Source organism: Rhyacophila brunnea, unplaced genomic scaffold (genome assembly GCF_057557595.1).
Source record: "Rhyacophila brunnea isolate RB1 unplaced genomic scaffold, BYU_Rbru_1.0 scaffold_4, whole genome shotgun sequence".
NCBI lineage: Eukaryota > Metazoa > Arthropoda > Insecta > Trichoptera > Rhyacophilidae > Rhyacophila > Rhyacophila brunnea.
In genome coordinates, this window is record NW_028233068.1 from 30436426 (window position 1) to 30580604 (window position 144179).

The 144179-nt window shown below is 31.8% G+C and overlaps 2 protein-coding genes across 5 annotated transcripts; one reads left to right on the plus strand and one right to left on the minus strand.

The window, feature by feature from the left end:
• The first annotated feature begins 10528 nt into the window (after positions 1–10528).
• LOC147067237 (ABC transporter G family member 23) lies at positions 10529–108485 on the plus strand. Of its 3 annotated transcripts, none has more exons than XM_085953792.1 (15): positions 10529–10636; positions 10830–10986; positions 40648–40962; positions 58685–58832; positions 62304–62566; positions 76215–76308; positions 77722–77884; positions 98276–98388; positions 99242–99351; positions 101705–101942; positions 102599–102776; positions 104060–104246; positions 105908–106061; positions 107128–107326; positions 108125–108485. In XM_085953792.1, exons 3-15 carry the CDS (start codon positions 40838–40840, stop codon positions 108337–108339), a joined length of 2187 nt encoding a protein of 728 aa, XP_085809918.1. In that variant the 5' UTR covers positions 10529–10636; positions 10830–10986; positions 40648–40837; the 3' UTR covers positions 108340–108485. The 3 variants fall into 3 exon arrangements, with proteins under 3 accessions (XP_085809918.1, XP_085809917.1, XP_085809916.1); XM_085953791.1 differs by having other exon boundaries at positions 10529–10581; XM_085953790.1 differs by having other exon boundaries at positions 10529–10986.
• A 15851-nt stretch (positions 108486–124336) lies between these two features.
• On the minus strand, positions 124337–140401 carry LOC147067238 (uncharacterized). Of its 2 annotated transcripts, none has more exons than XM_085954992.1 (4): positions 140304–140401; positions 134564–134724; positions 130771–134417; positions 124337–125340 (listed from the first exon to the last, which is right to left on the minus strand). In XM_085954992.1, exons 3-4 carry the CDS (start codon positions 134069–134071, stop codon positions 125036–125038), a joined length of 3606 nt encoding a protein of 1201 aa, XP_085811118.1. In that variant the 5' UTR covers positions 134072–134417; positions 134564–134724; positions 140304–140401; the 3' UTR covers positions 124337–125035. The 2 variants fall into 2 exon arrangements, with proteins under 2 accessions (XP_085811118.1, XP_085811117.1); XM_085954991.1 differs by having other exon boundaries at positions 140139–140401.
• Between the last annotated feature and the right edge of the window lie 3778 nt (positions 140402–144179).

A 144179-nucleotide genomic window follows, 5' to 3' on the forward strand; every position in this document is an offset into this window, starting at 1 on the left:
TAGTTCGGGATCCCGGGATTGGAATCCCTAGTCATGGTAAACCAACATGAAACCAGGATCGATTCATTGAGTATTTTACCTTGAATGAGACTTGTGCCGATTTGGGACAGGTGTTATTTCAGGTTTTCCGTAAAAGTTGTTTATACTTCGTACTTAGTCCTGTCTACATTGGCCCTTTTATATTCTTCTTCTCCCATTTACTTTTATTGTGTTTTGTTTTTATTATACTACTTTTCAATTCATTTAACTTTATCAGAAATGATAATGAAATTTGTAAATATTATAATTAGTTTGATCATATACTGATTAATTTGAAACGTATCCGAAAATAACAGATTAATGAAATATAATAAACCAAGTAAAATAGTGTCTAAACCCATTGGCGGTTTTCAGTAAAGCGGGTGTGACAGTTATTTTAACAGAAAGCATACCTTTAATATATTGAAAAAATGTGTGGGTAAAAAACAAAAATCAAAGAATGCAAAAAAGTCTTGGCATTGTAACGCTCAAGGTTAGTTTATCACGCAAAATTTATTTCACTAGTGGTCTTTCAAATCTGATTTTTTTTAATAATGCAAATTTTTAAAAATCGTATTTCAGGATGAAATTTCCCTTACACTATGTCTGCTTTCTACTACGATCACGTAGTGGTCAACATCCTTCAATTTGTAATGATACTTTTGGAATTAAACGTCACCATTTCTTGAAAATGTGGACAAATTGATTTGATAATATTCCTTTAAAAAACGTTTTGCTGACCAGCGATTTTGAATTCGAAATTAACGCCAGTTCTCAACATTAATTGTAATTATTTTATTTTTACATATTCAATTAAATTCTATTTATGCGTCCCAACCCGGGATGTGCCCTGGATGGCTGCCCCGGTCATCAACCCCTTGCTATGCCACTAGGTAAACCTAGAGATTGCTAAATCGGTGAGATAATTAAGTTTTGCCGTTATACGTGGTAGAGTAACACACAGTTACAAGAATAATGGAAGACTTTTATCCAGCAGTGGATTGATATACGCATAAGCTGATGACGATGATGAAGCAAAAAAGATTCTAACATTGAAACGTTTTGGTGATTTGACACATTTGGAGGTAGCATTAAAAGTTTATAAAAAAACAAATGCAATCATTTTATTCATAAAAAAACTTCCTCGAATTATGTACATACTTGATAGCCAGTATATCATTATTTAATAAATTTCAGGTTTATGTTACAAATAGACTCAAAATATAATTTGGCTCTGAAAAATATTATGTATACAGCATATATAAAATCTGACTTTATTGTATTAATATTGGCTTTGAGGTAAAGATTTATTTTCTTTTATGGTAGTAACTGCCGTGATGGAAATTCATTGTATTAATAATTAAAATGAAATACAATATTCTTAATTCCACTTATGGATTACTTCTATACTTGGACTTATGGATTACTTCTATTCTAGACTTCTGGACTAATATTATTCTGGACCGGTTTCTCCGTTGTAATTATGTTGAATATGTTGAATTATATTGTTTTATATTAACACTTAGAGGTTTCGTTATTGAATATCTGTTATATTGTATACTATTTTTACAAGTTGATAATGTTCCTCTGAAGCGTACGAAAACGGTCCAGAATAATATTAAAATATAAGAATTATTACTCATTATTATTGTGTTTCATTTTAATCATTAGTACAAATTTATTTTTAAAAAATCTTCACTGTAATGATAATTATATAAGTAATCATCAGGTAGACCGAAAATTAAAATTGCATCAAAATTAAAGTTGTGCTTGGTATTAGATAACACAGGCGGTTAATCAAACAATAGAGCACTTTGGACATTGCGCGCAATACATTAGAATTGTTTGCATTGAGTAAACTGTATGTAGGTACACTTTGAGGAAGAAAGTAATTTATTATTCACGTAAAGTTTTAAGAAACATGACATCCTTGTGCGTCATTATAGACATGATCATGATGGATTCAACATATTATTCAACCATTTATTATTGAAATATGATTTTTTTTCAAAAGAGGATAACTGAATATAGGTAATTATGAAATGTAACCGTATTTTAAAGGCTATCATGGCGGCCCATTACTTTGAATAATACATGACAAGGTTTGTGATAGCAAATAAGCATAGACATCCAGGTAACCTCATAAACATATTTTGACGTCATCGGGAATTGAACGCGGAGCCCCGGATGAAATACCGGTGCCGTACTTACTAGACTACGAGAGCCGCAAAGTTATAATCTTATAATACTAAGTAATAATACTGCCGTAATTTTAAATTACAAAAGATATATTGAGCAAAAAGAGATTGCCAATTATGACGGGATTCAAAACCCTCAGAGAAAAAATATTATCACTTTTTTGGCATTTAAGGGCGGACGTGCTCAGCGTGGGTCAAAATTGAGCTTTTTTCTATTTTCAAAGCATGATCCTGGACATACCTTAAACGTTATAGATAATCTATTTATATAATTTTGAAGCCTTATTATCCTTTATATTTATTTTAAACATTTTATGACTGCATAAAGTACTTTTATTACATAAAATAGTATTCTTTTAAACCTCTCGCGCTAATGTTTTAGAATATAGTCATATTTCAGTACATAAATGTGCATTGATGTTAAGATTTTTTACATTTATTAATTTTTAAACGCATTTATAAAACCATCAGTATAATTTATATCGACATTATTATAGTTAAATATTTACGATAAAAAATTATATTGATAACCTCTGTGATCCCAAATTTGACAAGAATTAGGCATTTTATTATTCCAAAAATGGGCAAGATTAACATATTTGAAGATAATTATAAAGACACTAATTATAAGCTATGTCTTTGACGATTCAAGTATGATAAACATCCTACGAATAATGATTGCTTTATAATAATTATTGACCTAAGAATAAGGTAGTGTTTTTTTGAAATACGCCATTTCTTTTGGCATTCCCCAGTGGTTAACATAGGCCGTAGCCATAAATTGACAAACTATAATTGAAGTAGGGAGTAAAATGATGTTAACGCGCGTGTTTGAACATGTACCGTTTAAAAAAAACGGTTAGGTACATGTTCAAACAAAGTTCGAATTGCTTCCTCACGCACCCTATTCGCCAGATTTAGCCTCGTCGGATTATTTTCTGTTTCCAAGTTTGAAAACATGGCTCGGTGGTAAATGATTTGCCAACAATGAAGAGGTGGAGTCTGCGGTTGATGGCTATTTTGAGGAGCTCGACGATTCTCACTATAAACAGGGTATCGAAGCTATTGAACATCGCTGGGAAAAGTGTATCGACCTAAAAGAAGACTACGTAGAGAAATAAAAATATTTTTTCCCAATTTTTTTGTGTTTTCGTTGTTAGGTCGGGTACTTCTGGGACTACCCTCATATATGTTACGCCGAATGTATGAAATTGACTACTACATGAAATCGGCAAATGCCCGTATCTGGAACTATAATATGATAACGGAAGAATTTTATTAAAAGGTATTTTCGCGATTTGATTCGTGCTAGTGTATCAGGCAATGGTCGATTGTTTGTTTGTGATAGTATGATTTGATAGTTTGTTAATAGTTATTAGATAACCTCAAAATGGACATTCAGTTGAATTCAGAATTAGAAAACCTAACCTTACCTAATGTCCAATTATAACTAATAAAACTATTCGTATTAAATTTACTTTTTCTACTGTCATGTTGACAGTTTAAGAATTCCATAACCTGCCGAATTCACGCACTCGGCAGATAATTTGCATGAATGCTTACATTTTTCATAAATTAGGAGGCAAAATTTTGCCGATTTCATGTAATACGCAATTTCACACATTCGGTGTAACATATATATATAAATGGATAGGCTACACTGCTACAGATATCTAATTATACAACTGGAATCAGATTCTTCTGAAAAAAAAATAACTCGCCGGTATGTTTTTTTTAAAAGATTCCAATCCATTTACATAATTAAAGACCTTGGCATAAAAACAACAAAAGTCATTTTTTTCAGGAGAGGGTAAAAACATTATCTTGGTTGTAAAAAGTATGCAAAAAAGCAAAGTGGTATATTTTTAATAGCTGATTTGAGGGGCTTATGATTTTTTTTAAATATAATCTTTGCAAAGTTGTATGTAACCATATACAGGGAATACAAAAATGTAATAAAATGAAAATGGAAAAAAGTGGACAATTATTGATCCTTTTATGCCAAGATCTTCCATTGTAATCTGAAACGGAACACGTATTACCATCACACATACATTACATTAACAGAATTTTTCATTCTCTACAAGTAGCAGGTAAATGTTTCACCACTAACCGAAATATTTATCTTCCCATTTTGTTCAGATCGTTTTAAATATAGGTCATGGCCCCCACAAAGAGGGGGCTGACAGGGCTCTAACCTGGGGGCCCAGGCTCAGGAAGGACCTGGCGTGGCGAGTCGACCAGATAAAGTGATATAAATACACATCACAAATCCTCTCTAATAGTAAAGTCGCCTGCGGCGCTATTCTCCTTCAATAATGTTATTATTTAAAATTATGTGTTTATACGATATAATCTTTATTTATGTATACTCGACAATTCCATATTTCAAATGGATGTATTAGAATATTAAAAAAAACACTAAAAATATACACATTAATTTTACCGCGTATATCATTTGGAAAAAGCTACTGTGGAGCGTCACACTGCCTTTATCCTTAGCGATAGGTAGGGGGGCCCGCCAAAGATCCTAGCCTTGGGGCCCGCTTCAGGATGTGAGGGCCATGATGTAGGTACTCAGTCCACCTACTCTTAAGTTTACCTGCTTCCGAGTATCCAATAAATATGTCAACATACTTGTATAATAGATATTTTATATCCACGTTTTATTTGACCAATTTTATGAAAATGTGTAACTTGGCCTTCTGTTTAATGATATCCAAATTCGGAGTGAGTTACCATATTATAGAATATGGGATTTTACCAGTTGACCGTGACGATAAATGTTTGTTTTCGAATAAAAGGACAAACTATTGGTAGACACCTTTGTTGTGATCACATAATAATAAATGGATATCGATACTTTGGCAACTAGCTGTATCTGTACTTTTTAGATTGTGTTATTTTTTAGTTTTAAATTCAGCCCAAAGCCATTTTACGTGGTTTTCTCTGACAGTTTTTTGTCCAAAATGTAAATTAATAATACATATTATGCAGTTTTCTGGACCTGCGCCGTCTAGCAGTCGTCTATCTATACAACTATAGGCTGTGTGTTCAATCCAGCGGCTGGTCAAAAAATGCATCTTATTCTTTAACCTATAAGTATTATTAGATCCAATGCAATAGACCAGTGTTCGGCAAACTCATTAGTCAACAGAGCCAAATATCAACAGTACAACGATTGAGATTTCTTTTGAGAGCCAAATTTCTTAAATTCAAATTATATATGTAGGTACACTGTTTATTAACTTAATAAAACTTGATATCATACGTAATAATGATCTTATTTATTGATAAAAATTAAATTGTAAGTATGATATCGATAAAATTAAATCATGACAATGACTGAAAAATACTTAGTTAATGTGAATAATGGCCTTGCATCTCCTTGGAAAGACAAGTTTTCATCTTGTTGTTTTTAATTTTAAGCACGATTCCAGGTTCTCATCAATAAGGCGTCTTCTTAATTTACTCTTGATTTCCTCTCATAGAAATCTCTTTACTAACCACAAAACACAACCATTAACATTGTTGGAAGATTGTATTCAGTAATTAAATACAGAACTTGATTTTTCTCGACTCTTCTAAAGTTCCTCAACTGCTCTCTTCCTTGGATCACCGACAGGATATTTAGTGCTAAATGACGTGACAGGGCGTGTTTAGTTGTAAAATGTCTCTCCAAATTTGACTTCTTGTTATGTACCAATTTTTCCCGACAACTAATATAGGTCGGAAGGCCATTTAAATTTTGAATAAACGCGAAAGTCTTGGAACTTCAACTTTAAATTCATGGTTTTCGTCTTCTGTTTTTCTTTGCTTCTTTTTTGTAGCCATGTCAAATAGGACAGAGAGCATTTGTGGCAAAACTGCACTTAGGGGCTAAAGGGCCACATGTGGCTCGCGAGCTGCGGTTTCCCGACCACTGCAATAGACCAAAGCGTTGAAATAATAAATCTCGTAATATCTGGTAATATAATATCCACTTCCTATACATTGATTAGGAGAGAAAATGCTAATTTTATTTTTTAAATATTATGATTACCTACTCTACCTACGTAGTCAAGGACTTCGTATCCTTGTGGTGCACATGGACAGCTGAAATTAATATCAGATAAGTTATTATTAATAAATTCTATTTCCATTGGCGGCGCGCGGTGCATCTAATGCTAAAATCACATTACGATAATGTCACGAGAGTACATGTGAGCCACTGTTGGCTAGTGCTACGGGAAAAAAGCGTGCATTATCATTTTACTTGGTATTTAAAATTTTATTACATATATTCTCTCATCTCGTAGCACATTTTGAACAAAAAACAAGACGTGATGTGATATATAACATAAGAATCTCTGCCACTCGTCTTGCGTCTTCAGGATGCCTGAATCCGGTCTGCTTGAAAAAAGTTCAGGTGGAGACTATCTTGAGATATCTATAACACGTAGCCGAGCCAGGTCGAACACCGCTTCTTCATATTTTTCCGATATTTTAAATTATGTATAAAACATTACATAATTTATTTAATTTTGTAAGTGTGTATGTGATGAGATATGTCATTGATAAAGGTGTAATTTTTATTTGGAGACTATTTTCTAACTTAGGGCAACATTGTTTTCGCTCGCAAGCAGCTGTAGGTACCTACCTCTCGCAGCGGCTCAGTACCTAAAAACATTATTCTATTAAGTAGTAATTTCCTATATTGAATATTCATGTCATGACCATTCATCTGCCTATAATGCTAGAATTTCGTAATACACAATGTATTGTTATTATACTAATTAAATATTCGACTACAGAAATATTTATAACATATACCCAATGCATTTCATAATACTTATCTATGCGACCAATACTGACCGTATTAATAATATTTAATATTGAAAATCGTATGTACAAATGAGTATGCTAAATATTTCATTAAATTTATATAATATAGATAGAAAGCTTTTATATTTTTTTAGTATGTGCTTAATAATATAGGAATAAGCTTCATAAAAGCTTACATTCACAAAAATATGACAATCTTTTTATTCATTTTGGTACTTTAAAAAATGACGTATTATAATATACATATACAAAAGTAGTTATCTATTAAAATTTAAATGGAACTGGTTTTGCGTGGTACCCCGTTACAGTGGCTTGTAAACATCAAAGTTTTTGTTATTATTGAATTTTTATCAAACATGTTCCAAATAGGAAGGCGTAGTAAGACTTTTAAAATCTTTTGAATTTAATATAAAATTGAATCAATAATTAATTTGTGGAGTTACCTACGCACGTATATAGTAATTAGATGAAAATATTTAAAAGGTATGACTATAGTATTAAAAAATGAATATCGGATAGTAAATAAAGTGTTACATCTAAATAAATGTCATATCAATTAACTTTAGACTCTGGACAGCGTATGGACTAATAATTGATGCGTCTAGTTTCAAATGCACTTAAAACGGTTGTTGATTTTTTTTTGAGTTAGATATTATGTATTTAAATGGATATTTTTGTTACCTATGTCCTATTACCTATATCAGTGCTCCGCAACCTTTTCTCACCCACGGCACATTGAAGGTCTTCCCAGAATTTTGCGGCACACCACACTTTAAACAATTTATACGCCAAAACATGGACCCCATGCCAGAATCTTCGGCGCCCCCCCTACCAACTGCTAAGGTTAAAGACAGTGATACTTTAAAATATCATTTTTCAAATGGTGTTCGAGGTAAAATTAATCGTATTGATCCTATGTTTAGCAATTTTTTGTATTTATTAATACATTTACTTGAATTATGGTTAGTTGTCAGGTTAAAAATAATTATTTGTCGTGTATTGAGACAATTATAATAATTGTATCCCACAATCGTATGTGTCAAAAATGAAAATGTCAGTGAAGTGAATCAGCAAGTTTTCTGTTGCATGAGCAAATTTGTAATTTGCGTTTATCTCACTTATCTGCTTAACCTGCCACGCCCCCCTGAACTTGTCCCCCCAGGCTACCATCCCCCATCTTGCGAGGGACACGTACTAAAATTACATTACATACTTATTTGATAAATAATTAAATATACATAACACACGACGAAGAACTAAATGTACATATTCCTATGTATTATATTATCAATAAAATAACTAATTAATGACACCTGAGCTTCTTTCAATGAACGTAAAATTTTTGAGCCTTAGTTTGTTAGCCTTAGTTTGTTAGCCTTGTCAGAAATACGAGGATATTCTTTATTAACCGAAATCCAGCAAATAGCATAGGCGCTTCTATGGAATTTTCGGCATTGGTTGCAAAAGGGTTTCGAATCTAGTCGTATTGATTGTATGAAAGTTATGATGGAATTTCTTTTTAAGCAAAGTTAAATGTTTTTGAGACGGATCCAAAATTAATTGCTTGTTCATTGGTGGTCTGGTAGATCCTTTCGTACACTTGTAGAGATCCTTGTCTTCTCCTTCTAATTTATCAGATCACGTCAATATATTTTCATTCTGACCTTGCATTGTTTTATTAAGTTCATGCAGGTGCTCAAATGTATTAACCTAGCCATGTACGCAAATTTAGCTATTAAGTAAGCATTGTATAATATACAAAATTATTTGTGTTTTTTTGTAACCAATGCGTCGCGGCACACCTAGCACCGTCTCGCGACACACCAGTGTGCCACGGCACACCGGTTGCGGAGCACTGATCTTTATGATGGCCAAAGATTGAACTTTAAAAACATCAAAAACCGTCAATACGTATGATCAAAAATTAGGGTAAATTTCAAAACTCGCTAAAATGGTTGCGTGTGCTTTTCAAATACCCCTAAAATTGATAAGCCAAAAAAAACTCTTTAGAATGGACGAATTAAATAATAAATACATAAAGTTCAACAATTTTATAGATATGATTGAATAGATATATTTTTTTCAAAACTGCTTAAACTTGTTTTAGGGGTTTTGAAACTAGGCGCTTCCTAAAACATTTTTTTTTATAAAATAACAATTATTATCTCGTAATCATCAAACCATAATTCAGGTATATTTAATAATATATATATATATATATGATTTGATTTTTTACTATTTTTACTTAGTCTTACTTAGCGAAGAATGATATCATGTATTGCATTCATAGCATGTATCAACGTTCCCAATTTTTAAAGTACATAACAATATATCCCGACATGTTTTTTCATTTGAAATACATAGTAATTACTAAATACAAATAAAACATTGTTATTATCGGTTTTTATGTTTCAGTGCAGTAGGTAACTTCTACGTATTAAAAAAATTACCTGCTCTCACGAGGAATGGTTTCCTGACGTCCTGAAGAATTTGTATTTATATACGCTCTACATAGTCGAAGTCATGACATTTTCTGAGTCAAAACTGTGTCACTGCTGTCAGGCTTACCAGGTATCATTGGAGCAGGGTACGAGACTAATCAATGCGCTCCCTATAGATAAAGATATTTATAGTGATGTGCTGTGTATTTTGTTTTTGAAATTATATTCTATCTATTCTCTTTTTTTTTCTCTTCTGTGGGCAATGTTTGCCAGGTATTTATATCTAACTCGTTTGATTATAACTAATTCGTTTTAAATTTAAATGCTATATTGTCCAGAATTATGATTTAGTTGTCATGCTCAAAATGTTTTTCTAATAAATAAATAAATTGATCATGTTTTTCTTATACTTATATTGCATTTGTATTTCTAATGAATGCTAATTATTATTTCCATGAATGTGTATAGAGGTGAGACGCGTGGCTGGGACATGTACTACGGTTATCGATTGAATCGATTATTACACAAACACATGGATTCTGCCCTCATAGCCGCGCCTCCCTCAATACTTTAGTAGTACATTAATTTTCGTCAATAAAAGATTTATGTGCCTTGTGTGTAATATTTATTTAAAAAAATCTTATACCAAAGATAAATACTATTAAATAATACGTAAAACGCATTTAATACAATTTAATTAAGATCACGCCCGGTTCCGTTCGCTTGGCAGCACAATTTTAATCGATCATTTCGGAATAAATACTAACAATGTATTATGTCTGTTTTATTAATACAATGTATATTATCACTAAATTGACAATGAACATCATTAAAGAACTAATAAAATATATTTTAGGGATTTTTATAAGCAGTTAAATATATATCAATTATTTAATTTTTTTGCTACGATTCACATTCTAAATATTATATTTCAGTTTAAAAGTCTACGGCTACCCTGTATTGACTGGTATAGCCTTCCATGGATACGAAATAATATAACGAATAAAAATCGGCTCGCAGATCTACTGGCATTTTTTTTTAAATGCCGCAGTTTTGATCAAACTTTAGTAAGAAGCGCACGCCTGCTCGCTGCTGCCAAAGTAACCTAACATAAAACTAAATAAACAACACGAAATATAATATAAATAGAACAGTGTAATTTTAAATATTTATCCATTGTATTTTTTAAATTGTTCATCATTTCAAACAGTGAAAAATACAAATATATACTATAATATATTGTTATTCTACCGAATGAAAAATTGAGTGTAAAAATATTTGATTTCATTTTTCATTGCCAAATTTGTGTTGTAATCTTTTAAAGTGTTTAATATTTACTTTGGTTTAGGTTGTGACACTTTTACTTCTGTCGCTTTTTTCGCAAACTATTTGCAATAATCATCTTGTTGCATTTTGTATTTCCAATTGGCTTTGATTCTCAACTGATTGACAGACGACGCGGAAGTGTATGGGATACTTTTCTTTGCGAAAACCTTCATTTTAAGGTACCTATGTTTAACTAATTCATTATAATATATTGTAATTATTATATATAATTAATAATTTATAATATATAAATATTTATCATTCACTTATATACGATTTTATAAATGAAAATTGCATTACTAAATTACAGATAACCGAATAATAACATATTTAACAAAAATATAAATAAATACTTTATAAAAAAATATTAAAAGGCATTGAAATCAATTCATGGAGTTTTTAAAATTTCCAAATCGGTCATACTTATATACAATTTTACCTTGATCAATAATTTATATACACTCGTAGAGGTAATATTAATAGTTTATTATAGAAATATAAATTTCAGTTAAATAATAATTACATCATTCAACTTCATTACAACTGGATTTTTAAACATTATTAAGAATTGAGCCATCAAGACAAGAAACATATTCTTAGAAAATAAAACGAATAGTTTAGTTTTGACCATAATATCTTAGTATTTATATTATCTACCACTAAACGTTGATTAACGTTGATTTTACGCGTACTCAAATGCAATGAAAATAATATATAATGACAACTAAAATCAATATTGTAATATGAAATAGTTAGTTACACAGTATTTATGAATGAATATCAATATCGTAAATATCATTAGATTTTTGATAATACCGTTACAATAACATAATAGTTTTAAATTTAAATATGTATTTATAATTCATCTGGTAATGTATAATATTATCAATGGCTAGAATTTTTTATAGTGTGGAATTATAAAATGTATCTATATCTATAACATACAAATGAATATTCTCATTAATCATAGTATGCCAGGCGATGGCTAACAGAATCATATATTCACAAATTGACATATATATCAGTTCCTCATTGAGTAAGTGCTTACATATCAGCTATTTTCAATACAAGTTTACTAGTTTACAACACGAACTGAATAAATACGCACGAAAATGTGTATGACATTTTAATTTATATTTACATAGAAGAGTTTTTTCACTTCATGAAAATAAAACATTTTTTTTGCTATTTTATCACCGTGCAAGAATTTATAATTTCATTTTTATCATTGCTAAAATTTTGCAAGAAGGCAACAAATTTTTGCGTATGAATTTAAATTTATTAAAGCATTGAGTACATCATTAAATTTTGAATTGTTATTATTATAATTACACACACAATGTCTAAAAAATCGTTTTACAATCTCTCCACAATTTCATTTATAAATATATGTTATATACAGTGGTTTATGTACGTGGAGGCCGAAGATTTTTACGCGTTTTCCGGCCCAATTGCAAAAATATTACAATTTTGTGATATATGCATAATTGGCAAATTAGTTTGTGGTCATCAAATAAATTTAAAAATTCAATATGTATTTTACTCTTGTTTGTGAAATATGCATTTAACAAGTTATCATGACATTTAACAAAGACTTTTTGAAAACATACTGTATACCTAATACTGCTAGTATGTTTTCAACTATGAAATGACATGGAAACGATTTCGTGAAGCCTAGCTCAAAGTCATATCTTTTTTTATTCATTGTGTCACATAAGCCTATTTAATTAAAAATAAATCTAAATCTAATCTATACCGATCTAACTTATTTGGAAATTGTTAATTTTCTACAGTTACTACACCATTTTTTATAAAAAAATATTACTATCAAGCACATTTTTACGATTTAAAAAAACTTATTTATTTATATAATATATGTTAATAAATTAGTAAATAGTGATCCTGGTCACTATTAAAGATAAAATTTATCGTTATTTTATCATTCTATTAATATATTTTTGCAAAATTATTAGCGTTTTTATGTAGGTATAAAACTTTAAAACAATTCATCTCCTAGGTTATTTGTTTTGAGAATGCAGAATATTGATTTGTATTAAAGACATAAAATGGATTTTTGAATTGAGATACGTTTTATAGATGTTCAGTAATATTACTATCAAACAAACTATTGCATATTTTTTGGAACAGATATTATATAGTCATTGATAGGTACTTAATTTTTTTTAACAATCACGTTTAATACAGGTGGCATTTCAAAAGAGAAAAAATCATTAGAGATATAAGCTATTTAATTTGGTCTTAAGAATTTATTATGTTGTCAAAATTAGCTTATATATTGAATATATTTTAAAAACTACAATTTAAAAATCGAGTCAAATTGATTTTTCTCACATTATTTAAGTTGTCTATCGACAACTAACATTTAGATTTCCATTCACTTATCTCTGTGACATATTCAAAGTATCAGTACATAGGTGCATATTATAAAGAGTACAGTTTTAAATTCAAAGTATTTTCTAGTGGCGAAACTATATACTGCAACGCGTAAGAGGCCTAGTTTTCATAATCAAATCAGGATATATCTTCGTATTATATTACAGCTTATCGAAACAACCATAAAGGTTAACTATAATGAACCATTGATATTGCTTGAGATAATGCAAATATTTCTTACACCATTTATTGTCAAATATTACAATACATGATGTGCAATCCAGACTTCAAACATACTCGTAGCATGTGGGAAACCGCAAAAATCTTTAATACGAGTATTACATATTGTAATATTAGTATCCGCCTTTAACTTGGGAAAAATGGATCTTCTTAATATTTCATCACATTTCTATTAAATCTTCTAATTTTGATAAAAGTCACAATATATTAAGTAATTTTTTATATAAATTTATTCACAAAAAATCACTTGCGGTGCAATTTTCTTTGTATGTTTATATATAGATACATAAAAAAATATTGTGCTTACACGATAGGTACTACATATTGTATAGTTTTTATGCTCTTATATACATTTCATTATTGACAAAACTATTTTGATAATAAGTAAGGGTGAGTTCCCATTTTTTTACACGGGAAGGAAAAATTTTATGTTCTATTACTAGTATTTTTTTTATTTTTGTGTTCACTTATTATCGGTACAATCGCATAATACTGTTATTTTAGTCTTTTTTAACGTTTATATTTGCATGGTAGTAATCTTTATAATTTATATTATTCTTACTGTCATATGAGTATGAGAACCGAAATTTATGTTTGATTTTATGTAATAAACTATTAACATTGTGTGTTCAGTGTAAAAACGGAGCTATGTATACTGGGAATGGAAAAGTTGGTAATATTGTAAGTTATAATAATTGACTAGATGAATGGGAACATGCAATGGTAAAACTATGAGAAGTGGTCAGGGCTTAAAATATTGTTAATTATTAATTTATTACTGATGTTGATATTTTTATTTATTTCTATAAATCCATTTTTTTTAAATTGTATGTGCCTATGCTTTATTCGTGTAACAAAAGATATTGAGAGTTCTATATTTAACAAAGTTATCATCTTTTTCGATTTAGTAGTTTACAAATTCTGAAAAATGTTACCTTTTAGACATCTTATAATAAGTTCAACAACCTTAAATGCGGTATTAATGAATAATTAGTATGCTATGATTGTGGCTATGTGTATATCAGAAAAACATAACGGGCTTTTAATATCAAGGGTATTTTTTATTGAATCGGAAAACCATATAATTTTCCGTCATCATCACACAAAAAGAAAAAACATGTGAGGAACAGCAACTTAGTAATCGGAATTTATAAACACATTTTAAAACACGCCTTTAAAAAACGGATTTTAGAGTATTTTATTACCTTGGTAAAACTTTTCAATTACAAGAAGGACCTAATTGATAACAACGACGCGATAAGGAAATTATCAGAACACCATTAACATTGGCAAGCATTCCATTTAAAAAATAAACTAAAATCAGGTGTCTAATATAATACTCGTAGATGCTAAGTATTAAAAGAAATCAATGTCATCGAAACAACTTTTTAATACACAGTCATTTTCGATTCAGACCCAATTTGAGTCATATACACGATATGTACTTGGAAGCGTACCTACTGATACACTGACTTTATAGTAACATCTATCGACATAAAATAGAACTAACGATCTTAGTCGATAATGAAGTATTCGTCACAAAACAGTTTACATAAACTGATATTAACTGAACTTATCATAGGTTATAATGAATAGTCGATATCAAACCTTTCAATCAAGCAGTTCACAAACTTTTAATGGAATAATCGTTTCTCGCATACTTTGTTTGTCCGCAATAGTCATAAAATTACCAAAATAATAAATCCATACTAAAATAGACATAAAACAATAAACAACCATAAAAAAGTTCTGTTATTATTCATTTGTTATATCACTTAATAACGCATGAAATCAAGCGTTTTAAACATCTTAACTATGTGTACTTGAACATTTATTAAAATCAAGTTTATCCAGTATTTATTTAATTTGGATATAATTTAAAATCACACACCTTCCATTTTAATGATTGCATAAAATTTATTATTTATTTCTAATTTTCAAATACCAATGTACCCATTTTAAAAAATAACCTTAGAAGTTGGACGTAATACCAAATTAAGATATAATTGGACTTTTTCCATATTATATTCGTATAGTATGTCCCCTCGCGCCTAGATGCGTTCAAATATAGCATAATATCACGTAAGCCAATTCATATTTAAAAATAAATCGTATGTATTTAACGAGTTATCATAATCGTATCAATATTCATATTTTGCTTAAATAGTTGCATACAAAGTTTAATATTAACGATTTTATTTGTACTTAAATTGTGATTTTTCGGTGACTTTCCTCATGTCAACCATACGTTTTAATAAATATAATACAAATGTTTACTTATATTATTCGTCAAATACGATTTTTCCTTTGAAAACTACATTAAAATAAATATTTATCGACATGACTTTCTTAGAAAATCACCACCATCAAATAGTAGAATGTGTACTTACTGAAAAAAATTTAGAATGCTATTTTTCACGAGTCGTTATTCATTTGTCAATCTTATTATATGTTTAATACTGATATGCGGAAAACTCGTGGTGGAAAAATAAAAATATTTTACGGCTTTCTTTACTTATGATAAACAGTATATATTAAATAGCATAATAGATAAAAATATTTTTACTAACATTTCGAGTGTGTACTGACATCGCGTATTATGTTTTTTTTTTATACATTTGGAATTGAGTACAAATGTCAACATCATATATGACATATTTTATTTTACACTGCTGCAATAAGAAAAAATACTCATCTATGACGACGACATAATATTTTCGTGATTTTACATTTTTAATTTATCTTGATTTAACATATTCTGTGATAGTAATCGTACATATTGATTTAATAAACAAAGTTCTTGCTAGAAAATTAGAAGCTTTTTTTTAAATTTGAACTTCTGATTTCTATAAATTCAATGTTTAGGATGTATTTATTAAGATGTTTTTTTAACCATCTTCAATTCAAAAAAAATCACACGGACTTCTTCGGGGTGGAGATTGTATTAGCATTTTTTTTACGAGAAATGCCTGTTAGCCACTTCCTCGACCTATTTGTGTCCATACTTTGGGTCCAAACACATAAAAAAGGCAAAATGTGAATTTTCCAGACCTGGGAATCGAGCCCAGGACCCTCAACATTATAATCCGACGTGGTAACCACTCGGCTATCGTGGGCGTAATAATATTAACATAATGACAATATTATATATTCCAGTGATATTTTATCATGAATATATTTTTAATGTGTTGGATATTGTTAAAAAAAAAAAAAAAACACCCAGATGCGTCGATGAATACGCAAGTCGAGTTATACCTACCTGTCTAATTGTATACAAAACTTGCTTATAACAATTATTATCAAATATAAGCCAGGCTTTGTATAACCACACCTTGCAAAACTTGAATTGTGTGTTAGTTCATTTGAGCTTTTAGTATGATTTTGACATATAAAATTTCACATATGTATGCAGATTCATTCTGACATAATTGTCTCATTTGTTTCAAAATTATAAAATGAGCAAATGTTTGTTTTATAAATTTAACATATTGATACAACATATATTTACAAGTTTGATTCGTTATGTGTAAATATATTAATTTACTTCCCCATCTACCAAAATTCGTACCGTTGTATCTTATGACGAAAAAATCATGCGCAGATAATTTGACTGCGCGCATCTGCTACGAGTATGTCGCGGATGGGATATACAGTGGAGTGATCATGTGGAATTAGTGACAAAATCCCTAAAACAGTCTAAATCATGCGTATGCTCGAGTGAATGTGGCTTGCTGTCGCATGTCGCTACATGTATAGATGGTGTATTTACTTCATCGTCGTGTTATTAAATTATTGACTGCATATGAGTTTTTAGTTTCAATAAAATAATTTTTATTATTGATATTTAATAATATTGTGTACAGACTTATCCCATAAATTAGCTTAATAATAACTATATTATAATCATGATACACACACATATTATTATACAAATATGAAATTAAGTAGTGATTGGACTCATTAATTTTATTATTTATAATCTTTGAAAGTATATTTGATTAAAATAATTTAAAAAATCCATTCTATTCACATTTTGCTCAATTGGATATTTGACTCTCACTTATTTACTGACGCATCACATTAATGCTAATTTGCAAATTCATTTGTTCAGAATATCACAAAGTAAACGATGACTAACGTCTAATTTCACAGTACACATAAGTATACTTATCAAACAGATTTATAATATTTTTAAACGTGTAGATATTTAACTACTCACTTCAACTTCATCATCAATAACTTATTATTTACGTGGTTCCATCATGTAGTGATTAATGCAGGATTTTCGCTGAATTTTTAAAATAATCTTATTTCATATAAATTAATTATCGTTAGAAAATCAACCAAAGCTTACCTTGACGTTTTCATAAGTCAAGAACTTTTCAATATAGGTACATTTTTTTCTGAAATATCTTTAAAAAAAAAAAATAAGTATATTATCTGTGTCAAAAAACTCAAGTGACCATAACGCATATAATGGGTGACCTTAGAAACTACGTATTTCTATTTGCGAAGGGCCTACAAAATTGGTGGCAATAAGGAAAGATGTCATTGTACTGTCACCATGTTTTTATTTGTTAATTTGACTATATTTTGAAAATTTTTTGTCGTTTTGGAAGATTTCCTGATTTTCCATATATATTTTTTGGAAACATATTTCAATATCAAATGTATAAGTTATAGTATAAGAATAGCTGTAAGTATTTTTAATACCAATAACAAACAATTTGTGCATACAATCGATATACCCGAATATAGGCTATAGAAAAAAAGTAAAGATAGGCTCAGACGCCGAATATTTAGATGCTATTTTTTTTAAACTAGCATTTTTTAATACACTAATTATATGAAATTGCAGGTGAATAAACAGTAAATAAGTTTAAGGATAATGGATCGCTAATAATAATTATTATATTTACTTTTTTTCATACGAATATTAATTATTTACACGACACAAATATTGTTAGCCAAAATAATGAACATTGAAGTTTTCACTCTAAATTTCATATTTATTCTTTCTTATTATCATTAGCCTGGATCAAACCAGATAAATGATAAATTGATTATATTTGTCTATATCACATACGTTGCGTTACTTACTTATGCAACACCAATCGAGTGGCATTCGAGACTACCCTTATGACATTTTATATACCTTGAGTACCGCTGGATGTTTTTATCTGTCTAGCCAACAAAATAGATTACAATACAGAGAACAATAATTATTTCTGAGTTCCCTAGCACAGCCGCTAGAGTCTAACGGCTAGACTCGAGCAATTATCTTTTTTTCGAATATTTAGATGCTATTTTTTTAAACTAGCATTTTTTAATACTCTAATATTCCTATATCATTTTTCCACCAACTAGAGTTGAATTAATGAATAAGAAATTAAATTAGTGGCTATTATGAATGTACTAAAACCTAATAATACCTAAATAAAATTAAAACATTTAATCATTTCTAAATCCTAACACATATTGTATTATAGTACCTCGTATTATACATATTGAACTAGTATCTACGTTTCAAAATGTGTTATAAATATATGCAGTTATTGGTTGTATTTTGTCAGTTTTCTAAGTATGATGATACATTACTCTGTAGTAAATCTGTCGTATCGTTACTTAATGATACGCAACGATTTCATGATATGCGGATATCGACCATTATTGGTGTTTTTGTATTTCTTTAGCTTATAGAAGTGTTCGAAGTAAAAATGAAAAACTAACCCCTTTATTTCCCTCATATGTTGTTAACGTATAGCATTACACTATCGCTTTCATTAAAAATATATTATCCTCAGTCTATCTGCTCTTCTTAGGTTGAGAATAATATAGACAATAGACAGCAGCTCCGAGAATCAAATAATTTATTTTTATCATATATTTTGAATCCCTGTAGCTCGCGAGTCTTCTTGCATATTCCTAGGTCATGTCAAAACTCATAAGTCCACCGTACACGACCTATCGATGGCAGTATTAGTTTTGACTATGCGAAAGCTTAAGGCACTGACATGTTTTGAAGCCACCTTAAAAAATATATTGCAAAAAACGCATGTTTTAAGATTACTGACGAAACAGACGCCTCGTATATTAGAAACTGCCAATGAATTGTAGCTCCAATATATTGACTGATAAAATAATTGAACACCTACCACACTATAGGTATACTTATCATTACAGTGTTATGACTATGTATGTATTAACGGCGATCTGTGAAACTATAATTCGCTCCACAAATGCGTAATTATAAACCCACCGACCCCCGCTTTCTTTACACTAAATTCAAAGTTATTAAATTACACTCATGATACTCTGTGTGTAGAATAATCAAAAATAATCTCTCTCATAATTTAATATAGGTACCTACGGTTAAAAAATATTTTCATCGCATCTTTTACCAAGTTATTTAACCCCAACCAAGTAGGCTATTCGAAATCCGTAATGTAATTATACTAGTCTGCATTATCTTCATGATTTACAATTATGGGTTACTATTATATAAAAAAAAATATATCAAAACCAGTCCACGGTTCGTCAATGAAAGTGAAAAATGTAGTCTCAGTGGGTACTAGCTCGCTGATTTATTAAGAACATTCGATCTGATCTAACCGGTTGTAGTGAAAAAATAATAAATAGACCCACCAAAAAAATCAAATAATAAATATTACAGCGCTGTGGCCTCGCTCCGAACGGGAAATGTGTCGCAAGACCAGTTTGGGGAAATAATAATTATTATTCGTTTGGTTAGTGTGGGGAAATAATATGTCAGAGGTATGCTAACACTCTTTTCCAATATGTACCGAACGATGGAAGATTCGATATTTGAATGTATAAAAGGAATAAATATGTCAGTATTTATCGGCTGCCAATGTTGTAAGATTTTTTTAAAGTACTGACACCACTAATTCGGAAATCAAAACTAATTATGTTTTATGAAAACAAAATATTATAATTATTCATATTGTAGCCTATCTGTTTATTTTGAGGGTTGCAGTGCTAAAAGGGACATCTACCGAGAGGATACAAAATTTACGATTTAATAAAATTTACTGATAAATTTTATGAATAAAATTTAGTCTTTTGATGATTGGGATGAGATTTTAAAATTATTCATGGTTTTGATCGCGAGTTTTATGGTCTCAATACAAAAACTAATGCATTTCAATATTTATTCTAGAAAAATCGATGCTTTTCATTTTAATACAAAAAATATAATACTAAGATGGACGTGTTCAATAAATACAATATGTTTTGTAAGTTTCTTTCTATATAACTTTGTCTTTGAATTTAAATAATATTTAGTTTTGTTTTTGATATTTTTGGATACGTATTAACTATTTAAAAGGCATTGATAATTGAAGAGATGAGAATTCGAATGGATTGGTTGCCAAGCTGATTACATCGACTTTATATTTAAATATGCAATTACAATTGTTAGATATTGTAAATAAAGCAAATTTTTTAAAAGTGTGGCCACCATCTTGGTATTTTATGAACTTCTAATTGCAAAATATAAAGTTTAACTTCTAATTAATATTCAAGACCATACCATACATGTCCAAACTCAAAAATAATCATATCAGACGGTAATTAATTTAAATCTCATCCACTATTTTGGAATTCAGGTACTCTTAGTGAATTTTGAAGCGGCTTAATATTTTAAAAAATTTCTCTTGGAATATTCCTATTTAAACTGCTTCTATACCAATGTACATAATCAGTTAGTTAAGCCGTCAGGCTATTAGTAGATAATAAGATACACTAGTATATTATATACTAAGTATATTTACTTACCAACTTTATTTTGTCGGACTAAATTACATGGTATTTCATAATATAAAAATGTATAGACAACAAAAATATTTTCATGAGCCAACAAGGGAAGCCTGTTATTAAACCACTCTTTTAATCGTCATTACCTAATTGTTTTTTTTTAATATAATATTATAATAATCTGATATGTGGATATCTAGTAAAAAAAATACTTAAAGAAATAAGTATTTTGCTACTTTTATAAAAAAAAAGATAAAACTGATTAATTAATATGATTAAAAAATCTTGAAAAATAAAACGGATCCAAATGCTTAGCACGTCGTTGTTGATTGTAATATAAGATCGTGGTTTTATTATTCATTTTTATCTAAAGCTACTTTTTGAGTACTGTAGCTGAGGCAGACCATATTGCCAAAATGACACTACTTCTGACAGAGCGTTCGAATGCATACGATATCTGTATGAAATATTGTCGCCAGTAATCGTCATGTACTCGTATCTCTATCTTGGTACTCATTAGGAGTGCAAACTATGAGCGATAACACTTCACTAAGATAGCTCAATGTGCAAATGAGCATGGCTGGAATAGCGTTTAACTTAAAATAGAACATTTGGGACTCCCTGTTCCAGAATGGTCAACGATTGAATAATGATGGTGTTTCTTTATGGCAGCAAGCAATAGCAGCTTACAGAGACTTGGTTACAACGATGTAATAGAATATAGTATGCCATCTCTCGTCACATAAATGATTGGACCTGACCACATGAGGTAGTCTCAATTAGAGCTGCATTATCTTTACAGCAATTGGATTTCAGTGCACAAGAAATTCACTAAATATTATACACGATGTGTATACCACAGAGCTAAGACGCAAGCAGACTGGCGTATGACAGGAACGGTATTCGGGGTATTAATAAAGAGAAAAAACTCATTTTGTATTGTAAATGAAATGTTTTTCTTAAAGCAAAGTTATAATTTTGAATAACATACGATTTATTTAAGGCTGTATTAGGTTAGCGTAGGTGGGTTTCTCTCACATGTTTAATAGTCAATGAAATAATAACTTCATATTAGAATTGCTTGCATTATACTATGCTTATCAATTAATATCTGGTATCATTTTTCTAACTAGTCTATGAAACGCGGGTCACTCTCCTTTTCGACAAACAATTTTAAAATACATATATGTATTTTAATTATAATAACCAATAGAAAAAATCTTTTTTGAAAGTAAGTCACCCCGACGGGGAATCGAACTCTGTATCTCCCGAGTATACGCCTCATCCGTCGCATTAAGCCATTATGCTACGGCGTGACATACTAATAGCGAACAAATTTTAACTATTGGTCAATTTCTATACCTACCCATCAGCGTTCCTTCCAAATCAGCTACTTTGGCAATCGATTTTTGTTTCTTAAATCAAAGTAGGTATATTACTATTACTTTTGATTACTAACCGACGTCGTGGAATTTCTCCAATATTTTTTAGATGTAGCTACTTGCACTTGCTAATAATTTATAATTAACTATTTCTTTTATTCAACGAATAATTCACAAGATTTAAGAATATATCATTCTGATTATTGAACATATATTATTTTGAAAAAAACACTTTCTGATAGAGTATATAATAACCAATAGAAAAAATCTTTTTTGAAAAAAGTAAGTCACCTAAAGTAAGTCACAATAGTAAAGACATGTGGAGCCTGGTAAGATGGCATGTTAATGGCGGTAATACGCACACGTTGAACAAACATCATTTGGTACTCACATAATACAGCATTGACCTCCACGTGACTCCTAGTTGGCTGAATAGGTATATACCTGTCACCAAATATCCACTCATTTAGCACGGGAAAAAGAAATTTTCTCTGTGCATCTTATTCTCATAATTTTGTCACTAAAATTCTCAGCGCGATCCTACCAATAAGTAATTGTTATTTGTAGGCTATGAAAAAAGAATATATTATACATTGAGCATTAATTTGTTTAATATAGTTTTATAAATTCACATATGAAATAGATCCGTCATATATTGTATACTATTTTAGTATTTTCAATATATGTACATAATTATATGCTACTTTAACCTATAACGTAGCACAAAAATACTTTTTGACTTAGGCAATTCATATCAAACATTCTCAGGCCAACTATTTTCATTCTCTCAGCGTGTTTTGCAAGCAATGGATTATTTATCATGTCATATTACAGGTACCTATAACCAAGTGTTGAAATTCAATCGGATCGTGCACATAGCAAACACTTTTGCAATTTTTACTGAGGACCATTTTGTTCCAAGGTTTATATATGTATATTTTAAACAGACACAGTACCGAAAATATTGAAGAAAAACATTCTAATTACAATAAGTCAATCGATTTTCGTAGTACTGAAGTAGATAATACTTACGTCATAAGTGATTACACAATATATTATATTTTTTGAAGGCGGTTCCAAAAACTAAATCACGGTTCGCATTCTGGTTTGAAGTCGGTTGCTGTGTTTAGTACACGTTTTTGTGTGTTTTATGTGATTATTTTTGACTGGAGTAACTTTTCACAGGTATTTTATAAGTGAATTTTATATTTTAATGTCTGCTTCGACGCAGCAATGAAATTCATGAAATGTAACATTGTAGTCGAATTAAATTGTATACTATTATATCCTATGAGTTTATTTATTCAAGGTTTATTTTGGCAAAAGCCTGGCTGGCTGAAGACATATTCATATACATATATTATGTAATTAACTAATTGGGTGAATCTGAAATTATATTGAAATGTCATTGTCACAGACGTGTAAATTTCTCTTCAAATGGACCTACTATGCAAAGTTACTTATAGTAGACTAATAAAAAGGTCACAATAAACGGTTTATGCTTCAAACTTACTACTATAATTTTTTTTATTCTCTCATCATATTTACTAAAACGGTGATGAAAAATACTCAAAATTGTAAGGAAATGTCATATTATATAAAAAAGGAGGTTTTTTAAAAAGCTCTATAGTGGATTTTCAAAATATTCAGAGTGGGTTTTGCGATTTGATGACTCAGCTAACTCTTTTTCTTTAATTTCATATTTCGTGTAACAAACCTAGCCATAATAGATATTATTGTTTGTATTCTACGATAATTTTTAATGTACAAGTATATTATATAAATCATTGCCAAATAATATAGAAATTAATCGTATAGGTAGCTACATATTTATAAAATATATTTTTGCTAAAACATTTTTTAATAACTGGTCAAGTCGGGGCTTGGAATATCACAGAGTAAAAAAATATAGTTGAGATCAGATGTTCAATATTGAAAATACGACGCATTCATTTACTATTGAACATAGTATTGATAAAACGTTCAACAGAACAAAAAAATGCATCGAGTATTCATTAGAGTTCAAGTGTTTTGACATGATTTTTTGTGACACACATCTGAAATGGCAGGTGAATAAACAGTAAATAAGTTTAAGGATAATGGATCGCTAATAATAATTATTATATTTACTTTTTTTCATACGAATACTAATTATTTACACGACATAAATATTGTTAGCCAAAATAATGACCATTGAATTTTTCACTCTAAATTTCATATTTTTATTCTTTATTATTATCATTAGCCTGGATCAAACAAGATAAATGATAAATTGATTATATTTGTCTATGTCACATACGTTGCGTTACTTACTTATGCAAAACCAATCCAGTGGCATTCGAGACTACCTTTATGACATTTTATATACCTTGAGTACCACTGGATGGTTTTATCTGTCTAGCCAACAAAATAGATTACAATACAGAGAACAATAATTCAGTCTAACGGCTAGACTCGAGCAATTATCTTTTTTTCGGCCCATGCATCCTACCCATTTTCGTTTGTGGTTTATAGCAAACTCTTTTACATCGCATACCATTTTTTGTTCGCTAGCCTATCGATTTTTTTTTGCTGTGTTACTATAGAATTTCTGAATCTCATTTTTACTAAAGATTCATATTTTTCACGGATACCTGTTTACAAGAAATAATATACACTGGTTGAAATTTGTATTTTAGCCAAAATCGAAGCTTCTTTCGAAGATTTTCTCTCCTTTCTGAGCCATATGTAGGTATAATCAGACAGCCTGTTGCTGTTCTGAACTTAAACCAGTGTCTGAGATTCTTGAGCTAGGACGCTATTCTTTTTCCAAGCTATCTTCTTATTTGAGATTTTTCTTTGAATGATAGGATATACTAGTTGACATCACTCGACGTACTACAAGAATAAACTATATTTGTTATCCTAAATATATATAGTTATCCACCTGTTTCTTTAGCATTTAGGCGAGTGCCGTTGATATTATAATAATATGTATTTTAAAGTGAAAAATACTTTATCATAACACATAACTCTAGTTCTAGCCTCCTCCAAGAACGTCTTCCATATTCCCTTATCCTGGAGGAGATTATTACTTACTAATAAAATACATATTATTTACTTATGAAATAAACAATATTGTATTTTCTTTTTCGCAAATCAACATACCTACTTATTTTTATTATGCACTACAGGTATTCATATTACGTAAATAAATAGGTACCTAATAATACCTACATTACTAAATCTATCACATCAAGGATAGAGTACAACATTGCGCCAAAAATTGCCAAGTCATGAGTTGTAATTTGTTCGTAGAGCAATTCTATAGAGTTTTGCTACGTTTAAATCATTTCAACATTTCATTTTAAGTTTTTTTTTGATATAACTATTATTGTGCTTGATAGTCTTTATTTGTCAACGCTTAGCGACCGTGCATGGTACATTTGCATTTAGAGCTGTCTTGTATCATATAACATACATAATGTGAAAACACCTCAGTGAATATATTCTATACACAAGGCTGCTATCGGTGGCTATCGTCGGTTATCGAGGTAGATCATATTTGTGTATTGTGGCGATTAATTGGTACAATAAGTTAACCGTCTGAACATGGTCTGAATCGTCAAAAAGTGCTATGTTTTAACACCACCTCTTTTGATTGTGTTAACTTTTAGAGCAAGATATGCAGAATTGACAGTTTTTACGGCTAACTTATTGTAACAATTATTATTATACGTGTATATAATAAATGTGCTAATATATGAATAAATACTAGAAAAAAACGATCCCCGACGGGACTTGAACCCGCATCCACTGGATTCGCGCTAATGTGCTTCAACAATTAATATACAGGCGTCCGACTTTTTCAACTAAATTAACTAGCAGTTTTTACATATTTAAATGCTTATCTAATTGGTAAATTTTTGATTATCGTATATAGGGAACTCAGTTAACCTAGTAATATGATGATATTGTAGTAGTGGTATCGACTGCCTTTTAGATGCAATAGTGTAATAAATAAAAACAATAACAATACACACAGTAGTAGACTAGTACATACATACATAATTTGGAACCGCTTCAGATATAAACCTAGTAGAAAATATTATTTTAGATAAAAAACGACTCTAATTCACATCCACTGGATTAAAGCTAATATGCTTTACCAATTGACCATGTGCATTCAATCTAATTACGATGAAATTAACAAGTAGTTTTTATATTTTGAAAAGCTTCACAAATTCTAGTAGGTGTATATTGGTGGCGTTTTCAATTTGTGTATGTTCAATAACATTTTATACGAATGTTACATTCTCAAATATTGTGAATTATTTGTTGAATAAAGAAAATGTGTTATATAGTATTATGTTATAATCAGTGACGTCCCGTGGGGGCAGGCAGATTGAGCGTCACTTGGGGGCGGCAGTTACTCGAAGGGCGGCAAATCGATGAGAAATAGCGACCAAAACTTAATAACGAAAATATCTTTCCATTAAAAATTCAGCTTACCTACTGGTTGGAAACATAATTTATTAATTAACACAAAAGGTTTAACAGGACTGTAATTTTTTTGTTGGGTTCGCGATGTCTAGTTTACTTCCGTTTCCATTCGGCGTCCTTGGTAACCATAAACGACACGAGCAGATATGCGAATAATTACAGTCTATATTTTCAATTTTATCCATACAACACATTTCTTAGGTATTGGAGTCATGAAAGGATGATAAAAAATACTGTATAAAGAATGAGGCGGCATTTTGGTGCTGCCTAGGGGCGGCATTCTGTCTAGGGACGTCACTGGTTATAATATATTTTCAATATACCTATACTTAGCATATTCGGTATATCTCAAAAATTTCGCAACAAACTAAACATGGTCAGTTTATTTTAAAAAATATAATTAATAAGTAACCTGTCTTTGTTATTTCTCCAAGGTGTTTAAAATTTTAATATTAGTTATAATTACAGACCCAATAATTTCTGATTTATTGAACGGTTAAATTGATTTGATAAAATTATAAATGAATACTCGCTATTGGTAGCAATTGCCTTGTAAATAGTATGTTTAGATAAACTTTGTATTTATTCGATATTTACAAGTGACGGTAAATATCATATTATATTTTTTCTCAGTATTGAGTCCATCGTAATACAGCACTATTTATAACTTTACCAAGTTCAAACCATTTTTAATGCAATTAGGTACCTCCTCATTGACAATCGTTATTTTTGCTAACAGTGTCTTTATAATATATTTTATATAGTTTGGTTGTTGACAAATTTTATTAATGTCCAATATATACTGATTGCATCTACTTAGATATTATATTCTCGTGCGTTTTGTCATTGACCGTACAATCTAGTTTCGATCGTGGTTACTTCAAGATACATACGGTAATACACTTTTTATGAGTAATCCACTGTAAGCCATTTCCTAATATTTTCTACTTTTATAATTGCATACTCTATACTATCACATACATATAAAAGATACATCGGGATTTTGATCTAACCTTAAATTTCATACGTCATGAAAAGAAGGTGTGATGTGTACATTGAAAATAATATATCGTTCAATAGTGTTTACGTACCTATATACATGGTATTACCAGTGATCTTGGTCAAAATGATAAGTTAAAAATTGGTAACTACGTTTTGTTTCCTCAATTTCTATTAAAATTATGATAACTTTTCCATCAAAGATTTACCGAAAGCCATAAGTAATATTATATATTTTAATATAAATATTTTGCAATAAAATTTGATTAATATAATATACATACTTACTTGTTATGTTTTGATAAAACTTTTAATACATAATAATCATGTTATCTGTTTAACGGGAACTCTTTTCAATAATTACAAAAGAATAAACTGTTAATTATCACATAGAAATTTGAACATTGAAAAAAATCTAGTCATAACTATTTATGATGTTCAAATGCTAACGTTTGAAAAAAAATCATTTGCTGATATACTGTGGTAATGATTCTCGATAGGTAATAGTCACAATTGAAAACATTTTACCGTACAGATGCTAATGAACTCAATTCCGCACATTAACACTAAATTTGATGAGGTTAGATGATAAAAAGTAGAAATAAATATCTTATCTATACTTTTCAATTTAAAAAATAAGTATGTACTTATATATAACATGTAGGTACCTATATCTAATTAAATTAATATGTATACCAAATTCAGAGTTCAAGTTTTCTTCTTAACCTTGCATTGAAATCTTTTTTAACAGTTGAATGGTTGACTAGAAAAAGAACACGTCAGTTATTTCATAATTGAGATTTATGTGTAATTTTGCTAAAAAAATGTTACATGCTCTCATGTTGAAGTTTCTTTAATTCCTGTAAAAAAGCATTTATCAAAAGACTTTCTACAAATATCATAAATGTCAAATGACATCTGTCTATTACATATTTTTTTCTAATACTTCAAAGTTGTAATGATTATTATTTCTCATTTAAAAATAAGCACATATTGTGTAGTATCACATAAAAAATAAAAATCAAAATTCACAAGGTGGAGATTCTATTGGTTTGTTTTGTGGAGTTCTGACATTTATTATTTTTGTAATCCACCCTTCAATTATTATTACAATAAGGTATTGTTCGCAATTTTATTGGACACACACATCTTTGTCGTCAAAATAATTTAATCCATTAAAATCAATAATATACCGACAATAGGTAGAATGGTGTCAGATTCTTCTACATCGCATATGAGTTTTATGCATCATACCCAATGTGTACCTTTCCATGGCACATTGCGGTATACCTATTAAGAGTACTTAACTTTTGCATTTCTTTTACATTTAACCTCCATGTTTTACATGCATACATTTGCGTATAAATATGCTTCATAACTTTGAACTCTGGTGCTAGGATGAAAATGTTATAATATAAAATATATAAAAATATTTTTTTTACATATATTATCTATTTATGTATTTATTAATATATATATTAATACAAATGATACATCATTTGATCGAATTTTATTCGAGGTGATCAGACAAAGAGGCGTATCAATGTAGTAAAAAGTGCAAAAAAACTTCAATGTTATAAAACAACATACAGCGATTGAACAGTTTACGCTTTAAGGAGATTACTTTTGAGTTTTTAAGATATCATTCAAACACCCGAATGTGCTCCATACAAGTTTTTTTTCCTGCGGTCAAAATCAACATTGTTGATATGATTGAATCTAATATATTTAGTGACATTCCTCGACATTAATGACTTTACCGAGCTCCATTGTTTATAAGAATTGACATTTTAATACGCTTACTGAATCCACTAATCGTGGATTTTAATGTATCTACCACTGGCGGCTTCCTCTATAGGTCATTCGGTCATTGACCTGCCAAAATAAATACCTAAAAGTGCGGCCACACCGGCAACAAGTCGCGCGACAACTCGTTAAATTTTACGATAATTATCATAATTGCTTAAGAAATTTTACGATAATTATCATGCTTATCGTAAAATTTAACGAGTTGTCGCGCGACTTGTTTTCGGTGTGGACCCGGCATTACAATCGACATAATAATATTAATAATATGTGCAATGTCATATATAATAATATTAATAATAATCGGTTGATTTGAAATTATAGGGCGCGTGATATTGTGTCAACCCAGTCTATTGGGCTTTTTTTGTTTGGGCGATAATTCCCCGAACAAAAATATTGTGTTCGCCGGCAGTCTGAAAATTGACCCAAATTGAATATTTTTATAAAATTTTCTCTCTCGTTTCTCATACATAAGACAGAGATCGATATAACACAAAATACGAGATCGAAGCTTGTAACGGTGCGTGAATTACTGTAATATCGGCAATGCCCGAGTGTGAGACAAAAGATTTTTTCACCTAATTAAATGAAACAGAATGATAACACTGACTAGATAATTGGTCTCAAGACGCAACTGTGTATGCGGTTCGGATTCGTTGACAGGTTTTGACGAATGCCTTTGGATATTTTAATAATATATAAGGAGTTTTTGGTGATTTATAACATTTTTGTGAAGCAGTTAGTACGCACGCAGTAGCAATTGAAGTCTGTGATACAATTATAATGGAAATGGAAGCACGATTTGCATCCAACGATCATCTCATTATATCCGATTTGTTCAATAAAGAAAATTACACTGATTTTAAAAATAATTTTCCCACACGTCAAGTAAATTTGGTAAAACTGTTAGAAGAAATAAACATAATCAAGTTAAGAAATGAATTATTGGTGTTTTATCAACGAGATGATTTGCATGGCGCTATTAGTGCAGTTTCTCTTCTACATTTTTTACTCAGCAATAATTTCAACGAAACATTTTCCGAGTCGATCAAAGTTCTCCAATTTATTTGCGTCATACCAATGACAACAGTTGAAAGTGAAAGATGTTTTTCCACTCTCAAAAGAATAAAAACCTTTCTACGCAATAGGGCCAGGATAGACTGACCGCTCTTGCAATGCTCAGTATTGAAAAAAAATATGTGGGAAAAATAGACAATTTTTATAATCGTGTGATTGATGATTTTTCAAAAAGCAAAGAAAGAAAAGTGGACCTGATTTACAAAAAATTATAACGCGTTGTGTGCAATTTCGGTTAACGATGGGTTGGCGTTATGAAAAACGGACATTTTTTGAAGGGTTAGTAGGTACCGACCTATAACAATTTCTAGCACTTATTCTATAATGTATAAAAAGTCAATTTGCAATACGTCTTTTCAGTATACAACGAAAAGGCAAATTAAAATAATATATTCAAAATTGACCTGCTAGGTTTTTCCGGATTAAGCCGCCAATGGTATCTACTACGTTATTTCCAAACACTTCAAATATCCAATACTAATTTTATACTTGCTTTTTTACTTAGTAATCAGGTTTTCAAATTATATATTATATATTATATAAGCGATAATTAATAGCATTGTGTATTGGTGTGCATTTGCTATTTGTGGGTGTGCATAATTCATGAATATGCCGACATGCGAAACCCGAGTCACAGAAGATTATTCAAATAGAATAGTACAAAAGATATCAATTAGAGTGGCACATATTATTGACTCAAAGATATTCAGTCTTTATTACATCTATAATTAGATACAAATGACGTTGGATTTTCTTTCACTATGCTCATGGAGACGTTCTTACAAACGAAAATCGTACATTGTCTACTTTCAATTTGGGCAAATCCGAAATAAAATCTCATTGGCTGAAAACTACTCCAAAGAAAACAGTCGATACCTCGGCTGCATCACCAATACGCCGCCCATTGAATGGATCCGTACGTTTTACCAATTATCTAGGCACTCTTCAAATCCATGAAAATTAGGCTAAAGACCTATCTTGTAGGTACAGTAAATCAATGTTAGATAAATTATCCGATGTTTTGAATTTTTATTAAAAATGAATCAGAATGCGGTCACTCATGCGCGAAAATATTTGACCTTTAAATACTCAGAAACTTTTGTTTGCATTGTTAAATTATTTTCTCTATAATATTTTGTGGTCAGCAATCATTAACTTTTCAGTAATACCCATGTATAATTTAGGTTAATATCGTAGTGTAGGTGTCTGGTGTACTATACAACCTAATGTTTAACTTGTCAAAATGGCTTTGCTGGTGTGAGTTTGAACTATATGACTATTACATATGGATGATGGAATTCAATCCATATTCTCTGGGAACTACCTAAAGAAAAAAGTGACTCTGGCTGGTCCACTCATATATTGGACCCGTTCGAATTAGTCACCAAAAGGCGAATATAATATATTGCATTAAAAAATGCTGCGCCATACTGAGAGCATAATGATCTCTTCAGTTAATCTTCACGGCTGTTTTGTATTAGGTTTTGTTACATACTATTTTATTATATTTTGTTTGTTTTTCTACACTCTTCTCTTTCATGGGCACTCCGCACTGGTAAGTTAAAGTCAAGTAAATATATCAAGCACAATTTAGTGATTAGTGATATTTTCATATCGATTAAATTATACGTATGATCTATATCAGTAACTTTCAGCATATACTTACTATTCAAATTGTTTTCACAGTTCCGCTTTAAATCATTAACTGGATTAACAAACAGTTATATTGAACCAAATAAATAATTATCATATTATTAATAATTTAAAATATAATATTGCTTGCTTCCTACACAATAATTTACCTACTAACTAGCACATAGAGTAGTTACGAAATTCATCCTTGAAGAGAATTTAGACTGTCATTCTTTAAAAAAACTTTTTTATGCAATCGCAAAGACTCAATATTATAAATTTACCTGTATTTATATGGTTGCACACACATTACAGCCTTCAAGAATAACGGTTACACTCGTTTAACATCAAATTGTTTATTTCAAATTCAAACTCGTTAATAACACTTATTATAAAACTCTTTAAATACATAATAGATTATTTCATTAATTTTATAAACGTTATTTACCGGATATCACAAAATAATTTAAAGTAAAAAAAAAATAAAACCTAGATTAAGACATTTTCTCTAAGCTGGATAATAAAAATGAAATTATGAAATAATATGTGGTCGCCAGAAATGTCTACATGTAAAATAATTAGCCACTCACCAAAAATGGGAGCCATTTCGTGGATTTGTGTCAAGCAGGTTCCACTTCCACTAATGATAAGTAGGTACTATTCCAGTAGAGTATCATTTAAATGTTATATTTTTAAAAATGTATAAGTATTGAAATATATTATTACCTTTTTTAAACATTCGCGTGTAAAATATTATACACACTAGATATGTCACGTTTTTTTTAAATAAATATTTTTTTTCTCACCTAATTAATATTCCCATATATTTTATATATACATATAGCCATGTTAAAATATAACCATTCTTCATACTTATTACAGTCGTTTCTAAGCAAGTTTAAATTAATATTATACTCATTCTTGCATTGTTTATTTATAGTTTTGGTACTATAAAATAATAACATATTGCTTTCTAAGTATACTGACAGCTGCCATAATTAATTACCTAGTGCACTAGACTTACAATTATGAGCATTATTCTGATAAGTATCACCGAATAAATAATAAATAATGTATTATAATAATTGTATACTAAAATGTATAGCCTCACAACGTTTGCAAATCGATATTAAACTTACGTCTCTCATTTGCAAATAAATTGATGATGAATAGTTTCGCATACAATCTTATACATGTACCCAAAAAAATAGAATATTATTTCTTCTCTATTTCATTACCGTACACATAATATTATCAAAGTATCTACATTCAAGTTCAAATCGCAAACTATCGCTCAGATAGTAGCCACCCACCAATTAAATATACTTACTGCAATGCAAATTATTTCTCTCTTGAGGGTACCTAAATAGAGTTACGAAACATATTATTATCGAATCGGTATAAATTCATCTCATCTCTATGCCCCAGTTTACCTGTGCATTTCAACTAACCACCTGTTATTAAGTTAAATTATTTCAAATGTTATTTATTGTACATTATATAATAATTATATTATCGGTAAAGGTGATTGGTTCAATCACGACATCATTCTTTTTTATAATTGATGTTGTTTGAATTTTTTCGTTCACTCTTTAGACGTATAAACTGTATTTAAAAAAATCTAGTAAGTATCGCGATTCACCGCCAATAATGTCAACTTATGATATTTTTATGAAAATTAAAAAAAAACAAGTTTTATGATTAATAAAATTTTTACTGACCTTCTGAGCTACTGACTAATCGGAATTTATTTTTAATTAATTTCATTTTTGAAACCATAATCTCATACAAATACGTAAATATAAACAAACTATTTTTAAATAAGTATATATTTTGTAATGTCTGTCAAATACTAATAGTTTTCATACAAAATTTCAAAATTTTTATGAATCTTTATGGTTTTTAGTAAAAACTTATTGATAACTTTAATTTTAAATAATCAAAATATTAAAAAATATATTTTAGTTGAAAATATACTTGTAATAATTGAAAAATGATTTTGAATGAGCGTTTATTGGAAGTACGACTTTCATTAGTACATAATATACGTATTTTATGAATAATATAGCTTAACAAGTGGTTTAGTTAAAATAATTAACCTTTTTTATATAAAAATGTTTTTATTTATATCAGACCGAGCTGGTCACAACACCATTTTTTTAAGATTCCTATTGATTATTTAAATTAAAATTATCACTAAAATGTATTAAAAGTTTTCATTTACCTACTAGTCGTTTTGTAATGAGTTATTTTCCATTTTTATCTTTGCTCTCTTATAGCCAAATTGATTACAAATATTTTCCGAAATACGTTGTATATTATCATTTAGAAAATAATATATAAATATTTTTTTTTATATTCTCAATTTTGCATGAGTCTGAAAAAGGCGATCAAATTTTGTAAGATCCTATACGATCGACAGTTTTCCGACAGCCGATACAGATTATAGAACAAATTTATTACAATAAAACCTTGGTAGTGGTTGCCGCATCCACTATTACAACAGAATTTTGTAATCGTATTTAATGAAGATATGAAATACGTGTGATAAGATACATAATACATAAATGACGAAATATATATTACTAACAATGCTTAGAAAATTGCCTATATCTCCGTCAATTATCACGCAACTGAAAGAAACGATATTATTTTTTCTTTGTACCAACTGTAAGATGACTCAGTCTATTATTAGTTCAATGATTACTCTTTTGTTTTGCCTATCATTTTAATCGCTAAGTGCTAACTGACTATAAATAATTAGTATAAGTCTCTATTAAAATGATCCGTCACAGATTTGAATGGATCTGCGTTAAAGGTATACAGTGTAATCAAAATATATGTTTGTCTTTTTTATGTTTCATGGCGAGTATTAACTGGACAACACTGTTGCTTTTATAGATCAAGAAACATGTTTACTAAAATAATATAATTTTCTTTTAATTGGCTGTTTTGTTCTTTCAAATACATACGAAATACACTCATCTAAATTTAATCTAAACGCTCTTAAAGTAACATTGGTCAATATTTTCTGTATATATTTAAGTAGATACTCCTTCCCATATAAAAAAAAATATTATACTTAGTATAATTTAAAATGATATACCGTATTTAGGTGATAATGGAATAAATAGCATTGTAATTTTTAATCTTTAAAGCGAACACAAATTGTGGTGCATGTCATGGTGCATGTCGCCTACTGTCACAAAGTGTGGAAAAAAGTGTTCAATGTCGTTGTTCTTAGTGTTTAAAATATTATCAGACTGATGCATCCATCCCGTAGCACATTTTTAACATTACCAGTTGGCAAAACCTGCTTTAATCATTAAAACAACAATGAGGTCACCTCACGTTGAACAACACTGCATCGACACCTGCATAACGTTTTGAACGTTTTTAACATATTCCATATGCCTACACTTCTCGAATGTCATGTCAAAATCACGAATTTTGCTTTTAGTGGTTGGCACTATGTATTTTCAATAAAAAATTTGTCGCGGACTATCATGTGAACTCACGGCGATAAAAATGTCTATGGTTTCATCAGTTTGCAGAATATTTTGAACGTGCACCAATTCACTGAATAATGACACGGATGAAGAGTGCCTACTATAATGTATAGTAACTTGAATTATTATTAATTATTCATGCTAATTTCAATTAATTTTAACAGTTTCTACGTGTGTATATGTAAAATACATGCGGCATGACATTCATAGATAATAGAAAACATTCTCATAGAAAATACAACATACCAACTGCTAAAAACAAAAAAGAACGTCAGTTTGACGTGACATTCGAAAAGTGCAGGCATGTGGAATATGATAAAAACGTTCAAAACGTCATGCAGGTGCAGATGCAGTAAAGTTCAACGTAAAGTACGCTCATTCTTGTTTTAATGATTACGGCAGATTTTTCCAACTGACAATATTCGTTTAAAGGTTCAAAATGTGCTACGGGATGGGAGCATCAGTCTGATAAGATTTTAAACATCAGGAACAAAGACATTACACACTTTTTCCCCCGTAGCGGCAGCCCGTGACAGCAGACGACAAGCAGCGTGACATGCACCTCAATGTGGGTGGGCCTTTAGTGATGGCATAAGATTGAAATAGGTAAACTTTGTTAATGAATAATTTTTACTTTTCAAGATTCAATTATTAAAAACAAACTATAACAATAGTACTTTATTCTCATAATTTAAGTCAATTATTAGTACCAGTTTCCTCTACTTAAAAGAAAATTGCCAACAGCTGAATATATATTAGGTATATATATACAAATCATGAAAGCACTACTAGTACTCTTATGTAGAATTAGTATTTTGTTAGTTAAGTAGTATTCTATATATTTAGAAATAAACAACGTCCCAAATATTAACTCAAAATGTGAGTTAAGAAGGCTTTATATATATTTATAGATAGCCTTTAATAATACACAATACAATCCAATTACAGCACACTTTTTTATGTAATCCTTGTATTATAATATGTATAAATATTTTAATATAGGTTGTATTGCCAAACTGAATATATATTATTTTATCTTGCAAATTACATAAATTAATTACCTGACACCCATTAATATCTATGAATTTTGAATTTATCGGTTTTCACGAATATTTCTGCGGCATATTAAGTTGAGGTCACTTTTAAATGCAATTTTACATAAATAAAACTAAATTAAATATATTCACATATTTATATCACCATATTTTCAACTTAATATTTTATTATTGAATAATCCGAAATGGCATTTTACTTTTGCAGCATTTTTTTATCGATTTTTAACAGTTTTCAATTTACTAATAACTAGTTATGGATGGTAAACAAAGCTTATAGTTTTACTCCAACATTGTAGATTTTATCAATGTCAATAAAATGGAATGACGTCTTAGCTCTAAATAACTTGTATTTTAAATTAAATTCGACTGAAAATATAAATTAGCAATAAAAACAAAAGTCAGCCGGTGTATCCTAAACAATCGGTTTCAGGGTTTTATATCAATAATATAATTATTTAGTTATATAATGTATTTGTTTTCGACGCTAAAATGTGTCAATTTCTAATAAAATCAAACCGGCGCTGCTTTGGTCAATCAATCACAATTACAATAATGCATCAATTCACATGTGTCATCTACCTACTATTACGATGGTGATAGTAGGTTTTTCAATGTTCGGCATTTTTTTTATATTTTTCCCTCTAGGGGTGTAATCAAGTTTTTTAGTCGTTAACTGTAGGTAAGTATAATAATTACAAGATAAATATAACTTTTTATATACCACGTTTTTAAATTTTCTGTTGAACCATATAAACTTGACAATTCTAGGTATTAATAATTTAGGACAAATAAGGCAATTGTCAACAAATCATTTTTTTGCTATTTTGCAACAAACAAACAAATATAGAATACTGAAATGTCATTTTGATTTCGGTAGTAACACACGTATATATTAATAATTTAGTTGCTAGGATCACTCCCTTAGCAACTAATAATAGTGGATTGGATTACGGATTTCTTCCGAAATAACTTTTCATACAAAACAGAATTAGCTGAAAATGAATTCAAATCTACTTAAAGATGGCTAAAAGTATGAAATTGGCATCGTGTTCTGATATATTCTAAAAGTTTCAAATAGTCGGGAAGTTAGTTAAAAATCGTTTGCAAGATTTGTACTGGATAAATAACCACCGGACAAACAAAAATACGAGCTAAGAAAAAGTGGTAAAAAGTACAGTTTAACATCGAAATTGCAACACTGTACGAATCACTATTAAATCACACGCTCAGCATGTTATTGTCGTGTATGTTTGTCACAAAGTGCTTGCTTCGGCTCTATTTTCATATTAAAAGAAAATATTTTTTACAAAAAACAGTCTAACTATATTTGTAAAACACTGCTTTTTCGAATGACCTTTAAAGCTATAGTATTTGTTAATAAAATATCTATTGTTATATTTTATGCATTTTTTTACATTGATTGATCTAATCAGCAACTACCTACTGTATCAATGACTATAATTATTTTATTACCGATTTATAACGGCATCGTAATAATTTCATTATGAACATTTATTACTATCATTTAACTTTTGACCCATTACAATATTACACTATTATTGTGATCTACTTTTCTTGGCAATTACATTATTAAAACTATTTTACTGCTTATAATAAATAATATACCACCTTGTACAAAAAAACCAAGGGCATGGTTATTTAATATAAAAAATATATTATAAGTATATTAAGATCTTGAGTGGGATGTCCACACTGACACTGAGGGCTATCTACCACTTTAATTTTATAGACTGTAATGCCCTGTCCTGCTTCTAGCTATTGTCACTATTACATCTCGCTTTATTTTACAATGTTTACTAAACCAAGTTTTAGGAGATCTACTATAAAAGTTTTGATAGTAGTGTGTTCCCTTTTCTTTCCCAAGATTTTCTAAATATTTACCGTTATTTTCGCTCATTGTTTGTTTAAACTGGGCTTTAAAATCTGTGTATGGAATTCTTATATTTTCTGATGGGTATTTTACAGATTTTTTTGCCAATTAATCAGCAATTTCATTGCCATTAATTCCTTTATGTGCTGGAATCCAGTATATCTGTATATTTGTACCGTGTTCGTTACTATTGCTAAATTTGGAAATGTTGGTTCTAATATTAAGAATGTAGTCATTAGTTTTGATGCTGAAATTTGGATTTTCGAGCGAGTGAATCAGACTTAAGGAGTCAGTGAAAATGTTGATATTTTTATTTTTGTAATTAAGTGCAATTTTAGTGGCTTCGCATAAGGCTAAGCACTCTGCTGTATAGATGGAAGTGAATCTGTGGACACTTTTGGTAACCGACGTGTTGGATTGGGGGAAGAACACTGCTACACCTACTGAAGGTGAATCGGAAATTTTGCTTCCATCCGTAAAAATTTGGACTACATTTTGATTGCTAAACTTGGACTTGAATAATAAGTCGGGAGAGTCGGAGTGCGATAGCTCCATTCCTATTTTTGTACAAAATTAAAGTGGTAGATAGCCCTCAGTGTCAGAGTGGACATCCCACTCAAGATCTTAACCACATTGTCTGGCAATGTTATGCCTTTGACCAGGAGAGAGAAGTGTTATTGAATAAGTTGGGAAAATGCAGGTTATACCCTCCTTTTACGATTAATTCATTCCTGGCAAAACCAAATATTTCAGTTATGAAAATTGTACATGAATTTCTCCAAAAATGTAACGTTGATGTCTAGTGTATAGTGTAACAAAAATGTAATTCTGTATCATTAATAATGTAACTATTTATGCCTGTCGTTAAAAAAATGTACGTATACTTTTGTAAACCATTGTAAAGCAGAATAGCCTTCCATTCAGAGAAGAGCTCAATTGCTTCCAAATAAAGAAGAAAAAAAAATTATAAGTATATTATATTATCTACTCAATAATAAATAAATTCCGTTTTTCTTTCACATATTTTCAAAAAGCATTTTTGTATATTTTCGGCATACCAAAAAACTTTAAATTCGGTACACAGGAGCCAATGCCGTGACAATATGGTTTATTAAAAGTGGCAGTCCGGTATATCAAATACGGAAGGTTCTATATATTATTCTTAAAAAAAAAATAACTTACGATTAATGATCCTATATCGATCATAAACTTACACTAACTTCACGTAAGGTTTCCACATATAAATTAAAAAAAAAAAATGAATACCGTCGATTTACTTTTCGAGATAATCCATTGATTTCATGACTCATGATCAGGATTCATTGAGCGGAAATGGAATTCACCATTTCTATATAGTTGTTAAATCCACGTATTTAATAACGGATGTTCTTCACTACGGACGTGAAATTTTCTTTAGCAACATAGTCCCATTTTTGCAAGCTCGCAATTTGTCTTACAGTGTTTGTTGTCTTCGAAAATTCATAATTCGCTACTGTTAATTGGTAGGTGTTTACTTTTTGATGCGGATGACATTATAATATTATGAATTCACAATCGTTAATTAATTCTGTGTAATAATACGTTTCTTTTTTTTCAGGTGAATGCAGTTTTTAAACTACCGAATTAATCTAGGTGATGCAAGTGCACATTTACAGTTATATTCGGAAGTAATAACAACAAACGCATAATAATATTAGGGGGGGAAATATTGTGAAAAGTGCAAGCAAAGTGATTTTCTAGTGATGTGCTAATAACTCTATATTGTTTGAAATTCAAACTAATTCAAAATGGCTGCCACCGACGCACCAGCTGTTATCGTGAGAAGTGCTTATAAATACTATGGCAGTAAAAAAGATCCGAATAAGAAAATTGTTCTAAATCATCTGAACATGACAGTGGAAAAAGGATCAATGTATGTATATTTTGTTTATTGTACACTTTTTTACATAAAATTTACAATACGGTCAGAATTAACATGTCTAATAAATAGTTGTAATATATATTATTATGGAAACATTTTTATCCTTTATCTATCAGCAGCCATCTGTATTACTTATTTTTCGACCATGTTCGACCCTTTATTTGAGCACATGGACACCACACGCACACGGCACCTCCAAGAACTCCAGTCTTCTTGCATCTTTCCAAGCCTTGGCAGCATTCTGTAGCTCCACCGTATATACTCTGCGGATGGTAGAGGCATCCACAGTAGGTGTTTGAGCCATCGTCAACTGTTTACTCGATGAGAGGCTGCTTGGTCTGTTTTCTTAACCCCTCGTTACTTATAAAGTTTTACAACCGCATATCCAGTATTTACAGCAAAAATCTGCTCTCCAAACTCAGTACTTGATTGCAATAAGTCTTTTTTATGGTGCCATAACCCACTACTGTAAATTCACCATCATCAGAATGAAAGCGTCAAATTAGCGGCATTTGGTTTTATCTGAGTATAGTTGTGAGTTTCAGATATTCTGCATCGAGTTGCCATTCCCATTCGTATAGCGAGCTCTCTTTTCAAAGTATCGTCTCATGTAATGTGCACCCCTTGGTATTTGAATCTGTCAAAACTCTTGTTTTTTGCGCGTTGTTTATCAGGAAGAAAACTGAATGAGGACTGGCCCAATTGTACAACGCATTGGTTTTCTTCACGTTGATCTTCAAACCGATCTAGACAAATTGTTATCTCTTGAATGGTCTCGATTCAGTTGTCGAATAGTACAGCGTCATCTGCGTATTTCAGGTTGTATAGCTTCGCCATGTGCGTGACACCCATATGCCTCAGTCAGGTTGTACCTTTTAACTTTCATTGTATAAAATCAAAGAGGATGATAAAAAGAAACGGAAAAAGGACATAACCTTGTCTGACTCCGGTCGTGATTCCCGAAACATTACATAAAACTGTCATCAATTCTGATGTTGTATTCGCTGTTATCATGCAAGGATTTGATTATGTCAACGACTCTGAGAGAGAGGCGGTGCAGACTGTTGAAAACCTTATCAATCTTATCATAATCTACAAAACAGCAGTCCAGCAAACTGTTCAGATCATGACTTGCTGGAGAAGACATCGAAGGTTGTGGATTTGGTCCGATCACGATCGTTCGGGTAAAAACTCTGCTAAGTTTTCCTGTTTCTCTGTTTATTGTAATATAATTAATGAAACAGTTAATCATCGCTGGGTATTTTTTCCTAGTTGTTGAGTCGAGCCTTCATCATTCACGAAATTAATTAGTAGTATTGTTCGTTTGGGTATTTTATACAATGAATAGTTTTGTTTAAATATCTTTAGCAAGCACACCAATACTATAATTATTATAAATACCGTGACTGATACTGTACAGATTGCTCAATTAGTAAAGCACATTGACCGTAAACCGAATTCCGCTTGGTATACAAATTTTTCAAAAATATTTTTAATGTGTACTTACCTACCAATATTTTTTCTAATGTGTTCTGAATTATGTCTGTTAAAATATCTATATATTTAGATTATGATAAAAACGATTAAAATAAATGCTATCATGACATTTTTTTAGAAAAAAAAATTAATAATAAACCACGTTAAATGTTACGTTACATACACAATATAATAAACTATTTCTTTTATTCAACGATTAAAATATGATTCAACGATAATTTTATTTTATTAGAAAAGCTAAGATAAACATTTCATATAATAACAAACTACTAATAAAAATCGTCGTAATTATGTGTGATGCACGTTGCTCGACTGAAAAAGTACACTGCTGCAAACCCAGCGGTTACGGGTTTCAGTCAGGGCTCGAAATGGATCGGAATGCACCGGATCGCCGTTCCGGTTCGTAACATCCCCAAAATTATCGCGCCGTCTCGTGGAAATATTAATTTGACCGTCTGAGCGATATATGCCATATAATAAAAAAAATCTAACACACTTATTTTTTTAAATACATATACAATTAGATAATATTGTTAGATAATATTTTCGTAAAATTATCGAACGCTCTGGTTCGTAAAATTTTACATTTCGAGCGCTGGTTTCAGTCTTATTTGTGTCGTGTTTTTTTTCTAAAAAAGATTTTTTCTAGTGAGTATATGCATGAGATACTTTCAAATTATGTATGTTATATACATATTTGAGTAGGCTCATCAAAATTAATAAAGGCGTTTTATTAAACGGTTATTATTTTTTTGTAAATGTTGTTTAACACTATTCAATAAAGATACTTATTAATATTGAAATTTAATTGGGACATTTAATTAGAAATCGAAATAATAAATATTATTTGCCTCCATTGCTTTCTATTCATAGGTAAGTATTTTTAGTCAATACGTGGGTGCTTATAATATAACACCATACACAATATTATATTTTATCGTATGAGGAATACCTTTGTATGCGTAAAAAACATATTTGAAAGGGTAACAGGTAAATTAGCGTATATTGGTTCCTCATTGCCGATACTTTTGTAAAAAGCTTCAAACGCGTGCTCTGAGATATATGTTCCAGGGTCATACTAAGATAAACGTGTCTTACGTTATATAACAAACCTAAAAAACTTATATAACCTAATAAAAACACCGTCTAATCACTAGTGCATCTCGTATCACACCCGGTCTTAATTGTGTGCATGACGAGGCCCAATAGGTGATCTAGTGGCTGCAGTTTTTTGGGCCAGGTAATATCTCGGAAGTAAACATAACACTGACGTAATATGTATATTTTATAAACACTGATTAAACCAGTACTTATAATATTAAACATCGCATAAATACGTAAGTGACTTAGCAAAAAAGACTTCGACAAGAAAACAGCATTTTATTTAAATGAAGCATAATAATCACTAGGAATCTGGTGTTGAATATTAATAATAATATTTTTCTCGTCTTTTACCTCTATGACAGTTTAGTTCAGTAATGTAATCTTAAATCTCATTGATATATGTACTTAAACATATTCCTAAGTTTATCTGTGAACAAAGTGGTACATATGGTCACTTAATAATATCGTGTACAAATATATATATATTAATTTAGGGTGCCGGACGAAATTCCGAAGGCCGAAATCCCGAAATCTGAAATCCCGAATGGCCGAAATCCCGAATGGCCGGAATCCCGAAGGCCGAAATCCCAAAAAATAAAAAAATACAAACAGTAATAATTCGCGACAACTACCAACTCGAAAGGAAAAAATACTACTTTTTAAAAAATAAAATGCAATAATAAAAAAAAATATATATAGTTATATATATTTTGACAATTATTAATATCTTAGTTCCCATATTTCCACAAAAAATGTTTTTTTTGTTTCTCCTGTTAACAAAATTGTGCAATCTTAACACTTTCCTTGAATTTGCAAATTGAATGCGCAAATTTTACAGAAGAGACAAAAAACCGTTTTTTGTGGAAAAATGGAAAATAAGATATTAATAATGGTCAAATCTTTTTAATATATATTTTTTTTATTATTATTGCATTTTCTTTTATTAAAAGTAGTATTTTTTGCTTTCGAGTTGGTAGTTGTTGAGAATTATTACTGTATTTTTTATTTTTCAGGATTTCGGCCTTCGGGATTCCGGCCATTTGGGATTTTTGCATTCGGGATTTCGGCATTCGGGATTTCGGCCATTCGGTATTTCAATATTCGGGATTCCGGCCTTCGGGATTTCAACACAAACCCATTAATTTAATGTTACAGGAAATAAGTATATGTACAGTTTGCAATGATAATAAATTATTATTTATTTTAAGTATAACAATAATAGTTATTATGTTCAAAATACAAAGTAACAAACACTTCATCACATAAACTGAAAAATAAAACTGTTGAAACAAACATGTTCACTGGAATAATTAATAATATCTTTTTAAACATTCAATTCATTTAAGGCACTTTAAACCCATCAATCTTGTCTGGATCTTAACGAAGCTTGACAAGTGAGATAGGTAAGAAAGAAAATTATATCTTTTATTTTTTTAATTTTTGGTCAGCAAAAAATGTATCCTTTTGAATTCGTAACAGTTTCAAAAAGGATCTTGTTTTTCTTGTCTGCTAAAATTAATGAATATATACGAGACCATTATTACCATCTATCGTTTTATATATTCGGGGTCATTCAAGCCTGATTCTTTACTGTCCGAGTACCACAATCAGAATATTTTGTTTTCCCTTTTTTTTAAATCCACGTTGTCGTCGTGTCAAAGGATTTTCGTCGGTGACGGATTTGACTCCCTCGTCTGGCAAATTCACATTGTATTTTCAATTGTTATATTACTATATTTTATCCATAATAATATATCAACCATTTTTATCAACAAATTTTTTTTTTGTTTTTGGCTGGTAGCCATTCACGCACAAACGTATGAAGGTACGTCTCGACAAGGATCGGTAGTAGTTTTTTAATAATTTTTCAGCCTATTTTCACAATTAATTTAATAAATCGAAGGGTGGATTACAAAAAGAACATTGGTCAGAACTGAATAATTTTACAGTAGAGCAAAAAAACATAATAGAATCTCTTCCTTGTGAATTATGAATTAATTTTTGAGTGATGCCTACACAATATGTACTTATTTTTCAATGAGAAAAAATAATAATTACAACTTTTCTTAACCATTTACGATGGATGTTATTTGACATAATTAATATTATGTATTTGTAGAAACTTTGTCAACCTTTTTTTGCTGGAATCAACTTGAACACATTTTAACTCATGTTATGTGCTGTTTATGAAAGAAATGTAAATAAGAGCATATAGACAACATTTTTTTTTAATAAAATGACATAAATCTCAAATATAAAAAAAACTGACATAATATGTTATTTTTGTGAATTATAATTTTAAAATGCATTGACTACATTATAACAGTGGCCTAACGCGAAAGTAGGTTAGTACCTAGTAGGTACCTACAGTAGATTCCCGCTCAATTAAATCGTAAATACATATAATATGTACATATTATCGGTAGTATGCACTATTTATTTTATCTGCCTTATGGGTACGCAATTAAATTCGATCGGAAACTACTAATCTATGATATTGTAGTCTTATTATTATGCCAAAAACATATTTTAAGTAAAATAACATTGAGATATAATAATATTGTATCAAACAACTTTCTGAAAACTTACATTCATTTGCATATATTTTACAAAATGAAGATATTTTAATTTCTACATTTCGATACCTCAGTTCCAAAGTATAACAAGTCAAAAATTTGTGAGTTAATTATGAGGAAATGCTTATGATACCAATATCCACCAGTTCCAAAACGTAACAAGCGATAATCTGCGATTATTTTGGAATGTCATTGATTATTAGTGACGCCATTATACGTGCGAGCGGGAGGGGCTCTTTTGGTAGAGGGGGTATTTTTCCGTTTGCAAAATTGAGCTTCGACACACATGACAGAGACGCCGTCATATGCGTGAGCAGGAAAGCTTTCGCATTACCGGTTTGGAGACGCCGCTCTCAGAGTCGTCTTGCTCGCGGATTTTTTTCACGGATTACTAATGAATTTGATTACGCTTGAAATCACGATTAAAGTCGGTTCAATAGTTGCCTATATGTTGTTCCGCTTTGTGATTGCACAGAATGTGCAAATAGAAGCCTTCACAACAGGCTATGAGCATATGTTTACAATTATCACGCCGTTTATGTGCGACATGTAGTGATATCGATTTACATACGATTAATATTAAATCTACCGTAATTAACTTAATTACTATATACTATTAACGCCCGTCCATACATCCTGCTTTATTATTTAACTAACCCCTTGCATATTACATTACATTAACTATTATATTACAATTTATATTACCAATTACATTACAAAACCAAATCGTATTTTACATTTAATCTATTTTAATAACCCTTTACCTAAACATGTATTTAATCAAAATTTAACCCTATTACCTTATTACCTATATGTACATGGTCTACGACCAACTTATCTCATCCACAGTTCACCTTGAGAGGTGGTGGGACCTGACAAGGTAAACCGTGGGACTCATTACATGTTTTGGTCATGTTTGGCTTTATCAAGGGGCGTCTATCGTATATCCAGTGGTAGATTTGGCTATGGAGGTTAGACCAAAATAGTTGGGTCTCCAACTACTCAACCAGGGGGGTACCCACTCAGGGTCTGCGAATTATCTTCGCGTCATTCGCCCCCCCCCCCTCCCCAAATAGACACCAACCGTGCGTGTCTGACCCCAATCCACCACTGGCCCCCTTGATTCCGCAAACAAAACCATAATTGACAGTTCATGCACAACAAAAAAAATTAAATACTGCTAAAATAATTATAGACACTTATACATAACTCTTAGCATCGAGTCTTCACCGCTATTACATCACATATTGTATATTGTTACATATTATAATGGCATTATAGTCCAATGCGACATATATATATATATATATATATATAAAAACAGTATACTAAGAACGAACGTAAGGTACATAATATAATTAGAGAACATAATTTACTTAGCTATGGTAACACTTTACACCAAGGATAAGGTATGTTATAGAATGGTAATTTAATACTAAAAAAATATGTGCAACATCAATGCATAGTAATAATATTGTTTTATCAGGCGACTTTAAACAGTGTAAAAAACACAATGAAATACCATCGACAACTACTAACATAAATATAATTTACATCAAGGATATTTTTTTCGAAAAACCAATTCGTTGAAATTTCATTATGTAAGATGCAATTACTCATTAAGTATATTAGGTATTTTACAGTGGTAATTCGCATATTTTTTGCTTCAGTTTTAATATGCATTTAAATTCGTGTATTCCTCATTGAACACTATTGACGTCATTCGAATGGGTATTTGATGGCGAATGGAACTGGAGTGTATGGAGTCTTACCTGTCATAATTACGTCAAGATAATCAGAAAAGGATCGTTGAACTTAATAATATATATACCTCCTTCCTGAACACTCAATTAAGCCGTACCCATTCACAATTTGAGCAACAAGTATTTGTTTGTAATTAGATATCAACGAAACGTGATTTTTTATTATTTATCTACGTGAATGTATGAAATTTATTTTTTAATTAAATTAATCCTATGTTCATAATGCTTAAAATATATTCGACTTTTCTCTCACATACATGAAAAACATTACTGATTATTCATCATATTTAAATACATTGTATTATGTAATTTAAATAAAACACAATACATAATTTATTATCATGTTACGTTTATCTCATATAATTAAATAACGATCAATAAATATTTCAGCACAGAAAATTGGTGGAGAAAGAGAGAGTAATGTGTGAAGTATGAAGACTTGTAGTTGCTGACGGAGATAGCGAGATTATTTCCAAATTGACAGGTATACTTTACATAGGTGCAATGATAAAAAATAACAGCATGGTAGGTATTTTTGGCCCGAGGAACGATGGTACAGAGTGACAGTTATCTATCAAGATAAAATGCAGAGTGAGGATATATTCGTTCAATTGTGATAGCTTTTTATTTAGCCAATCGCGATTGAAAATGCTTACATTGAGTATCCCAGGCCTTCGATATGGAAATGCATTTTTAACATAATAAATATTGCTGAGGTGAAAAGCGCTTATTTGCAAGTAGTATTTTGATTGGGTGAAATTTGTATCTAAGAAAAATATAATACTCGTATGTGATAAACAATATTATTATTGGCGTTTCTCACTGATTCAACATTATTCAAAACTGCCGACGGCCTGTGAATAATATATAACCAATATTTAAATAATAATATCAATTTGAGAACTATTCGTATGTCAGGATTTTGCTGACAATGCTTATTCTCATGGACCCATTGACTGTAACAGCACCATAACAAAGACCCACAGGCTCCCTAATAGTACACCAATACATTACTTATTCAGGATATAATAAACATATTTTACAAAAAAAATGTATGCAATACGCACCTAATAGTAGGTATAACTAAATTAAGTTTAAAATAGTCAGATCTTTTTTCTATTTGTATAATGATCATAATATAAACATCGGAAACATAAATCACGAGTGTTAATAGTAATAATTACAATATTTGAAGAATATCGTTGGAGGTGAATTTTAAATGAACACCACGGATGGGTACGGATATAAAACCGTTGTTTGTCGCCGAGCTCAACATACATAAGAAATTATCATCGGTTTCATTATATCATTATTATATTATATCATATATCATTATATTGAATTTGATTAAATCAAACATCAAGATTACATCAAGATTGTTTCTGTTGTGTCAAAAACTGAATATTATCAAATATATTTATTTTATTATGTTAGTGAATATTTTCTTTAATTGGCTCTACAATCCTTTATGAATCTGAGCCGCCTCACGAAGAGGCTTCTTAACAGATTTTTATTTTACGAGATGTTAGCCTCTTGCTCAACCTGATCTTTACTCTGGGTCCAAACGCACATGCGAATTTGCCAGACCTGTGATTCAAATCCGAAATCCATGACATTACCGCTCGACCCTCACGTACAATAAAATTAACACTACCGTTAATCTATTACTATGGAATCGTAAATTTTAGAGCAACTTACATAATTAAAAATAGTTCCATCACTTTGTTAATTTATTTTATGGTGCTGCCTGTTAATTTATTCAAGATGGAAATGAATTGTATGTACCTACTAATAATTAAATAAAACACGATATATTACTAATTCCACTTTTATATATTATTCTGGACCGGTTTTTTCCGATTCACAGTGACATTGTCAACTAGTTGGAGAAGTGGAATCAGTACTTAAAATTGTGTTATATTTCATTATTAATATTGTGATACCTATGTATTCATAGTTCTGCAGCTATCTAATAATATTATCAGAAATTAGTTTTGTATATGTGAATGTATAGTGAGAGAATGTGCGACCGAATATTAAATGTATTCTAGGTAGGTATGTTATATTTAATTTCTGACAGTAATTAAGCACAACTTAAGTGACATAATATTGTTGACATCTTATACGAATTGTTGCTATATTATTAGCATCTGCTAAGTATATCTAACGAAAAAAAATATGTAAAAAAATCTTTTGTGAAATATACCTACCATTGCACCATCGCAGTTGTTTCAAATCAAATTTAATGATTTTTTAGAAATTTATTATTATTATAAAATCATTGTTAATCCAAATAAATAAAATAACCAAATATGTAGATATTAATAAAACCTTCTTCTATAGCAGGGATGGCAAATTGGATTTGATCGGCGTGCCAAAATAAGCCTATTTTTTTTAAATTCGTGGCGCGTGCCATTCCTTTTTAAGTGTACCACATAATATTATAATCTAAATCGAATTTATTAAATATTAAAAAAAAAACAATTTGGTACATTGGTAACTATATTGTTTCTTAAATATACAAAAAATTGATACACATAAAATGAAAGAAAATATAAAAACATTTAATAACACACTAATTTTGTTTGTGGTTTTTTGTTTCATGTTATCTTCGAGATTTTTTCAGGTTTATCAGGTTGATATATCGTTGATTGCAAATTAATACATCATGCTGCTGAATCTTCCTTTGTCTACCTATTTCTAGTCTTTGAATGTCATGATTCAATATAGAACATCAACTGTTCAGTGTTGCCACAATATATCAACATGATTTCGCGTTGATTTTATATTTTTCCGCTATTAACGTTTTGAATAAAAGGAATTTTTTTTTTGGCGTGACATCGAAAACAATTAGCGTGCCAAGTTGGGCACGCGAGCCACGTATTTTTCATCGATGTTCTATATAAATGGAGCCTAAATCTATGTAATTGAAGCAACAAAAAAGCACAGCTGGCCCACTGATTATGTTAACTACAAGTGACTTCCAATGAGCACAAAAATTTTAAAAATATATTGCATTTAATTGTATGTAGGTAAGTATATCATTAATTTGAATGGCTTCAAAGTGCTCACTCAATACGTAACATATAAAATTATCGCTATTCGGGTTAAAGTAGTAACTTTTGCCGGACTTAAGTATTTGCTATCATTGTTTAAATTGTTATTTATTATACCTAACACGTTTTCATTTAAGCTTTGCACCTACAATTATTACTTAACACGTCGGCATTAATAAAGATGTAACATTAGGCATACATAGTTACGCATAATTAATAATTATCAATAATATTGACAAATGACTAAGACGTATAAAGCATCAATAATTAACACTATTATTATTGAACAATTAAACTGTGTATAAAATCCTTCATCTCAGTAGGTATTGGAGTCATGGTCTTTCGGATTTTTACCACGTTTTTCTTAGCTCGTATTCTTGTTTGTCCGGTGGTTGTTTATCCAGTACAAATCTTGCAATCGATTTTTAACTTACTTCCCAACTAGCTAGACATTTGATACTTTTAGAATATATCAGAACACGATGCCAATGCATTCTTTTAATACTTTTAGCAATCTTTAAGTAGAATTGCATTCATTTTCAGTTAATTCTGTTTTGTATGAAAAGTTATTTCAAAAGAAATCCGTAATCCAATCCACTATTATTGGTTGCTAAGGGGGTGGTCCTAGCAACTAAATTATTAATATATACGTGCGTTACTATGAAAATCAAAATGACATTTCAGTATTCTATATTTGTTTGTTGCAAAATAGCAAAAAAATGATTTGTTGACAATTGCCTTATTTGTCCTAAATTATTAATACATATAATTGTCAAGTTTGTATGATTCAACAGAAAATTTAAAAACGTGGTGTATAAAAAGTTCTTTTTATCTTGTAATTTTATATTTATAAAAATGGACAACTTTATGTAAATTGCACGGATTTTTTTGTGCGTATACCTTACACACACACACACATCACCATGTTTGATCCTAAAAGAATCATATGGACCTCCATAGAGTGGGTGTTTGTTTTAACATTTATTGTATCTTAATTTAATTGGAACATCACTGTCTCGCAATAAATCGTGTATCTAAAATAAATTGCACGTGTTTTTAAAATTTATACAAATTTGGAAATAACGGAGGTTGAACATTTTTTACTCGAAGTGGATGTCATCCATTTACTGAACCTACTAGGTCAATGCTTTGCCTCTCAACAGACATTGAAAAACGACATAATTTGCAAGACCCGGAATTCTAACCAAACACGCATACTCCATAAGCAAGTGGACGCGTTATCACTATTGTGGAACGCGGACGTTAATATTTATTAACGCGCATTATTAATAACCATTGCATATATTTTATATATGAAAAAGAAGCGGACTGGCAACCTTACTTGTCAATAATCAGTCAATAATAAATACTAACGTACACACTAGATGTCAATTAAATGGACAACTCACCGTCAACAATAATAAGATATGTTTGCAATTATTTGCCAAGGATAAATTACAACCTAAAAACAGTATAACAAACATACTACTATGTTAGTATATTTAAATTGTATAAAACGCTGTGCCTATTTGCAATGGCTAATTTAGGGACTTGAAGGCCAAAGGCATTGATTAGTTTTTAGGCCCCCAAGAAGAAAAATAAAATGAAAACTGTAAATTCCAACCATCAACTTACTTAGTAAAAATAGAAATGTAACTACATATTATTATCTCTTTTCTAGAATCACATATTGTAACTAAAAATATATATTATTGTATATGACAGTAAAACCACATAATACGAGTACTACCACATAATATTAGTAGTTTATTAGTTTACGTGGTTATGTTAGTTTAAGTTTTATATAGATTTACAGAAATTCTTTCATCTAATTAAAAATTTATTTGCAAAACACACAATTTCATTATTTATCTTATACTAATCGTAATATCGTAATTTTTAATACATTCATTGAAAATAATGCATACGATGAAATTTTGTTTGATACTTTTTTAATAACTTACTTTTGGATTGAAGCGGTCAATGACCTCAGGCATTGTTGGCATTATTTCGACAATGTAAGAATTAATTATCAAGTCATTTAATTATCGCATATAATATAATAATAGTCCCATCTACAATCAGTATATTCTATCCGCGTGACACTCTTCGGTGGTGTTCGACAGCCTCGGGCTTCGTCAATGAAACGCTCGAAGTTACAATAATGCAGAGACCAGCAGATTTCCCAATTACAAACTATGACTTTCGAAATTTACCGAATATTAATGTATATAAATAGCGAGTCGATGAGTTAGTCGTAATCTCGGTCAGTTCAGTAGTCTTAGTACCAGTCTTAATCTCAGTCCAATCGGTAATCTTCGTATAAGTCAGATCTCAGTCTCCGCATCGGTCCGCTCAGTATCTCATCCACCGAGCCTCAAACCTCGGACCAGTAACATAACTCTTGTATCTACTGTTTACGGTGCAATAAAAACTCGCTCCTCCATTCATTGAAGCAACCACCAATACGACTCTCATCTGAACTCTTGCATCACCTCCTACACCGGTCTCGTCCCTTTACAACGAGAGCGCCAAAGGATGATGCTGGGTGTATAGAAATCAAGGACGAAGCATCTGGAAAAAAAATGACACTCACTTTTTTGTCGGGTCAGCCGAATGGCATAATCTGTTCTAACGCCATTACAATAAAGGTGATATTGCTATAAATTCCCGATGCTTTTTGTCGGGTCTGCCGAATGGTTTGGTTCGAACGAGTTCGCTCAAATGAACATTGATACTAGAAACACTGTTCTAACGCCATTACAATAAAGGTGATATTGCTATAAATTCCCGATGCGTAATATCGTATAATGGAAATTGCGTGACGTCTACCTATACATGTGTGAATGTCGCTATGCGCGAATTTACTTGCTAGCTACTGTATTGAGTGCGTTGACCATTAATAATGTCATTGATAGAAATAGACTAATCGTATATTGCATAGCATACTCAAAAACATCAATAAGTTGGAGTGAAAATATTGTATCTTATAATTGATATACCTACCTATTTAATTTTTTTTTTTTTTTTTTTTTTGACCATGTCCGATCCTGATAGGATCATATGGGCCTCCACAGAGTGGAGGTTTGTATTGACAGATTTTGTTTTTTACGAGAAATGGATGTCAGCCACTTGCTCAACCTATTAGGTCCATACCCTGACACACACAAATTGAAAAACAATATGTGTACTTGCCAGACCCAGGATTCGAACCTGGGACCTACGGCTTTATAGTCCAACGCTTATGCCGCGCGGCCACCGTGGGCGTTAATAGTGAACTTTATTGTTTGCAATAGATAATTACATTCGATATCGAAATTATAAAAGATCCAGTTCCCGCTGATGTATTATCTGTCATTAATTTTCCCTGGTAAAACAAACTAGTTGAAATCGGTTAAGGTTATATTAAATTAAAATCAAAAAATCGTTTGTTTTTCTTAGCAGATGACCAATAAAAAACATAAACACAAGAGTTTCAATGACATGAAAACATGTTTTTAAAATCTTAGATAATAATTTAAGACATTTATTTGCATTGCAAATAAGTAACCAACAAAAGAGGTTTAGTAATATAATCAAAATTCCATGTTACTAACCTACAGTATTATACGAACACAAATAACTACAAATACATTTAAACGTCCACAATCTAAATTTATTATATATTATGAAAATTAAAATACATACTATAGTTATGTGCGCACGGTTGATTGGTGACAGAACTTCCGCTTCTAAAACATTAAATTCACATAATTTACATGATATTATTCTTTATGATCATGACCGAAGATCCAACGGCTTGATCGAATGTCTACTTAGCATCCTTCGTTAAGACAACTGTTAATACGTGCTTTATGTCAGTGCTCCGCAACCGGTGTGCCGCGAGACGATGCTAAGTGTGCCGCGGCAAATAAGTTTGTATATTACTATACAATACTTACTCAGTAGCCAAATTTGCGTACATGGCTGGTAATAATATATCTGAACACCTGTATAAACTTAATTAAACAATGCAAGGTCAGAATGAAAATATATTGACGTGCTCTGATAAAGTAGAAGGATTTAAGACAAGGATCTTTACAAATTTACCAAATAACCTACCAGACCACCATGGAAAACAAATAATTAATTTTGGATCCGTCTCAAAAACATGCAAAAGAAATTTAAAAAAAAAATGTACTTGACATGTCATATTGATTTCCATAGTAACGCACGTATATATTAATAATTTATTTCCTAGGACCCCAGACCCCCTAGTAACCAATAATGGTGTCGAAATAACTTTTCATACAAAACAGAATTAACTGAAAATCAATTTAATTCTACTTAAAGATGACTAAAGGTATTTAAAACAATGGATTGGCATCGTGTTCTGATATATTCTAAAAGTTTCAAATGTCTAGCTAGTCGGGAAGTTAGTTAAAAATCGATTGCAAGATTTGTACCTGACAAAGAACCACCGGACAAATACGAGCTAAGAAAAACGTTGTAAAATACTACAATTTAGTAATGCAGTCACCAAAATAAATCAAGGAATAACAGTATAATCATATTATTATTATTTAATTCAACAAATATATTATAGTCGAGAACTATTCTTCAATCAGTAAAGAAATATAGTTCATTATCATGATTTATGCTGTACATACCTTATTTATTATGTAATGCCCTACGGTGGAGTAGAGGTAGTGTGCCCATCTCTGATGCCGTGTTGGCGTGCTCAAATCGCGTATTGTTTTTATTTTATGTTTGATCCAGACTGAGGACGCAATGGGTTTGATAAAAGTGTAACAACTATTACTCGTATAGGGGTTTTTATTGTGAAAAAAATACATTAAAACCATCATTAATCGACAAAACCGTGTGAGTTGTTGATATGACATGTTTCCCGTTGTATTTAGATAAAGATTAATTGATTAAAATATGTTTAAAGCTTCGATTTAACAGGAAGTTTATATGCCTCTCCCCAGGGAACACTGAATTAATGGAAACTGAAATACCTAAAGGATGTGGAGTAACAGGCAACCGATCTCGAGTGTGGAATAATATGGGATACACTTAAACACATGTCAAGAATACGTCATTCTAACCTTGTCTTTCGTACTGACAACTGCTCTCGGTTTATGCACTGACGTTTATTCGATATTGGTGTACTTGAAGGTTCCAACACACACTATTGCACGTCTATGATGCGTGTTTCATTTTCGTAAGATACTCACACATTCAAAATCCTGCTTTAAAATGTTGTGTATTCGAGGCTCTAAATAGACCAGAGCGCCGTTCTTGTTCATAACACACGTATTTCTATAAAATACCCGTAAAATTAGATAAATATAATAGGTTAATATTTTCGTAAAATTGTCGAGCACTCCGGATCGTAAAATTGTCCATTTCAAGCGCTGAGTCTATTAGAGTATAGCCTATCTGAATTATATTTATTAATCTGTTTTGTGCTTCTCCCCCTTAATATAGCATCCGTCCTATAAAGTCCCGTGTAGCCCTTGTAATGCGGTGAGATCTGGAGGTCGGTGAAAAGAGCATTTTTATTCATTGTTTAACTTTTACTACTAAACTAATAAATAGCATTGGTATTAAAATAATAATAAATAAATAATATAGGAGCAAAAAAATAATTTACCGATACACATTGTTTACGAGTAAATAAGTACATTATTTTTTATGGTGCTAATATTTTATTTATAAACGCATAATAAAAAAATGCGTAAAAACAAAACCACAAGCAATTATTTATAATTATTTAAATAAATGTAGACAATGGGATAATTATTAATTTATTTTTTATTATTCTGTGGAAATAAAAATAAATATTATGAATACAACTTTATTACCATGTATCCACAAACTCGTGTTTAGTATATAACGAAGAACACCACACTTTTTTTAAATATATTATATTAATAGATACATCTTGGCAGGTGTAAGTAAGTCTTATTTTACCTTGAAATGTAATTTACGTAATTTCCCTCCGCGTTTTATGTTGGCAAATACAGTGGTCATGCAGCAAATTCACATGTTACAGTGTACACATCAAATGAGATACTGTTCCTGGGTTTAATTCCATCAAATCAATATAGGAATCCCGGTTTTTTTTAAATCTATATACATACCTACCTAGTTATAAATAATTATAATAGTTTTTTTTCTATAGCAAACGTAAAAACTATTTAAATACTATTTTTAAAAAAATATTTACACTATGAACACACTAATTTGTTTTCAGCCATATTAACACAATGCTTACGGGCCCTTTTAATTAATTTTGTAATTAACGTGTTAATTTGCATTTAAAAAGTAATTCCGTAAAAAAGTAGGCCCGTAAGCTATGGGTTAATAAGAAACATTTGTGTAAAACATTACGTCACTAAGTAAAACTGGCTCCAGCAAAAGTGAACCAAAAACAATAAACAATTGAATCTCTGGAACCCCGTCTTTATTAATGGGTTCCAGTTTATGGTTATCAAGATTACGAATTAAGGGTTTCCGTCCCGGTTACGGTTTCAAGATAATTAAGCGGTTCTCAGGGTGCCAGGGTTCGGTATTAATTATATTTCTAGCTCTTGTTTGAACTACATACGTGTGATTTTATAAGATTGTTTAACGTGAATTTGTATCCAATATAATTAGGTACAATAGATATACTTCTTCTTTTGTGGGACTATGGCCCACTTAGATCTTGGTCACCTCAAACAAGCTCTTTAAGTCTGCTTATTAAATTCTTCTCTTCATTTTTTCTTGTTATGGAACCCTGAACTCATAAATATTCCTGAATACCTTCAAACTACTGAAGTTGCGGACATCCCACACATATCCATCGGGCTCATTAATAGTGAGACGTTTGGTCGATGCTCAATCATTCATACATGTCAGGTGTCCGACACCATCGCAAGCGTTGGTTTTTTTTATACTTATGATGACGTCAGACACCTCAATTAGTTTATAGAGTTTATAAAGCGTTGATATCTATCCTTGCAGATGTGACTAAAAAAATTGTAAATTCTACACTCGACTGCCTCTATCGCTATCCTCTGGAAATTGCTGGTAGTTAATGGCCGGATTCCTTAGTATAATAATACTAGTCGTTAAAATTTGCATATTAAGTATAAACCGCTGAGAACACAACATTAATATATTTATTATTATATAATGTACACCACGAAATGTAAATGTAGATGAGCAGACTACTTTACTAGAGTTTATAGCGTATGGGCTTTGCTAGCTTTAAAAAAGTTTCGGGTCTGAATTTGAAAGAAAATTTAAACTGCAAAGAAAATTTGCTAAGACAAAACACGCTATTGAAGCTATTCTTATACATCTTGAATCTGATATGGAACGAAATTTTCATACATTTGTGTTACGAAAGAAGAGTCACCAGGACGAAAAAATAGAACATGTATGAAAAGAAAGACTTTGAATCTGGTTGGGATTTTTTTTTTGAATAAAAATAGAAATTCTGGAGAATAGTTTTCATTATATTTATTTTACACTTCTTCGAGAAGTGGAATCAGCTTGAAGAGGCCTTCATCCAGCAGTGGATAGATTCAGGCTGATGATGATGATGGTGATGATATTTATTTTACACCTGACCCAGAATTAATTTATATTCAATTGGCAACCCTATTAATTGCTAACATACGATTTTTCTTGGCGGTATTATTTGATTTTCTGATAATAGTAAGTTATTTGTTTTTTTTTTCAGATACGGACTGCTTGGTTCATCAGGATGCGGCAAAACAACACTACTCTCATGCGTTGTCGGTGTCAGAGAACTGGCTTCCGGTACCATACAAGTTTTAGGGGGATTGGCACCCGGAACCTTTGCAGCTCGTATTGGATATATGCCACAGGTTTGTTTTTTTATAAATATATTCATTTCAATAAAACAAAGTGGTAATGGAATGCGAAGGTGATCTATAAATTTAAGCTTTGCAATTTTTATTGCATATTTTCCGAGATTTAATGGGCATGTCTACCTGTGTTATCAATTAGCCAAACTCCAACACCCCTAGTAAATCCGCTTCCAAGATTCATTTTTAAAAAATTGTTTTAGTTGACATTATATTTTTAAACAATTGCGAAAGTTTTTTTTTAATATTTGGTAACTAAGGTAAGTAACTAAGCAATTTTATGTCTAGGTAATAAAAAATCACTTAAAACCTATTTATCGAAGGCCATCCATCGATGGAAACTGTATGCGGTTTTGTACCGTGTGGCATAGGTACTAATTTTAGGTTTCTGTCCAAAGTAATGTATTTTCAATATAAACGTCTGACCGTATCGGTTTATAAACAATATACATTATTATAGTTAGTGTAAATTGTGAACCGAAATCATATGTACCGGTAGTGTTACATACTATACAACACCACATACAAGTTCTGTCTATGGATGACCTCTTTTTTTAGTGCGTGCATTAGATAATTGTATTTTAATGAACTAGTTCAAGGTTACCATTTACAAATTCAAAACAGCATGTTACTTTTTTTAAACCAGGCACCCTTCCGTCCAGTGCTTTTTATGATATTATAAAATATATGCATTTCCGCATCACGTTATTGTAAAAAAACGGTATTTTAATGAAAACACTTCCTGAATTGTTTATGGAACAAAATAAAATGATGGAATGAAAAATAAATCTGAAATGCCTCATTTACTGCCATTAATTAGGTAATAAAATTGTTATGCTCGTACGTATGCGTCATTCTTTTAAATATGCATGAAACACGTGACCTTGAAAAGGCTAAGAAGGTTTAAGGTGAATTCATATCTACAGAAATCGAATATGCCAGACACAAGACGCAACAGACAAAATTGTCGACTGTATTCACGTCATGCAAATAACGAATTATGCACAATATATCGCTTACTTAGGTACTCGTAATTGAGAAATCACCCACTTACATTTTTAATCAAAAATAAATATAGTAAAAAAGAAAAAAACTTTAAAGAACCACTTCCAATGCTGTACAGAAAGATCATAACATGCAGATAAAGATTATTTTTTTTAAATAAAATTGATTTTCTACAGGGTGTTATATACAATACTATTCTAAATTCATGTAACTAAATAATATTAATAACCATTGTTATGCTATGACATAATTAAGCACCTAAATGTAAACAATACTAAAATAATATAGTTATTCTCAGAGATAATGAACAAAGGTAACTTTTGAAATCCTCTCCTGAACTACCTATTAATAATTTTCTAATTGGGCTGCTTCTGCATTAAAATAACCATGTTTACCTTTTTGTGTTTCGCCGGTAGAAACAGTGTATAAATAATAATTATTAATATATCATGTAGGGCAACTCTCGTGGTGCAGTGCGTAATGCACTAGCCTTCCATCCGGGAGCCCTGGGTTCGATTCCCGATGAGGACACAATATATGTATGTGATCTTCTACAAAAGGCAAAGACATGGTTACTTATTAATAATTTAAAAAAAATAGATCATTTAAATATGTATATTATATTCAACAGTAAATTCTACAAGTATTTAGTTATTACCAATTATACAAATAACTACTTCAATACGTTCACAACATGACATTTTGTGTAAGTAGAGAATTTATGAAGTAAATAATATACAACAATACCCCGTTTACACGTACATGGATTTACTACTGACAGGACATATTATCACAGCCATAATAAGAAAATGCACATGCCAACGTGTATTATCATGTAAGTTGCAAGATTGCACGCACGAATCAAAAAGTTCGGAAGCTTCTGAATTTTCACGTGACAGCTGGGATTGCTCGATATATGCGCCTGCGCAGTAGAACTATAGTGGCGAACCTGCCGGTAAAAAAATGAACTACACCACGCAGACTCATTTTGAGGTTAACCGATTTTCCCGACCTGTCAGATAGCACTATAAAATAATAACATCGCGTCTCGCTTACTCTTGAATAATGAGATTGGCGAGACAATCAGCACTTTTACGTGTAAACAGTTATTATAGCGATAGTTTAAAATACACACTATTGCTACAAGTAAATCAATGCACGTGTACATGCACTATAAGACTAGTGAGAAGAATACCGGTATGTTAAGAAATTAAAATACATATATCTAAATTCAATTATTGAAAAATCAAACAATTGGTATCAACAATGACAGGTTAAACTTATTCCCGATTTAGTACAGGATACATGATCCTAAGGATACAGTAGATAAATAAGAGAACAGTTTTCGTTTACACTTCACTAAGGTCTGAAAAATAGGTAGCTGACTAAATAAGAATATCTTCCAACTTTTAAACTGTTAATGTATACCGAAGATTGGTTGGATAACACCACAGAAAAGAAATCTTTTTTTTTTTACTAGACTTTTTAAAACATAAAGTCGAACTTCAACTGATACCTAAGGGTTATATGAAATGGCCGAATGAAAATATCAATATCGGTAACATAACCAATAAACATGCATATAAAAATCTCTTTTTAAATATTAATATTTTATACTAAAAATAGCTAGATAGATATTCTTACATATTATGTAAACCTTTAAAAATATGTAAAGGTAATATATGTTAAGGATTCTTAAGTTTACAAATATCTAGTAGTTGAACTATTGGCACATTCTTTTTCAAATGATATTTCAATAAATATATATTAGTGTTCGTAGATGTGTATTATATGCCCCACTGGTAATTCCACCCAATATTTTATTATTTTATTGCACTTACATTTCTTTACGTAAGAAGTAAAATCAAACAAATAATGTTGCTCACTTTTTTGTTAAACAAAATTATATTTCTTGATTATTGTATAAGCAACTCTTTAGATAAAAAAATAAACACAGGCAAGGTCGTCGAAGGGCAATGAAGTAAACCGGACATCGTGTAACCGGACAAAATATACAGTCCTGCTTAATCTCGTATGTTAATCAATACATTTTCTATCCTCTTTCAATACTAAATATATTGTGATTTTTAAAACCGGTATTTTGGTATTGAAAAATGATGGGATACCGGTTTTTAAATACCGGTATTGCAAACTGTAGTTATGCCGCATGTCAACATGTCCACCAGACATCGCTATTTAATACCCACCATCCTCCGTATACGCCGCACGCTCCAATTATACCCACGACTCCTGAAAATAAAAAATCGCAACGTCTGGTGGTAGGTAGCGTCGGCAGACGAAGAATGAATAAGCTCATAGATATTTTTTTAAAGAATAATTTTGGTGTCTGCCAAGTTATGTATCTAACACGTACGATATCAGTTGATACCAATTTACTTTAATTCAGTATTCGTTAATAAAATTGACGTTTATATAATATTCGTAACCGTTTTGTTTTTGTTTCAGGAAGTGGCATTAGTCGGTGAATTCAGTGTCAAGAATGCCGTATACTTCTTTGGACGCATCTACGGTTTGTCAGAGTCCAAGATTGAGGAACGATTCACAGTACTGTCAGAACTTTTAGAATTACCAGATAAGAACAAACTCGTGAAAGACCTCAGCGGTGGACAGCAGAGAAGGGTGTCATTCGCCGCAGCTTTAGTACATGAGCCTGAACTGCTTATTCTGGATGAACCCACTGTCGGATTAGATCCTATGCTGAGAGATAAGTAAGATAAAATAATATCTATGTTATCTTTATTTGGTAACATGCAATTTGTACGAAAACACTTGCACGAAGTAAAATTAGTCAAAATCATCGGGCCGATTCACAAGGTTTTACAAATGGCAAGAAAACATTCATTTCAAATGGAAGTACCCATCGTAAATATTATGAAATATGTATATTGAATTGCACCTGTCGTGGTAGTAAAGTTTTGATACCGTGCTTACAAAATTTACATGTTATTTTACAATGTGTGTTTGAGTACAGAGAATGAACATATTAGATTGAAGGTGTGACTAACGTCCACATTTGGTTTTAAAAAAAACTGTTAACGATCCTTTTTTTGTGCTATCAAAATCTACAACGAATTGTAAAGCCAATTTGTTTTACATTGAAAATATAAATACAATTTCGAATTCATTTTCAATTCTCCGATTTTATCAAGAGTCGATAAAAAGTCCATTTGTTTTGAAAACTTCTCTGCTATTTGTGAATCGGTCTGATGTTTTCAGTCAATTTTTCTCCGTACTAGTTTCTTTGTAAAAAAAAAACCGGATATAACCTCTATTAACCGTAATTACTAGTTAACCTCTAAATAGTAATAAGGAATGTGTAGCTGACTAAACTATGACACTATTTTTTAATAATTTCATCGTCGTCTCGTAATAACCGCCCACAGTTGAGTAGTAAATATAACATCGGTGTGTTGCGGATTCGAATTCTGCTACTTGAGCAAATACAGATGTTGTTTTCTCAATGCATATTTTGATTAATAAAATGTTGAGAAAATGACTATCAAAAATTTGTCTTAAAAACTTTATCCAGATAACCTGAGTAGAAGTTGGATAGGCGACGAAAATTCACGCCGTCTTTTATAGCCAAGGATAAGATGTTTTTTTACTAAGCCATTCATGTTGTTATTTACCATGTATTTATACGACAGGTGGCAGGTATATAATTATATTTTTTACCGTCTCGAAACAAGAATTTTAAAATATATTAGTTTTCTTTTTTTTGGAGACCATTTTATTGTCAAAATTTATGATCAATAAGTATTCCATTTGCAAAAAAATTATAATTAATTTATAAAAATACGTAAATAAAATAACTTACCTGCTTATATATTTTTACCATTACAATAGTCGTATGATGATTGTATGTTATTATGTACATATTGTTAAATTCACATTAAAATAATGTTCAAATATTTTATAAATGATGATGGAACTGTGAGAATAGTAAATCAAAATATCGTATATTTTTAAATTTTCCCATATTTATTTAGTCATTTCCTTTACACAAACTTTAATGCATTCGTTATTCAATTATAACAAAACGTATAATATACCATACAGTAAATTACTATTTTCATTTCTGCGTGGAACATTCATATCTGTTGTTATAATTTACACAAATTAGAAGTTATATTAACGGATTTTAAAAATGAATGTTTGTTAGAAATTCGATCAACCCATTCGGTCCTTGCACTGAATTAAACAAGTAGACAATTTAAAAATAAACATGACCGGTTTATTTGCTTCAATAAACAATTGATTAATATATTCAGTGTAATCGAATAAACTAAAATTATGTGGATAGAGTAAAAAGCAACCATAATTTATTCAAACCTAATCATCAATAATTCATTCGACCAATTAAAATGGAGCAATTATTATATTACATATAAATATTTACCTATTTATCTATTAGTAATAATTATGTTTTAAATAAAATAACTGACTTAGAACGATATGAAATACATATTATATACTTCCTGGTTGAGACAGCCTACACAAACATGAATATTTATAATAACTAGCTGAGCCAGCTGGCTCTCGCCAGTCTGTCTCGCTAGGTCTTGCAGACGGCTTGGTGGTGTTGGATTTTAATATAATTGATAAGTATGCATAGATGGCGCAATAGTTTTCTCTTCGGGATGGGTTTTTTATTCACGTCAGACAGTTTGACATTTCACTAATAATAGTAGAATGAGGTTGCGGAATCCTTCATCCAGCAGTGGGTTGATCCTAGTTGATGATGATGATGATAACGATATGAGTATGTAGATAAATATAATATCACCAATTTTGATAAATACAGCAATTCAAATGACAGAAAGGAGTAGAATATGGGTATGGGAGGCCTTTATCCAGCAGTGGATTGGATCAGGTCAATGGTGATGATGACTATATTAATATGTAGATAAATATAATATCACCGATTTTGATAAATACAGCAATTCAAATGACAGAAAGGAATATAATCAGGCTAGGGAACCCTTCATCCAGCAGTGGATTGATCCCAGTTGATGTTGATGATGATGATAACGATATGAATATGTAGATAAATATAATATCATCGATTTTGATAAATACAGTAGTTAAAATGCAGAAAGGTATAGAATCAGGCTAGGGAGGCCTTAATCCAGCAGCGGATTGGTTCAGGTTGATGTTGATAAGGATGATATAAATAGGTATAGTATCACAAATTCGTTTAACTGCTAGTAGTAGAATCAGGTTGCGGAACCCTTCATCCAGCAGTGGATTGATCCTAGTTGATGATGATGATGATAATGATACGAATATGTATATAAATATAATATCACCGATTTTGATAAATACAGGAATTCAAATGACAGAAAGGAATAGAATCAGGCTAGGGAGGCCTTTATCCAGCAGTGGATTGATCCTGGTTGATAATGATTTAAATAATATGTATAACACCAATTATTGTTGAATACCTTTTAAATATGTTTGGGTTATATGAGCTAATTGAATGTATATAAGTTTCATTGGTTTAAAAAATTATCATTTAACAGCCATAAAAAAAATGTTACGTTATCAAATTTTGAAATAATATTCTATGGTTGATCCAGTGTTGTCATGTCTACTGAAATTTCAGTAGATCAACTGATATTTTTTTTCGAAATTTAAGAAATCTACTGATATTTGTGTTTCTCCATAACTGTAAATTAACTGATGATTCTTTTAATAATAAACTTGTAATGATTTACGCATGACCTTTTTTGATGTTATACACTTCTAAATTGACATAAAAAGCATTGTAACTCTACCCAAGAGCGCCATTTTACCCATTAATATCATCATTGCTTACAATAAATTAATATTATTAGTTATTGTTATTCTTATTAGTTTTAAATCATATCTAATAAACCACATTTTTCAAAATCTACTGATATTTTATGAAATCTACTGAATTTTTTGTCAAAATCTACTGAAATTTTAAATTTTGACTTGGCAACACTGGGTTGATTGCATAGTCAGTGTTTCCATGTCTACTGGAATTTCATTAGATCTACTGAAATTTTTGTCAGGAAAAGAAGAAATTATGATATTTGTGATGAACAAAAGTCACTTTTTACATGATTTTTTAAAGGACACTTGTGAGATTATGTCAATATGCACGCTTTCACCAAACACAATCGTTGAATTTAATACATTTTTGTCAATCTACTGATATTTTGAAGAAGAAATCAAAAAATCTACTGAACTTTGAAAATTTTAGTTGGAAACACTGGTTGATACCTTTTAAATATTTTTGGGTTATATAATGAGCTAATTAAATGTATATAAGTTTCATTGGTTCAAAAAAAAATCATTCAACAGCCTTACAAAAAAAAAAAGTGACATTACATTTTGAAATATTATTCCATGGTAATGTTAAAACGCCGATATTTCGTGCGCCCGCGTTTCAATGAAATGATCAGTTTTAATCAGAATTCGTATAAATGTTATTATTTATTTGAATAATTATAGTTATCTATGGGTACTTGTTATAAATGTGAGTTATTATATAGTGCTGTGCATTTTTAAATCATTATGAGACGTAAATAATATCACCTGTGATCTGTGAAACAACAAATGACGGATGGTACCTAGTTTTTAAAAGTGATTTTTTTGTGACTGTGTTAATTTTTATAAAATTGTGCTCACTTCAAATTATAGTCACTCGAATGCATCTGATAAGTAAATATGTGGTGAGTCAATTGAAATACCGTAGTTTAGTATACATAGCGTGATAAATACGCGCAGTGTCAAAAGACTTCCTTTCCGTCAGAGGTGTAGAAACTTAACTTAAACAAAGCACTTAATTCATAAAAATTTAAATAAATCAGTTCAAATATGTTTATCGGTTAATCTTATTATGATTAGTTTGTGAAAATTGATTGTATATATCGGTTAAAACGCATTTTAAATTTAAAGCAGCCATCTTTGTTTAGTTGGTTTGAGTGTTGCAAACATTGTGAAAAAATAAATTCCCATATTGTCAATAAAGTCACGTTCGTGCCGGAAAGCTTTAGAGAAACATCAATATTATATCGCAAGATACGAGGGTGGGTCAATAATTCCTTAGAAAAAAGCATTAAAACAGTTTTTATTTTTGTATTTTTTTTTTATTTCTCAACATAATCTCCTTGGAGCTCAATACACTTGGTTAGACGTTTCTCAATTTTTTTTAAACCGTCAGAAAAATAAGTTTTCGGAAGGTCCTCAAAATAAGCATTTGTCCGATCGATGACTTCTTCATTTGAAAAAAAACTTTGTCCACTTAGCCATTTTTTTAAGTTTGGGAAAAGGAAAAAGTCACTGGGGGCTAAATCTGACGAATACGGTGGGTGGTCGACCAATTCGAACTTCAATTCTTCAATTTTAGCCATTGATCGTAAACATGTGTGAACACGGGCATTGTCCTGATGAAAGAGGATTTTTTTCCTGTTTAAATGAGGCCGTTATTCTTCAATTTTGTTTTTTAGCTGGTCCAATAAAGATGCATAATAATCCCCTGTTATTGTTTTTCCTTTTTCCAAATAGTCAACGAAAATAATTCCACGTGCATCCCAAAATACAGTAGCCATAACCTTACCAGCTGATTTTACGGTTTTCGCCTTCTTTGGACATGGTTCGCCTTTCGCAATCCACTGCTTTGACTGTTCTTTCGTCTCGGGAGTATAGTGGTGTATCCATGTTTCATCTACAGTCACAAAGCGACGAAAAAATTCATCCGGATTGCGTTGCATGAGCGACAACAGGGCTTTAGAGGCCACCACCCTATTGCGTCTATTGTCGACTGTGAGCAAACGCGGCACCCATCTTGCAGAAATTTTTTTCATGCCCAATTTGTCATGTAAAATAGAAATGACGCTACCTTTTGAGATCCCTGTAACCTCAATTATCTCACTCAACTTTAATCTTCGGTCACTTAACACCATATCGTGGATTTTATTGATCATTTCTGGTGTAGTCACCTCTACAGGACGTCCTGAGCGTGGCTCATCCTTTGTTGATGTACGACCACGTTTAAATTCATTTAACCAGTTATAGTTGCAAGTGAAGGAGCAGATATGCCGTGAACTAAATCCAACTCATTTTTTATCTCCTTTGCTGTTAACCCTTTTATATTAAAATGTTTAATAACAGCTCTAAACTCAATTTTCTCCATTTACCATTTTTCCATTTTCCACAAGCAAATTTTTTTTTTTAATGTACGAGAAACACACAACAACCCGACCAATCTGATTGAAACTTCACAGCATACTGAATCGGTAGTGCCGCTGCATGAAAACAAACCGCTTACAGTACTAGTCGCGCCACCTGTCGGCTTTTCTAAGGACTTATTGACCCACCCTCGTAACTTAAATTCGGAAAACCCTTTCTTTCACACTCTATTCGACCGTTTTGAATTAAGAACATTTAATTAGTGTGTTTGACGTTTGAACCCATCGGACATAACGAATAAGGCACACAATCGCTCGCAAAAACGGGCAAAGCTGTAGGATAATAATATATAGGAGATAATACAATTATTAGAACAACAACTTTTTAATTTGTTTACATTATGTAGCATTAAAATTATAAGTTACCTACATGTTATTATCAATCACAAAAAATATATTATATCGTATGATATATAAATAAATAGAAAATTTATTACTTAATGGAAACAGTCAACATGATAACTTTTCAGGATACCGAAAAAATACCAGTTGATAAAATGCGTAGCAAAACCCGTTTAATTTATGCAAATATTATTTTACCTGATAATTTTTATCATTAACCTTTTCAATACCAAAATTTTATCATAATATACTCAACACTCTAAATACTATGACGTTAATTTAGGAAATAACAATCCAAATCTGTTTTCCACGTCATGTTAAATTAAGATTTGGTTAGATTAAATATTTTTTTATTATTTCCTGTAAATGTTTTTTATTGTCCTGAAAATGCCGTATTTTTCCACGCTGATAGATAATAAAATTCCTTCGAACAACAACTCAACCACAACATAATATGCATTGAAGTTAATCCCTTCAAACCAAAACCCGCCACGCACCACACCCGGTCTTAATCGAGCGTATCACGTAGCCCTACATTGGCGATATGAAGCATCTAGTTAAGTTTTAGGCCGGGAATGCCCTAGGAGAAGATACCCAAGACTTAGGTTGCTACGCTCAAAGTGAGCTCTGACTAAGTTTAAAGTTACTTTCTAATGCAGAGTGCCGGGGAGAGAAGAACACAGGGAAATTATGAAAATAAAAATATTCTAGTGTATATAAAACAAAATAATGAAGCTAAACATACGGACAGCAAAAATTATGTGAAGAGATCTTCACACCCGCAGTAAGACGCCGCAATTTTTTTAAATGCAAGATAATTGGCCTTAGTAGCAACCAAGTCGGATGGCCCGATGGGCCCAACAGTTGGTTGGACCGACCTGAGCATCTCTTCCCGTTCGGAGCACATTCTAAGACATTCCCAGAGGATGTGGTTGGCATCCTGAATCTCCCCTCCGCATGGACATGTCGGACGGCTTACACGTCCACGCTCAAAGAGCTTGCCAGCGAACCCACCGTGTCCGGTCACAAATTGACTGGTGTGATGGTCAGGAGTCAAATATTTGGTTATCTGCAATCGCCATTTAATATTTGGAAAAAACATAATATATGTGTGCCATAATATGTAACATAATATGCAGTATAAATCTATTTCAATAAGTATTATTAATTATGTGTTAGGTATCCCCAATAGGACTTATATATCCAATACAGCAGCTGCAATCCCGTTTGAATTTTAATAATAATCCGCTGCCTAAAATACTCATCCAAACGACACTCACCAGTTTGTTTTCTGCAAACGATGCATATTTTTTACCATTATCTGAAATGAACATTGACGTTCAAATGTTTTAAATCTAATAAGCAGGAACTACATGTTAGCGGCACGTGTTTTTTTTATTTTACGTTCGCACACATATTGAAAAAACAACATGTGAATTTATTTGATCGAGGATTCGAACCCGGAACCCACGACATTATAAGCTGATACGCCACCATTCAGCCATCGCTGGGATCTATATTCTATGATATTCTAATATGTTTTTAAATGTGTTCGTCAATAAGCACATCAGCTCTAGTTATCAATATATACGGTACCTACTCATCATTTAGATGTTTTTATTTTTTTTAATGGCTGGTGTGCTATTTTTTAAATATGCACAGGCTAAAGAAGTAGTGGGCACGTCTTTTTGTCTTATGCGCCGGCTACGGGCTCAAGCTTTACCGCGATCTTGCCTGAGCAAATCGGATTAGGTATATGGGGAAGCCCGTGTGTATGGACGGGAAAACTGTTGCTCACGCAAACCGAAAAGCGCTGTAAAAATGTTCCGTATTTTTTGCACAAACTATATCACAAAGACAAGACAAGTCGCTGCCGTCTAGCCGGCGCTTTACTATGTTATTCCATAAAGTATTTGATAATAATATATAAACTTTACATTATAGAGTAACACTCTACCAAATATTTATCTTGTATGAGATGGTCTCCATCTCAATCATGAGAACTCGCTGGTAAATAATATGTTTTGTAAATTGACGGGGGGGAAATATACAGTTCAATTCCTGATAGCTTTGTACTGTTTTCGGGTCATTAAAACCAACTCCTATGAAATATTACAAAACTCTCATCAATTATAATGCAAGTGTCTGATACTTCTAGTAATTAAAAAATATATTGTTGGAAACAAGGCTTCAGCCCGCTTATTATTTTATGTGATGTATATTTCGTTCAATGATAATAATTACAACATGTATAATTTGTTAAGTTAAAAATCAATGGATAATAAACTTTGATACTAAACACAAAAAAATGTTAGTTACGTTATGTTATTTTTTGACATTGGGGGGTCAACAGCCTATGCCCACTCTCATTTTTATGTATTATGGACTACTTTAAATATGACATTAGTCATTTTTTATAAACTATCAAATGATATCATTAGAGTGACAAATTATTGATAAATCGTGAAATATTTTTTAAGCATATAGGTACCTACCTACCTACAAGAATCAGCGGAAAATAGTCGCTACTAAAAGATTATTTAATATTTACGTTAATTTGTGTAAAAAAATTATTTATTAAAACTAATTTTGTTAATATAATATAATAGGAATTTTGATATAAATTGTTTAAATAATAACGTAACATAGAAATGGCATATGTTAATAGTGTTTTAGTGGTCTAAAAATGTATAAAAATAGCTAGACTAACACAGTAATATAAAAATCAGATTTCTTCTTTGGCCATAGGTATCCGCCCCTTAGTTGGAGCATATGGACACCACGCGACGCCTCCAAGAATCCATGTCGCTCGCCAGTTTTCTTGCATAGTTCCAGATGAAACCAGCATCCTGTAGCTGCACCATATTCACTATATAGATAATATTTAGCGGCCTTTTAGGACGCCGGAATTAGTTTGTACAAACAACTGGCATCACCCATTCCTGTGTGTTTGCATTTTTTATTTGCTCACCATTTATGTTTGTCGAAAAGGCATTCTTCGTTACGTATAAGTGTAGCATTTTTTTTCTAATAGTTAAATAAAAAAAACTTTTTCAATACAGTATAAGATGAAAGAACAGATCCTATTACTACTCACTTGAGATACTTAATAGAACCTAATAATCCTATGAAATTCAAAAACTGAAAAATAATTATGTAGGTATTTAAGTTTCAATAAAAATATTGGTGCTTAGTTAAAACTTAGTTGTTTCCATCATACAACTTAATTACTTTCAGATCAATTCGTAAAAACGTTCATAATTATTGTATGACGTGAATAATTATTAATGACATGCAAGCGCGGATTGGGTGACGACCGGCCCCGGTGAGAAATTTAAGTCAATCGGCCACATAAAATATATATAACCAAACAATAACATTTAAATAAAAAAATTAAATCCTATTGTCTATCCTATATTACGGCTGGGAGAGTAACAAAATGTAAAAAAATTACAACAGAACAAGGTGCCATAAATTATTGCATAAATCAACAATTTTTAAAGTGTGTGATAATATTTGGATTATACCAATTCATTTGTTCACAATGTGAAATTAAAATAGTTTTCCAAAAAAACATGAATTTCAATCTCGTCGTTCTACCCAAATTAAATTTCTAACCTGTTAATCTACCCCGAATATAATGTACCTATATGTTTGTATATTTGCATACAGTATTTTTTTCTTACTTTGTTCTTTTGAGTGTTTTAAACTTTTAATAGTTTAAATATATATGAAAACCCATAAAATATATGCATATTAAAATTACGCGTAATATTGTCTTCACTTATGAATTATTTGCATGCTAAATATTGCACACTGAGAAAATTTTACATAACAGTCCTCGAATACATCAATATTAACACATCAACTTAACGTTTATTGAAGAAAACACGTGGAACTGTTGTCTCCAAATTGAAAAGATTCTTTGTGTATCCAAGTAAACACTGTATTATATAAATGTACGCTTATTTCCTGCATTATTCAATTGAATGGTGCACTTTGTTGCGTTGTTGGTGCAATAAAGATGTAAAACAAAACGTGATATCTCAAACACGTGGAAAATTATTACTCAGTATTTTTTTTAGTATTCAATATAGCTGTGTAGCCGCAGTGTACTGTGTAGCTGGAGATATAAAAAAACCACTTTTTGCAAATGCATTATATTAAATTCATATTTTTATAAGCGTATTTATGCTAAGTTTATTAAAACTAGCAATTTTTTCATCATTAAAATTGGAGTTGGACTTGGTTGGGTGTACTAAAAATACGTAAGACGAAATAATAATAAAAATCCTATCAATAACAAGTCATCCATTAAAATTAGACGTTATCAATATATTTACCGTTGTCGTTTAACGTATACATACTAATTCGCACAGAGTACATAAAAACGGAAATGTTAGATAAAAACAGGTACTGGCTAATTGAAGCTATTTCTTTTCCGTTCGCTTACTGTATGCGAAATATTCATAGTATGTACCTACTAGTGTAAAAATATTAAAAATCTCGACTTACAAAGTGTTTTCACAATCCATCTTATCAAATCTTTGACTCTTAGAGCCAGTTCGGGCCATTCAGTGCGTGCCTAATCAGCTATTCTTACATTCAATTAAATATGCAGTGATGACGACTGCTTGTTGAACGGATATACAGAATTATAATAACGAACGGAAAGAATAACAGTATAAACTTCACTACAATAATAATCAGCATATTACTATAGCCATATCGTATAATATACCTACATATTTACAATAGACAGTAATGCCTTGTTCGGACTGAGCCAGTGATTTAGTGAAGTAGCGAGTGATTTGGTAAAAAACCGTGTCTGAACAGACAAATTTAGTCCAGTAGTTTAGTAAAATGGTCAGTCAATCCGATCCATTTTATTCTATTATTTCTGGCGAGTAGCGACCCCCACCACCTCTCACTGTATACTAAACAAGCCACAAACCAAGTCTGAACAGGCGAGTGCATTAGTAAGTTGTCGGCTGCCGTAGGAATGGCACAGCTATATTTATAACATCTATGGGCACAGCGTTGAAACAAAGATTACTAAAAACATAACTTATATTATTATACTTCAATGCGACAAAAAGTCGCGAACGTGTGTTGATAGATCCGTAGATAAATGGCGATATTTCACAGAAAGCTTGTTGTTATTGAGGATAGGTAAAGAGGTACACATTATCTTATGATTATTATATATATTATATTATTATATATAATTATTATATTCATTTATTATTCCGTTTAGGTACATTGTACACTCAGTATGAAGGATATTATGTCATGTCAGTAGGTAGTGTGGATAATTTGTTGATTAAAACTTTGATAAATAATGGAAATATTTCACAGAAAACTTGTTGTTATTGAAAGTAGGTAAAGACGTAGGTAGGTAGGTACACATTATCCTAGTGTTCATTAGAATAATTATAATTTATAACTATTCATTTATCATTCTGTTTATATTTTATAGTCAATAAGGAAAATGGAGCATAAAATCAGGGGCGGATCAAGTCAAGCGGACGCTCTGAGCGGTAAAAATTTCGGGGCCCCCAAATTCAAGTTATAAAAAAAGTTTTATACGTAGAAACACTCATTAATTTATTAACATAAAATATAACAAAGGTAATAGAATTATAATAAAAAAAACATGTTTTAAATAAATTTTCGTCTTGCAAATTCGTCAATTATTTTGGCAGTGTCAATTCGGTTTATAATTTCTTGCTCTATATACAAAATTAAATCTTTTTCTCCCATAGTACTTCTCAAATAATATTTTTTGAACGCTTTAAAACAGAAACGATCTTTCACCTGATGCATTAGATAAGGGGATTGTTAAAAAAATATTTCTACATTTGGGAATGTGTAAGACATTTCTTTGGCGGTTCGATAGATGTCTGGTGTGGTTTTAATATTGTGCATAAAGTACCTATTTATTACCTAAACAAACTACAAAAATACATAGGTAAGCATACAAAAATTTATGCAACCACAAAAATATAATAGGTAGGTAACCTATGTAAATTAGTATTCATCATTAGTATCAATAGGAATTTGGAGCATAAATCGATTTAATTCAACAACGCCGTTTTTGCATAGTGTAATTTGAATTATTTTTGAAGTTACGACAGACGGCAGCACTCTCGTGTCGCGCGAATGGTGTCCGTTTGAAATATCCGTCGCTCTCGACGCTCTGTTCATTTTGACGCTCACTCACTAATGAACTGTGTTCGGACACTTTTCAGTTACTAATTCACTAATTCACTCGCCACTCTACTATATCACTCGCCCAGTCCGTACCGGCCTTAACGCTAAGTAAATAACGGTATTTTTTTGCCATATCCGGTATAACCCCAAAATTTCAGAATAAACTGAACTATAAATAATTTATTTAAAATATTATATTTCATAAAACTCCCAAATTATTTCTATGTCTTCAGAGAGCGGCTCTAGTTATTTTAAATGTATACTAGTTACGTATGCAGGCCAATAAGTTCATACTATTTATAGGTATTGCTAATTTCTAATTTCTCGCACTTTATTTTATTACTTACGTATGGTATTATATTATCATATATTTTTTACATTTTCCGTCTTAAAAAAATATGCCCAGATTGCGCATGAGTATTTTGCTTAGTTCCGATTTTAAAAACATTATTCTGAAGCCGACGACAGATGAATAAAAACAATGAAAATAGCATTTCTGTCATTCTGGTCTTTTGGATGACTTCAGTAATTATCAATTATTGGAAATTATTTTTACACACGCGAGACATTTTCCTTGCCACTGGTAAAAATGAAGATGAAATTCGTTACCAACTTTATACGGGACTTGAGGCAATCTTTGGCACGTGCCAAATTGTAAATGCCAGTATAAAGTTCCGATAAACAACAAGATTTAAGCCATTTTTTTACAAATCCTTAAATGAGCTTTCCACCCAGTGATAAATAATGTTTCACTATTCGCGGATTGTAATCGGAAGTATTGCAATGTAAAAATAAACTCCTACAGTCAAAATTATATAGCATGTCACGCATGAAACGAATGCTCTATAGTCTATGTGCTAGAACGCAGTGGTCGAGCGGGCGGCGGCGTGGCAGCTGCGTGCGCAACTCAAACATATTATAACCGTGCGTGAAATGAGTGGTTCACAAATATAGTGAACCAAGTCCATTCTGTCTTTTTTAGTAAGCTAGGTTCAAACATAATATTTGAGTATTTATAATTCTGAAAGGGTATGATTACAATTCTGATGTGTTATTTTGACTACATTTAAGTTATTATGTAAGTGAAATACTCAAATATTATGTTTGAATCTAGCTTACTCAAAAATAACCAGAATGGACTTGGTTCACTATGCTTGTGAACCATTCAAATGTTCGTAGACAGTGTCTTTTTTTTGGGCATATCACACACGGTTATACGTTTGAGTTGCACACGCCGCTGCCCGCTCGTCCACTGTGGCCAAGCGCTATCTCTGGTTTATGATGAGACCATCTATAATAAATTAATAAAATGCTCTAAGTGCTTTTAAATAGTATAATACTTATTTTTTCCGTCGATAAAATGGTAGATATATTGTTAAAGAATCCGTGGAGGGAAAGCGATGACAATATTCGTGTTCACGAAGTGACTAGCTAGGCTGTGGGGACTATAATTTCGGTTATCCTTCACTAATAACTATGCAATATATGGATATATTTAGTGAAATTATAGACTAACTTATGTATTAAGGTAACTTATAGATATAAACAATTTAAATGTAATATTTACATTTTTTCTCTATAGAATATGGAACTTCTTAGTTGAGCTGGCAGTGAAAACTAACGTGGCCGTTATCATAACGACGCATTACATAGAAGAAACAAAACAAGCACACAAAGTAAGTATATATATTTAAATACATTATACGAACTTAATTATAAAATCAGTTACCGCCTACGTATATATTATGTAGATATGCTGTTGTGTATAATGTTTTTATTTTTGATTCGTGGTTTTTTTTACGATTTGTTATTTACATTCAAATATTGTTCTACGTTCAATTTAACGCCTTGTCAAACATGAATATAGAAGCATAATTCGGACCAAATAATCTGTTGGGCACCAAAATAAACATTGTATGAAAAACTTTTCACCAACATTCGTATTAAAACATTAGGAATGTTTTGATACAACTTCTTGTATTCCGTCACACATGGAAAACTTACACAAGAATATTGATATCTAAGTAGCACAAATCTGTACGATGTAGACTGTCCAAACTACATACAAATAATCAACTTGGAATCTTTGCAGATGCGGACAGTAATTGTGTTGGGAAAGATGTTTGCAGATTAATAACAATATTTATAATAAAACAGGATTAAATAAATACGCCAAAACTTTGCACACAAGTCGTCATTGATATAATTAGAAAAATAACCCATTCATCATATAAGTATGACATGGATGGTGAACCTACACATGGAACATTTTTTTGTGTGACTCGTGAACTTATACAGATTTTTTAAATAAAATTTTAGTAGTTTTTTGTATAATTTACCTAAAATCTACTGATTTTTTAAAATTTACTCGTAAAACTGGCTTTTTTATTGACATTCGAACAGGTAATTTGAGTCCTATTTTGAGCAATATGTATGTGAATAAAAAGGCAATATTATTGCACAATGTGAATTGAATTCAATATCCGATACGTTTTATTTAATGAAACAAAAATACCAACCCGCAATTTTGACTGTCGTTGGGTAAACATACGATTGCGATCGACTAATTTCGTCGATGAGTGATTTTTAATTGATAATAAAATATCGCTTTTTTAATGGTTTGACTGAACCATGTGTATAAAACACCTCTTCAATAAAATTATCTATGGAAAGTCTTCAATACAATCGCAAATAAATAAATTGATATCATAAAAACAACAAAAATCTCACTAAATTTTCGAAATTACACACTAAGTGTGTAAAATCGGAAAATAAATGGTATTTATTTATTTGTAAATTTATAATAAAGCATCGTGTTAAACAAAAAGTTTTTTTTTTATTTGACACGCCACTATTTTTGCATAAAATTTTACACACTTCAAAAAAGGTTCGCCATCCCAGATATATGGCGATGATGTCCTTAGAGTATCTTAATCATTGGTTTTCGTGAAACCGTATCCTATTTTTTGTTGTTTAATTTATCGGTTCAATTATTACACCTTGATTCAGTGATACATGTTTACTATTAGCTTATACATATTATTTTCTTATAAACAATGCAATACGCTCATATGTTGTTGAACTCTCAGATAGGTCTCATGAGAGGTGGAGAGCTTCTTGCTGAAGAAGGCCCACTGTCTTTAATGAGACGGTTCAACTGCCAGACACTTGAGGATGCCTTCTTGATACTCTCCATCAAACAATCAAAGTCCGATGGAACTCTTGAAGAACCGGTTATCGTGGAGTCCAGCGGTAAGTCACAGCATTTTTATAAAGTTTATGGAAATTAAGTTTAGCTAAATTAAATTATTTGATAGAAAATTCAAAAATATTTAATATATTCTTCTATGAAATTAGACGTCTGCGAGAGACACTACAGTACAGTTTTTTTTATAAAAATATCTTAGATTAGTATTTGATAGTTCGATTGTATTGTTTTTGTAAAATAAAAAAGTCCTAAATCTTTTACATGTGGGTATATCCCCTTTTTATTGCATTTATCATAATGTATCACATCTCCCTCCTCAGTTTCTTTGAGATTTATGGATAAATTTTTACTTCCAATTTTTTCACATATTCCATTTATCAATATCGAGATGTAAAACTTTTTATTCAATATATGATTAACCAACCTAACCCTTCTGGTTGTATGCTTTGATGTAGATGATATCCGAATAAAAAGGAGTGAATCGATTGACAAGCATGACAGGGTCCATAAATTTTTTTATAAAGTTTCCCCCAATAAGCCAAATTCTATTAAAAATATGACAATTAGCAGTTAAATGGAAGCATGCCTACATAATTAATTAACACATCCTTTTATTAATCAAAAGCTATTTTAACCATTTTTTCTTATTATCTGTATATTACATCTCCACCTGAGTTGTATAATAAAAGGTACGTATAATGACAACACTCAACATTGAAGTAAACATAACCAGCTGGTAATTAAAGAGACAGACAGTATTAACACTGTCGGTTCATTTCCACTGATTTTCATTACCTGTCTTAATATCTCGGAAGTACTTTTTCAATATTGCATAACTAGAAATGTCGTATATGATATCTCATCTCGGTATATTACAAATTATTTAAATTGAATGCGTAAAATGAGTCAAAAATATTTTATTTCATAATTTTATTATCAATGTAAATTTCATCATCAAAAATAATTCTTTTACTAAAGTGCTTCACACCTACTAAATTCTACAAAATAGACATATGTATAATGTACTAGCTTATATTTGAAACAGCAGTTTTTAATCTGTGAGTCGCGACCACAGTATTATGTAGTGATAATTTATGATTTCAATATAGGAAAAAATTGTAAACAATGTTTCATTGTGATTTATTCCATAACTATTGTCAAAACTAAGGATTCCAATCCTGGGATCCCGAGCTATTTTCGATACATATAAATCCCGGGATTGGTAAAATTAATCCTGAAACTTTCGCGATTGATTTTTTATGAAAATAAAATAAAAACGAAACGGTAACAGAAAAAATACCTTTAATAACAAATAACTACATTAGAAATAAACTGAGTTTGAATGAAGTTTGATTTATTACCCACGTGTAAGTTGCTGATTCATTTTATTTTTTCACATAGGTTAATAAAAATGAGTAAGATTGGAAAAAAACAATGCTTCGCACTTTTAACAAAGTAATTCCACCATGATCTCATACGTTATCCGGCAGTTTCATATTTGGCTGACTATTTAGATTTATGAAGCGGAAAGGCCATACGTATACACAATGATTTGCTTTACTATTTTAAATCTCGCTAACCCATTCATTAAGTCTTTACTATCAGAAACAGCAGTCTCATATTAAATTCACATTATTATTTATATTACGATATTATTTATTCCATTAAACTTATGTATTTCCAAGATTGAACGTACACAATATTAACAATAAATGTCCTAAATAGTATAAATTATACTAGATTTATTTTTGACCGATTTTATCAATGTTATTTGTATATATTAAAATTTTATATTAACTTTGGAAAAAAATGCCAATCCCGGGATTCTCAAATTGTAATCCCGGAATCCCGGGATCAAAATTTTGGCTCGGGATTGCATTCCTTAGTCAGAACAGATACAATTAATTTGTTGTATTTTTAATTCACACCTAGTATCATAAACGATACCTTAAGGAACGATAATGTTAGTTACTTTAAAATGTACATACTATTATTCACTAGCTTAAGACTATTGATCAGTCTTGTGGGACGAGATTACAAGTTACAAGTTCCTATAAAAAGTAGTTATATTAATATGTACCCGGTAAGAAAGACTTAACAGAGGTATACTATGCGCATCGACACTATAGGATACCACGATAAATTCATATCTGTATACTTTGGTAGCTGTTTTCTTCAAGCTATAACATAATTTTAACACATCATCATACTGCTCTTCCCTTACCGTATATGCATGTAGATATATCGAATATGAAATTGTTTCTGAATTACCAGGTTACAGTAGATTACAGCACCTTATAATTACCCTTAAATCTCTTGGTTAACACACTAATTCCTCAATATGTTATTAACACGGCAAGCATCTGTTAAACTATTACTAGACTATAAAATTGTTTTCTCTCGCGACTCAATTAAAATAAATGATTCATCCGATTTTTTCAAATTTAGAATTTGGTTTTAGACGAGTTTGTTTAATACGACTTCTCCCTGTTTCGCTGTGTCTTACACATTGTCATATTATGTTTTTTCACATACGTTACAGATTATTTTATTTTATTGTTGACTAACTTACAAGATTTAAAAGTCACATTGAACGTCTGTTTTCTGAGGCAGGTACGTATATCGAATTGTAAATTTCAACCACCGTAATAATATACTTAGATACCTACTATAATGAAAACAACAGTGGTAAACACTCTTTAATTGCTCATTTATATTCGAGATATTAGATCATAACCTCATTTGACCTTGTAAATTATATTAATTTATTTAAAATCTACTATGGCATAATATATTTAGGCACATGAAGCTATATAACAATGTTAATTATATTACACAAACGGTGATGTACCCATTTTCTTACACAGGTATGATAGGTACGCATGTTATAATAAATCATGATCTTATATAGGTGCGGTTCAAAGAGAGTTGAGCACGTTTCCGCGTGACACACTTATCCCGGCCACCTTATACCTTCGTCGTGGGCCACATTTCGTGTGTCCGATTCGTTTTCTTTCATACACAGTACGATTATATCACTCTTACTTTCTTTGGCATTTCTTTCGGCTGCACGTTGTACTTGAACCGGTCAATGACACACATGCCGAAGATTAAAATTATATCAGCCAATCAACATTTTACAGCTTTGTTTGAAAAAAACACAATATTAATGAGGAATATTCGAATAATTTTACCTTTTTTGGCTGTTACATTGTAATTAATTATACATGGGTAATTCGCGCCTTTTAGTAAGGCGCTCCAGCGAACGTGGCTAACATAATATGTAATTTTGTATTCTTATACCTGAGACCAGTCGTTCTTCAACTGAGCTAGCGAGTAGCCGATTCTAAATGTAACTTCACCAGGCGTGTTTTTTTTTCTAGGACAAGGGAACGTGTTGTAATCTTTAAGTTAAAGGTCAATTTCATAACCGTGTATAATTTATTGTTATATAAATATTATTCTCTGTCAAATGTGTTAATTAGTATCGAAATAAATGTTTTTAGTCGGATCCGATCGTAAATTGAATACCTTTTATCAATTACCTACCACTCTATCATAGATACCTCCGCTTGAAAGTCTACCTAATGTTTAAATATTATACACTATTGAGTATTCATATTGTTTATAAATAATTATACATAATATAAACTAAAGATATCTACACTCACTAAAGTGGAATATATCAATACCTGAAGCATTTTTTGTAACAGTTCGTTTTAACATATATATATTTACATAATGTGGCGCGCTGTTGAATGCTAACTAAATAATATGTTCATGAAAATGCGTTATATCGGTCAGTTCTGATCTACACTGCTTTTCTGTGTGTCCGCTGCGTAATAAAAACTATGCAGATTATTTATACCTATATAAAAACAAAACAAATCTTATTTTATTATTAGACTATATGTTGTTTTCTTCCTCTACCTTCAATCGATTTAATTCCATGTGAGACTCATAGAAATATGAGCATGGTTGACTACAAGACATCGCAATTATCAAGCCAAAAATATAATTATTCGTTGTTGATAATAATATTTAAATTTGGTTTGTTGCCGATTGGCTTCGGCGAAACTATCTGTGTCTATTTTTAGTTGAGTACATTTTGGTCGCCCCAGAGATTATCAAGCTTGTCTGGAATTCAAACCAGAGTTTGCGCGGATTCAAAGCAAGTGATTGCGTTTTTCGTGGCCGCCCTTTTTTTCGTGCGGTTGCAATTTTTTTAATTAATATAAAAATCGTAATATAACCAGAATAATCTATATTCTGCAAATAAATCTAATTGTTCTCTCTACAATCCGATGTTGTCTTTATCACCAGGAATAACACCAGATGCCATTTACCATACATCACACCAAGCGAGAGAATTATCTTAAAACAAAGTTGATTATCTATATTCTAGTGAAGTTATTTCATGGATTTTGCCTGTACCTATATATTTCAATTAATGCTACTTTGTCTGAATTTTCGACTTGACCATAATATTATTATATTATACAGTAAGCAACATAACATAGGAGTACAAGTAGATATTCTATTGTTTTTATCTTTAAATTGTTAATTATTATGGTAATTCTTTTTGTCTTCTGAAACACATGGCATTGTGGATTTTTATTGTTTAATAATAATTATTGTATTTACATCATAAACTTTAACTGGCGTGATAATGTTAATAAATAATATTAATCGATAATGATGACATTTATTGTAAAGAAAATGAACGAAAGTTCAAGGCAAGGCTCTGCAATAAAAATCTTTATTACATTAAAATATTGTAATGAAATAATATCATAATATTCACTGCACTGCACAAAAAGACTTTGTGCATAAGCATATTATAATATCGTAATAGGCGTATGCGTCATAATAAGAAAATGATTTACGACATGTCAGTTCATATCCCTACACTTGCAATATTATAATTAAGTTACTATCATTCCTTTTTGGATGAACTTAATGATTCAACAATTTAAAACATTTCTGTGTTAGTATAAAGAATTTAGAATGTCAAAATGGAGGCAGATTGATGCACAATACACCCCTATTATCTTGAGTAGGTGTGTTAAAAGTCTATATGAACTAATGACTTTTACCAATAAATTGATTTAGTGGTACTATATTGGTAAACTTATATTTTTCTGTAGAAAAATTAAATTTGAGTATACACACTTGGAGGAAGTTTTTGTATTTTTTTTATATTATTACACTAATAGCGATTTCAGAATGTGTATTTTAATTGGTTGGCCGCTATATACTATTAATATTTTATTATCGGAAATTTTAATTATTTGTAATTAATTATTTCATCGTTCTATTTTGACTTTTTGATTAGATTTCTTACCTACTTATGTATGTACCTAATATTATTTGCAAATTTATTTTGATTGCCAATCATCTGTGTTGTCAATATGTAGGTACCTATTACATTGTATTACAAACTTTTTGACGCATTGTAATAAATGGCGTTTTGGTATCTCTATAATTATATACCTACGAAGTTTTTAATTAGGAAAATGTGTTTTTTTATTATTCGGGGTCGCCAACTTTAGTAAACTGAAAAATATTAACTATATTATATTCATTTTAATTCTTGTTTTGATATTCGTTTCATAAATAATTGTCGAATTAACTAAAAAATGGTAGCGAATCGAGTTGTGTTTTTCACCCGATTAAAAATGTTTTTCGTACAAACGTTGTGCGTGGTTGTACGTTTCTTATCTATCTAATATATAAAAATTAATATTTGTTTGTTTGTTTGTTTGTTCGTATTGAATGCACTGCCATACCGTTCATCCGATTGCGATAAAACTTTGTTAACTTATTGCTTGTACTTCCGTGAGGAGTATAGGCTATATCTTATATATAAAAATGAATGTCTGTCTGTCTATATGCTTGTTTGTCTGTCTGTCTTTCTGTCTGTCCCGTATGCGTTCCTATACCATTCATCCGATTGCGATGAAATTTTGGTAAGTGGTTGTATGCACACCCGCAAAGATTTCTGAATTAGAAAAACTATCTTCTGCTTCTTCATTATATCTTCTTTTATTCGTATGGTTCCTGTACCATTCTATCGATTGCGATGAAACCTTCGTCAGCTGTTGTGGTAACACCCGCAAAGGTTTTTGAATAAGTACAACCATCTTCTTCTTCTTCTTCATCATTATATCTTCTTTTATTTGTATGGTCCCTATACCATTCATCCGATTGCAATGAAACTTTCGTTAGTGGTTGTGCCAACACCTGCAAAGGTTTATGAATTAGTACAACCATCTTCTTCTTCTTCATCATCATCATTCTATCTTATTTTATTTGTATGGTCCATATCCTATACCATTCATCCGATTGCGATGAAACTTTAGTTAGTGGTTGTGCCAACACCTGCGAAGGTTTCTAAATTAGTACAACCATCTTCTTCTTCTTCTTCCTTATATCTTCTTTTATTCGTATGGTTCCTACACTAATCATCCTATTGCGATGAAACCTTCGTCAGTTGTTGTGGTAACACCCGCAAAGGTTTCTGAATTAGTACAACCATCTTCTTATTTTATTTTATATTCTTCTATTCGTATACGTTTCTGTTCCATTCATGCGATTGCAATAAAACTTTCGTCAATAATTGTCCCAAAACCCGCAAAGGTTTCTGAATTAGAATAACCATCTCCTTCTTCTTCTATTTTATCTTCTTCTATTCGCAATGAAACTTTGGTGAGTTGTCGTGCGCATGCCGACGAAGATTTCTGAATTAGAAAATCATCTTCTTCTTCTATTCGTATGCGTTCCTATAACATTCATCCGATTGCGATGAAACTTTTGTCAGTTGTTATGCGCACATCTGCGAAGGTTTCTAAATTAGTATTATATAAAATACAACGTTTATTGTTTGTTTGTTTCATGCAATTTTGATTTTTTTTACTACATATTAATAACATTAATAACGTTTGCATATTTTGGATTCGATTTTAATTTAGTGGTCTTTTGTTTGACCTTTACTGATATTAGAATTATTTTCATATTGCCATATTGTATAACACAGATATTTTAATATTAAAAAAATAATTACCTCTTATTATTTTTTAAATATCTAAGATAAATATAACCACGAAACGACCCTGTACAAAGCCGGGTACTTCAGCTAGTTAATTATAAAAGCGGGTCGCGACTCGAAAAAGATTTGGAATCCGTGCCTTACATGGTGATAATTAATCATGCAGCCTAGATAATACACCTAAATTGTGTGTAATGGTGGCTAATAATTATACCATTATTCAGTCTTACGGAGAGTTCAATGTCCAGCAATAATTTATTTCATATAGTAACAAAAACAATATTGTAGTTCGCACTTTTAGTAATATTGAATACAAGTATAAATAATAATACAGAACGAATAAACGTTCTACAACATAAAGGTAGGCATTAATTTACCATATTTTTGTTACGAAAAACGTTTAAAATAGTAAAGAACGCACTCAATATAAATTGCCTACATCCATAAAATGAAATTAATTTAGTGATTGGTTACATGTTTTTAAGTGAAACTTATTTCAATTTTAATTTATTTTACATATTGTGGACATTACAAATTATAAGTTTAAGACGTTCACAACATGACATTTAGAATCAAAGAAATATTATTAAAACAGTATTATGTAATACTGTAATTATGCAATATTAAGTTATTCTACAGTATAAATGTGTAAATACAAAAAATATGAAGTATATAGGTAACCGGATGAGTTAAGCAGACCCTATTTTAAGAATTTATAAAATAACATCCACCTATACTCATTCTCACGTAGATGGAATTATGATGGATTATGATTATTTACGAGAGGGATAGGGTGAATTCCGCTGAAGTAGGTATAATGCAAAACCCAAGGCCGACTATTATTCCAGCCGTGGCACTGCATTGTAAATTACGTTGGTAGTGCTAGTTATTGGTTATCTTCAAACGCAATGCAGTAACCTCTTCTCAGTAAATGATGGTTTTTATTGCATATTTCATTCAAATTATTACCATTTATTTCAATATGCAGCAATCATCATTTCATACAAATAGTTGACCATATTGCATTCAAAATAAGAGCAATAACTAACACTACTATCGAAGTTTACTGTTTCGTGTTACGGCCTGACAATAATGGGCCTTAGCAAAGAACGACTCTGAACACTGTCAATTAGCAACATATTTTATCATAATATAATATATTTTAAGTGAAACAACTTAACCTTGAAATTGCGCAGATTTGTTCTAGTGCGCACGAATTACATGGGGTAAATTTAATTATTGTTACCCTCATCATTTCCGACAGCTTTTACATGTCGAAGACTATTGTATCGATTTCTCTAGCTTGGCGTCTAATTACGTAATATTTTACCGCTTAGACCAGTGGTCGGCAAACTGCGGCTCGCGAGCCACATGTGGCTCTTTGGCCCCTTGAGTGCGGCTCTGTCACAAATGCCCTCTGCCCTATTCGACATGACTACAAATAAGAAGCAATGAAAAATGGAAGACGAAAACCGTGAATTTAAAGTTGAATGGACCAAGACTTTCGCGTTTATTCAAAACATAAATAGCCTACCGACCTGTATTATTTGTCGGGGAAAATTGGCGCATTGAAATTTAAAGAAACCCTTTACAACTAAACACGCGTCATTTCGCACCAAATATCCTGTCGGTGATGCAAGGAAGAATGCATTTGAGGAACTTTAGAAGAGTCAATAAAAATCAAGTTCTGTTTTTAATTACTGAATACAATCTTCCAGTAATGTTAATATAGCAAGTTTTGTGGTTAGTAAAGAGATTTCTTAAGAGGAAATTAAGAAAGAGCAAATTGAGAAGTCGTCTTATTGATGAGAACCTGGAATCGTGCTTAAAATTAAAAACAACAACATATAAACCTGACTTACCCAAACTTTCCAAGGAGATGCAAGACCATTTTATTCACATTGAGTGTTTGTCAGTCATTGTCATGATTCAATTTTATGGATACCTTACTCACAATTTAATTTGTATCAATACATAAGATCATTATTACGTCGTATGCTATGAAGTTTTATTCAGTGTAGGTACATATAGTTTAATTAATAAACAGTGTACCTATATAATATTATAATATATAATTTAAGTTTAAGAATTTTGGCTCTTAAAATAAATCTCAATCGTTGTACTATTGATGCCCAGGCTCTGTTGACTAATGAGTTTGCCGACCACTGGCTTAGATGAGTGGTTTCCAAATGGGTACTCGAAATTTAGAGATATATTTTTGTAACATATTTACAGATTCAAATAGCAAAGCATTTAAACGAATTTTATCCCCATTCTAGGTCATGTAAAAATGGGACATCTTCCGGTATTTCTCACGAGCAAATAATTGGCACCAGATGCTTATCTAAAAGACCTGGTAAAATCTGTTTATGTGGGTGAGACGGAAAATAGAGTACTTACATATTATTCATATTTAGTAATTGTAGCTGCCGTTGCATCCCTATTGAATGATTATACTTTGGTACCTTGCTGTGTGAGGAATCTTTTTTTTAATGTTGGTTATTTAACCAAGTAAAACATAAATAACTAACCTTGTAATCAAGCCTTCAAGTTGTAGTATCGGAGAGCATTAAACAAGATTTTTCACTTTAAACAAATACAGTCCCACTGTTCATATTAAACTATAGTGTGAAAAATAAATAAGCTCTTTATAAAATAAATAATCTGTAATAATATGATGACATTGATTTTTTCCATAATATTATATTGGTTCTGGATTAAATCGAAAATGTAAATAAAGTATAAATATAAAAATTTACATACATATATAATACAATATGATCGATAACGGTGGCCATGCGGTAATGTGTCGGCTTATGAAGTCGTGGGTCTCCGGTTCGAATTCCGAGTTTGAAAAGATATCGTGTTGGTTTTTTTTTCAATGTGTGTTGAGACCCAGAGCACCTTATAAATTGAGCAAGTGGGCAACATCCATTTCTCGTGAAATAAATGTCTATTATGAAATCTCATCGGGATATCAATTAAAAATAACAATATTATATTGGAGTACATACTATTTATTTTATCTGTCTTAGGACTATGCGATTAAAAAAGTTAGAAGACCACTGACCTAGACCATAGTTTCCATAATCGTATATTGAGGCGGTTTTGCTTATGCAAACTGCGCATTTACGAAATATCACGTGGAACACACAAGTGTAAATAGGTTTTTACTATAAAACGTATACTTATCAAATTATTAATCTAATCATCCATAAATCATCTAAATCTCCTAGATATAAAATTTAATATGAAGTATGCAAGGAGTCAATACATTTTTTTTGTATTTGTATATTAGCCCAGGGGTGGATTGGAATTGAAAACCTGCTAAATATCGAGAAAAATCTCTAACCATTTTTTTATTTAAATACTTTATTGACTAAAGATTCAAAAAAATCACGCTGACCGAGGTCATGTACAATAATTATTATCACCTTATGATGTTGTGTTCATTACATTTTTAACGATCGTTGAGTCTTTCAATATTCGATAATAGAATTCATTCCACGAATGTAAGTAGATATAATGTATTTGTTATGATTTTTTCTATTTCAGTGACTGTGTATTAAGGTACACACGTAAAAGTAGGTATAATTTAATTAACTCAAACAGGTGTGGTAAACCTATTTTATAGCATGCGTGCCATGTGTTGGCATAATGTGCATGTTGCAGAATGTCAACCGGGCCGATGCAAAACGTCCTGCAATTTTAAAGATCACTGATAATAATAATATAGTATCTGGGAAAAGTGTAAATCCACTCAGATTCTGGACACATATTTATTATTTATTACATTATTTATTGAGTAAAAAAGATTTTTTTTTCGAAATTAAAGTTTAAAATAAATATTTATTCGGATTTGTTTTTGTTTTGAGAAATAAAATGTTTAAAAAAAGATCTACAGCGGGGTGTTATGAATAGAAAATTACTTTTGGTTAAAATCTCTTGGTCGAAATTCAAAATAATATTCCTAATTTGAAAAGAAACTTTGGCACATCGCCCATTATTACAAATATTTTTTTGCACCTAACCATCAAACGGTTTGCTACACTGGACCACAAAATTATCTGGACCGGTCTCGAGCCAACCAATGAGCTCCTGTAGTTCACTGTTAGTTTTATCAAAACTATTTTTATTATTTCGTTCAAATGATTACAACTACCTGAGGCATTGCTATCCTCCGCTCCGCTTATGCTTAAGTTTTTCGACGAATAGCGAAATGTTGTTATCCTTGACAATTAAAATGCGGCAGATTAAAAATATTCCAAGTTTCAATTCAGAATGATTTAGAGCCAATTTAAAATTTATTAAACAGTTTCCAAGTACACATAGTTCTACAAAAATAATTACATGATTGACAGACACCCGTTTAAGCTAAAATTAGTTAATTATCTTGACTGACGAAGGTACTTGTAGTTAGTTCAGGTGGTATTTTTAACTACTAATATGTACCAGGGCTCGAAATTGACCGGAGCGCACAGAGAGCCGTTCCGGTTTAAATCCCCAAAATTATCGCTCCGTCTCGTGGAAATTAATTTGGCCGTCTGAGCTAGATATGCCATATAATAAAAAATGAAACACTCATATTTTTATAAAATACACACACAATTGGATAACCATGTTAATATTTTCGTAAAATTATCAAACGCTCCGGTTCGTAAAGTTTTCCATTTAGAGCGCTGACTGTACACGTCCACGGATTTACTGTCAGCAATAGCGTGTAAATTAAACTATCGCGTCAATAACCGTATAGATACAAAAATGCTGATTGTCTCGCTAATCTAATTTTTCAAGTACCTATCAGCAAGATGCGTGCATGTTTTAAATGCTGCGCGATATAGTTCATATTTTCTCTGGCAAATTCACGTCGATCGTTTTACCACGCATACCCACACATCGTGCAAGTAACAACTATCGCGTGAAAATTCAGAAGCCGTTCAACTGTTTTGATCCATGCTGCACATAGTACAGTGTTACAACTTGCACGACAATAAGTGTTCACATGTTCGCGACAGTGCGTACTTCCAGCAGTAAATCCAAGCACGTGTAAACGTTGCACTGCCACAATGACAATTGTCTGTCTACATATTAACACAACACTAAAATTAATTATTACCATTAAATCTACGATGTATTGTGATACACAAAGTACTGTTATCACATCTTTAATGCAAATATTGTGTTCCTTCAATTAAATCCCTCTCCTTTGTGGTAATTTAGAGAAATTCATACTACAGAGCATGTCGTTGAGAACTGCGTCATGTATGTTTTTCCTGGAGGACATTCTGTTATTCATTAAGTTGATAAAAATGTGCTGGCATGGATTGAGGAGACAATATGATTTGTTGGTGATAACTGTGGTTTTATTTAGTGAGCCATGAGATATGATATTTCTCGTTGGGTAGTTTTTTTATTTTATTGTTCACGTCACCAATTAAAAGGTACCTACTAAACCTCCTAATTATTATATTTTAATACAAGATATTTTCACCAATGTTAACATGTTATTTAACATTTTCATAATCAATATACTATCATAATATAATGATATGCTTTTATCTGGTTGAAAAAAATATATTTCTACTAGATACCTACTACTAATTTACTTTTCCAATAAGAATATTTTGATCACATTTTAAAACCTCAACTGAAAAAAACACACGTATTCAGGGCTCGAAATGGACCGGAACGCACCGGAGCGCCGTTCCGGTTCATACAATCCCCAAAAATTTTGCTCTGTCTCGTGTAAATATTAATTTGACCGTCTGAGCGAGATATGTCATATTATAAAAAAACACAATCGTTTTTTTAAATACATATATGTATAGAATTAGATACTCGTAAGTAACAGTGTTAATATTTTCGTAAAATTATCAAGCGCTCCGGTTCGTAAAATTTTACATTTCGAGCGCTGCACGTATTCAATTATACCATATTGGATAATAAAATTTTCAATACTCAAATAACCAGAAAATACTAAGTATGTATAAAGAAAAAATAATTATTTTATAGTAGCACCAAATTAAGACATCAACGATTGGACAGACCGCAAACCAGATTTTTTTTCAGCTTTTAATTTCCAACTGGAGGTTTGACAGTATGAACTAGTTTGGATAATAATATGAAACACTTTAATAAGCACTAATTATAAAATAAGCTCTACACAGATGCGCCATAACGTATTGTATCTAAAACAGACGCATATACGAAGAGGGTGCTTGGCTCCGGACGTCTCCCCTATAAATAAAAAATACAGGTTATTTAGGTCAATTAAATATTACTGGAATGATAAAATAAATGTTTGCTGAAATGATGTGATTCGCCTAAAAGACGGGGCAGCACCGCGTGGATGACAAAAAAAGGCACCGACGTTCCTAATTATTAACACTGTAATACGATGCGTATAAAATACTACTTGTGGGTGAGGCAGTTATGTGCACCAGTAGTTATATCTTAAGACCAGGTGTTCATCAGTAAAATCAAACCGCGTGTCCAGACATGAGGAATGTACCCGGGAAAGTGCGAGGCTAGCACCGACTAGACGTGGGCTTTAGTGTAACGAATCGCATCAAGTATATCAAAAACACAAATAAAATATCTATAAAACAGTGCTAAATTGTTGTTTTATAAATATTTTTTTCCGAAATGGACTCCCCCCCCCCATATAAATTTCATATGTGCGCACATGGTTTTAAGCATAATGGCTAGCAATAAAATATTACATAACGATAATACTTATTCGGTTATAGAATACATTTGGTTATATTATTATACGTTAATATCGTCTGAGGTTAGGCTATGCTAAGTAGGTTGGTTGTGATTTAATCGATACAATGAACACCAGTCTATAATACATAGTCTATGAATCTAAACTTACCAATATAACCACATTTTATTAGTATTTGCAGGGTCATCAAAAGAAGATACTTAATTCATCCGTCCCGACACTTTTAGTAGGTTTTTCAGTTTTATATTACATTGTATTTTGATTGAGTGATCGCACCTCTCGCAAAATTGACGCGCACGCCATTAACTCGCTGCCTACTGTGTGCTTTGCGTCTAAGGAACTTGATAAAAAAGAAAAATAAAGACTTAATTTTCTACACTCTAGAGAGTATAAAATCTGTGAAGAAAACCAAAAAATACATTTTTTTAATTGGCTCTACAAAAAAGTGATTTAGGTCACCTCTTGATGAGGTACCTATCGAATATTTTTTACGAGAAATGGATATTAGCCACTTGTTCAACATATTAAGTCCATGATCTGGGACCAATACGCACGTTGAAAAACAACATGTGATTTATTCCAGACACGGGGTTCAATCCCGACAGTGGGCGTATAACACTATACTCTGATATCATTTTGTTTTGCTTAACTATAAAAAAATCTTATTTTTTTCTCAGACAGGATTTTTGTAAGATAATTACTTATCGAAGGGCCTCTCGCAGCTGTTCCAATCGGCATTCGCATTAATTGCTAGGACTGGTATTGGTGGCAGACCAGGGTCACCCCGAAGCTATAATTTAAATGATACGTTAAGAAATCAAAATTAAGTCAATTACTATTTTAACCCGCAAGCGAAACATATTATTAACATCTACCGAATTAAGATTATGTTAACAGACTTTCTGTAAAATTTATTCTAGTTCAATTAATAGAATATGTACGCTTCAATTGACACGTTTAAATATGTTAATATATACGAGGGGTAGCTTTTCATTATATGTATATATTATATATCTTTTGTGGTAACCCTACCTTTATAAAATCAGGTTCTATCTACCACTTGCTCACATTTATTTTATCAAACCCGCAAGTAATATAATTATTAACATGTCCATTGCGATAATAATTTTGATTCAACAATCAATTTCTTACATTGACCTCGTTTAATACTAAAGATGACCAGAATATTGACCGAAGATCTTTGAAATAACAAATCTTTTCTAAATTTTATGGAGAGCTTAACCCATAGCTTACGGGCCGCAAAAAAGTGTGTTATTGCTAATTACTTTTCAAATGCAAATTAACACGTTAATTACAAAATTAATTAAAAGGGCCCGTAAGCATTGTATAGATCCATTGCATTTTATAATGTAACCGCCCCTGCCGAGTATTTGCGCAGTCAAGCTCTTAACTATATTGATCATAATAAAAAAATGGGTGTGTGTACTTATATACGCGCGTTAGAAGTTATACTTTTGTGACGTAACAAAACAAAATTTGTGATAAACTAGATTCGTTGACTAGCTCTTAAGTATCTTGTTAAATTACACACTCAAGAAAAAGGACCGCTTATTGGAATGCCGTTGGTTTATTCCTATACACTTTAACTTATATTACTAAATTATATCATGGTTTCTCGTTGTTTTTATTTTTATAGTACCAACTGTCACTCTGACGTTTAATCGTTCGTTGACGTAAGGAATTGCAAATGGCCGACAATAATAAATTCGCTGCCTAGGCAACGGAACAATTCTAAACTATAATATTATACTGTATAATCGTCACGATTGAAGTACCATACCGTGGCGTAAAGGTAGTGCGTTCGGCTGATAATCGAACAATCGGTGGCTCAAATCCAATCGAGTGCGTTTTTTTTCGTGTGAAAAAAATAAATTATGTGTTACATGTCACAGGCCAAAAATACACTCTGATTTGATTTCCCAAACGCGCCAAAAGAAATATAACTTCAATCATACTGCTCAGTGTTTGTATTGATATGCTATATTTGGTTTTCTTTAACCGGTTCAAATATTAATCCATTTTTTTAAGTATGATAATTTTAGAAGTTGTACAAATCATCGTTTCTACTAGAAAAAGCACCTTCATAGTTTGGATGTGTCTTACGATTTGGTTATTAGTTTTTCGATCAGCTATTAAGTCCTGGATCCAAGCACACAATTGCTAGAGATTCCAATTCAAATTTAAACACCCACTTAAAAGATTTATTTACCGGCTACCCACTCAACAAGAAGACGACAGTGTGCTAACCTCTCCAGTATCCACGGCTGGCGCAATGATTATCAATATAGTTGATCAGACTTTAACAGGCAATTATTAATTGTCAGTTTTGTAAGATTAAAATCAGCTGTAGCCAAATAAAATATCCACAACCAATACTTTTCAGTAATCTCAGTCGCCATTGTTATTGCAGTTATATTTTAGACAATAGCAAGAATGGTTCGTACGAACATTCTATATTACCAGATTGCAACATTGGAAGCGAACGATTTCATTATAGTTGAATCGGTAACTATATTATAAGAGTTAATATTATCTTTGTTGTGAATTCTTTGTAAATTATAATCAAAATAATTGCTACCTCTGGTTGGTGGTTTGGTCTAATTACTTACATGCATACTATTTATATTTGAAATTTTAAAAAATCTTTTATACCTGTAACACTAATTCCATTTGGTGATTTTATTAGTAGACTAATTTATAAGATAGTTTTGTGTAGCTTTTTGTGCTCAAAAATAATAGTTTAAGCTAAAAGATTATATACAATAAAATGTAATTAAAATAACTGATAATACTGACTATTTATATCGGCCAATGGGTAGCCATATAAAGCAAATTCTATCGGATAACAAATATTATGTTGGTGTTATTGACCGTCTTAAATATTAAATTCATCTCTACAGCCCATCCATAGACTGATATACTATATACTAGTGCAGCCTTCGAAAATTAGCAAATAATTTTCAGAGTAAGAGTCTGATGGTTGCTTTAGAATCTTTAGATAAATTTCCAATGCAAAATTACTAACAGCTGAATCATTCATTATCTTTAGTAACATTTTTTAACTTTTACATTTATTTACGCTCAATTTTAATAGAATGAGACTTTCTTTAACATCTAAATTCGTAATAATAATTTTCAATTATGTTAACTGCCATCTTGTATTATATTGATAGTATCTGTTTCAATAAGAGCATACTGTTTTTTTATGTTGCATAAATAATGTCTCTCAATCTCGTTTCATTCGCTTTGTTTACTTAATTACATCGATGTATTTTCACAGAGATGTCTATATTTAATGTCTACAAAACTGACAAGTTCACGAAGATTTTGTTTTCGTACGAAAATCGAGTCACAGCAATTGATTTCTAGGTCATGTCACTAATTTCGAAATAACCGCGATGAAACAAAAAATATTTAGTTATCTACCTTTTATTACGCAACAAAATAGGTATCCATCCATTCTTTAAATAAAACCAACGTTTGCTTAGAAAGCGGCCCAAAATTAGGTAGGTAGTAATATACTGTGGTTGACCAAAAAGTAAGATAAATTTGTAGTCTAGGTGCTACTCACTATAAGTAGAAGATGTAGTACCTATCTTGTTTTAATCTTATATTACTTAATTGAGTTCATTATATAGAACACATTCCATTAAATACTCAGGCTTCACTGTGGATAATAACTGAGACCACGCCATTTTAATTTCTCGAGAGTCGAGACTTCATGAAATTAAGAAATTGAGAATTTGTAGGTATTTGCTCTCTGGACAATTCGAGATCGAGAAGTCGTCAATATTATCGTTTTTTTTTTTCATTCTGACTTTTTTTTGATTATTTCTTTAACTCGTTGCATTCACTTCAATATGATATTCTCAACTGATTATTCGTTATTACAAAGTTTTTCCACCAAGAATTTACAGCTAACACATTTAAATTCACGTTTTATTAAGTTAACAACTTTACTAAATACGACCATAAATATTCGCAAGTTCACAAAAAAACAAATATATTACTAAATTATGAACTATGCTAGATTTATCTTGTTGTTAATGCTTTTGAAGATGACACGTATATATTTGCATTATCAACTTCGTCTAAACTCTAAACAATTAACGTATATCCATAGAAAAGGTTTGAAAACATTATTTTTGCACCTACATATAGGTAACCATGTGTATATTATATACTCAATAAGTACTTAAATAAATTTGTTTAAATTTAGGTTTGTAGATATTCAAATAATATGTATATATACACACAAGTAAATACCTTCATATCTAGTCAAATATTGATATAGTCTAGCAAGCAACAATTTTATTAAAGTGTGACATTCCAAATATTTAAAATTGTGATTTTAAGATAATCATGTTTTGATAGTGTCTAATTTTTATGACTTTTTTGGTAACATGTTTCGACACTCCCTTGAAAATGTATAAGTACTTAAACTTATAGAATAAAAATCGCCTAAGCAATATTTTTTCTAAATATATCGTTTGCATCTTAAATGTATGTAGGTATCTATTATTTTTTGACACATATTTGAATTAAAAAAGTTAGTGAAACTATAATATTATATTATTCATCTCAACACACTGCCAAGTGCCATTAAAATAGGGATAGTAGTTAAATTTGATCAATTCCGTTTTGGAATGTTTTGACACTATACTGCAACTAGGTAACATACTTGATACTATATTAGAATTTAATGAACAATTTCATTGAACTTGACCTATGATAGATCTGAAAGATAAGGTCAGCAATATATGTACTTAAATGCGTTCTTCAATACCTCAGTGTAATTATTTATTTGCCTTTTTACTCAGTTATCTTTCTGAAATATTTATGATATTTTAATATGAAATTTTCCAATCGCATTTAAGCTTTAAGCTTGTGTTGCAGATTTCAATAAATTACACGAAGTATGTTTATTTAGCGAGTCCATATTATGTCCAATGTAAATATCTTTAAAGTAACTTTTCAAACCGGCTTTAAGTAAGTGACGTAGATAGTATTTAAACATAGGTATAAATTATTTTCAAGGTTTTACAAGCAAGGGCAGGAGTTGTCTGAAAAAACAGGATTTCGAAGGATGAACATCGATTTCCAGATTATTAAATTTGTCAAGATACCTTATAAGTATTATCAGAACGACCTTTGCTGCACATCATTTTCTCCTTTCTCAATCCTTACTTGATTTTATAAAAATGTTGAACATTACCTTGATATTTATATGCAAAGATTGATTAATTAATTATTTAGTGACTACCTACTCTTCGCTACACTTTAAGGCTTGTTTACACGGACTTAGTGGTAATCATCAGTACTCATTACTCGCACTGATGATTACTACTAAGCCCATGTAAACAAGACTGATTTTTTCGTCTGTAATATATAAATGTTATGTATTCTGTACCTATGCTTACTTGGGCAACTATGAATACGTACAAATTGCAAACGACGTCTTTTCTACATGCCTATATGGAATCTAAGCAAATGAAAGTGAAGTAAAATGTATCTCGTATCTACACATTTTCATACAAACTATAAAGATATAGAAAAACTACACATTGATACTGTTTTTTTTAAATATGGCACTTATGACAAACTGCAAGGGACAGACACTACAAAAGGTTCAATGCAATCTTATATAAGAAAGGTTTCTTAAACATCTTTGCGCAAACGAATATTTATACATATTTTTTTACCATTGTCGATCCTAAGATCATAATATGGACCTTCGTAGAGTGAAAGATGTATTAACAGATTTTTGTGTTTACAAGAAATGGATGTTAGCCACTTGCATAACTTATTAGGTCCATATCCTGGATCTAAATACACATTGAAAAACAACATTTGAATTTTGGAGATATTGGTTCATATGCGCTCAATTATTAATTAAGCAACTTAACTCGTTTAGTGCTAACACCACGACCGCCAATTTTGCGACGAAAGTCTAAATAAATATATATTACTTGCACAACTCTAAACATTCAAAGTTGTCCCGGTTGAAATATCAGTCATACATGCGATTGCAATAGATAACCATGTGGTATTGAACACTCTTTCAAAGCGGTCAAATTATGTGGCATCATTACAAAATTCCACACATCTGAAAACGAGCAACCGGTCCATCGAGTCCAGCAAGCAATATACTTAGTAGACAAGTTTAACTATTACTGTGTATATTAGAAGTTAGAACCGGCGCTTGCATCCTTGAACCCGATGCACTTATCGGCGAGTCCACTGCACTTGGTGCATATGTGCATGTGCGCAATGCAACATAAAACAGATAAAATATACACCTAAGTACTTACATAACTAGCTGGTCTTGTCCTATGAAATGAACAACACAGTTAAACAATTTAATTTATGTTAATAGACAGGCAATATTACTATCTATAAGTTAGTTGGATTTTGTTCATTATATGTATTCTTTGTAGGGTACTTGATAACTTCATCATTAAGCTAACATTCCTCAGTTTCTAGGATTTGTAGGAAAAATAAGTACCTACGTGCCAGTTTCTCAGCGAAAATTCCTAGCTTGGACAAACTTATATATAATATATTTATAATAATTTTGTATTATAAAATTACTGTTTATAATAATCCATTTATTAAAAAATATTTGTTTTGTTGTTTCAGCTGATGCTCAAGCTGATAGCATAGTCATTGACAAGCCAGGGAACAGCACAACTCCTAAAAATCACTATGACTCCAAAGATGACTTTAGTAAAATGTACTGCGGCAGTACAGATGTAAGTATGTAAGCTTAGATAGAAACAAATTTAATGGGAACAACTGGCAACTGAACAACACTTTTATTTTCAATAGTCACGTCTGTGTGACAATAATAATATCCATTACAGTTTCTCACGTAAATGTAACATGTATTCTATATTGAGAGCTGTATACGGCCTAACCATTATAAAGTATCCTGATTTAAAACCATGGTCCATGGCGATCTGCTCTGTGTTTAGACACCAATCAGCATTATATTAAGTATAATACAGGGTATCGCAAATGTCTATATCTGGTTTGGTAAGCCTTTAATTTTGAAAATAGTTTTAAAAAACACAAGTTTTCATTTTTTTTTATTTTAATAATTATTGTTATCAGCATTTTCCAACAGTTTCTTCAACATTACAGTCCTTAAAATCTCGACTTATTGCCAAAAGTTGTAGATAAGCTAATCCAATGTCCGTGTCTTGTTCACATAAACTTTCCTTCAGAAAACCCTTAAAAAAAGAAAATCTCGGTGGCACTATAACCACATCGTTGTTATGTCTTTTAGGACAAGATATAAATTTGTTTGAATAACATTATTACAATTTCCACACATTCTTGTGGTATATAGATACGTATTCATGACGAATTTTCCACAACTTTCCTATACAACAGTCCACACAGTAATCAAAGATTATGTTTAAAAAGTCAAATAAAATGTGTTAGTTTATAAAAAAAATATATAACGGTATCTTCCAATAAAACTTTGACATACTATAATTTTTAATAATTATACCTATACCTACTACTAAGTATATTTAAAAATTATTTTTTTAATCCGTTCAACTATAATAATGGTCATTATCTTATTATGTATTTTTCTAGGTTCTCACTGCAACCGAGACTGATAAGAATATAAAGGAAATGAAACCCAAATCGCATAAATTTAAGGCGATCTTTTTAAAGAATCTTCAACAATTTTCAAGACATCCTGGGTAAGGATTTTCACTAGTAATTAATTAAACGAGTTACTGTTACTACGAGTACTACTATATGAAATTTGTATACTAACTTATTGCACTACTCAGCTCGGTCAGATCGATCGGACATATCGTAAACTATAAAGAGATCCTGTGGGTCTATTCTATACTTATCGAACACTAAATTGATAAATAGTATCAAACTTAGGGTAGGTTTGTATCAAAATATTAGCACTTATTGTAACAATTACACGAAGCCGGTGTTTATTGTTGCAATAAGTGCGATATTTTAACAGCAGCAAGATAGGTGCTGTTAAAATATAGCACTTATTGCAACAATAAAAACCGGCTTCGTGTAATTGTTACAATAAGTGCTAATATTTTGATACAAACCTACCCTAAGTTTGATAATATTTTTCACTTTATCACTTTAGCGGTCGATAAGCATAGAATAGACCCACAGATCCTGAATACCGAAATACCGGTATTAAAAATCAGACAATACCGATATATTCGGTATTGAAACTTGAAACAAACATAAAGGTTTAACATTTTTGGTTGGCTTACGTGATGTCTAGTTTACTTCCGTTGCCCTTCGATGTCCTTGGTGAACAGCAATGACACGTGCAGATTTTCGAAATACATTTGCATTATAGGTACCAGTGACTTCCTTAATTTTAAAAACGCTCGCGGGTTTTAGATGTTGTCAGGTGTATTTTTAGATGTAGGTATCTGAAATCGCGGTAAAATACTATTCTTGTATAACTATTCATAACCTCAGCCCTAGTAGTGAATATTTCATGATGTTTGTGCCTGTTTTTTTATGTTTATTTACTAAATAGTACATTGATAATGACTTTATACAATAATGGAGGAATATAATTTTGTTGAACAAAAAAGTGAGCAACATTGTGTTTGGTTTTACTTTTTACGGGATAAAAAGTAAAGATAATGCTGTGTAAGTAAAGTGTAAAAAGTGCGATAAACTAATAAAACAGGTTGAATTACCAGTGGGTCACATATTATCGAAGAACACTTCATAATGTAAATTGATTGAAAGATCATTCAAAAGAGAAAGTGCCAATAGTTCAACTGCTAGGTATCTGTAAACATCGACATCTCTATTAGTTTTTAAAGATTTACATATGTTCCCATTTAGATATTTTTGCTATAAAATATTAATATATTAAAGAGATTTTTATATTGGTTATTTTTCATAATATATTCCATAATAGGAAATACTGGAATACCGGTATTGGTATTTCCATTCGGTATTGTAATCCCTAACCCTGATGTCATTTAAGAATCAAGTTTAAACACCTTGATTAAAAATCACAAGAAGATAGTCAGCAATATTAACGGAATTTGAGATAATACCTTGGTTGGACGCATAGTTAGTAAAATTCGGTGTCATTATCAAAATATGATATAAATTTCTTAGTTATTAGTAAAGCACATTGGCTGGAATCCAATAGATCCAGGTTCGAGTCTCTATAGATATTTTTTCTAATATCATATATAACGCTGATGTATTCCAAATTATGAAACTAGTAAAATATAAGTATTTCATATCCTCCCAACCTTTTCTTTCATAATATTATGCTAAAAAATCAATTCCCTACCTTGAATTATTGCTTTTTTATAAAGGTTATTAGTTTTTTAAATATGCAAATATTGTGTGAATGCATGTATTTTAGTTTAAATCAAATACAACTAGCAACTAAATATCTAAAGTATTGCGGCAATCATTTATATACATAGTACTTTATAAATATCATTAGTATATACCTAGTAAGATTTATGATTACTGTCATACATTTAATTATTAAAAAACAATTCATAAAGATAGGTACCTGCGCATTTATTCTATACACAAGATTGCTATCGGCAGCTCTCGAGGGTAGTTTTTCATATTTTTATATCGAACTATTAGCACGTATTGTAACAATTACAATACGTTAGTTGTAATTGTAACGATAAGTGCTATGTTTTAACACCACTTCTCATGGGTGTGCTAAATTTTAGAGCGAGATATACAGTTTTGACTGTTTAGACAGCTAATTTATTATAACAAATTATTACTTCGATACAAACATATTATGAAAAACTGCCCTCGATAGCTGCCGATAGCAGTCTTGTGTATAGAATAGATGTGATGATCCGGACCAGCTTAATCGATTACCATAAAACGTGTAGGTACCCAAAAATTATAGTTCACACATCAAACAGGCAATTTATCGGCTGCAAATCTCCGATCTCTTTAAAATTAAATGTTATTTGTTGTATTTTATTATTTACTTTGATGGCCATATAATCCTTTTTAAATAAATTAATAATTTATCTTAAATATATGTGTGAATTTTTTCAGCGGCTTGTTCTTCTCAGCCTTCTTCCCCATCATCCAATTGATGGCTTTCTTTATGTCTGTGGGTCACGACCCTCGCGAACTCAATTTGGGTATTGTCAATGATGAAGTTCCATTGTGGAGTGACTGCCTCAACAATACGCTGCCAACCGCCATTTACAACCCAGACGACTATTCTTGTACATTCGAAAAACTTAGTTGTCGATATATACGATCGCTGGATGAAGATATTATAGTCAAGGTAAGAGAATCCACAATAGGTACTGAACTAGGGTTGCCACATATTTTTGGGACGATTCCAGGACACGTGACCCGGGGTACATAAATTGTAATATATCATGGAACAAAAATAGTTAAAAAATATAATGTAGCAGTTGACAAAGTAGCTTCATCAGAAAAAAAACTTCTAAATAATATAGGAACAATCGAATGTTTAGCGCTAGCCAATTATATACATACAACCAATCCAACAATTAACAGAGACACATCTTGCTGTCACATAATTATGCTCAATATTGCCGAATCCAAAAAATCATTAAGTAGAGGTGCGTAGTAGGGGTGCGATGAGTTGTGTGCATAAAAAAGAAAGAAATTAAAGCGTAAGTATGTTAGTATTATTTGATGAATTTATCTAATCGTTTATGTCTCAGATATTATAATCCAACAGGATCCAAGACAGGGACTTCCATTCCAGGACCTCCCAATCAATCCAATGTGGTTGGCAACCCTGTTACGAAACCTATCAATAACCAAAAATTGTCAACGGCAGGGGCTTAAATCGTCACAAATATCGATTACAAAATGATACCATACATATTAATCAGTCCAGTGAATATGCTAAGTTAAATTTCCAGCATATGTTCCTAAATATAAATTACCAAAATAATGTTTTCACAGACTTTTTACGCAACTAAGGAAGAGGCATTTGACGCAGTAGAAAAAGGAAAAGTAATCGGCACCCTCTATTTGGCTAGAAATTTCTCAGAAAGTTTCGGTGAACGCCTAGCAATTGGACGAGATACATCTGACGAAACCATTGAAAACGGCATCGCCACATACTGGTTGGATATGAGCAGTGAGTATACTAACACACTCAACAGATATTATGACAACGTCCCACAAACCTTGAATATGTTATGTTTCCCTAGTTTTCCTAGCTAGAGCCTAGAAGCCCACTTATATATGTAAATAATTATATAATGGCACCATATGCGTTTCGCGGGTATATTGGCATTATTTGTTGCAATGTCTGTTTTAATGATAGCAAACAATACCACCACAACTGCAACCCGTTTTTGCCATACCCCATGGTGCCACTGTAGAATGATTAATTGTTTATACATCAGCCCGCCGACGAATAAGCTATACTTATAAAAACTGTTTAATTAACTTTTTCTTTTATTCAACGAATAATTCACAAGATTTGAGAATGTAACATTCAGTATCATGGGGTGACTTTGGCCCAAATTATTCTTCCACTCCAAGAAAGCTAATATTAAAAAAATGGAACTCGAACAAAATGATGAACCGAGAATTGTTGAAAAGTATTATAGTTTCGTTTGATTATTTTTTTACATCTTGGGCCAAAGTTTTAAAATGTTTGTGACCCAAAAATTATTAAATATAATATAATGAGTTTGAATCAGGGGTCAGGTTTACTCAATATTATTATCACACACCCAAAAATCGTACATACATTTCACAAAGAATTTCAGAATTTAACCACAAAATAGTGCAAAAACGTTAATAAAAATTTTAAAGTTTTATACTTATATTGAACATAGTATAATTTGAAAACATTTTATGCATATACTTACCTACTATAAAAATCTTTAAAAAAAATACAACACCCGACAGGATTTAAACCTGTAACGGCTGAATTTGCACCAGTATACTTTTTCCAATTAAGCTAAGGGCATCCTACTTAATTACGAGGAATTTAACTAGTGCCTAGTTCTTACATGAAATACTTATCAAATTGAGTTGCAATGCAGCATTAACCATTCCATAAATATGTCAGTTTTAAGAAAATCTGGGGAGACATCACAAAGATTACCCAAGCTGACAAAGTCTTGAGGTTTTTCGACAAATATCCCAATATATATATATATATATATATATAATATAATATAACTTTGCATTAAGTGATTATTTAGTTCTTGCCAAAATTTATGCACATCTCCTTCAGCATTTTACCATGAGACATCAAAATCCGTATGAGCTTAAGTCTCACCGTCACTGTAAAGAATTATGAACTAAGCTTGAACTAGTGAGCAGTGATTCCAATAGGTAAATACATAATATTGTTTTATTATTTTTATACACGTTATAATATACCTACCTCATGTGTACTTTCAGACCATCAAATTGCTCACTTTATGAAGAAGCAGTTATACTCTGACTATATGCACTACACCGAAGAACTTATGAGAGATTGTCGATATCCGGAGAAAATGTCTAAAATTCCTATCCAGTTCGGAGACCCCATTTATGGAAGCAAAGAAAATACCTACACACAGTTTATGGCTCCTGGGATGATGATTACGTAAATGATATATCCATTTTTTATGTACATTTAAAAAGTCTGTGTCAAGGAATTAAAATCAAAATATTATTCCACGTCCAGAGCATGCATTGAAAGCTAAAACTTTTGCTATCATACCAGTCACCGACGATGGCCAAGCAGTTAGGTATGCGTCAGGCGTTGTTAATTTGTGTTTTGACCCAGACTATGGACTTCATAGGTTGAGCAAGTGAAAATTCATTTCTCATAAAACAAAAATCTGTTAAGAAACCTCTTCGCGTGTGAGATTGTAGAGCCAATTACAAAAAAAATCGTACACTGAAGAACCGGCTACAATCTAAATGGAAATAATTACAAGATAAAAAGAACTTTTTATTTACCTACCACGTTTTTAAATTTTCTTTTGAATCATATAAACTTGACTTGACTAGCTTAAACGATCAAAAAAAATTGTATTTGATAGAAATAATATTGAAATGTCATTTTGACACTCATATTGATTTCCATAGTAACGCACGTATATATGAATAATTTCCTAGCAACTAATAATAGTGGATTGGATTACGGATTTCTTCCGAAATAACTTTTCATACAAGACAGAATTAACTGAAAATGAATTTAATTCTACTTAAAGATGGCTAAAAGCTAAAAAATGCATTGGCATCGTGTTCTGATATATTCTAAAAGTTTCAAATGTCTAGCTAGTCGGGAAGTTAATTAAAAATTGATTGCAAGATTTGTACCGGACAAACAACCACTGGACAAATAAGAATACGACCTAATAAAAACGTTGTAAAAAGCAAAACACTTATAATAAGTTTCTACAATATACTTATAATTTTGATTTTTGATATCTAAACACAATACGTTATAGCCGTCATAAAAATATTTATACTTCTTTATTTTTTATTGCATAAATGACAGATCGCATTGTATAAAAAATAGCATGCAGATACTCTTCAAGAATAAGCATTACGTTTAATTTAAATTGCATAGGTCGGTCCTTAGGGTTTATGAGTCACGCATAATATTATCGCACTGACCTCAACAGGTGGCGGGGAATGCCACGCCGCGAATCTCTGATGTTGACCGATTTACAATCATTTTAAAATACTTGAAACCACTGTAGTGAGAGAATTTCTTATCTGATCGGAGTAATTATTGCGTCAATTTGCCTGTAAAGAACCAAACTAAGTAATACAATTCCCGAGAACTCAATCATATTTTTTGAACTTTTTTAATGGAATTTTTATAAGCATTTTTTTCCCCCTAAGAAAAACTGCTCGGGCACCTCAGACAGTCAAAAAATCATATTTGGGAAATTTTGGCACGCGTACCTAAAAAAAGTTCACCAACTCTGATGTATATGGTAACATAATGGATCAGCTTTAATTAATGAGGTTCGATTTTTTCGCAGCACTCATAGACGTTCTTAGAAAAGAAAATTGTACATTGCCTGCCTTTAGTTGGGCAAACTCGATATCGAATAATCTAATTGGCTGTAAAACATTCCATTACTGTCATTTGATTCCTTATTGGCTGCAAACTATTTAATACGAATACGCCGACCAATGAATGGCTATGAATTGTTTACGAATTATCAGAAAATATCTATATGAATTTAGCTAAAGGTCTATCCTAATGGTATACAATGGCTTTAATTATATTCACTGTATTTTTAGGGTTCTATTTTTCTTGGCAACAACAGTCACATCAAACATCATGATTGCCGATCGTCTGGAAGGAGTCTGGGACAGAATTGTTGTCGCTGGTGTGACCAGCAGTGAGATTCTAACCGTCCATGTTGTTATTCAAACTATTGTCATATTATTCCAGGTTGGTTAATATTTTATATTTTTTGGCAGTTGATAGCTTTTTTTAGTGGTCATGGTCATCGTCGTCGAAATGGAATACTTTACAAACCGGAGCGCTAGATAATTTTCTGAAAATATCAACATATTTATCTTTACATACAATTAATAAGGGTTTTAGATTTTTTACCTACCTATCTACGACAAGAAAATGTATAATAGTCTTTAAACTTGTGACATGTTAAATGTTGTCAGCGCTGTAGGCAAAAAACGGGGCATATGACACGTCAGAAATATTATTTTTAACTATGAGTCCAACAAGTTACGTATTAAACTTTCAATATTTATATATGTACTAAGTGAATATAATTACTTTTTGATTATTCACAAACCGGAATGCAATTTTTAATTTTTCCACGAGACGGCGTGATAATTTCGGGCATTTCACGAACCGTAACCGCGCTCCTGTCCATTTCGAGCGCTGGCATCACCATCAATGTTTCCATAACCTGGGGTGGATTGAATGAAATCCTGGTAGGCTAGTTCTAAATGCAAATATAATATGAAAAAATGTGTGAAAAAAATCATGTATAGATTCCAAATATATGTACAGTAAAATACAATATACAATATATACAGAAAAATATGTAACTACCGAATGAAATCATACGCAATCATTTCTGGCAGCAAGTCATGTTGTGCTCAGATATGTTCAATATTCAACAGAAGGTTTCATTCAATTTAATATTATTACTGTTTTGAAAAAAAAATGTTCAATACTCATATTACCATCTACAATGAATAAGTAGCGGAGTGTAGGTACCTACGCTTCAGAAATCACCAATCGCGTAGGTATTTGAAATCTGTATCTGGAAAATTCGCATGCTGCTTTTGTGTTTGGATCCAAAGCACTTTGAGAAACAGTAATTTCTCATCAAAATCTGTGGCAAGACAGCCAAGACCAACATCAGATTTGCAATTCTTCAATCCGCCCGAGTGCTGCCCTGTGCACATTTTGCCCCCACTTATTTTTAAATTAATTAGGTAATAAATAATAATATTTATAATTTACTACAAATTATGTTTTTCAGACAATTGAAATAATGCTGCTTACGTTTGTGGGCTACCAGATACCGTTCAACGGAGATCTCATCTCAATAGGAATCCTTCTGTTTTTGCAAGGCGTCACCGGAATGTGCTTTGGCTTCTTCATTTCAATCATCTGCAGCTCATATACACTGGCTTTCTTTATTTCAACTGGAAGTTTCTACCCAATGATTCTTCTGTGTGGTGAGATTATCTATTATTTGTTTTAGATATGATTTAATTGGCTATATTTACTATAAAAATAAACGTATATTCTTGATAATATGTGGTCCAATCAGTCTCACAAAAATATATAGCATTGATTATTTGACAATACGTAATACTTAAGTGGCAGTGACATGATATCCATAGATGTTGTAAATGCGGAACATCCCAGAAATATACTTTCTTCCATCAGCATCCCTACAAGCAAAGTCATCAGAGGTCACTGTCAAGTGGGTACCGAATATAGACAGTTTGGTAAAGAACCAACGCGGTGGATGTAATTAGAAATATTAGAATTTCTGTTCTATGTCTATGGTTCGCGGGTTTGAATCGGTACCTACATATTTAAATTATATATCTTTTCAATGTATTGATTGACAAACATTCCTCATAATAACTATTAAGAAACTTCCCCAAAGACAGACAAGATTCATTCCGGATTGTAGACCCAATCCAGGAAACAAAAAGCATCAGGGGATATTGCGGCTTTTCCTGGATTTGATAATGTATTGCTTTTTTAGTTGGAAATGTTTTGGAACTCAAGCATTTATGACTATGATTTTTTCGCTATGCCTCCTTAAAAATGACTACCTACCTATCCAGGAATAAGGCGAAGTGTAGTGATACAGTAGTTCCAATAGCGGTATCTAGCGACAGAAAACGATACATGCAATTTAATGCATTAATAATTAATAATGCAATTCACTAATAAAAAATAAATTTTTTTTTATTCGTTAGGCTTCGCCTGAATTAAATGTTCACATTTTGTCTTTCCAGGAATCGTATGGCCGCTGGAAGGTATGGAAATCGGATTGAGATACATTGCATATTGCTTGCCGTTCACAGTACCAATCATGGCGCTGAGAAACATCATTGAAAAGGGTTATGCCTTCCAAAACATTAACGTTCTCGGCGGCTACTTAGTTACAATGGGTTGGGCCGTTGGATTGCTAGGAACATGTTACCTGATACTAAAGAAAAGAAAATCATAACACAAATATTTTGAAAGTACGGTAATTAAAATAAATAAACAATTGACCCAAATTGGTCATAGTAATGGGATAAAAATCTAATATAATTTAGCTCGTCACATAAACAAATTTGTATTTGATGCAATCCTTAAAAATAGATTGACAATAATATAGTGTTTCTATCAAATTGGCTTTATTACAGATACTGTGAAAATATGTAATAAGACATCAAAAATAAGGTCTTTCTAAATGTTAATAATATCATATTATATTAGTGTCTTGTTACAATTTTAGATTATCAGTAAATTCACAAGAAAACTGTGGCTAACTTATAACAGCTGATGAAGACCAATAAAATTTGAGGCATGAAGCTGTAGCCAATAATTAATGAACAATGAATATTAAATTTAAATAAAGACTTAATTTTATATTATATTAAACTGTTACAAATTATTAAATTTGGCAATTAGCCAATTCTCCACTCCAAACATTATGCATTGAAGGAAATGAAATTGTCTAAATAACTAGTTTTTATATTATTTATTATTTAATTAAGAAGTAGGTATGTTTGTTCAAGTAATAGTCAAACGTCCCGGTCTAAGCAACTATAAAATTAACTACATGGGTATAAAATTGTACCATAGGCAAAGTGACCTCACTAAGATCTATTGCGTATAACAGTTTTAGTTCATTTCTTGCCAGTAATTAAAAAAATAACATACTTAATACACATATTGTAATGGCCCTCGCAATGGAGCCCAACAGGCTTTAGCTGTGGCTTATTCAGTTAATTCAGAATTCCAGCTGTGGCAATGTATAAATTTATACATTAGTAAATTTAAAGGAAAGTATACATACGTTAGGATTATTACTATTTTTTGATTGTTTCTAAGGGTAATATTTTGTAAAGAAAGTGATTTTGGTTTAAGGTTTTTGTTAAGTAGGTGAACTAATTATATTTTAGAAAAGGCTGAAAATATTAATTTGACTTTGTTTCATTAATTTCATATAGAAGTATAACACTACAATTTTCATAATGTATTCAATCATGATTATTCATTTCATTTGTAGTCCTTTATAACCATTAAATTTATATATAGTTTGATAGTAAGTAAACATTATTTTTATAATAGGTATATCATAGGCTTATTCTTAGTGTCGTTTAAATACTACCTGCATAAGCTATACTCCTTGTTAAAGTTAACTCCAATGCCAGAATAAGCATAAATGTCATATAATTGGATTAGTTTAAGTAAGGATGTTTTTGTGATATCACATTCCCAGTTACGGAATGATAATAGGCAATTAAGTTGAGTACAGATTTTTTATCTCACAATAGGCGCACCTCCACTCTTTTGGACAGAATGTGCAGTGGTAAGTATCAAGTATCATGAGTCTGCACCCACGCAGTGAACACGTGCCTGCATGAGATAAAAAATCTCTACAACAGTAATTTCAGTCAGCTATTAATGAATTAAATAATTCATATTATTAGTATGTACATACCAGAGAGCTCCATCGATTGTATTGTGTAAACATGACACAAAATTTAGACTTATAATGGAATCCTATACAAAAAAATTTCATCGCTGAGGCATGTTTGTTCAATTATTAATTAATTCCCAGTGAGCTTTGTTTAATTTTAATAAATGAACTTGCCATTTATAATATGTATTTATAAAATTAGTCTTTCGACAGTCTTCAATAATTCATTTTTAAATCTATTCAGTATGTTTTATCAACTTCGATATTTTATTTCTCAGCTAAAATATGTACCTATTGAATTGTTATAATAGGTAAGCGAATAGTCTTGTAATTATATTGTTCGTTTATTGTATTGAAACATAAACTATAATTTATTAACATACGAGGGTGGGTCAATAATTCCTTAGAAAAAAGCATTAAAACAGTTTTTATTTTTGTATTTTTTTTTTATTTCTCAACATAATCTCCTTGGAGCTCAATACACTTGGTTAGACGTTTCTCAATTTTTTTTAAACCGTCAGAAAAATAAGTTTTCGGAAGGTCCTCAAAATAAGCATTTGTCCGATCGATGACTTCTTCATTTGAAAAAAAACGTTGTCCACTTAGCCATTTTTTTAAGTTTGGGAAAAGGAAAAAGTCACTGGGGGCTAAATCTGGCGAATACGGTGGGTGGTCGACCAATTTGAACTTCAATTCTTCAATTTTAGCCATTGACCGTAAACTTGTGTGAACACGGGCATTGTCCTGATGAAAGAGGATTTTTTCCTGTTTAAATGAGGCCGTTTTTCTTCAATTTTGTTTTTTAGCTGGTCCAATAAAGATGCATAATAATTCCCTGTTATTGTTTTTCCTTTTTCCAAATAGTCAACGAAAATAATTTCACGTGCATCCCAAAATACAGTAGCCATAACCTTACCAGCTGATTTTACGGTTTTCGCCTTCTTTGGACATGGTTTGCCTTCGCAATCCATTGCTTTGACTGTTCTTTCGTCTCGGGAGTATAGTGGTGTATCCATGTTTCATCTACAGTCACAAAGCGACGAAAAAATTCATCCGGATTGCGTTGCATGAGCGACAACAGGGCTTTAGAGGCCACCACCCTACTGCGTTTATTGTCGACTGTGAGCAAACGCGGCACCCATCTTGCAGAAATATTTTTCATGCCCAATTTGTCATGTAAAATAGAAATGACGCTACCTTTTGAGATCCCTGTAACCTCAATTATCTCACTCAACTTTAATCTTCGGTCACTTAACACCATATCGTGGATTTTATTGATCATTTCTGGTGTAGTCACCTCTAAAGGACGTCCTGAGCGTGGTTCATCCTTTGTTGATGTACGACCACGTTAAAATTCATTTAACCAGTTATAAATAGTTGCAAGTGAAGGAGCAGATATGCCGTGAACTAAATCCAACTCATTTTTTATTTCCTTTGATGTTAACCCTTTTATATTAGAATGTTTAATAACAGCTCTAAACTCAATTTTCTCCATTTTCCATTTTTCCATTTTCCACAAGCAAATTTTTTTTTTAAATGTACGAGAAACACACAACAACCCGACCAATCTGATTGAAACTTCGCAGCATATTGAATCGGTAGTGCCGCTGCATGAAAACAAACCGCTTACAGTACTAGTCGCGCCACCTGTCGGCTTTTCTAAGGACTTATTGACCCACCCTCGTAACTAATATAAAACATCCAAATTATTTGCACTCTTAATGGTATGCTGACTTTTAGCAAATTACTGTCAAATGTAGGGAAACTATTGAAATAGAACCAATAAAATGATTAAAAAATAATATTGTTTCTTTGTATTAATTGCATCCCTACATCCACACTGATATTATTTTTAGTTTCTTACTGTCAATGAATAACTTCTTCTCTGTTGGTGACTGAGAATTGTGACCCTGATGATTTGACCGTCAAGCAGTCTTCTCCATGACTTTTCTCCGCCCTGCATGCAGACCCTGTATCAGTGGAGAATGTGTGGCACTCTTGATTTGGTTTGTCCACCTGGAGTAAGCTCTTTCTTGTCCGCTTGTCCCAACCTGACAAAATAACACATTTTTTTCAAGATTTTCATCCTCCTTGTGGGCTATAATTCTGTGTGAAAGGAAGAAAACGTTAAGTCTTAAATCACTACTTTTCAGGACAGTCAAAAGATTAATTTTTAGACCATTTTGTATGGGAACTTCAATGTTTCTGTATAGAATTTAGTAATTCAGAGGTGTTTATTTTACTAATCCTTTTTCTCATTTATGCAAGTGTTTGTGTTTTAATTCTGATTATTGAAGTGCTTTTCGATACACAATATTTTTTGTTTTTTCGTTTGGTGCGTACACGAATAAATCAGAAGGTTTTCCAACGCGTGAGCAGGCTACATACAGCTGTCCAATCCATAAGCATGTATTTTCCAAATTTCGTATAGGAACTCATACAAATAGAAGAAGATAGTTGTACTAATTCAGAAACCTTCGAGGGTGTGCGTACAACAACTGACCAAAGTTTCATTACAATCGGATGAATGGTATAACAACGTATACGAATAGAAGAAAAAGAAGAAGATGTTGTACTTATTCAGAAACCTTCGCGAGTGTGCGCACAACAACTGACGAAAGTTTCATCGCAATCGGATGAATGGTATAGGAACCATACAAATAAAAAAAGATAGAATGGAGAAGAAGAAGATGGTTGTACTAATTCAGAAACCTTCGTGGGTGTGCGCACAACAACTGACGAAAATTTCATCGCAATCGGATGAATGGTATAAGAACCATACAAATAAAAAAAGATAGAATGAAGAAGAAGATGGTATTTCTAATTCAGAAACCTCCGCGGGTATGCACACAACAATTCACTAAAGTTTCATCGCAATCGGATGAATGGTATAGGAGGGCATACGGGACAAATAAATAAAATATATATTCATTTTTATAAAATTTTATAAAATTCATTTTTATATATATAGATACATAGTTTTCTCAGTCGTTTTCAACAGTGACTGCAATTTCTTTAATGTCCAATTCAGATTTGAATGAAATTGACATAATAGAATATTTTTTTGGAAGTCACCGAATCTCATTTTGAAAATCTGAATAACAGAACCAGTTTTGGCCATATACCTACTTTTCTTTTGAACACTCTTTTTACATTATCATGACTCAATTGCCTATGGTGCGATCTACCAAAATCCATCCCACAATCGCAAGTGTTACGACATGCCTGCTCTATGGCAATTATGCTAAATAAATCTCAACTGATTACAGCCTACAGCCTCTATCTTTCCACGGATAAGACATTTCCAAATATTGCTGTGACAATTTCATTAGTTAAGACGTAAAAACAATGCGCTATCTGAATGACTGTACTTGCTGCACACACTTAATGAAATACATGTATAGATTTTACTGCTACTTCACTGCATATGAACCATCAATAATTCAATTCATCAAAACTAGAAACTAACTCAACTTTGTTCACTGGTCACTTTGGGTGGAACACAGATGAAAGCAATACAACACCTTTCGCTATAATAACTATATAGATCAGGGATCGGCAACGCGGCGCCCTCGGAGAATATTCGATGCGCCCTCAAGATACCAACAAATAATACTGTCACTCCACTAACAAGTTGAATTTCATGAAAAAAAAAAATGATTTATGTCGGCGAGAAAAATGATGTGATTAATGATTCAATGGGTGATCCCGTGACAAATATTACACTCGAAAGTCTAGCTTGAGTATATAGTTGAAAATGTCCCTCTGAGGCGGACAAAACCCGTCCCGATTTAATTAGTAAAAGTGAAAGTACTATAAAAATTTGCGTTTGATTAAATCAATAATAATAAAACAAATCATTACATTTCCTAAATCTTAAACATATTATAAAGAAATTGGGAGAAGAAAACTCTATTTGTACATCATATATAAAGATTATGGATACTCTTATAGAAGAGTTTTCTTCTAAATTTGAGGAATTTGTGTTATTAGAACCAATGGTGAGATTATTTTATAAAACCATTTAATATTAAGAGCGTACATAAGTGAAACGGCAATTAATTTTCAACACTATGTCGAACGAAATTTCGGCCGCGTTGAAGTGCGTTGCCATTCGGAGAGGGATAGCAACCTGTTCGCACGTCAAATTCTTTTGTGATGGAGTCGGATGAATATATTCTTAAATCGTGTAAAGATGACTTAAAAACGTTCCGCATGTACTTGAAAAAGAAGACGTGTCAATGAATATACTATTATTATTACGAATATAATAATAAACATAACATAAAAAGGACGCATGTTGAATTTTTATGACAAATTATAATTCGTTCGGTGCGCGTTATTTGCACCCGCGACCCGCAATCCGCGCATCGTCTGGTCACGATCGTTTTAGACCATGCCTCAGCTGAGGTATATATAGCCTTAACGAAAATGATATTATACTAAGTATGATTTCAATATATTTTAAAATCAGTAATACGAAGACCTAGAATTGGAAATAATAAATATACAAAATGGTACAATATTAAAAGCACATACCTAATGATAAAATGTTTTGGAATTTTCTCAAGGAGAATAGTTATTCTAATTTGAGATAATCTGCATTAAAAAGTATCTTCATACTGTGCTACGACTTATTCTCGCGAGTCTCTGTTTTCTAATATAAAATACTTAAAATCAAAATATCGATCAAGACTCATAGACCCTCACTTGGATAATTTACTTGAGGACGTGTAATTCTATAGTCAGGTACACAATTATTGTGTACATGACTATAATAAGTTAGCTGAAGATTTACAGTGCCATGTGTCGCCATTGAATTTTTTTTGCATTGAATGTATATAAATATATGTATGTACATTTAAATATACGAACACCCACAATTTAACTTTATAATAATGTTGAAAATTTAAATCTTGGTTTATTGTTTTACTTTTTTAGTATTTGTATTTTTTATTTTAAAGCTTGAAATATTAGTTATGTTGATATGTGTATATCTTCTCACAAATAATTATTAATTGATTAATATGGTATTTAATTTATAAAACTCCATATTATTATTAATGCACATTTCTGTGATTTTCGGGGTTATATCAAGATTTCAAGTTCTATTGGGATTTACAATAGTTATCAGCATTAAAGAAAAGCATATATAATATGCAGTGGCGGCCCGTGGATAAGATATCTGGGGGTGATGCGGTTGATTAAAAATAAAAAAAATGTTTATTTGGATTATATTTTACTATTAACATCAAAATTAAATATAAATTTAAATTATATTACGAACACACGTTCGTATACACATACGAACGCAGAAACGGCGAAATACTGTCGGGCCAGCAGTACCGAACAAGCTTCCAGCTGCGTGCCCCACCCCCTGCACCCCGCTTCGCCCACTTGAGCATATTCCATTGAAAACGGTACTGCAGTACTGCGGTGTATGATTATTATTGGATGTATCGGTGCATGATCACGCTTAAATAATATTGATATTTTCTTATAATATAAATAAATTTATGTATATTATAATATTACATTTTTCTCAATTTGCTTGGGGGTGCTGCAGTTCCGCAGTGCATATGGACGAGCCGCCACTGTATATATGTATATATTATGCGCACTCAGCTATGTTCAAAATTTGTATTGCGCCCTTCGTGGCAACAAGGTTGCCAACCCCTGATATAGATGAATCATTCAATTCAATTCATTTATTTTTTTAACATATTGTGGACATTACAAATTATAAGTTTAAGACGTTCACAACATGACACTTAGAAACAAAGATATATAAATATAACAGTATTACATAAAAAAAGAGATATATCAGTAGATGAATTAGATAGGTACAAGGAAGTACACCGGATGAGTTAAGCAGACCCTATTTTAAGATTTTATAAAACAACATCCACCTAAACTCATTCTCACGTAGGTGGAATATATCAACACCCGAAGCAATTTCGTTGAACATAGTTATCACTCTCCCAATTGGCATTACCAGTGGCAGGTTGGTTCTGCACCTTGGGAGAATAAACAACTGGTGGTCTCTATTTCTAAGATAGTTATATGTACGTCAAGTTGGACTGCCCACTTTTGAAATTCAAAATTTTGAAATAGCCAGTCGTTAGTGCTGCGTTAGTGCTGGTTAGTGCTGCAATATCATCGTTAGTGCTGTTGTATTAAAAAAGTTATAGGCAATTCAATGTGGGCAGTCCAACTTGACGTCAAGTTGGACTGCCCACTTTGTAAAAACAAATAAAATTCAAAATTCAAAATAGCCAATCGTTAGTGCTACATTAGTAATGGTTAGTGCTGCAAAAATTATCGTTATTGCCATTAAATTGCAAAAGTTATGGGCAAATCAAATTATAAAAAACGTCAAGTTGGACTGCCCACTTTTTAAAAACGAATAAAATTCCAAATCCAAAATAGCCAATCGTTAGTGCTACGTTAGTGTTGGTTAGTGCTGTAAAAATTATCGTAATTTGCATTAAATTAAAAAAGTTATGGGCAAATCAAATTATGACAAGCGTCTAGTTGGAGTACCCACTTTTGAAAAACAAATAAAATTCAAAATCCAAAATAACGAATCGTTAGTGCTACATTAGTATTGGTTAGTGCTGCAAAAATTATCGTTATTGCCATTAAATTGCAAAAGTTATGGGCAAATCAAATTTTAAAAAACGTCAAGTTGGACTGCCCACTTTTTAAAAACGCATAAAATTCCAAATCCAAAATAGCCAATCGTTAGTGCTACATTAGTATTGGTTAGTGCTGTAAAAATTACCGTCATTTCCATTAAATTAAAAAAGTTATGGGCAAATCAAATTATGACAAGCATCTAGTTGGAGTGCCCACTTTTGAAAAACAAAAAAAAATCAAAATCCAAAATAGCCAATCGTTAGTGCTACATTAGTATTGTTAGTGCTGCAAAAATTATTGTTATTGCCATTAAATTGCAAAAGTTATGGGCAAATCAAATTTAAAAAAAACGTCAAGTTGGACTGCCCACTTTTTAAAAACGCATAAAATTCCAAATCCAAAATAGCCAATCGTTAGTGCTACATTAGTATTGGTTAGTGCTGTAAAAATTACCGTTATTTCCATTAAATTAAAAAAGTTATGGGCAAATCAAATTATGACAAGCATCTAGTTGGAGTGCCCACTTTTGAAAAACAAAAAAAAATCAAAATCCAAAATAGCCAATCGTTAGTGCTACATTAGTATTGTTAGTGCTGCAAAAATTATTGTTATTGCCATTAAATTGCAAAAGTTATGGGCAAATCAAATTTAAAAAAAACGTCAAGTTGGACTGCCCACTTTTTAAAAACGCATAAAATTCCAAATCCAAAATAGCCAATCGTTAGTGCTACATTAGTATTGGTTAGTGCTGTAAAAATTACCGTTATTTCCATTAAATTAAAAAAGTTATGGGCAAATCAAATTATGACAAGCATCTAGTTGGAGTGCCCACTTTTGAAAAACAAAAAAAAATCAAAATCCAAAATAGCCAATCGTTAGTGCTACATTAGTATTGTTAGTGCTGCAAAAATTATTGTTATTGCCATTAAATTGCAAAAGTTATGGGCAAATCAAATTTAAAAAAAACGTCAAGTTGGACTGCCCACTTTTTAAAAACGCATAAAATTCCAAATCCAAAATAGCCAATCGTTAGTGCTACATTAGTATTGTTAGTGCTGCAAAAATTACCGTTATTTCCATTAAATTACAAAAGTTATGAGCAAATCATTTAGGTACTAATTGTGCAGTTGAAGTTTTTATGTACTTACAGGTAAGTACCTAGCGCAATTGTTAGAGTGAAAGAAAAAAGAGATTAGAATGGATAGGTACACATTTTTTTGCCTGATTTCCCAAGGTAAACTCAATGATTTTAGTTCATAATTGAAGCCTGAAAATAATACAAGATAATGTTTGATAAGTTTTATGAGCGAATACAAGTAGGTGTGCACGGGCAACAGTGGATTGTATGGGGCGAAGGGATGGTGTTTTGTTTGAAGCCAGCGAAGGCAGGTAACAAAGTATTGTGTCCATGGCAGTGTTGCCAACCGTACTATAATTATAGTATTTGTACTATAATTTTGGCCCGCGTATTATGTACGATATAAAACAGGTATAGTACGTCCAAAATACTATAATTTTTAATATCGGAAAAAATATGTAAAAAGTACTAAAATTTCGATATTTTCATTCGATAAATTGGTGCAAAGTACTATAATTTCGCAATATAAGAAGATTTTGAGTACTTGGAAAAAAATTGCTCGAAAAACGTAAAAAAACCCTTGACTGGTTTAAAATGAAATTTCTTGAATTCTTCGGTAAGCATTTTTGGTCGTAAGAGGTACCTAAATAAAAAGGGGTCTCGGAGTTTCTCAAATTCTCCGTTATATTTTTCTGAGAAACTAAAAACCTATACATTTTCAACACTATGACTACGCGTACTATATTAGTTCTCTGAACTATAATTCCACTTTGAAAAGATGGCAACACTGACGGTTGGTAACACTGGACTAGGTATAAAATTTAACCCGGCCAAAGCTGAACTTCGTCATACAAAATTGAAACTATGCGGTGTTATTTTTCGGCATATTTTTTGCCGTATATGAATGAATAGGCTAGGTAGTTATAATATAAACTCTGTATTTATTGGAGGCCAAACTTATAAAGATTCCGTGAAAACATTAAAATATGCAGTTATATATCAAGTGCTGTCATAATATCCTAAGTGACAGTATTTAACCGCTTGTAGGTAGTTAAGTTAAGTAAAAGTATCTATGTTATAATATTATGATTCGTTTTATTTAGGCACAAATTTGCATACCTACCTACAACAGTTGTAGGTAGGTATATGAAGTACCGTCAGCGCTCGAAATGGAAAATATTACGAACCGGAGCGCTCGAAAATTAACACGGTTATCAAATTTTATGTGTATTTTATAAACATAAGGTTGCTAGATTTTTTATTATATGGCATATCTAGCTCAGACGGTCAAATTATTTTGTCCACGAGACGGAGCGATAACTTTACAGATTTCACGAACCGGAACGGCGCTCCGGTGCGTTCCGGTCCATTTCGAGCCCTGAGTACCATGTAATATGTTTGGTTAATGCAACGGGCGCTAAAAAATCTTAAACTCCTGTGAAAACATTATTTCAAATTACCTATTTTAGCATGTCATTACGGAGAAACTTGATTGTACCATTTAAACACACGAAAGTAGGTAAGTACACAAAATATAAATACTTACACTATTACCATTTAGTGCTGCCGATTATTAATTGTATAATCGGCAATATATTCTGTATCTGAACATGTCTATCTTTGGCAACAGTGTCTGCAGTCTGCAATAACGGAAAAGGCCATGGACCAGTGTTGCCATCTTTTCAAAGTGGAATTATAGTACAGAGCCTCCAAAATAATAGTATTTGGGGAAAAAATATAGTACGCGTTGTCATCTGTTGAAAATGTATAGGTTTTTTGTTACTCAGAAAAAAAAATAACGGAGATATTGAGAAACTCGGAGACCCCTTTTTATTTTGGTACCTCTTCCGACCAAAAATGCTTGCCGAACTATTCAAGAAATTTCATTTTAAACCAAAGTTAAGGGATTTTTTTACGTTTTTCGAGCATTTTTTTTCCATGTGCTGCAAATCTCCTTATATTGCGAAATTATAGTACTTTGCACCAATTTATCCAACGAAAATATAGAAATTTTAGTACTTTTTATATATTTTTTCCGATATTCAAAAGTATAGTATTTTGGGCGTACTATACATGTTTTATATCGTACATAGTACGCGGGCCAAAATTATAGTACAAATACTATAATTATAGTACGGTTGGCAACACTGCCATGGACACAATACTTTGCTACCTGCCTTCGCTGGCTTCAAACAAAACACCATCCCTTCGCCTCATACAATCCACTGTTGCCCGTGCACACCTACTTGTATTCGCTCATAAAACTTATCAAACATTATCTTGTATTATTTTCAGGCTTCAATTATGAACTAAAATCATTGAGTTTACCTTGGGAAATCAGGCAAAAAATGTGTACCTATCCATTCTAATCTCTTTTTTCTTTCACTATAACAATTATTGCGCTAGGTACTTACCTGTAAGTACATAAAAACTTCAACTGCACAATTAGTAAGTACCTAAAAGATTTGCTCATAACTTTTGTAATTTAATGGAAATAACGGTAATTTTTGCAGCACTAACCAATATTAATGTAGCACTAACGATTGGCTATTTTGGATTTTGATTTTTTTTGTTTTTCAAAAGTGGGCAGTCCAACTTGACTTTTTTTATAATTTGATTTGCCCATAACTTTTGTAATTTAATAGAAATAACGATAATTTTTGCAGCACTAACAATACTAATGTAGCACTAACGATTGGCTATTTTGGATTTTGATTTTTTTTTGTTTTTCAAAAGTGGGCACTCCAACTAGATGCTTGTCATAATTTGATTTGCCCATAACTTTTTTAATTTAATGGAAATGACGGTAATTTTTACAGCACTAACCAATACTAATGAAGCACTAACGATTGGCTATTTTGGATTTGGAATTTTATGCGTTTTTAAAAAGTGGGCAGTCCAACTTGACGTTTTTTAAAATTTGATTTGCCCATAACTTTTGCAATTTAATGGCAATAACGATAATTTTTGCAGCACTAACCAATACTAATGTAGCACTAACGATTGGTTATTTTGGATTTTGAATTTTATTTGTTTTTCAAAAGTGGGTACTCCAACTAGACGCTTGTCATAATTTGATTTGCCCATAACTTTTTTAATTTAATGCAAATTACGATAATTTTTACAGCACTAACCAACACTAACGTAGCACTAACGATTGGCTATTTTGGATTTGGAATTTTATTCGTTTTTAAAAAGTGGGCAGTCCAACTTGACGTTTTTTATAATTTGATTTGCCCATAACTTTTGCAATTTAATGGCAATAACGATAATTTTTGCAGCACTAACCATTACTAATGTAGCACTAACGATTGGCTATTTTGAATTTTGAATTTTATTTGTTTTTACAAAGTGGGCAGTCCAACTTGACGTCAAGTTGGACTGCCCACATTGAATTGCCTATAACTTTTTTAATACAACAGCACTAACGATGATATTGCAGCACTAACCAGCACTAACGCAGCACTAACGACTGGCTATTTCAAAATTTTGAATTTCAAAAGTGGGCAGTCCAACTTGACGTACATGATAGTTATCAGGGACACACAGGTCAACACTGCCCAGAATGGCAGAGTTCTCATTTATACCTTGTATAAGTCGAAAAAAATACGTAGCTAAATAAAGATTTCTTCTAAATTGCAGACTGCATTATGTAAGCATGCCTAAGACAAAGTCAGTTGGATAAAGCCACAGATAGTATCCATAAAACCTCAAGTAAAGGAGTCTCAAGAATTTCTTCTGTACCCTCTCCACCATAAGGCCATACTTCAACTTGTGCGGTGCCCAAACAATAGACCCACTCTCAAGTCTGCTTCGAACTAAAGAATTAAATAAAAGTTTTAATACCGTAACATCTGAAAAGACCCGGGAAGTACGTATGACGAAGCCCAACATTTTAAGCGCTTTGTTACAAATGGTAACTATATGGCTAATAAATGTCAGTTTACTCTCAAACGTAATGCCAAGATCCCTTACAGATGATATTCGTGACACAACTCTGCCATGCATCGAGTATTGGAAAAACAACACTTTTGAGGCTCTGGTAAACGATAAAAGATTGCATTTATCAATATTGAATTCTAGTTTGTTACGCCTGCCCCAATTTAATACATTATCTATATCAAGTTGGAGCTGACGACAATCGTCCAAGGTGACAACTTCCAAAAAGAGTTTCAAGTCATCAGCGAACAACAAAAACATAGCATTTTTTATTACCAATGCTATGTCATTTATAAAAATCGTGAACAGCAACGGCCCTAAGTTTGAGCCCTGGGGGACACCAGAAAATGTGTAAAAGGTCTGTGACTGATAAAGGCCGTACGATACGTATCCATGATGCACATCCAAAATGTGAGATCTAAATTGATTTTAGAATGGCAATGTTTGAAACCCCATTCAAATAATCATAGTGACTAACTAGTTCATGACCAATTCTGAAATTGAAGAGGAATGGAAATTAAAGATGTATTAAACTCTCATTATTATTTATTATATTTTTGCACATTCATATAAATATAATATTTAAATTACCCTACAGACAAAATAAAAATTAGACAGTGCCATGTAGTAAATTATCAGACAGAAGCAAAATGGATCAACCATAACAATTATATTTTGAAAACTTAAAATATCAGGAAAAAAACTGCTTTTCAAAGGAAAACAGTGTACATAATTATGTGTTTTCATCTGAAAATCCAGCTGTTGTAATTAATAAGTATTTTTTTTAACAGTTTGTTGCATTGCCTTCACTGGTTGATCGGTTAATGCAATCTAAAAAAAATTAATCAATTCAAGACAATTTGGTGATTTTACATATTTCTATTATTAAGTAAATTGATTGCACCATTGAGCAATAATAACAATTGTATTAAAATATTCCCTAGCGTACTAAGTGACTTGATTATCAATATGTACATATTATTAATTGCTTCATGAAACAAAATCACAGAAGAATACATAGATGTATATATATATAGTATAGCAAACGGATTAAATAAAAGATATTTACACATACCTAAACAATTAAGAAACAATTCAATTAATGATTCCATAAGTTTTAGAATGTGTAACCAAAGAGAATATTAAATTGACTGCATTCCTTGAAAGTAAGATGAATGTATTGTAATTTACGATAAAAAAAACCATTCACAAAGACACATTCACTACATGGCAGCTGGTTATTTACAATGTATCAAATTTCAGTTCCTAATCAACATTAAAATATAGCAAAACAATTTATTTTGAGAGCATGAATCGTAATAATTATTTATCAAATAATAGTACTATAGCAAAGTTATCAATGGTATATCAATAGTGAAACGGAAATGCACATGATGAATTACATTACAGAAATTAGTTGGATCACCTATTTTTAATGTTCTGGCAGACAGGAAATATCATCAAAATAATTCATATCTGTATGTCTCTTTTAAAGAAATTTAAGCAAACTTTACACTATTTGTTTATTACATCTTCTAATGCTATTCATACCTTTTACGATAATATGTAATTACAATAATCAATTTTAATTCTATGTTTTGTATTTTCTTTATTATCTAGTATATTCACTTAAATCTTGTAAAAAAAAGTAATTAAGTGAAGTAGTATACAATTGTGACGCTAAAAAACAAACGTAGCCATCTCCATCACAAGTGAAACTGAGTAAATCAACTTTTTTGTTTTTGTGGTTAATTTGAACCCGTAAGTTAATAATTTCCTAATTTATGATTATATTTTATTTAAAAGATACGATTTAAACAATGCTCAATAATCATGAATCTTTAACAAACAAGATATTTACGATTTTATGTTGGAGATGGCTATGTTTGTTTTGTATCATCTGGATTTGACCAGGTTTGAAATAAATACTATTGAAGATGGACAGTTTTGTTTTGTATTCGATTGGTTTGTTTTGTATTCTAACAAACAGGGTTGTGCTGGACGAAATCCCGAATGCTAAAATCCCGAATGCCGACATCCCGAAAGCCGAAATCCCGAAAGCCAAAATCCCGAATGGCCGGAATCCCGAAGGCCGAAATCCCGATAAAAAAATATAAACAGTATTAATTTTCAACCAGCGGTTCCCCAATAGGCGGCGCTTTTCTTGGGTGTGTAATTTAACAAGATAATTAAAATAGTTATATAAAAACTGTTATTAATTATGAAAACTGTTATTAAAATAGTTATATAAAAACTGTTATTAATTATGGAATGAAGCAACAAAATAATTTTCAACCAGCGGCACCCCAAAAGGCGGCGCTTTTTATCGATTGTATAATTTATCTAGATAATTAAAATAGTAGTATTAAAAACTATTATTAATTATGGAATGAAGCAAAAAAATAATTGATAAAATGCCACGACATGATTGGCCATTCTGAAAAAGTGCTACGTCGTGATTGGCTAAGACGAATGTGACCACGTTTGATATAAAAAGTCAATGGAGATGACTAAGTTTGAAAAAAATCACAACTTTTATTTTGATTTTTTAAGCAGAAAATAAGGAGATAGACATGTCTGAAGTGAATATTATTATATAAAACAACACAAGCAGTCATACCAACCAAAAATCTCAAAAAAGTCAGTGACTGGAGATGGCCACGTTTGTTTTTTAACGTCACACATGTAGTGATGGCAGAAAATGAACAGTAAAGCTAATAAGCAGAATACAATCCAATCCGAGAAAGGTATTGACGTATCTACTGAAAAAAATAAAAATCTAATTATGTATCTATTTATATTATATAAAATTGAAAAACATGATTGATAGGGTAAATTTTGTGAACTCATAAGAATATTATCTATATTTTACAATTGTTTGATTTATTATACTACCTTTCATTAAATTTTGTTCATCTTATTATTCTTTATCATAATGTGCATTAATCCTAACACAAATCTTACTTTAAGCACTTTTCTGTCTACGGAAGATCTCCAACCGCGCAAATACCGAATTCAAATTCCAGATAAACTAAATTGTGATAACACAATCGTAGAAGGAGAATATTGTGATATCTGGACAACAGTGAAACGAAAATTGAATTCGTTAACATAATTTTTATCGAATAACAAATGATTTTTCACCGTAGTGCCAAGGGGAAGTCTCAAAATCTAATCAGACATTAACAATGAGTCATAATAATATTATGACCCACTGTTATATATATAATATACCACTCACTTTTCAGTTAAGTCGATCCACAATACATCACAAATTATTAGCAAAAGTATCTTTATATTTCAGTCAAATGTTGTGTTTTTAAGTACCTAGTCAATAATTATCATTTGATCCATTATTGAATATAGGTTTGAGACACGGAAGTGGAAATATGTTATTATGAAAAATTAGTAACAAGTAAACATTATTCAATTCTTATAGATGCTACAGATAAAACAGAAAAACACAATTGACTTCATACATACATATAACTATGTATTTGGCAGTTGAAATTGGACTCTTCGACTGATGCAGTAATACGAAATCTATCCTTGCCTGATTGCTGCAACATAATTCCTTCAATGATGGGATCTCTTAAAACCTGTAGCAATCTTCCTTTGTCCCTGTTCCACAAATTTGGTTTTGAAGACGTTGTTATCGCCGAGACATCCCCGGACGATGCTCTTCACCATCTGCTGTGTGCTCTGGTCCAGCGGCGCCGGTGCTGCTTCACCCGAACTGTTGGCAGCCATCGCCGTACGTCCCATGAACCCCTTTACCTTCCCGCTGCTGTTGTGGTTGATGTGATTCTCAACAGACTTATCGCTCTCTGGACTGCAGGGTATGTCCAGGGGGGATTTCATTGTTTTGCTTTTGGTCAAGCCTAGAAACGGATGTTCACAAAATATTACGATAAATTTTATAAATGTAAAACATTTCTAGATTTCTAACTGTTACTAATATTTTCATAAAAACATCACAGGATATCAAATCAAGGAGTAACCATAAGAAAAGGTTATCACAGATTGAAAATAAAGGTCAATATCATAGCAGAAAAGAGTGAAGGTGACATAACTAAGTATTGCATAAAATACGGAATGCCTTGCCATATAAAGGCAAGAATACGTTAGTAATTGCCAGCATCCGCAGGAAATTTAGCAAATTAGAATGCCGATGAAAAATGACCAACGATGATCTTATTCATGCACAATTTGGCCCCTTAGGACTGAAGAAACGTATCTCATTTTCCTCTACTTTACAAGAGACACCAAATACAAGTAAATTTACATTACACTGACTTTAATAAGACTCTTTCGGCTGACACTTATTAAACCATCTTTGATCTGTAGAATTATTTGAATCTGTAGTAGTCTCTTTGTCACTTAACGTAATATGTTATTTTATTTCCAGTACAGTATCTTAAAATCGCTGGAAATTTTGATACGTATCGTTGATCCTAAGGGGCCGAATAATGTTTGTGTCCTGACATCGCTTCAACGGCATAATGATTATGTCTAATATTTTTGAAGACTCTATTGATAGTAAGTACAGTTTGCAATCCTGGAACCTCTAATCCCAAACGATTTCTGAATCCTGAAATACCGAAATTGAAAATACTTGTATCGGGGAAGTTTTTTTTAACCAAGAATAGTGTATTTTTGCAAACTTAAGAAATATAACTTAAAAGAAAGTGACTGACTTTTTTTACAGAATTAACTAAAACTGCTTCTCTATCACTCAATCAAATTATAGAAAAAAAGGTCGCTGAAAAGATATGTATGGATTTTTACATGTACTACTTTGGTATAAATATGAAAAATAAATTCTCCAATTTCAGGATCTAGAATATTAATTCCAGTATTGACAATTCTTTCCGGATTGACAAATCTTTCTAGGATTTAAAATTCTATGCAGGATTGCAATCCTTATTAATTCACAACAAAACTAATTGTACTGAGGATTGAAGAAAATACAAGAATGTAAATGTATATGTTACGCCGAATGTGCAAAATTGACTATTACATGAAATGGGCAAAATTTTGCCTACTTCATGTAATAGTCAAGTCCGTTGCCTTATTCATGAATTAGGTAAATTATCTGCCGAGTGCATGAATTCGCCAGGGTATGGAATTCTTAAACTGTCAACATGACAGTAGAAAAAGTAAATTTAATACGGATGGTTTTATTAGTTATAATTGGACATAATATAATATTATTATTATTAAGTTAGGTTAGGTTATGTTTTGTAATTCTGAATTCAACTGAATGTCCATTTTGAGGTTAGCTAACAAGTGTCAACAAACTATCAAATTATACTATCACAAACAAACAAACGACCATTGCAAGATTGATACCCAAACACGAATCAAATCGCGAAAATACCTTTTAATAAAATTCTTCCGTTATCATATTATAGTTCTAGATTTTTTTGGGCATAGTAAATGGATATGAACGTCATTGTAGCTATTGATTGGTTTATTTTTATATAATCAATGACATTTGACACATTTGGTTAGTTTGATTAGTTGCAAAAAACATCACCGGAGCGCGACCATCTATTTTGACCAATGCATGAGCATTTGACACATTTGGTTTAGTTGCAAAAAACACCACCGTAGCGCAACTATCTAATTTGCCCAATGCATGAACCAGGCAGAAAAATTGCTACCGAATTCACACACATGGCAGATATTTTGCCAAATTCATGAATAAGGCAACGGGCTTGCATTTTTCATGATTTAGGCAAAATTTTGCCCATTTCATGAAATAGTCAATTTCGCACATTCGGCATAACATATACACATACAAATAGAACACCAATGATAAAATCATCACACCTGTTAGACTCTTCTTGGGTTTTGTTAAGCCAATGCGTCGAACTTTGTTTGCACTGTGATTATTTGTCTCATGTATATTTCGTTTTGGAGACAGTTTATTGTTAGTAGGTGCAACAGTTTCCTTTCTGTCCGTCGTGCAAAGCGAGAAATGATTACTCGGAGATTCTAATGAAAGTGAGTGACAATGGTTAATGATCATGCTGCAATTGTGATGCGATAAATAAAGTATGCAATGTTATTGAATGATTAAGCAATATAATTGTTGAAATAAAAATGAAATTAAATACAGGTTTATCCAACTCGTAGTACGAATTTCACAGTCCTGTCATATGTTGCCTGTCAAATATTTCATGCATATTTTTTTATATATCGTCAATTCAAAGTCTACCATTCAACACAATGGATCATTTCTCCACCACACAATGCAAAAAAAATCGTACAATCAATAGTTAAGGTTAGAATTTGGTAAAAATAATCACCCAACTGAAGGCTTTATTCGCAAGCTGATTAAAAAGTTTGATGGCCATTTAATTTGAAGACTTAGCAACTTTAAATGGCCATCAACTTGCAACAACTTGCTGTAAGGTGCCCTGGAGCGGTCATTTGTATGATATTATGTTCCATGTGTAATTGCAAAGACCAAATTATCGATTGAAATAAACATATTCACAAAAAGTTAACGATATGTGTGTTTTATTTATAAAAGAAATTCGTACCAAAACTTGGAAAACCCTTTGAAAGCCACCTTAGTAATAGAAAAACTTTAAATCCATTTGCTGTAAGGTGCCCTGGAGCGGTCATTTGTATGATATTATGTTCCATGTGTAATTGCAAAGACCAAATTATCGATTGAAATAAACATATTCACAAAAAGTTAACGATATGTGTGTTTTATTTATAAAAGAAATTCGTACCAAAACTTGGAAAACCCTTTGAAAGCCACCTTAGTAATAGAAAAACTTTAAATCCATATGATCTTTCCTTCCCATCCAACAGAAGATTTTTTATAGAAATATAATGAAGAATAGTTAAGTTAATAAGGTTAATATAAAAAATACATACATATATATAATATTTCCTAAAATAGTTATTTTTAATAGTATGCATAATGATGCTAACCCAAAAGACTAATGGGGATATTTTGGGAAAAATAAGTTACTTATGGGGTTATATTTTCTACTATGCCATTTTCAGCATCAGCAAGAGTTATTGCATTACAAAGTAACACATTTTGTTGATAAGGTGTTAGAGAAAAATATATACGCATAACCAATAAAAGTAATATTTCATTATCCTGTGAAGTAGCAAATTGTTGCCAGAAACAGGATTCGAACCCGAGACTCACAACTTCGTAAGCGAACACATTACTATATCAATATAAATGAAAAATGTTGGTAACCATTTTTATATATTGTAGTGATTACCAAGTGATTTTTTATAAAATTATAATGAATTTACCACTACATGAACAGTGAGTCTCTTGAAAAGATAATATATATTTTTTTAGAAAATATGTATTAAAATCAAAACAATAATTGTGTAATGGTGCATAACATCTCTATTATGCCAATTTGCCCCATTATTTTGTCATTATTGAAACAATAAAACAAAAATAAACAAAAAATGTCACATGATCCAAACTACTTGCATTGCTACAAAATGACAACTGGCAGAATAAAATAGTAATATTTTATACAGACTGCAAAAGATTCAAGGTACACCAATGCTGCGTCGTCTCACTCTAACTTCTATTTCCCTATTCTATTTTGTGATTCCCATATCATTTTCATCTTGATGATTCCATAATTATGTATGTGTTTGTGGCATCACCATATTGGTCACACAATAAAAAATAATAGCTAATATACTATATGATTCTCGGCAGATAGAAATATGTGACATATCAACATAGTCAATCTATCTCATAAAATTCGTAAATTCCATTTTGGTCGAAAATTAGATTTTTCCAAGACTCGTAACTGGACAAAATCTGATATTCGAATAAGATTTTCAAAATGGCATCCTATGGTAGTTTGTAGATCCTTAGCAGGAATCAGTAATTTTTAATAGAATTTGTTCTTTGATTTAATTTTTTGAATTTTGAAACATTATTTAAAACTAAATTTATACTGTTTTTACTGTCTCCTAAAAAAGTTTAAAGATGTAAAAGGTTTATAAGATAGAAGGTAAATAATATCATTTCATAGAAAACGCTTCAGAGTACTATAAAAAAACACTAGTTAACTTCGTTGCAATTTAAAATAGGAGACGTATAGCTTGGGGGTCAAGCACATGGGCGTGAATCACGGGTTCGAATCCTGCTGGGTGTTGTACTTTTTCAAAACAATTTTTTCTGGTGGTTATGTGTTTTCAAATTATGTATGTTTAAAATGAATATTTGTTTTAGCTATTTTGACTTTCATTAATTTATATACCTGCCTAAATATGAAAGTGCATGATGATGATGCCTGATGGCTAATGATGCCACGATTGGAAAATATTTTAAGTAAATGCTAACACCATTTCAAAACGACGCTATGTATCAATATTGCCGATTAATTTAATTCAATCAACAATAAAAAAAATACATACGTAATACATATAATAATATATTCTTTTTAATAGCACAACAGCCCATGACGCCCAATGAAGTAGTAGTATTAGTGTAGTGAAACAGTAGTGCAGTTAGTAATAGAAGTGAAACAAAAACCCTGATTGAGAAAAGCACATAAATACATTGTGACCTCACCGGCATCGAGCCCGAAGCCCAGCACCTTACGCACTGGACTATGGGGGAACTTGGGAGATGCTGGGTGAGAACTGAGTATTTTTTCATCATTTATTTACTGGTAATAAAACATGTGTGTATTATAGAGGTAGTATATACAGCGAGAATACAAAACTTTCCCCACTCCTAAAAAGTTCAAGATGAAAAAATTTGCTATCAAGATCATAGCAACTGCCACACAAGACAATCTTAACAGGAGGGAGTAAACAAAACGATCACTTTACCGGAGTCATCAAAGAAAAGAGTGTGGAAAGTTCACTTCAAGCATGCTGCTCCTTCATGACAAGGCTTCGGTGGACATGTCAACAAAAGCGCAAGCTTCCATCTGAGGATGTGGGTTTCGGCAGCTAAACTACTACCTACCCTACAGTCCCGACCTGGCTATCTTGGATTGTTTCCTGTTGTTTTTAAAAAAAAACTTTGACAACAGCGTTTTACACGCGTTAAGCCCAAGTCAGGGCCTGACTTTTAGAACAATATCGCAAATATTTTCTTTCTAAAGGGTTAACATCGTAGGAGAAGTGGACCAAGTGCATTAAACTGTCAGGGACTATTGAAAAAAATGTTTTGATCTGGCATCACTTTCTTACTGAGGTAGATAAATTAAAAAACGCCCCTTCTATCCAAGTATAACATACAAAGCTAACATTACCATAAAAAGTTAAAGTAAATTTTTTAATTTATATACCTTGCATGGTTCTCTCCGAAAGTTTTCTTTTCTTAGGCGTTGTGCAGTCAGTTTTAAAATTGTTATTGTGGTTGACTTTCGATTTTGGCATAACATCATCCTCAAAATGTACAGATGCATTACGCTTTCTGCCCTTGGCGGGGACACTGTCCATCGAGCGAATCGCCACTGTCAACAATTTTCCATTGCAGAGATCTACGTTGCTCTGCAAAGTTGACGTCGATGATATGTCCGAATTCAAATGATGCAAACGCTTCATATCGATAATCGCTGAATCGAAGTTCACTCCGCTGCCTAAAATTATCTCCATGATATCCTGCTTTGAAGCTTGCAGTACACTATCATCAAACTCTCCATAATAATCATTACAACCGTCATAATAATCATTGTAACTGAAAGACTGATTAAAATCAGAAATGTCTTCCGCATCTCTACAATATTCATTCCGTGTATCGTTGACTGCTGTCGTGGCCTTTTTCTTTTTCGGTGTGTTGGGAGTGGCCTTCATTTTGGTAATCATTTTACTTGATAGATTCTCAAGCTCGACAAATGGTTCTTTGTTCATAAACGAATTAGCTTGATCGAAAACAAAATTAGATATCATTTTACCAAACTGTAAACTCTCTGGTATCTTCAAATCGGAATTAGACTCGTTTTGAGATTTTGCTTTAGACTTCACTCTTTTATATGGTGTCCATTTAGCGATAGCACCGTTTTGACGTAAATTTACAGTCTTAATCTTATGATCCTTTGTGCTCAATCTCTTGAAAGCTTCTTCGAGACCGTTATCACATTTGATTAGATGAAGCACAGTTTGCTTTTTTTCAGAAACACCACTGTAAACTGCCAAATATTTCTTCAGGCATCTAATAGCACGCTCATAATCAATTTGTGCCTTCGATTTAGGATTGTTATCGAAATACAGAAGATCGGGAACATCGTCGATGCTATCCTTTCGATTGACTGCATAATTTTGATGCATCCGACTTTCTTTCACATGTGAATTGTTACTGTAACCTTTCACACATGCAAACTCGAGTTCTGGTCCCGATAGTCCAGAAAACACTTGACTCTCACTTTTCGGAATATTCTGCTGTTCCTCAAGGAGTTTAGTGGCTTCTTGCTGTTTTCTTCTTTCCATTTTTTCCATCTGCTTCCGAACCTTCATCAACTTGCGAGCTTCAAACACATTGGATGCAAAACGAGGTTTTCTCAAAGGTGGCACTGCAACGGCCACTGCCGGAGGCGCCGGTTCCACCAACTGCTCTTCTACTTTTACCGGATTGAGTTGACTATCAACGTGAACAACGGGCTTTTTGACAGCTGCTTCGGGTGATCTGTTCATCAGGTGTAGTTCAGCCAAGGTTGGTTTTTTAACGATAGGTTGAAACATATTGAATTCTGACTTGATGTAGCTTCCTTTAGTAATGTTAATGGTAGTTTCATTGAGTGAATTACTTTGACCTCCTGAAGAAGAATTTCCACTAGATCCATTATCAGTTCCAGAGGTGGACGATTTACTGTTGCTCTTATTGGAAGTGTTATTATGAGCACCCGATGAGCCGGTCGAGTGAGATTGAGACCTATTGGTAGAACCATTGTTTCCATCATTTGAATCTCTGTCAGTTGACCGCCTGGGTTTTCCTCCTCTGCCGGATGAACTATAATGATCATCTTTGGAAGATTTGCTTTTGCTTTTCTTGTCGTCTTGCTTTTTATCACTCGTCGAATTCGAAGATGACGTTCTTCGCCTTTCATCGACCTGCGTAGAATGTTTTCGATCTCTCTGTGATGAACCCTGTCCGGAACTGTGCCTACCCTTATCACTATGCTGCGGTGAACTCTTTTCATTCTTATCAGATGACGATGAGTGCCTGGGTTTAGAAATATCATCAGAGTGGTATTTGGAGCTGCTCGAATGATGTCTGGAACTACTGGATGAATGTCTATGAGAAGTAGAGCTCCTGTGTCCAGACGAAAGCCTCTCCTTTCTCGAAGAGGATTCTCCATTACTAGACGACTTGGTATACTTGTCCTTTTCGGCTGATTGAGAATCCTTAGAACTGCTCTTAGAGCGGGAACTGTCTTTTTTGTCATGCGATGATGACGAGCTATGTTTTCTTTCAGAATCTCGTCTGCTACTAGAGGAATGTCTAGAACTTTTGGAGTGATGCTTGGAATCGTCTCTTTTATCTTTATGATGATCTTTGCTATGACTATGACTGACGGATAATTTTCTATCACCGTCTTTTGATTTAATTTTATACCTATCGCTTTCTTCATCTCTGTCTTTATTAGACTTATGAAAGTGTTCATCGCTCGGCGATTTCATTTTCATTTCCACATCTTGCATAGGCTCTTCTTTCATTTCAAGATCACTTTGAACCGTTTCTTTTAGATCAATTTTTAAGCCATTGCTACTTGAATCGTCAACTTCTTCAGATACTGCAGCTTGCAGGTCAATTTTCAAATCATTACTGCTGGAATCGTCTGCATCCATGCTGCGTTCTTCGGCAGTCAGTCTGTTTTCAAAAGAATTCATTTCAAAGTCGAACGCTCCACTTTTTGTATTATCTGCTGATACATCACTCGACTTGGATTCAGAATCAATCGACATGTCTATATTGACAGCATCCTTCACACTCTCAGTAGAAGTTTTCGATTCAATGCTAGATCTGTGATGGGTAACGGCCTCTATGGCTTCACTGCTGCTAATGTTCTTCATAACATCATCACTACTTGGGTCGGTCGCGACATTCTTAGTGAATATCCCATCGGCACTGCTATCTTCAAACACATCACTCTCTTGACCGACAACTTCCATCTTTTTATCGGAATTATCAAAGCTCTGCCTAGCATCAGATGAATTATCATCATTACTAAACTTATAGCACGGAGTGTTACTGGTGTCGGAAGATTCAATTTTCAGCACTTTATTGTCATCATCGCCGGTTGAGATATTAAATTTACCATCACCCGGCTTACTACCAGAATGATTGCCATCAACAGATAAGTTAGAATCGCTAGACACTTGGGAAAGCTGTGAATCTGTATTTTGCATGTCAGGCTTTCCGGATTCATCTACCATTTTGTCTTTGTCATTTGAACTATCGCTAGAATCGTGCGAGGTGAGGTCGCTTATCCCCGATAAGTGTGAGTTGTTTGGACTGTTTTCTTGCTTGAAGCCACCTTCAATCGGTTCAAATGCGGGCGATTCGAATTCTTCATCTTTAGAAGTATCAGAATCATCCGATTCATAAGGAGTATCCGTTTTCAACGGTACCGTTTCAACTTTCAACATACTGTCATCCACTTGGCAAACCGTAATATTTTCTTCCTCCCCGGGTGCGACGACTTCCTCTTCGTCTACCGGAGCAACCGGATTAGCGGCAGCACAATCTTGAGATTTTTCCGAGTCCGGACTGACGGCTTCTAAATCGTTCGGTAGCAGATCACCAGTAGACAATTGCAAGCCCGATGTTGAATCGTACGCTTCATCAAGGTGACTAGTGTTGGGTCTATTGGGCTTTTCTAAGCCAAAACATTTGTAAACGACCTCTTCCACTTGCGGTATGAATACCGAAGATATCTTTGGATTCACCACTTGGTCAACTATTCTTTCAACGCCTTGATCCAAAAACTTCGAACTGGAAAAACATAAACAAATAGGATATGGGTAACAGTGGTTTAATAGTAGATCGACAAAACTGAAAGCATACTCGATTGATATTGATAAACTTTTTAGAAAGCCAACCCATACATATTTATAATGACAATTAAAAATCAATCTCACTCTAGAATATGCTTCCTGAGTTTCTCTCTTAGTTGGTTCTTATTCAAATCTGGTTTCCATTTTTGGTGTGTTAGAAATCCGGCTACTGAACCTTCAACTCGCTGTCGTAAATTTTGGTAGGCAGGCTTCGTGTCTACATCCGAGATACACTCCTTGCGGAACTAAAATAAATAATTAATGGCACCATGATGGTAAATAATACTAATTATACACTGGGAGATAAATAATCAATTGAAAACACCAATGAGAGACAACACGGCCTATTCACAATGTTAATTGAAGCAAAATTTCAGATAATTACAATAAGTTAGAAAGCGTTTATTTTTCAATATGTTACGTCAATCACAATACGATATCATTAATTAAACAATTGAGAATAATAATAATCGCACAGCCAGGAAATATGTCAGTTAATCTGCTGCCCTGTTAAAACGACTCAGGTAATTTGAGAGTCAACTGTGATATGTGAATATAATATAAAAAAGGATATCATACACATAAGATGGAGCATATGGAACTTTATAATGTAAAAGATTCTTAATATGTCTTACAAATTAGTTGCTAACCATTCACAACTCAAAAGGGTAAAGACCAGAGAACACAAAATTAATAGGGACTGGCTTACCCTACTGGGTGTGTTATAGGCTACGGATGTCTTATGTCGAATGTTGAAAAATATGGGATAAACACGTGTTAAATAATGTTATTTTCAATAGTTGCGTCTCTATGATAATAATATGCATTAAAGTTTGTCATGTAAATGAACCATGCACTCAATATTGATGGCAGTTGCTAAACGCTGGATTCAATCACATAATTATATTGATTTATAAAGAACATATGAATTTGTCCAATTCTCAGAACTCAAGCTCACAGCCCAAAGAACACCAGGATATTGATCTAGCTGCTACCCCACTGTGGGCAAATGTGACTACAGTCGAACTTGGTTATTACGAGGAAGATGGGACCGACTGAATTTGCTTGTTATAAGCGGTACTTGTTGTATCAGAGAATAGGTATTTTTAAATGAGCGGTCCCAACAAAAAAAAGTCGAAAATAAAAAATCTGAAAACCATCGTAAAAAGCCTCGAAACAAACATGGCCTTCATAAACTACAAAAGAAGTTGTTTATTGTAATGAACGCTGGTAGATACCTACGGACTTCACAAACCTTGGATTTTTCAACCATGTGTATGGATACTTTTTCATTATTGTCGGCGAAAACAACAATTAGAGACTTAACTTAACGGCGGCATCCTGTTCGATCGGATTTTATTGCTTAGGGTCGAAATGTTTTTAAACGATCGACACATTAACAGTATTTTAACTCGGTATATCCGATAAGTTGCTCGTTATAACAGTGAATAAATGTATGGAGAAAATCATAAACTAAATGTCAACGAATATTTCTTCATTACGTCCGAGATCATAATAACCGAGTTCGACTGTATATTGAAGTGACATTAATCCATCAGTTCAGATAAATCTAGCATTAAATAGTTGCTGCCTTGAATTTTCATTTCATCATCCATCATATTTCTATGTTGTTTACGAGTGAATGGATGCATCAAAATATGAACATAATTATAATTTAATATCATTGCACAAATTATTAATACTGAAACATTAGTTGAATGAATAATTCATTAAATTATGAATAATAAATATGATAATTATTCAATACCTGGCAGATATTTTTACATAAACTTTCAATATGTTGATTTTTATATCATACTGAGATATTATGTTTTCAAATTACAGAAGAATTATGATAAAATGAAACCACACCCCCTACATATACTTTAGGTCGGAACTGCAAAATGGTAACTTTTCAGTAGTATGATTTCAATAAATTTGAATGACACTAAAACGTTAATTGAAATGCTGGAACAGTAAATTTTTAATTATACCTATACAATATTGATTGAAATTGTTTATATTTCGATACCTATCATTGTTTTACTATCTTTAAAATTATTAATTAATAAAGGCAATTGAATTTGTTTATATTTCGATACCTATCATTGTTTTAGTATCTTTAAAATTATTAATTAATAAAGGCAATCAAGTCAAAATATCAAAAACGCAGTTACGACCTTTTACGTAGGAGGTGTCGAAATATGCAAGAGAAAATAATATATTTCCAAATTGTTTTCATAGCACTTATAGGCAGATACTATCAACCAAGTAACCATTTGAAATTATTGAGAAGGACATAATAGGTATACCTAGCACAAATATTAATTTTTTTTTTTTTTTTTTTCGACCATGTCCGATCCTGATAGGATCATATGGGCCTCCACAGAGTGGAGGTTTGTATTGACAGAATTTGTTTTTTACGAGAAATGGATGTCAGCCACTTGCTCAACCTATTAGGTCCATACCCTGACACACACAAATTGAAAAACAATATGTGTACTTGCCAGACCCAGGATTCGAACCTGGGACCCACGGCTTTATAGTCCGACGCTTATGCCGCGCGTGTGTTGTTATGTTATTAATTTATAACATGATAAATCAATAGGGGCCATGTACCAACAAAAAAAAAGTATTGAAGATACTAGGTATCGGTATCATATCGATACTTGCAAGATCGATACCCAAATATTAACACTTTTAAAAAAAAATTTTAACACTTTTTAAACAAAAATACAGATTATTAATTATGAAAAACAATAATCATAAGTACTACATTTATATAGTCATGCAATTTATTTACTAAAAATGAAACTAAAACATTAATTAGGTACAAAAAGTTTAGAAAATACGAGGGTGGGTCAATAAGTCCTTAGAAAAGCCGACAGATGGTGCGACTAGTACTGTAAGCGGTTTGTTTTCATGCAGCGGCACTACCGATTCAGTATGCTGCGAAGTTTCAATCAGATTGGTCGGGTTGTTTTTTATTTTCGTACATTTAAAAAAAAAATTTGCTTGTTTACAAAAATGGAGAAAATTGAGTTTAGAGAGCTGTTATTAAACATTTTAATATAAAAGGGTTAACAGCAAAGGAAATAAAAAATGAGTTGGATTTAGTTCACGGCATATCTGCTCCTTCACTTGCAACTATTTATAACTGGTTAAATGAATTTAAACGTGGTCGTACATCAACAAAGGATGAACCACGCTCAGGACGTCCTGTAGAGGTGACTACACCAGAAATGATCAATAAAATCCACGATATGGTGTTAAGTGACCGAAGATTAAAGTTGAGTGAGATAATTGAGGTTACAGGGATCTCAAAAGGTAGCGTCATTTCTATTTTACATGACAAATTGGGCATGAAAAAAGTTTCTGCAAGATGGGTGCCGCGTTTGCTCACAGTCGACAATAAACGCAATAGGGTGGTGGCCTCTAAAGCCCTGTTGTCGCTCATGCAACGCAATCCGGATGAATTTTTTCGTCGCTTTGTGACTGTAGATGAAACATGAATACACCGCTATACTCCCGAGACGAAAGAACAGTCAAAGCAGTGGATTGCGAAAGGCGAACCATGTCCAAAGAAGGCGAAAACCGTAAAATCAGCTGGTAAGGTTATGGCTACTGTATTTTGGGATGCACGTGGAATTATTTTCGTTGACTATTTGGAAAAAGGAAAAACAAAAACAGGGGATTATTATGCATCTTTATTGGACCAGCTAAAAAACGAAATTGAAGAAAAACGGCCTCATTTAAACAGGAAAAAATCCTCTTTCATCAGGACAATGCCCGTGTTCACACATGTTTACGATCAATGGCTAAAATTGAAGAATTGAAGTTCGAATTGGTCGACCACCCACCGTATTCGCCAGATTTAGCCCCCAGTGACTTTTTCCTTTTCCCAAACTTAAAAAAATGGCTAAGTGGACAACGTTTTTTTTCAAATGAAGAAGTCATCGATCGGACAAATGCTTATTTTGAGGACCTTCCGAAAACTTATTTTTCTGACGGTTTAAAAAAAATTGAGAAACGTCTAACCAAGTGTATTGAGCTCCAAGGAGATTATGTTGAGAAATAAAAAAAAAATACAAAAATAAACTGTTTTAATGCTTTTTTCTAAGGAATTATTGACCCACCCTCGTAGCATTGGTCTAATCTCACCCCATTACACGGTACATATTCATTCAGATATGTATTAACAAAAAACATGCAAAAATTGACACATCGACTCCAAAAACAACTGTCAAATTATCAACTTTAAAATGGTGTATCTGTATTCTTACGTTGGCGAACAACGGACTTTCTAATTCTTATCTATATTATGTTGTGCTGCAACTGAAGTAAAATTACACTGAAAATAATGGTTAAAATATTGAAAATATTCAAATGCATGGTAATTCAGCATTTAAATATTCCAGCTAGATAAAGGGTATTAAATGAACCAATACATAAAAAAGTACCTATACTGGTATCCGGTAAAGAAGAAAAGTATCAATGCCAAAATATCGAATTATCGGTTTAAATGTATTGATACTTCAAAGCTTTGATACTTTTTTGACGCCCCTACACATCAGGATTTTGAGATGCAAGGTCATCTTATAAATTGTAGGTTAGACACTTACTGAACTTAATAGCGCCTAAACACATGCATGGAATTACTGTCGGCAATTGTGCTTATTTATGACAATAACTGGTTACACGTAAAAGTGCTGACTGTCTCTCCAATCGCATTCTTTAAGAGTAAGCGAGACGCGATGTTGTCATTTTATACTACTATCTGACAGGTTGTATTGAAAATCGGAGCTCAAAATGAGTAGTTCGTTTTTTTGCCGGCAGGTTCGCTACGATCGCTCTACTGAGCAGGCGCAGATCGAAAATAATCTTACTTGCGCGCAATAAATCATCACAATTTGGAATCTTCCAATCTTGTTTGATTTATGCACGCAATCTTGCACACTGCAGAATAATATATATTTCCCCATACATTTTCTTACTGTGCACAGTACATGCACATGTAAATGGGGTATAAAAGAAAATAAAGATAGATATTCAAATAACATTCTACATAATAAACAAAATTGTAAAAAAACACAATATAAGTAAGCACCACTATCTAAGTATGTATCTTCAATCACATTAAAACACCTGAAATTACAAACACCAATTCAAATTAATTAGAGAGGTATCACTGTCATGTTGAAATGCTGTTTTATATCTAGCATTTGCATAACGATACAAAATAAAATCATGATAATACAAACAATTTTGTATTCTAAATAATTATTTATATATGGGCAAAGGTGAAAATGTTAAAATACATACTTACTAATAAATTTATACTGAATGTTTTGTAAACGAAATTGCATCTTGTTGACACGGGAGCATTAGTGCAAAAGAAAATAATAAGCATGGATTCGTTACCTCCGCTATTTTATTGGAGATTGTGTATCATAACGACCAAATCAAAAAGAAATAAGTACGATAGATAGGCAGTAAGAAAACAAACAGAAGGCAGCTATACGCACTTATAGATGTGTCCATCTATATGGGTAAGTATGGGAAGTATTTAGTACAGGAACCAAAAAAATATAGACATTTGAAAACATTGCCATTTCTACTGGCTGAGGTTCAATGAGATTATTTCTAACGAATAACTAACCTGGTCAAATAGTCCCTGAGACTTCAACAAGCAAATGATGTGATCGATCAAGCGCGGATCCCCGGGTAGTAGCGGTACTGTTTGAGCGATCTCCATGCCAGTAAAGAGTTAGAATATCGCTTTTAATAAGCTAATCATCGAAATTTATATAAATTCAACACTTACGTATCCAAAATTAAAGCAGAACCGAGATAATCTCTAAATTTGATACACTTCCTAGTAAATGTCGCTTCTTTCCAATATGACAAATGTTTACGTTTCGTACAGTTGGTATTACTTCTTATCTTATCTTGCCGGAACTATGACTCTATGGTTCATTGACGTAGCAACACTACCTACAAACAACGCCCCGACAAAATCGCTCAGATTATATTTTACGACGTTTTACAATAATCTTTGGTAAAATTGCATGTAGGTATTAATTTCAGGAAATTAAAAAAATATTCCTTGGAAAACAAACTTATGTGCGTTTTAGGCCGGGAATATACGGGCAACTTCGTGTTGCTGCTGCTGGCAGCAAACGTGCAGCCGACTACAGCAACTCGTGCTGCCGAAATCGGCAGCAAACGAGCTGCCAACAGTGCCGTCCCGTGGGGGTAGGCAGATTGAGCGTCGCTTGGAGGCGGAAAATCGAGGAGAATTATTAGGTATATATAAAAATAGCCATCTAAACTAATGCTTCAAAGACACTCTATGACGATCGGTCATATATATGTCGAAAAACCCGTTTCTTATGTTGGCGTCCTATGTCACAGTGTGTCACAGAGTGTAAATAGGATGTCATAGCTGTCATACAATATGTATGTATAATATGTCGGAATGGCATAGATTTGATCAAAGCCACTAAAACGCTCTTAGCATATATGTGTCCGATCGTCATATAGTCTATTTGAACCTTAAGTAATAACGGAACTATCTTTCCATTAAAAAGTTCATCTTAGGCCTACCGCGCATGAACGATTTACTATAGTACGGTCAACAATCGAGGAGTTGTAACCATCGTATTGCAATGCAACCCCGCGCATGGACGATCAAACGAACGGCCGAGTTGAAAATCTGTGTTCAGACACAAAATTTTACACCGATTCGAACCGGCCGGGGCCCCATTGGCAATGCTTTTAAATGAGAGCCCGCACATGACACGTCATAGCCGGCCGAGGGTGTACTCACATAAGCATGCACAAGTGACGCGGTCGTATGGAGTGCACGCATACATCGAACCGTTACGAGATCCACATTTGACAGTTCATCGATGCGTACCTATTGGGTTTGCATGCGCGTACCAGTCCCATTTTTACAGTTTTTTTCTGTATAAATTAATAATATATACCTACACCCACGTTTTAAAACAGATTGATAATCTATACAAAACCTCTACATATATATATATATATTATATAAGCTCTACAAAATCCATTTTGACGTTTCTTATCATATCACGTGCGCCATTTTTCGGTATATCTTCAGTGCGCGCGCATTGCCTCCGATGTATATCACGCCATGCGCGCTCAAACATGCTGGCCGGTAATAAATTGGATCATACGCGAGCAAACCAACGATTGTCCGAATGCTACCGGCCGGTTATGTAATCGTCCATGCGCGGTAGGCCTTACTGGTTGGAAACAAAATGTATTAATTACTATAAAAGTTGTAATAGGTCTATAATGTTTTGTTGGGTTCGCGATGTTTAGTTTACTTCCGTTTTCTTTATGCATCACGTCCTTGGTTAACAGCAGTACCACGTGCAGATTTGCGAATTATAGGTATCTAGGTACATAATTACTCAATTTTTTGTAAAATGTTTGCTAGTCACTCGCGAGTTTTGGAAGTTATCAGGCGTATTTTTAAAATGTATCTGAAACTGTGGACTCGCAATACCTATTAATTGTCTATTGAAGCAGGGATGGCATTTAGTGGTATATATTTTGTTAGTAATGTATTCATACAACACATTTCTTGGATATTGGAGTCATGAAAGGATAAAACTATTGTAAAAAAAAATGTGGGGGCATTTTGGCGCTGCCTAAGGGCGGCATTTTGTCTAGGGACGTCACTGGCTGCCGACCAAGGCAACTCAATATGCTGCTGTGCTTGGCAGAAAATGTGTCAGCGGGAGCTGGAGTTTACGAACGAATCTCGACTCATATCCAAAATGAATGTTGAAGGAGAAGCTGTGTTGTTTATGAAAGTGTTGTTGCTTGTTCTGTTAGTAGGTACGTAAAAGAAGACGTAGAAAAACTCGCAGATTTTGGATACATCCTGTCACGACTCAAAGGGCTGGACATGGTGAATTCCATACTCTATTTATGCAACTACGTCACATTTTAGACGGCACATTTTACAAATCACATTTTAGATTCCAATTGCACTCATAGTTTTTATGTCACTTATAAAAGCATCCGTGTCAAAATTATTGTCGTCCATCTTTGACAAAAACTCGGACTGTAATGATGGTCCGCATGATTAGGCGGAGAGAGAGGTGGTAGAGGCTGAGTTTCTATACCGGGCAGCCAGCGCTGCCGAGTGTATGTTTAATACGGCGACAAATAAACTGCGGCAACTTGGCGGTTCCGGGCAGCGCGTCGACTGCAAGGTCGGCAGCAGTGAGTTGCTGTGTGTGCGTCTATTATGAGTTTTGTATGAAAAATTGGGGATCTCCGAGTTGCCACTGCCGGCAGCAGCAACACGAAGTTACTCGTATATTCCCGGCCTTAAGCTTCCTGTGATTTAAAAATTTCCTTAAGAGATTTAGAAAAGATAATATACCTAGGTACCTACCTAAGTTTATAATAAAAATTACTTGTTAGGTTAATTATTTTTGCAAACAACATTCGATTCAAAAAGATTTTGATTCGATGTCATAGGTATTTATTTTAATTTTAAAATCAATATATACCTCCTCAATATATTTTTACAAGATCATCCATCAAATTTATTTTCGAATATTGTTTTAATAGGTAGGTAGTAAGATACCAATAATGTATAATACATTGTATGATACATACTAAATAGATTGATCTCTTTTTCCAATCTCTTTGATACATACCCTTTATTATTTTATTGGTTGGTTAGGTACTATTTTTTTGCTAATAGCCGCAATTATAATAATACCTAGGTACCTATTAGAAAAATATTTATTCTCCTTGTGACTTTGGCCGATACGTAGCGCTGTTGCAGATTTTGTCTATAGGTACATGACTCTCTCGGGCCCACATACAATAGAAAGCCCGAAGCCGTAACCAATAATTCGCATAAAAATTTCGTGGACCCATTTCGTAGCTCTAGATCGTATCTTTCGTAGATACATATTTGTCCCAAAAGTAAATCCAGCATTGATTTCCATCAAATACCTAGTTTGTACCATAGTCCCAATTTGTTATTCGTGTCATGCGGTTTAATGACACAACAAATCTGGTTATCCGATATATTTTTATTCAAGATTATTTTTTTCATTGATGACTACAAAATACTACGGAGTTTTAGTGCAACACAAGCTCACAACATAACGGAAGGGCGAGAATGCTAGGAGCCACGAGCTCGAAGTTCGTATCTTTCAACCTGAACGAATTTAACGAAACAAATCAAGCTAAACCATAGACAATATACGTACAAATTGTATGAGTAGAAAGTAGACCGGAAATGGTTTGAGATTTGACGTTTGGTTCAGTGTATCATTGCAAACCAAACCGTTCTCGGACCATCAGAAATGGTTTGCCATGAAACGTCAAACCGATTCGGACGATCCAAAGACTAATGACGATCTGTCAAAGTGATGATAGGCATTATTCAGCATTTATATATCGTGAGATGTTCATATTAATATTTTAGACATTTACACCATAGGAGTTCACTTGAATTATGTATATTACAGATTAATAATCAATACCTATTATTCATAACTAACCATACGCGAACAAGAAGCCGCTTTTGGTCTTATTATCCCAAAATCCAGCCATATTTTCTATGCAAAGAGTTCGATTTAATATAATTACGTACTTATAATTTTATTATTATCATGTCAGACCAAGAATTTATTTTCAT

Bases quoted from the DNA above. Each gene is read 5' to 3' on its own strand.
- LOC147067238 (XM_085954991.1), bottom strand. From the start codon at position 140,234: ATGGAGATCGCTCAAACAGTACCGCTACTACCCGGGGATCCGCGCTTG. The intron at 134,418-134,563 runs GTGAGATTGATT...ATGTTTTTCCAG, and splicing joins CTCAGGAAGCATATTCTAGA to TTCGAAGTTTTTGGATCAAG. The intron at 125,341-130,770 runs GTATATAAATTA...ATCCGTTTCTAG, and splicing joins TTCGGAGAGAACCATGCAAG to GCTTGACCAAAAGCAAAACA.
- LOC147067237 (XM_085953790.1), top strand. From the start codon at position 40,838: ATGGCTGCCACCGACGCACCAGCTGTTATCGTGAGAAGTGCTTATAAA. The intron at 40,963-58,684 runs GTATGTATATTT...TTTTTTTTTCAG, and splicing joins ACAGTGGAAAAAGGATCAAT to ATACGGACTGCTTGGTTCAT. The intron at 104,247-105,907 runs GTAAATGATATA...CTGTATTTTTAG, and splicing joins GCTCCTGGGATGATGATTAC to GGTTCTATTTTTCTTGGCAA.